General features: G+C 31.9%; 19 protein-coding genes across 22 annotated transcripts; 12 read left to right on the top strand and 7 right to left on the bottom strand.

Annotated features, from left to right (window-relative positions):
* Positions 1–4508: 4508 nt before the first annotated feature.
* Bm9524 (Uncharacterized protein) lies at positions 4509–6501 on the bottom strand (the record flags this gene model as incomplete). The annotated part of the gene is made up of 6 exons (XM_001897911.2): positions 4509–4685; positions 4856–4966; positions 5043–5160; positions 5380–5491; positions 6034–6253; positions 6403–6501. 6 exons carry the CDS (start codon positions 6499–6501, stop codon positions 4509–4511), a joined length of 837 nt encoding a protein of 278 aa, XP_001897946.2.
* Positions 6502–12953: 6452 nt separating this feature from the next.
* On the top strand, positions 12954–14742 carry Bm9521 (Uncharacterized protein; the record flags this gene model as incomplete). The annotated part of the gene is made up of 3 exons (XM_001897909.1): positions 12954–13126; positions 13221–13433; positions 14067–14742. 3 exons carry the CDS (start codon positions 12954–12956, stop codon positions 14740–14742), a joined length of 1062 nt encoding a protein of 353 aa, XP_001897944.1.
* Positions 14743–18637: 3895 nt separating this feature from the next.
* Positions 18638–21194, bottom strand: Bm9520 (Uncharacterized protein; the record flags this gene model as incomplete). The annotated part of the gene is made up of 4 exons (XM_043075158.1): positions 18638–18757; positions 18990–19073; positions 19555–19645; positions 21082–21194. 4 exons carry the CDS (start codon positions 21192–21194, stop codon positions 18638–18640), a joined length of 408 nt encoding a protein of 135 aa, XP_042931092.1.
* Positions 21195–27847: 6653 nt separating this feature from the next.
* On the bottom strand, positions 27848–37116 carry Bm9518 (Uncharacterized protein; the record flags this gene model as incomplete). The annotated part of the gene is made up of 7 exons (XM_043075157.1): positions 27848–28056; positions 28252–28387; positions 31966–32126; positions 33325–33454; positions 36015–36148; positions 36662–36732; positions 36974–37116. 7 exons carry the CDS (start codon positions 37114–37116, stop codon positions 27848–27850), a joined length of 984 nt encoding a protein of 327 aa, XP_042931091.1.
* A 4528-nt stretch (positions 37117–41644) lies between these two features.
* Positions 41645–43799, top strand: Bm18029 (Uncharacterized protein; the record flags this gene model as incomplete). Of its 2 annotated transcripts, XM_043075156.1 has the most annotated exons (6): positions 41645–41682; positions 42065–42151; positions 42701–42746; positions 42990–43082; positions 43226–43363; positions 43674–43799. In XM_043075156.1, 6 exons carry the CDS (start codon positions 41645–41647, stop codon positions 43797–43799), a joined length of 528 nt encoding a protein of 175 aa, XP_042931090.1. The 2 variants fall into 2 exon arrangements, with proteins under 2 accessions (XP_042931090.1, XP_001897940.1); XM_001897905.1 differs by lacking the exon at positions 42065–42151.
* Positions 43800–44479: 680 nt separating this feature from the next.
* Bm5895 (Uncharacterized protein) lies at positions 44480–47053 on the top strand (the record flags this gene model as incomplete). The annotated part of the gene is made up of 9 exons (XM_043075155.1): positions 44480–44485; positions 44578–44740; positions 44865–45038; positions 45182–45303; positions 45425–45543; positions 45791–45911; positions 46097–46288; positions 46426–46629; positions 46853–47053. 9 exons carry the CDS (start codon positions 44480–44482, stop codon positions 47051–47053), a joined length of 1302 nt encoding a protein of 433 aa, XP_042931089.1.
* Positions 47054–57074: 10021 nt separating this feature from the next.
* Positions 57075–61337, top strand: Bma-gnrr-4 (Uncharacterized protein; the record flags this gene model as incomplete). The annotated part of the gene is made up of 9 exons (XM_001897903.1): positions 57075–57199; positions 57928–58063; positions 58477–58611; positions 58926–59056; positions 59244–59419; positions 59842–59974; positions 60440–60522; positions 60694–60920; positions 61188–61337. 9 exons carry the CDS (start codon positions 57075–57077, stop codon positions 61335–61337), a joined length of 1296 nt encoding a protein of 431 aa, XP_001897938.1.
* Positions 61338–61800: 463 nt separating this feature from the next.
* On the bottom strand, positions 61801–66453 carry Bm3495 (Uncharacterized protein; the record flags this gene model as incomplete). The annotated part of the gene is made up of 13 exons (XM_043075154.1): positions 61801–62096; positions 62335–62399; positions 62843–62994; positions 63560–63629; positions 63748–63946; positions 64078–64230; positions 64330–64433; positions 64648–64810; positions 65006–65095; positions 65330–65546; positions 65759–65853; positions 65958–66132; positions 66340–66453. The coding sequence occupies 13 exons, from the start codon at positions 66451–66453 to the stop codon at positions 61801–61803; spliced, it is 1893 nt and encodes a 630-aa protein (XP_042931088.1).
* Positions 66454–70832: 4379 nt separating this feature from the next.
* On the top strand, positions 70833–73378 carry Bm13978 (Uncharacterized protein; the record flags this gene model as incomplete). Its single annotated transcript, XM_043075153.1, has 7 exons — positions 70833–70961; positions 71244–71444; positions 71680–71821; positions 72049–72222; positions 72437–72598; positions 72679–72875; positions 73178–73378. The coding sequence occupies 7 exons, from the start codon at positions 70833–70835 to the stop codon at positions 73376–73378; spliced, it is 1206 nt and encodes a 401-aa protein (XP_042931087.1).
* A 2371-nt stretch (positions 73379–75749) lies between these two features.
* Bma-ima-3 (Uncharacterized protein) lies at positions 75750–79337 on the bottom strand (the record flags this gene model as incomplete). Its single annotated transcript, XM_043075152.1, has 10 exons — positions 75750–75925; positions 76407–76620; positions 76696–76821; positions 76920–77099; positions 77172–77330; positions 77455–77591; positions 77984–78156; positions 78508–78605; positions 78839–78977; positions 79195–79337. 10 exons carry the CDS (start codon positions 79335–79337, stop codon positions 75750–75752), a joined length of 1545 nt encoding a protein of 514 aa, XP_042931086.1.
* Positions 79338–80516: 1179 nt separating this feature from the next.
* Positions 80517–83860, top strand: Bma-chn-1 (Uncharacterized protein; the record flags this gene model as incomplete). The annotated part of the gene is made up of 6 exons (XM_043075151.1): positions 80517–80608; positions 81035–81167; positions 81535–81710; positions 81897–82104; positions 82305–82517; positions 83813–83860. The coding sequence occupies 6 exons, from the start codon at positions 80517–80519 to the stop codon at positions 83858–83860; spliced, it is 870 nt and encodes a 289-aa protein (XP_042931085.1).
* Positions 83861–85438: 1578 nt separating this feature from the next.
* Bm9516 (Uncharacterized protein) lies at positions 85439–91572 on the bottom strand (the record flags this gene model as incomplete). 2 transcript variants are annotated; one of them, XM_043075150.1, is made up of 17 exons in its annotated part: positions 85439–85471; positions 85715–85831; positions 85997–86184; positions 86446–86548; positions 86717–86833; positions 86930–87118; positions 87392–87559; positions 87790–87872; positions 88023–88175; positions 88574–88730; positions 89089–89169; positions 89432–89602; positions 89794–89931; positions 90641–90786; positions 90971–91100; positions 91235–91277; positions 91469–91572. In XM_043075150.1, the coding sequence occupies 17 exons, from the start codon at positions 91570–91572 to the stop codon at positions 85439–85441; spliced, it is 2121 nt and encodes a 706-aa protein (XP_042931084.1). The 2 variants fall into 2 exon arrangements, with proteins under 2 accessions (XP_042931084.1, XP_001897932.1); XM_001897897.1 differs by lacking the exon at positions 87790–87872 and having other exon boundaries at positions 88039–88175.
* A 593-nt stretch (positions 91573–92165) lies between these two features.
* Positions 92166–106302, top strand: Bma-prx-1 (Uncharacterized protein; the record flags this gene model as incomplete). The annotated part of the gene is made up of 21 exons (XM_043075149.1): positions 92166–92261; positions 92572–92739; positions 92849–92932; positions 93374–93488; positions 93934–94254; positions 94422–94552; positions 94853–94987; positions 95062–95176; positions 95410–95522; positions 95733–95848; positions 96038–96240; positions 96530–96685; positions 96823–96962; positions 103310–103457; positions 103696–103868; positions 104082–104216; positions 104449–104513; positions 104815–104957; positions 105109–105212; positions 105734–105908; positions 106154–106302. 21 exons carry the CDS (start codon positions 92166–92168, stop codon positions 106300–106302), a joined length of 2985 nt encoding a protein of 994 aa, XP_042931083.1.
* Bm2157 (Uncharacterized protein) lies at positions 97636–100604 on the bottom strand (the record flags this gene model as incomplete). The annotated part of the gene is made up of 8 exons (XM_001897895.2): positions 97636–97956; positions 98211–98405; positions 98736–98918; positions 99097–99243; positions 99531–99617; positions 99759–99896; positions 100025–100156; positions 100500–100604. The coding sequence occupies 8 exons, from the start codon at positions 100602–100604 to the stop codon at positions 97636–97638; spliced, it is 1308 nt and encodes a 435-aa protein (XP_001897930.1).
* A 798-nt stretch (positions 106303–107100) lies between the features above and the next one.
* Bma-perm-3 (Uncharacterized protein) lies at positions 107101–108370 on the top strand (the record flags this gene model as incomplete). Its single annotated transcript, XM_043075148.1, has 3 exons — positions 107101–107220; positions 107338–107556; positions 108185–108370. The coding sequence occupies 3 exons, from the start codon at positions 107101–107103 to the stop codon at positions 108368–108370; spliced, it is 525 nt and encodes a 174-aa protein (XP_042931082.1).
* Positions 108371–109306: 936 nt separating this feature from the next.
* Bm2502 (Uncharacterized protein) lies at positions 109307–112290 on the top strand (the record flags this gene model as incomplete). 2 transcript variants are annotated; one of them, XM_001897892.2, is made up of 10 exons in its annotated part: positions 109307–109384; positions 109560–109652; positions 109849–109971; positions 110441–110533; positions 110603–110706; positions 110931–111041; positions 111216–111351; positions 111481–111669; positions 111756–111878; positions 112204–112290. In XM_001897892.2, 10 exons carry the CDS (start codon positions 109307–109309, stop codon positions 112288–112290), a joined length of 1137 nt encoding a protein of 378 aa, XP_001897927.2. The 2 variants fall into 2 exon arrangements, with proteins under 2 accessions (XP_001897927.2, XP_042931081.1); XM_043075147.1 differs by lacking the exon at positions 110441–110533.
* A 3109-nt stretch (positions 112291–115399) lies between these two features.
* On the top strand, positions 115400–126264 carry Bma-unc-84 (Uncharacterized protein; the record flags this gene model as incomplete). The annotated part of the gene is made up of 30 exons (XM_043075146.1): positions 115400–115416; positions 115907–115972; positions 116191–116223; positions 116463–116569; positions 116782–116898; positions 117127–117210; positions 117459–117508; positions 117901–118031; positions 118431–118520; positions 118786–119025; positions 119408–119623; positions 119827–120024; positions 120439–120561; positions 120663–120766; positions 121003–121077; positions 121221–121406; positions 121677–121757; positions 121862–121963; positions 122355–122497; positions 122685–122759; positions 122851–122978; positions 123217–123328; positions 123655–123786; positions 123998–124051; positions 124645–124788; positions 125007–125139; positions 125322–125437; positions 125541–125708; positions 125854–125949; positions 126157–126264. 30 exons carry the CDS (start codon positions 115400–115402, stop codon positions 126262–126264), a joined length of 3429 nt encoding a protein of 1142 aa, XP_042931080.1.
* Positions 126265–127946: 1682 nt separating this feature from the next.
* On the top strand, positions 127947–130248 carry Bma-cpsf-4 (Uncharacterized protein; the record flags this gene model as incomplete). The annotated part of the gene is made up of 8 exons (XM_001897890.2): positions 127947–128090; positions 128246–128356; positions 128498–128612; positions 128782–128877; positions 128962–129161; positions 129354–129488; positions 129881–129993; positions 130149–130248. 8 exons carry the CDS (start codon positions 127947–127949, stop codon positions 130246–130248), a joined length of 1014 nt encoding a protein of 337 aa, XP_001897925.1.
* A 917-nt stretch (positions 130249–131165) lies between these two features.
* On the top strand, positions 131166–132873 carry Bma-mig-32 (Uncharacterized protein; the record flags this gene model as incomplete). The annotated part of the gene is made up of 5 exons (XM_043075145.1): positions 131166–131254; positions 131431–131509; positions 131840–132013; positions 132194–132338; positions 132668–132873. 5 exons carry the CDS (start codon positions 131166–131168, stop codon positions 132871–132873), a joined length of 693 nt encoding a protein of 230 aa, XP_042931079.1.
* Positions 132874–139298: the final 6425 nt, after the last annotated feature.

Here is a 139298-nt window from a genome sequence, read left to right as displayed (position 1 = left end):
GTGGTGGCGACAGATTCAGATCCGTTCAGGAGAGTAGACAATATGACGGCTCTTTTTTTTAGGTGTTGTTGCTGAGTTCTAATTGCACGATTGGACATGTTCAGACCATCGATTTGATAATAAAGTGTTTATCTGTGGAAGAACTGAGGAGAGCTGTGACATGTTGGTCCATACACTTCTTTCAAAGGTTGTAGAGTACCTCTGCGATCGTCGGAATATGCGCATGACTGAATCTTCTGTGCCATGTTAATCCACCACTTATTTTTGATATCTCAAAGTTTCTATTGCTGAAGTTTACTAAATGCAAGGTGAAAAGTTGTTTTTCTTGCAATGATTCATTGAACGATCTTTGGATTTCTTTACCGAAAACTTAAAGCACTCTGCGAGGGAATGCTGGATGCTATTTTTGATGAATTGCAGAGTGCTCTATGAGGTAGTCTGGTTTGGAGTTAGCTTGAAGGTTATCTCTTAGTGAGTAAGGTTATTTCACCCGTAGTAATTTCAAGATTATTGGCTGAGCTCTTTTCTGGAATTCCTCTGTTTTAAATTTATTTGAAAGTGCAGGTTGAGCCTGCATTTGCACAAGGTGGTGGTTTATTTAAACAAAATAAAAGGCATCACATGTGTATAACGAAAATCGCGAATGCATCTTTGGCGCACTAAGATGTATTTGGTGGTATGTCAGTGTTTGGATTAAGAATACATCTAGAAGGCTGTCTGTGTCGAAAAAATCGAATTATAATATGTCAAAAAAAATTTTATTAAATCATAAATTAAAGATTGTCTTCATTAAATATTCCTTAGATAAATATAAAACTGTTTTAAAATTGTATGTTACGCAAGCAATCATTTATCCGACACTCATTTTCCAACTGTACTTGTCTGCACACTGTGGAGTGTTACAATTGTTAGTGTACAAGCTTTTCTAATCGAAGTATTCTCACAAGCAACTAGGATGTGTCAAATGCATAAGAGTAAAGATCAACCGATAGACAGCTCTTCACTCACTGTAATCATGTGCTTGCTGTAAGCCAATACCCACCAAATACCCGTTGTCCGGGTTAGTCTTTGAGGACCAGCAGCTTCAAATCATTGGTCTTACATACTACTCATTCGTTCCCTTTCACTGATATGCTATACTTGTAGTTAGTCTATACGAAATTATCTGTATACTGTCATTATATACAAATACTTTGTGTAACGTAGTTTTTCGCACATAAAATTACAGTCCATTATAGAAAACGTTTGTCCGTACAAATTCCGAACCACAACCAGAACAATACCCTGACAAATCCTTACAACTTCTCAACAAAATTTTTTGGTGCCCAGGGTATGCTAAAATGTCTGGCAGCATTATAAAGACAGCTGAACTGGCCAAGAAGAAGGTCGAGAAACTTATCTGTGAAGTTACGAAACCGGACTTTCGCCACCGAAACCCTTTATATCAAAGGAAGAGCTAAATATGACGCTGGAATGTATCCAAAGAATCATGGTCCAAAAACTGAGAAAAGAAGAAGAGGAGAAATATAGCTGACTACTGTGAAGCTTAATAAGTGATATTAACTATGGACTGATTCTACAATGACTAAATCAGCAGTACACCAATAAGAGATGTCCCCATATCACGCCATGATCAATTCACAACAGCTATCAGATCAAAATCGTGCTAGTTGTGGAATTCAATCTTGGAAATTTAACCAGTCTTAATTTTAAGATTTGATTTTATCTAGTAATATCCCTTGATATTGCTGTGCTACTTTTGAGTAAACAATAAAATCGTGATATGACAAAACAGAGCAGCAACTTGGGAATAAGGTTTCTATATCCTGCCGATAACTGTGAAACACCTTATTTATTCTCGACTGGGTATGATTTTCTTGATAAGCGATTATGGGGCTGCTTCGAACTGTATTCATCTGCAAAATATCCCAGGCATCCAAAAAACTGAATTACTTGATGTCTTGACTGGAAAAATAGTAGAGTTATGATATCGCTCTGGAGAACGATATCATAAGGGAATTAAAGGAAAAATATGATAGATCCTTTATTATAAAAAAATCACTCTATAATGAATTAAACTCAATCAAAAGAATCATTGAAGCGATGGAAAAAATTGTACACTGGACTTGCAGCATTTTCAGTATAAAAGTTTTAATTGGAAGCTTTAATTTAATTGAAAATTATCAGCGGGTATATTAGACAGAATTAAGGAAGTAACAAGGGATTTGGACAACTGATAAGCTAAAAGAATTCCTGACAGAAGTATTGCATCGAAAAGAAGTCACTAAATACAGACTTTTGGTGGGGGAAATTACTGATTACTGACAGGACGGAAGACAAAACGGATTTCATGTGATACTAGGGAGAAACATCAGCCTTAATCACGCTGAAGCAATTTAAACAAAACGGTCCCCAAAAAAAAAGCTGTCTACGGAATCAAAGAAATGGCTTCTATGAGTAAAAAGTAAAACTAGAGCAAAAAAATAGAGTGAAATTCTACGACTAATAAAACTAGAAGTGTTATCATTCTAACTTTCTATTTTTGCAAAAAATTTCTTCAGCATAAATTGACCATATTCTTAATTTCATTTAGCAAATGGAGAAAGAAGCCAACCTCATTGCTCAGCAAATGAGATTTGTTTATTCCTACACGTGAAATATTCACTTCCTGTGCCTTAGTGTTGAGGCACAGACTACCGAAGTTACTAAAACTGGCGGTGCAAATGGTTTTACAGATACTCCGCCTGCATGCGCCTAAAGTAATTTGTTTTGTAGTATAACACAATTAGGAATATCCTTCAACTCTAAAGACTAAGTAACATATCTAATGCATCTTCAGTTCTACGCTTTTGAAACAATGCCCATTAAGGCACAACAAAAACAAAAACAAAGCATCCGTACGCTCTATAAAGATATCTACTACAGATTCTTTCACAAATTTATAAGCCACTCATCGCTGGGAGCATTCACAAATCGACTTGCAAAACCAAGTAGATTGCTAAGTCACATGCGCACTTAAACTCCACCCGGTGCCTTAGCCTTAAGGCACAGGACTACCGAAGTTGCGCAAAGCACCAATGCGTGAGTGGCCCAATGGCGGTACGCAATAAGACCACCATATTCACTTATCGCACACCCACATGTAGCTTGGGAATCGGTTGCTCTTCCCACACTTTGTTCAGTAATCGATTTCATTTGCGGTTAGGAATTATGTCCAGCATCCCATCAGGGTTATGACCGATAAAGTGCAAAGCAGTTCTGCGTTAGTTATGATCAGAGTGATGATGCATCAGAGGTGCGAATGTTAGAAGTCTTACACTGCTTAATATCTTCGTGATTAAAACAAATTCATACCATTCCCTGATCGGTGATAGAAACATTTGATACAGGATACGATTACGGATAAGAGAAGTCTCAACAAACTTTGATACTAACGTATCATTATTAGACTATTTATTTTGGACTATTTAATTATTAATTCTTTGTCAAAACAACGGTCCACTTTTTCCATTTTTCTGTTATACAAACATCAATATAAATGTAGGTCAGTTTAGAAACTCGAATTTAAGAGGATTTACCTTCTTTCTCTTCCTTCTCTCTTATTCGGTTTGAGTGAGATAGAACAAAATATGTCAAGCTAAAGCAGTGACTGTTTGTATATCAACAGCATATCCTTGCTTTGAAGTTGTTTGTGAAGACGCAATAGTATGGATAAACTGAGGAAGAAGGAAAACTGGTAAACACTGTAGATAGGACTTAGTGATGATGGTTTGATTTATAGCAGACAAAGCCTTAGATGTTTAAATAACAATGTGAACTTGCACTTTCATGAAAATTTGAGAACCAAAGCTTAAAACCTTCAAAGGATTTCACTATTCTTCTGTTATTCGAATTCGTTTTGCAAAGAACGATACAGCACGATAAGTAAATGCTTGAGTGCTCAAAACATAAAATCGAAATTGTTGAAAAAAACTTTCCAAGAAAGATAAGCTTCGAAGTTTCCAAAACATAACTGATTGAAAGGACAAGGTCCTCTTCATGAAATTTGGTTTTCGGAAAGCTTCTGTCAACACCTGGTTTAATTTCTTTGTGGTAAATTATAATGCAATATGGTGAGGCCTACGAACCGTCCTTCCACCATTTGATTAGAAAGTAGTTAAACAGATATTATCATTATTCATTATTCATTGTCATATCCGTTTTCCCAGAAATGTGGAAAAAAAATAGGAGGTGTACAAGGACTTTTAAATGTTTAACATGATTCTTTTCAGAAATCTGGCAATAATAAATGTTTTTCAGAAAACAGTTTACAGTGTCTTCCAATTTTTATTGAAACGAAAAAATTATTTAATAAAAAGCAGTAGGACTGGAACAGTTCGGAAAAAAAAATGTCTCGATTTCCCTTTATTTAATGCGAAAGTCAGATATCAAATAGTAATGTGAAATAAAGAATTTATAAATAACATTTACCCTGCAAACTATATCATTCATTTATTTGTCTTATGAACCTATAATGTGTTGGGCAAATTTCCACGTATTTGAACAGCCTTGCTCATATTTCCCCTGCTATCTTTTGGCTCAAAATCAAGGATACCAGCAACTGGTCCCCAGTTATGCGTCCTTTCATCCTTTGTTATCGTTTCCGCATCGCGAAGTGATATATTTGTATCCGAACGAGCTGTCACCTATAGCTAATATTCCGTTTGTTATAATAAAGCAAAAAAGGATGGAATTTTCGAATGCAGATGATATTAAGTGCATTAAGATTTTGTATATTTTACTGAAAGTTTCATTATTCTACTTTTATAAAAAAACCATTGCATATTTTTATCAGCCTGGTTTGCATTATGCTTACAGGACTGCTCGAATTATTCTTCGTCGTTTCTTGTTGATCTGAGTAAAGTGCACGCTTGTCTTCTTCATACCTCTTTCTCCATTCCATAAGCATTTCCTGACTCATAAGTTTCTGTAACACCATTCCTTCAATGATTCTATAATTTCAACAAATTCAATAATCATTTCCTCTTTAACAAATTACATACCTTATACGTAACAGATAAATATTTAAATATTTTATTTTCAGCTCTTTTTTTCTCAACACATTTGAGATAATCTAATCTTTGTAATGGTATTTTCGACTTCAATGTCTCAGTTACAGCTCTGAAAATTTTAAGATCATTTTGAAGTTGAAAAAATTGAGCATTTATGAGAGATAGAATTACTTCTTGGAAGATGCAAAAAACTTATGATATTTCTGGATTGAAGGATATTTACAAATTTTTAATCTAAACGCTAACTTAAGCTTTTATGTCATGAAGTGGGTAAAATTTTAATTTATGGGCCCGAATTGAGATGTGCAAAACCATCTTCAATACTAACTTCACTGATTTCAGATCCTCAAACTCTTTCTCCTTGATAGTAAATGCAGATAACTTTTTGGCAGCATTGAATATTGGGCTTCTCTTTTGTGTTCCCATCTTTTCTCGATTAGCTGTAATACATATGAAGAAATAATTCTGGGTGTTTTCCGGAATCCCAATTTTGTCTGTGACTTGAACAACAGAATTATAATAGAATTCAATTTTTTAATACATTATTCATCCAACAAACTTTAGTTCTTTCACATTCCGAAATGCAAAGCTTTTCAATAATGATCACTTCTTAGACTGATGAGAATTTTGTCTCTTTTAAATTTTTTGTTATCCACAACTATTTGGTTCTAGGGTTGACATTTTAAAGAATGAAACAAAAACTAAAGATTTTTTTGAGAAATTTTTGTAATATTCTGCTTTTGAAATTGAATGACAGAGATTGAGACAATAAACTGCGCTCCAAAAGAGTAGTCAGTCATAAATAGGACTGAATAAAATCAGCGTGAGTCAGTGTATTCAGATGGCGCAGTGATAAGCAATAAAATAATGTTAAAAGTGCCATGGCAATGTTATCATGTCCAGAAGCAATTGTTTTATTTCTGTCATCAGTTGACAGAGCTTTCTCAATCTTTCTCTGATGCTGATGTGACCGGCAATTCACCATCCTTTGTAGCAGTAGTCGCAAGGTTGGTGCTTCTGGGATCAAATTTTCGCCTCACATTAATTTGCACCAGTGGAGCCTGGTACTGAACAGTGGATGTAGAATTGCTGGGTGTAGGTGCATTCTCAGTGAAGTCGATACACAGCGTCATATGGGCTGGAATCGTGCATGATGCCGAGAAGTAGTTCCGTACTGCAGTCTGCACCACGTGACGTACCATCTACAAGGAAAAGAGTTTCCCTTGGGAACAGTGATTAATTCAGTAATGATTGAATGGCATTCAGTGACATTACTACTCAATAAAATCTTAGAAATCTGCAAATTTCAAAATATTTCTACAGAATTTTTTAATATAATAAATCAACCAACTGCATGATCTGAGCAGGCATATTCGGTATCAAATTCTGAGAGTAATATACTGCTTCTCGGTCCACTGTCACATTTCTTGCTTCCTGTTATTGACGACATCAACCGCCTTTTAGATATACAACAGACATCAAATGACAAATAGCCGATTTCAATTAGTTTTGTACTTATGAAATATTCAAAATCTCCGATCTCTTAGATTTTCATAAAATATTTAATTTAATTTTAATTTTGTACTTCTCGTCATCTCAGTAAAGTTAGACAATTTTTACAGTTTATGTTGCAGATTGTTGGAATCCTCCCATCATTGTGATACATAAGACAAAATAAGTCCATCCAATCATTTATGAGGTATTTTCTTCAAAATAAGGTTAAATTTTTTGTTTTCCACTTAGTTCAACTGAAACTAACAAAACATGAATTTAGGTAATGACCTGTAAATTTTTTACTTGAATTTGAATAATTACCAAATGTTCCTGAATGTTTAATTTTACGGAATAACTCAGACAAATACTGCTTTGTCTTGGTAAAAGCTGAACTCGATTGACGGGAAAATGATGTTGGAAAAAAGAAATCGGAAGAAAGAAGGATGAAGATATAGCAGAACGAACTTACCATTTGCTATATCTGATAAGATAATGATTGATGACATGATTTGACCACCAATTCAACATAAATTCTCAAAATTAGAAACTGCTCGCCTTTTCTGTTTTAAAAACTAAACAGAAAAGATCAGCAAATGATGTATCAATGAAATTCTGATTACCAGCAAGAAGCGTAAATCAGAGTTAAAAGAAAACTGACTGAGTTAATGGATTGCAGAAATGAGAAGTTAGATTTGAAATTTTTAGAAATTTGGAACCAGCTTGTTTTACAGCATGGATAAATATGCGGAAGTTTGGACTGAATAAATAAAATTGAAACAAAAATAAACAAAGGAATTTTCTCCTAAAAATTAAATTTTATTGTAATTAAAGTTTGAATTAATGCAGAGAAAAATATGAGTCGGTAACAAATCGGAAAAGCGAACATTGCAATTTACATAGTTAGTTTGCAGTCTCAGTATCTTTTCATTTGTTCTAACTCAATTGAAATCCTTTCGTCCATTGTTTCATTTGCTTTGCTCAATATAATTAAAACTTTGATTTTTAATAAATTTACAATAAACATTGCACTTCAAGTCACACAATTCTTCATGAAGTAATAATCCATGGCGCAGAGGTCTCATATTCAGTATATATTTTATGACTAACAAAAAAATATTGGTTTTACTAACAGTTTAATTCATCATTTAATTCAGTTGCATAGCAAAAACTGAAGACCCAATTTATGACATAACTTGTAAGTCTGGCTCAAAAATGAGAAAATATGTCACTTGACTGATCACTAATAACGATAAATCATTTAATAAAGCAGTCGATGCAACACTTTCTATTCATAAAGTATCTCCTTTCAAATCAATCAGAGAGTTTGAATAAGTTTTCTAATTTCAACAGTACTTTAATCGTGCTAAAAGTGAGAAATGGAAGTGCACAGCGCAATTGGCCCAATTATAAACTTAGCAACAAAAATCCAAATTATAAACTTTGAGACTTGGAAAGTAAGAACAAATTTTTACTTGCTGAAATTTTGTTAAATCGGATAATTATGCAGAATTTTGTAGAAAAACTTATTACTGTTATAATTTCATCTATTCTCAATCGTTGAATCCTTGACTGAGTCAAATTTTTTTGACACCTGAGCTTGTTTTGGCTAGTTATTTTTATTAGACATATTACAAAACTCGATGAAAGTTGATCATCACAATCATTAATGTTAACAAATTTATCCGGATCTATTTGTCACACAATTCTCCCTCAAATTAAAACCCTTTCTATCAATGAAGTTTAAATACAAAGAAAAGTTTTAGAGAAGAAACAGAGAGAGGGTAAAGACTATTGAGAAGATACGCAACATGACAATGAAGGAATGGAGAAATACCGGTTTTCCTCGATTCAAATTTTAATTTCAACTTCAGTAGTATGTTTGAATGTTGAATGCATTTCTGTTCCAGTAAATTTTGTCAGTATAGAAATGACTTGATTAACTAGTTTATTACTCCTGAAGCACATTGATTAAATTTTCGACTTCCGTAAATTTATTTTGCTATCTTCTTTCACCCGCAAAATAAGATCTGCCTGCAGGATCAATGAATTGTTGCTCTTGATGAAGTTCCTATAATTAGTTTGCGGCTTTACATGATCAGTTAAATATGAAATATATTACACCTGATTATATAATTGAATTACTTGTGTGTGTGTGACATTCTTGCAGAGAATGACATTCTTGATTCTTGTAAAAAGTGTATATTTCAAACTCGTAGCAATTGATCTTATCAGAAACTTTTTTACGTAACCTCTGAAATGAAACACAGCCAGAAGTTTAACACGTAGATTAATCTTAATTTGGGGTAAGAAATGTTTTTTATAATGAGAATCATTCAGGTATAACAAAAAAGAGAAAACTATAATATTAAGATTGGAAAGGTAACTTCCGAAATGTTTACTGATTTTCAGAGATTTGAGAATAGAGTACTGGTTAAACAGCAAACAACAGGTGAAAGAGATAAGAACACCAGAGGATATTTATTATTAATTTTTTATTCATAATTTGTTTATTTTCTGTTTAATTTTGTTTATTTTTTTCTGTTAATTTTCTATTTAATGTTAAATGAACGCATTAATAGTTAATAGTTACTATTATCAAAGTAGAAAATACTTTACATTATATGTAACAATTACTTTTTCTCAAAAATAAGTGTAATATTTTCTTAATATTTTGTTAATTAATTCCACAGTTATTTTCCTTTTCTATCTTTAGCATAAACAAAGGTCCTTTGGAAATCTAAAAAAAAAAAAAAAAAAAAGAAAGGGAAAAAAGAATTATGCGTATTTGACGAAATTCAAGCCACATTTTCGATGTAGCAACAAATTATTTTGTACTAGATTGAACAAAGAGAAATTCTCTTATCAATTCATCATTTTTTTTCACTGTGATAACAAACTCTTCTACCGTCCAACATTTCTGCAAACATAATATGAAAATGCTGAACCTGTATAAAAGCTGTGTTCAGCATTTAGAAATGATCTAACCACATCTTATCATCACTTTTTGATCAGGAATATCAAAAGGAAAATGGTTCTAAGCCCAAGAGATAGGTTAACAAAAAGAGCATAGCTCGTGCTTTCCAGGACAAAAAAAAATCATTATGTTGCAAATAGACGAACAATGCTCGTTGATAAATTGTTTTTCAGTATTTTTTTAAGAAATAACAATTCAACGCCAACAACAAAACAATTCTTTTCCTGATGATTTTCTGAATCCTTTCCTGTTCTACACGATATTACAATGGAAAAAATCTCCCTCAATTCTCAATCAACACGAAGTGCTTATTTGTTATATAAACGTAAGCATTCATTAGTCTTTAGATTTAACTACCAATGCCCATCTCGGAGATCTAAAAATGGAGGTAAATAGAATACCCAACTCCTTTTTCCCATTTTGTTTAGGAAAAAAGTGACAATGATTAAAATAAGGAGTGCTTTTATAAGTAAACAAGCTTATGCTATTATCAACTCTGAAAGACTAAAAACTGTTCCATCGCCTGTCAAATTCGATTAAAATCGTTAGTTACAATGACGGCTGGAGATAATGGCAGTTCACTCATTACTACGGTTCCCAATCTTTGTTGTATTACTTCTAGGACTACATGCAGTTTTCAATTTATTGTCGCGTACCTTCCGAACTTTTTCTTTCCCAGCTTGCTGAATTACTGTCAACTCTTATAGTTTTTTTTCTTTTCAATTTGAAGACTTTCTCATCAAATTTTTGAAATCAATTCTCATTTGAGGACCGTAGTAAAGAGTGATCAAGATAGGCGGTTCGATTTCTGATCTTCTAGGCCTCTTTCAAAACAATAACTGCGGGAGATTTCACCTGCCAGTCAACTGCTACTGACACATTATCATGCCTTATAAGCTAATATCGTAATTGATTATTAAGGACAATCTTTTGTTTTCAAAATTTGTTGAAGGGTGTCAGTTTTGTCCGAAAGCACAGTTAATTAGTCCCAAATTAATTGCGAATCCTCGAAATGCAAAAATTAATGAATCTTTCATTGATTTCATTACGAAACATGGTTCGCTAACAATTCTGGCGTCGAAATTAATCAGCTTATGTTCTTGATAAGTAAACAGAAACTTTCCACATTCATTGGTCAGCAGGTCCAGTCACCTATTGTTAAATATTTCCTTTTATTATAATACTACTTCTGCATAATTCAGCCAAATAAAAATGAAATTTTAGAAAACTGGTTTCCCGGTAAATAGTTAAATACTCTGCATTAAGAAACAAATGAACCACTTCTAAATTTAAATAATTTTCTCGTCGCAGCAGTACTTATCAAGCTTTTAAATTTGACACAATGTACGCCAAAGCCTTCCCTCCTTCTTCGTCATATCAGTCAATTCTTCCAAATTCGGCGTGTTCACGTCAGTGATTATCAATAACATTGAATAGTAACAAGTCGATGAAAAGCAACTGCACGGAAAGGTTGGCCTGACCGGAGGCATTACTAATTCTTCTACCTTCATTCAACATCGATCGCTAACTATAGCTTCCAATATTTTAATCACAGAATGGAATAAACATACTATCGGCAAACGTGATGGACACGTCGGCTGGGGCGACACGTGGATACAAATTCAGGTAGTTATTGACGGATATTCACAGTGAATCTGGACTAGCTGCGATATACTCGCCATACCAACTGCCATGATGACAAGGTTCTGTCACCCTGTCAGAGTTACCAATGCAACAGCCGCCGTTACAAGCCCCCACTTTCGAAGTTACAGTTTGGGTAAATAGCTGCTGCAAATATTAATGCAAATGTGGCAAGTGGAATAATTCGCCCCGGGACTTCCCATAAATTTGCCGAAGGCCGGGATTATAAACCTCGCTATGATGCGAGTAGTAATTCCAAGTGCACTGGCACACTGCCAATTGGTGCCGATGTCATGCTCCATTTCTTAATGTTTGATCTTTTACCATGTACTCTCTCCCTTCATTCTTTTTCTGTCTATCAATCTGCTCCCCACCCAATCAATGCACTCTCACCTGGGCTGCGTTCAAGCACTTCTCAGAGCAGAATGAGGAGGATACATGCATCTATACCAATCCCCAATACTCCTCCTCACTCTATGTCTATGTCTCTCTTCAAGTCCGGCGTTCTCTTCTTTTCTATGTCTTTCTGTTACATGTACTTTCGTCTGTTCCATTCTTCGTCTCCGTGCTGTTACTCGTGGCTCGTCCCAGTCTTTTCATAAAACTGTCTGTTAGGCGTAGGTGTGCCATTCGGTTAGTCAAAGAGAGAGAGAGACGCAAAGGAGGCGCAGGAAGAGAGCGGAGTGGTCCAGGAGTGTGTGAATTCGGATTGGCGTTGCTGCTGCGTCGTCTGTAATCGCTTTGTTTGCGTTGTTGTCGTCGTTATTGATGGCGCTGTTGACCATGCTGGGCAGGTGATGTCACCGTAGTGAGCGACACGGTGCAAGCTAGCTGCGTGTTGGATATCGTGACACCACCAGGAAGGCTTCCACACCCACCCACCATACTGAATTCTTACACATCTTTCCCGACCTTTTCCCGAGTAAAGAGATATAGAGGGGGAAGGTTTGTTGGCATCGCAGACGAGCATGTCAACTCATGGGCCAGTGCTGTGTGTTTTTTTTTTTTTTTACAGTGATATGATAATCAATGATTCTGTTAACTGTGCTATGCTTTTTTATTAGTTTCATGTATGCCAAAGTGTACGTCTACATGTTCGTAGATCAGAAGGGAAGTGATGGGATACCCTAACAAGCATTTAGGTGGCTCTGAAACTTTGAGAGTAGTTGCTAAATTGCCGAGAGAAGTTGTTTATCGTTGAATATTCGGAATGCCCCCGGACAGGAGTAAAAGCGGGTACATAGACTTAATGTCTCCTAGTGCACAGCGAGGAGACATTGGTTGTTTGGCACTTCTCAAACTCGAAAAAGCTTACAGGATGGTACATTTCGCTATGGCTCGCTCGTAGATGAATTTATTCCCCCGCACCACACCGTTCTCTTTGGAACAAATTTGCGAAATTTACGAACACTGTATTACTATATCGTTGTTTCCACTCTAAAAATAAAATTTCCACAGCTTGTATTAGACTTCTAGGAAAACTTACTGATTGACCATTTACACAATGAGTTTTGAGAATCAAAGCTGTGGTGGTATGAGTTGGGTTGTTTGTTGGTTCTAAGCTTAAAAATCACATGGAAACGAGTTGTTACATAAGACAGTACAGTATGCCAGTACTTGATGCAGAGCAGATCCGTAAATTTAGTAAAACTCGCTTTTTGCATCATAATTCCCCTATTATTGCCTTTAAGATAAACGAAATTGCATAACATTCGGACAGGTTTCCTTCTGTCATATATTTCTTGTGCATATTGAACAGTTCAAAGTGTAAATGTTGGTGGAATATTACAGAAATGCCTCTAGTTAGTGATGTTGATGAAATCATTGAAACCGAAGTGTGTAATCGTTTAATTCGTCTTTCATGCGCCAAAATGGTTAATTCCAAAAGTGAACGGGGTGGTGCAAAGCTGCATCGGAATTTATTAATTCTGCATTTATTGAGGAGGGCTCGTGATGAACAGAAAAGGTTAGTTCATTTTATTCATGTAGGTATTTTCTCTCAGGGATAATTCTTTTCTCAGAGAATCTCAGTGATAAAAACAATCGTAATAATTTTTTAGGTTTCCGATGTTCGCAAATAGTTCCGAGTGGGTAGAAGAACCGAGATTAGCAGAGAGCTCTATGATGGTGCTACATACAGATCCTATGCCGGCTTTGGATACATTTTCTTCGTCTCATTATGTTGATGTAGATGACGAAGAGGATGAAATGGATGATTTCGATTATGAGAGTGCAGATGAAGACACAACTCACCTGCTGGATTTATCCAAAAAGTAAGAACTCTTAACATTAAGGGATGAAAAAGGTAGAAATCGAAACTGTTTGATTTATTGAGTAGAGTTAAGATTAATTCAAGAGAGCAGCAACAGCTTTATGTTGCAAAATTATAGTTTAAAGTGTGTAATTAAAGTGCGTGTGAAATACAATTTAAAATATTGTTGCTAAGTCTTGGTGCAGATTTTGAAGTAGTGAGGAAATATTTCCCGAAGTTCCTAAAGTAGTTCAGATATACAATATTTTTTTTTCCAGATATATTCAGATATACAATATAAATATATCCTAAAGGAGTTATGTATGGTAAGGGCATCATTAAAAAGAAGTGGGAGTGTGTAGTAAAGTGGTTTTTTAGAGGTTATTTAGATACACAATATAGCAGTAATAAAATTCTAACGTAATTTAAGCAATTTTCCTTGTTTTAAAATCCATTTTATTGTGCAAAAACAAAGAAATCCAAATTCTGAGCAGAGTGATGTGTGTTTTTCTTGTTTAGCATGTGTTTACGATTGTTTCTGACATTTATTTTTTCCCTTTGTCCAAGAAATTAAAACATTGTCAAGCACTTTTCATAAGTCGTTTTTTTTTTCCTCTCCAGGAAGTTCTCCAAATTTAAAAATTTTTCGTTTCAGTCATGAGCCAATGCATTTGGATAGTAACTGTAGTGATTTGGTAAAACAGGAACAAATCGAATTTGGTTATTCGACACTTCGTCTTGCACCGTTACAGTATACGTTTGCTGGTCCAGAAATGTACGGTATGGATGAAACAACAACCCAGCAACACATGTATAATGACTCTACATCTCTTCCAGATATATATTTCTCGGAAGACATCATTTCATCGCAGTTGTTTAGCGAGCAAGCAAAAGAAAAAGAAGTGGAGCAGGAATTTGCAGCGCATAAATCAGGTCGAGATTCTAGCTTTGATTGTTTAACAGTTTCTGCCGACACAGCTGCTTCTGTGGTTCCAGAATCTGTTACGGATAATGTTTATTCATGTGCCACTGATGATGAAACTGAGGAGAATGGAGATTTTGGAAGTAGTTCATTATGTTCAACGACTCCTTTGCACCATCGAAAACGTAAAACATCTGCACTTCGTTTGCCGTCTTCATGTAGTATAAAGAAATGCTGTGTTGAAGAACGTCAGTTAACGGGCTTGATTTCTGTGTTCAACTCAGGCCTTAATGTTGTTGCTGATCAGTTTCTCACTCGACCAGGTGTTTCCAACGTTTCTTCACTTCAGCAGACTCCGAAGCAGATTAATTCGTTTATACATATTACTTGTAACCCATTGATCTGTTAGTTGCATTTTAATTTTATTCCATTGGTTTTTCTTCCTTGTTTAAATTTTCAAATTGTTGTCTGTTCAAGCCATGGTTTATCTAATTTTACTGTGCATTTCCAAATCTTTATTTAAAATGATTTTATCAATGGCAATACGGCCATCTCCTTTGCAAATAGGTTTTTAAAACAAGCTATTCTACTGAAAATAAGTTTATTCAAGAAATTATAAGCCAGCAATGGAGGTCTTTCAGGAATGATTCTTGCACAACAATAATTTGTTTTTAAACTAACGTAGTGTGGATAATTACGTTGCTTAATCCGCATCTCTTTTTATATCAGATATAATATCAATATTTGCAGAGTAAATGAGTGTAAATCATGGTTTTAATATTTAAAAAACCGAGTCTGATGTTGTTATTTCGAATATCTTATTCACGTTGACTAGTTTGTTATGTGCTTCACTATATTGTTTTTTTTGGTTGGGAAAACATTATCTTCTTATATACATAGTACCGATTTTTCAAGATTTTAGCAAAAAACTTCTAACAACAAAGCGAGTTCATCCAGGAATGATTTCTGTGAAATTCTACTTTATTCTGCGTTTGCAGGTCAAGAATTTCTGAAATGGATCAGATTACGTAGGCAGAGGTTTTTAAATAGGATTTAATGAGATTTATGAGATTTTTTACCTTCTGGCACACCACTCTGAACATGGCACTAATTCACTAGATCTCATACTGCTGAGTTTTCTTATCTGCATGATTGTGTGGAAAGAAGTATACTTCAGCGCAACACTTTAAGTTTAAAAGTTCTGTGATTCAGAACGATTTATACATTTTCACATCTTGGCTTTTGAATTTTTCTTTTTGTTAACAAAAGAGGGTACTCACATCAGTCTCATAATTTTCACCCTTTTGAAGCATAACTTAATTCTGAATTTCGATTTCATTAAACGTGTCCTATTTGATGGTGCATCTAATCTTCGGAATTTATATTTGGTGTTTCAGGACGTCATTTCAGCCTTCTTTTTCTCCTTAATGACTTTCGTGAAATCATGAATTGTATTTCTCCTTTTTTCCTAAGATCGTCGCCTATAGTTCAGTTTAACACTAGATTCAAATGAACACTTTTTATTTAAAAAGTATTTCAAAATTCAAAAAATCGGGAAGCGTTCATCCTTTTCTGTTATCTTCTTTTGGAGGACGTGCTGTTCATCTTTTAGGAGTGAATTCTTTTCAAGTGATATATTTTATACGCACCTTATTTGCATCCTTTTTACACAGTACAGGGGAGTGAGATATCGGCTTAAGTGATTTTAGAACCTTTTATGAGAAATTAATATTCAGGATTGCACCTTCCCTACCTCTATTTAATTTTGATTTGTTTTGATATAGCTAAAGCAAAGTTTTGATTTTAGTCAATGCTCCAGACTATGTGTTTAGTTATTTCAGTAATTGTGAGTTAATTAATTATTCCCTCCTAAAATCCCGCACTTTAATTGTGTAGACGTTTTCGTTTTATTCATTTCAGTGTTTTTCTGTGGTAATGATTGAGTTTTAAGCCACTTTTTCTTTTTACTGATCCAACAAGCGTTTCTGCAGTAACGCTTGTTTCGCTGTCCTGTTTTAATCGTCCTTTTATGCATTTTGTCATCACATTCGGTAGTAATATTACAACAAAGGTTACTCTTTAGTTTTGCTTTCAGAGATATGTTTAAAGATCTTCTTTTCTTTTCTGTTTTCATATCATTCTAAAAGCTATGTCATGTTATAAGGGATTTCATTTTTACATTAAACATTATATAATTGTCCTCATTAACCTCCTTCATTTTTCAGAAGTTAAACAACGTAAACGACTTGTTGCATCACAACACTACGATACAGTTTGTTGATTTTTAACATACTTACCATTGTTAAAATGGTGAGGTTGTGTTTAAAATGATACCAATGTTAAAAGGGAAGCTTAAATCTTATTTTTCGCGAATGCATCCGATCCCAGTGGCAATGAGATTTAACTAGTACTTATTCGTGTCAAACTTTTTGTTAGAAACCAATCTAAAATCGACCGGAAATACCACTTTTTGGATAAATACAAGTTCAAACTAATAGAAATATAGATAGGGAGATTTTTTACAAACGAATGACTGTACGAATTTATTTTGACCCAGTAGTGGTAAACACATTGATTTAAAAATAATGGTTAAGGGTGAAAAAGAAATACACGCCATGAGCTTTGAACTATTTTTCCGCAGTAATTATTTGTCATGTACATAATTATAATTATTTATCATACGTTTTATTAAATAGACTGCAACTGCTCACACATTTTCCAGCAAGTTTGAGGAATGCTGGCTGCGGAAGGAGATTCAGCAAAAGTCACATTTGTAGCTTTCAACTGCAAATTTAGGAAAAAAGGGTAGCGTGTACCGCAGAAATGCAAAACTGAAATGAAACGATGGCAATGATGGTAAAGGGTACATGCATAACGACGAGTATACCTGAAGAAGACGAAAGAACAAAGACCGGAAAAATTCACGTTCAAATGAGATTTTCAATGGGAAAAAGTCAAGGCTCAAAGTGAATTCTCAAAAAAGAAAAAAAAAATACTTTGATATACCCTCTAATTTAACTTCGAGCAATGAAGCTTAAAACCCAAAAAGTATCTAATCAACTTCTAATCGGGAATTATTCAACTTTTTGTTGCTCAAGTGAAAAATATATTGCAAATTTTATAGCCTAGAGAAGTGAAATTGAAGATAGACAGGACAGTGAAGATGAGACAATCATTAAGAACATCAAAAAAAAGGATGACAGATATTGCCAGTGGTACATGAAACAAGACGAAGAGACATGGTGACTTTTTATGTACAATGCAAATTGATTCAGTATAACGACTGCTGAAAATTAAAAATTGGAAATGATTAGGATAAGAGCCGGAAGCGTGGCTTGATTGAAAGAATCCAAAATTTCCATGTCAAACATTTGGATATTTCAGAATTCTAGAAAAATTCATCTTTCCAAAGAATGAAATTTCATTAGAATTTGAAATCTAGAAAACTTCTTTTTTTTTTTTGAAAAAAAAAAAGGAAACAATTATCAAAAGATGGTAGGAAACTGTGGAAAAGTTAGCATCAATCTCGGTAGCATTTGAAATTCGTAGCAAATACGAAGTGCTAAGCGTGTTGACGTTAGAAGAATAAACATGTGCTACGCTACGTTTGGTTAAAGATTCGACAGATTCTTACAAAGTGGTAAGCATCAACAGGTGAATTGTTGATAATGCATATTAGGCAAATATATTCCGGCACATTACTGAATGACTAGACAATCCTAACTGCATCCCGGCACATTAATAAATCCTAACAAACTAAGAATTAACATACGTATGCTAACTTTAACTAAAACTAATTGACATTCATGAGCGAAATGACGGGTAATTTTACTTGCGAAATATTAAAGAGTGACATGGACAATGACCCGTTTCACTCAGCTTAAAAAAAAAAAAAAATCCAAACAGTAAATAAATTTACATATTCCACAGGATGATATAGCTAGTTTTCCCTTCGACGGTTTTCAATTTTGATTAATTTAATCGATATTAAAGAACTTTTGTATACAAATACAAAAAATCTTACCCATAAGCAATCACTGTACTATGATGATTTTCGAATTTGGTTGAAACCAAAAAAATACCATCTGCTAATAACTTTAACTCATTAAAATTCAAAATTTTTTCTCCCTGTTACGATATGAAAAAAAAGTTAGCAAATTTTAAAAAACACTGAAGTATGTTTATGGATCATAATATGATTGACAACAAATACCGAATACCGGAAATAAAGCAGTAGGGAAAATATACATTATTGTTACTAAGAACGAGGAGGTCAAATAAAAAAAAATTAAACTGTTTGGCACTTAGACAGCAGCAGCTGTTGTAGTCGAATTCGGCGGTGTCGTTTGCAAACTTAATTTATTCAAAATTTCCACCGGCACATGCTCACGGAGGATTGTATTCTCAGCCTCCAGTTGCAAAATCTAAAATTTACATATTGCATTTCATTAATCTGACATATCTTGAACCATAAGATTGTATCAAAAAAAGGAACAGAATAGTTTTTAAATACCATTAACAGATTAATTCAACTTCATCTCATTTCTAGTGATTTCTTATTAACTGAAATCTTCCATAAAATCAACCCTATAAATACACTTCCCAGTTTCGTTAAGTTTTAAGGCATAATAAAAAAAGAAAATAGAAAACACTTACGGTAGCTTCCAATTCCATGATTTTTGCTCTTAAAACATCAACTTCCTCACGTACGGCAAACATCAGATGAGTCTTTACTAAATCCTAAATTCATAATTCAAAATTCTCATAAAAATTTTGTAATGTAAGCACAGTTTTTGGAATTTCGAAAACAAAAATATTAAAATCAACAACTCAGATATTTTCTAGTTTAATGTTATAATCAGCAGTTTTTTTAGTATATCCATCGTGGCATTTTAATAATCATACTGTTTCCAAATTATATTTGTATCACAGTTGACACAATTAGACGCGGGAAGCTGAATCAAAGTATATTAGAAATTTATGCATTTTAGTGATAATGAAAAGTACGAACAAAAACTTGCAAACGAGAGCGTTTAAATTTAAAAGCAAAAGGAGTCATAGTTTTGAAACCTAGTCTAGCCGTAGTCCAGCCACGTATTCATTTCAGTCTAAAGCAGTCCGGTTCATCAAGAAAAACATATAAAATGTAGCCAAATCCTTTTAAAAGTTAGATTTTCCTATGTGTGAAACCGAATAACCAAACAAACAGGCAAAAACTAACCATTGCCTGCTCAATTTTACCGTCGATAGCAATAATCGGTGTATTAGCACCAGTTCCACTTGCGGCAACGACGGTTCCACCAGCCGGCGAACTAAAATGAAGGCACAACCGGTCAAATGCAATAAGGTATCCACTACTAACTATATGTATATAAGTTTTTCGGTGGAATCTTGATAATCAAAAATTTGCATAATTTAGACATTGTTTTGAGTATTGAAAACTGCATTTTTTCAACAGAAATTTGCTTATTTTGAAAAAATATTTAAAACAATAAAGTTCACATATTTTAAAAGAAAAATAAACATAAACACCAATCAAGAAATTTTTTTGCTTCAATACGGGATTTGTGTATTTTTAATAATTGACACATTCCGAGTAAAATTTTGAATTGCGGTTTAAAATTGGAATAATGGACATAGAATTTGGAAATTTATTGGGGCCTTCCTCTTTTGGAAAGAATATGAACTGCAAATAAACTGAAGTATTTGGTGTGATTATATTGTAAAAACAATCAATCGTATTTGTAAATTTGTTAAAAAAATTTTTCGTTTGTTATTGCTTCTGTATTTTTTTGAAATTTATCAGTGCCACACGAACTTATAGTGTCTTGCAATATTAACCAAGCTTGAGAAGATGAAGGGGAGTGCATAATAACCACCATATGAACTTCATTATTTTCACACCTGGCTACATTTTCACAGCTTATTTCACACCTTATCCTCACTTAATAAATCATTACTATTTTGGTGACTAGTTAAAAGAGTTTCCCAGTTGGAAAAAAATTATTTTATTTGCAAGTCGTTTCGCATTACAGTCAATATCATCTTTCAAAATGCCCTCCTAGCAAAACTCTGGTAGCGAGAAATTAAGCATCTTCCTTTTTCAATTTGAATTCCGAAGCTATAAAAAGTGCCAATGAAAATTTTGACAGAATTTTGAAAAAGAGGAAATAGAGGAAAAAACGATGTGACGAAAAAGTAAGTAAAAGAAAAGAAATAAGAAAGTAAGAAAGGAGAAAGGATTACTGATCTTATTAATGCGTACTGTAGATACGATCTACCAGATATTTCCGCCTGAAATCTTGAACAGTTGAACCGAATTAAGAAAAACTCTTTATCCATTCTCTCATTGCGCGTTATATCTTTCTCAACTTAGAGCTGTAGTAATACTTACAAATAACCTTTTTTTCTGCAAATTCATAGTTGATATGCTAATATTTATCACTTTAGGCGCATAAATTTTATCCATCGATATCTGTCAAAGAAGATACGACAAGCAGGACAGTACCAAGCTTTCAGGTGAATGAGACTCCAGAAAAGTTGCTTGAAATTTTGCAAATTTCATTCTTTATATTTAACCATCTTATTATAACCCAGAAGTTATTAATGAATAAAATGAGTACGAAAGAAATAATGACTAACCGGTTTCGAACAGATATCGAGGGAGAAAACGGAATGATGGGACAGTAAGAGAAAGAGGTATGAGAGAGTGGAAATAAAGAATGAGGTGAAAAGAGCATGATATAACCTGTTTCTGCGTTTAGCTTGAATCGATCTTAGATGATGATAGTCAGAAGACTTCACCGTCTGATAAGCGTTCCCATCCGGTCGCAACGAAGAACGCCGAACACGTCCAACCATCAAGCGTGACAAAAATCTATGGGATTTTTCAAAAAATTTATTTTCTGCCAAATCTCATAAGACGACAACAAGCATGGCAATAATTTAGTGTTGTTAATAGTCACAGATGACAAGTTGAACAAATTATCAGCTTGATTTGAAAAGTCCCCGTCATAAAATATCCTTCATCCTTATATTCGACATTTGCTTCAATTTTGAAGTTATACTTAATCCATTCAATTTTTAACAAACTCAAATATATTTAAAAAACTTAAAATTTGAACAAAGTCTTATCTTAAACTGTTGTACATGCTGCGAAAGCCAGCAGGTTATTTTTACATTTCAGAACAAAACGATCATAAGGAAAAGAAATGTTAAGAATTTCCAATCCCTACTCTCTAAGTAATAAAAACAGCAACGAAATTTTGATGAATGCAAAAATCTACCAAAAGAGTAAAACACAGAAGAAAATAAAACAGAATAAAAATAATATATTTTGCTCTAACTCTACTCCTTTCGATGCATTTTTGAAAAGTTACAACCAAACACTCAGAATCTCTTTCCATAATCGTTAACAAACAAAAAGGAAATTCTAAGTTTGAGCTATTCAAAATAATTAAAATAACAATAATAACCATTTTGTTTTTGTCCATCTTATGAATCAAAGAGTAGAACATTGTTTAAAAGCGTTCATCAAACACTGAGACAGACAAGTAATCGTATGACAAAATATTCATCGCTGAGTTCGTTCAATTTGTAATAATCGTCTCAGGAAAGATGGTGAAGCAATAAAATTACAATTCAAAATCTTTAAAAAAAATTTAAACAAGTTGTACCTTCGGGAACTGCACTTACCTTTCTATTGAAATCAACTGTATCAAATCATTTTTATTCAAAATCTACTATCTTTGAAACCAAACAACGTTTTGATTATGATTTTTCTGAATAAAATAAAAATGACTGTGAAAATTCAAAATGACTGATGAATCAAGTAAAATTAAATATCCCCTCTCTAAATACTACTTTTAATTTAAATAAAAAATAAATACACAAGAAGAAATATAAGCATCATCAACACTTAGATCTACGCATATGAATGAGTGAAAGGAAGAAGGAGGAAGGATGAGAATATTTTCCCAACCGAAAATAAGTGTCTTATTACTGAATTATAAAACATATCAAAGAAAAAAAAAAAAAACAAGTGATAGTTTAACAATGCAACAAGAAGTCAGTCAACAAGTGACGATCGGTGATCACTAAATAACAATGTGATGTATACCGCACGCCGTATCGTACAACTGTAACACAAACAGTATTCACTGTTTCCTTTTCTTTTTGTTCTTTTTGAAATCTTATTGTTATTTTTGTTGATGCAATTTATAAATGTATCTGATAAAAGAACACTGAAATTTTAGTTTCCAAGTTTTTAAGCTAAAATTTGCAACAAACATGCGCTAATGAGAGTGATATCGACTTGTATGGCAGGTAAAAATGTCACAGAAAAATTGCGAAGGGAACTGCGATTTTGAATAGTATTGAATTTGCTGTTTGATGATGGAATATAATCTTAAACAAATGATTTTAATGCTCATTTATTTGTATCATGTTTTCTTGTTAATAACTTCTGCTGTTTACTGTTGGATTAATTTTAGGAATGAAAGCAAATTGTAGTGAATTTTTGTTTATAAGCTGAAAGAACTCGTAATAACAATGAGACCTGTGGTCATAAAGTTTTGCGAAGGAACCGAGGAATTTGAAAATAAAAGAAGTTGTGACTGGTCGTCTGGGGTGAACAATGAATGACCAATTAGGAGCAATCATGGAGCTGATCCTCTTATGTACACGTAAGATTGCTGAAAAGCTCAATGTCACCACTCTACAATCCGTCACTTGGTACTTTAACGCAGAAGCAGGACTGGTGGTTCATTTCATGAAGTGACTGCTAATTAGAAAAAAATCGTTGCTTTGAATTGTCTCTTTTATTCCGAGAAATCACAATGAAGCATTTCTCAATCGGATTGTATTGTGGAACGAAAAGGAAAAAGCAGTAAAGCAGTTCACAGGACCCAAATTGTGCCCAAAAATGGATAAGGCCATTGTTTTGTTTTGTGTTCAATTGTCATTAGATGTTTCTGAATTTACTTAGATTATATTAACAAAGCTGTGCTTAAGCCTAACTGTAATGAAAAAGAAATGTAGGAAATTTCCTAAACAAATAAATAATTTTTGGAGATTTCCACTGCTTTCTTACAATATTTCTGATCAATTCAGTCAAAAGGGACCGAAGAATTAAGAGTTAATGAGAAGTAAAAGGTACTAAAAAAGAGACGGAAGAAAAGTGACATCAAACTTTATTCGGCTATCAATATATTATCCTTGAATATATTAAATGCGCAGTAAGTTTGATTTCAAAAGAGTGCGGATGTAGGCGCCAACTTAAGCTTGAAGGTTATTAGCATAGCACTAATATTAATAATAACTGAGCACTTTAATAAATAAAATGCAACTTAAATGGTCGAAACGATATCTCGCGACTGTTCACAACCTACTGTAATGCATTAACTTATCACTTATCAACTACCATTTATGATTAAGACCTGGTAGAATTGTACTAAATATAAGTATGAATTCGTCTATATTAACAAAACATGTCTGAGAATTAGGGGTTTTGGAATCCTTAGGCAATAAGATATTTAGAGAAACTTACTTAAAAACAAGTGCTTCCTTGCTGAGCCAAATATAATCACCCAATGACATTAAACAGGTTTTGGCTGCAAAACAAGATGAAATGCGAACGGGAAATTATATTTCACAATTACACATAAGCTTTTTATCAAAGTGCACTGCAAAAAGTAAATATTGAATTTGAGGGAAAAAATAAAGTATGGAAAAACGACAATGTAACAAAGTAATCGAAATTATACAACGAATTAAGAAGCATACTTAAAGGAAAGTAAATATAAATGTAAATATAAATGAAAGTAAAATAAATTTCGTCTTTTTTACCTTTTAGGCTCTTTCCTTCAATGTGATGAAAAAAAAAAAGAAAAAAAAAAACATGGAATGTAAAGAAGGAATAAAATGGAAATGAACTTAGTGCCTTGTCATACTATCACTAGATGGAAAGAAATTATTTAGTGATGAAATCTATGGAGAATCAGGAAGTTACGCAAAATTTGACCTCAAATAAAAGAACAGCGAAAATCGGAAAACCTCAAAGGTTTTACATTATGGAATACAAGGATTGATGAACCAATAATGACAACGAGAAACGTCCTTCTTCATTCAGTGACAATACAAGACTGGCGAAAACATGCTATGCTTACTATAGAACTAATCTCATATATGCCCCAGCTCTTTTTCCAGAGAGAACCGAAAATGATGACCACTTTCGAGACAATACAGGAAGAAAGGTCAGAAAACTTTTTGTGGATAAAGTACAGCTCTAACTTATACACCGAATGAACTTGAGGAAAGACAAAATTTTAACTTAAAACAGTTATTAAAACGGTATATTTATTAAATAGCTATGAGTATGCAAAGATTTCTTACAAAAGATAGTGGATTACAGTTGAGAATAAAAAATGCAAGTCTTATCAGTGATGTCAGGGAAAATAAGGAAATGAAAAGTAACATAAGTCGACACATGAAATATTTTGAAGAAGATAGAATAAGGCAAATTAAAAATTAGGAAAGATATTGTATGAGTGGACAAACGAGGACTTGAAATTTCAATCCCGTGTACTTTCATTTGTGAAGGAAATGAAGAAAAAGTTTGAAATTTAAATTGAAACCCAAAAGTCTGAGTCAATTTGAAATAAAAACTATTGAAAATCGACACATTAATCAAACAATTAATTAGTCATTTATTTGACAGAATGGATAAATTAAATCTAATTAGTATAAATGAAGCAGTTAATTTAATTGGACGAGATAGAGCAGACTACCTACATTTCACTTTATTCCTATTAAAATGCAGTCAACAAGGCTTTAGACCAGTTCTGAGAATGAAAGCATGAAGTTAGTTTGTCAGTCTGTCAATCTACAAGTTCCAGAGCATTCATTCCCAGAGATTAGTTTTCTACGTCACGCCTAATGGATGGGCAGTTACTCGCTGACCACGTACTTATCACATTTACTCTTTGATATGTTAGTAAAAATGACTCCTCTGCATAAATGAGGACAGATTAATCAGTCAGTCAATCAGCATCAGAGGACGAAATCATTTACATGAAAGGATGGATAAATAACGGAGATTTCTAAAGGAAGAAAGTATTGAGTTATCATCGGCCTGGCAGTCAGCTGATGGTGCGCTCCCGACATTCTTGATGGATTCTTATTTCTCTGCTTCTCATCTCCATAAGCCATAACGTCGTTTTCAATAAGTCAAAGCTTTCAAAAAGTGCCAAAGTATAAAAGCCAATAGATGCTTGAAAGTGTAGTGCGTGTATATATATATATATATATATATATGTGTGTGTGTTGCTATGTATCCATCCTCATCTCTCCGCCACTGACTACTACTACAAATAAACTATCACAAAAAACATTCCAGAAGAACTTAAGCAGCAAATTTCAGAAAATTTATCTGTCACCAAGAATTTCGTAGATCAAATAACGATGATAATGCAGTTATATTCAGATTCTTTCCATCAACCACTTATACTCTCTGACTTCATACAGCTTCATTTCCATCACTAAAAAATACTTAAGCATATATTGATGAAATATGTTAAATTTCAAGAGGGATATTTAAATTTTTCTGACTCAACAAAATGGACAAAACTTTGCACTTGTCGAAATTAAGGCATTCTGATTTACTGCAACACTTTGAAATGAATAATTTGCTTAATCACAAGAATCAGTGTAAAGTTAATGATAATTGTAAAGTCGGTGACTATAATTGACTTTATAAAGGCAAAAAGTTTTTGTAGATAAGAAGGCAATAGTAATTGATAAATGGTACATATGAAAGAGTTCTGCAACAGTAATAAATTTTATACAGAATTGCAGCAAATAGAGCATTTAAGATTGCTGAAACTTCACTTTCTTTGATTTTTTTTCTCAAAAATCCTCTTAATCTTTTCAAATGTAAATTCCATCAAATAGGATTGTCATAGTACTTCGGAGATTTGGCATCTAGAAAAAGTATTCGCTCAGATACTTTAGTTTGGTGTCTCATAAAATTTGCAGTGAGCACTTAGATATATTCATTTTATGCGATTAATTCGTTGAGAACTGCCTGAATTTCAGGTTGTCATGATTAAGCAATTTTTCATATAGATCTGCAATTTTCCTCAATTCTGAATTAGAGTTGCTTGTTAGATTCTATAAAACTTTAATATTTTGAATGAACCATGAAAAATATATAATATCAGTTAAGCGCAAATTTAGCAACTCCATTTGTAGGAATTGGATTCCTTTATTAACAGATGTTTTTGACGTCGAAGACAGTAGCCAACTGATGGTTGATAAAGAAAAACCAACCGGATGGATCTTTTAAATTCTGTTTAAATTTTAATTAAAAAAAAATGATTGTATAAATTTGTGACCAAATGTAGCCAAAAATTTGACCAAATTTGGTCAAACTCTCATATAAACTCATAAAACCAAATGATGCATGGTATTTTGACAAGATGCATCGCTACAGAACAAGTTTGTGAGTTTATATGAGAGTTTGAATAAATAAATTCATTTTGACATAAACTGATCTTACATTACAGCTTTGAAAAATTATCTCTATTTGGATAAATTATTATTCGGAATAAATGGATTTCAAAATAAGCTAGAATTCAATACTGACTGATTTTACTTCAACAAGATGACAGCATACAAAGTAAAGCAATTTAATCTGCCTAAGCAGGAAAATAAAGGGAAATGCTTTGACGACCAAAGACTAAGAGTACAAGTTGTGACGATAATAAGTAAGGCATCAATGTTCACAAACTTACCTACTTTTCATATCTAAAATTTACCAACGTCATCTTGCATTCATTTCCCTTGCTGCTCATTTATTCATTTTTTCACTTTGATTTATTTCGATTTTTTTTTTTTTTTTTGATGAGTTATCTATAACTTAAGAATAACACAGTAATTTTCGACATTAAAATTTAACTTATTGCAATTTGTATGATTGAATATTTTCTAACAACTAAACAGTTGTTCACTACTGGGAAATATGCACATGCTAATAACCACTCAGAATCACTTACTTGGCAAGTATTACTTTTACTTATCCAGTTACCTGTAATCATTTCTTTAATAAAATAGATCAATTCTTTAAACGTCTATAGGAAAATATGACTTAGCGTCTCCTGCTGCAGTATTCAAGACATTATTAAATGAAATGGAATGAAGCCAGAAAGATTATGGAGATTGCTAAAATATCCACAAGATGTGGATATTCTATGAGTCCAGCTTGAAGATGAATGATTTAGTTTGACTGTCGGACTCCATTCCACATTTCAATTAGATTCTGTAGTGTAAGTGAAATTTGCTTGATAGATTAATCACAAAAAAAAAAAACCACAAAAAAAAAGTGACGTTCGAGTAAATAAAATTAAAACACTGTTGGAATCTCAAAAATTGTTTATATTATTTTGCTACTTCTTCCCGCTCTACCGAATTGCATCCGGAGCATATAGTTGGCTTTAGTGATTATAACATAATTCAGATTAAGGTATGATAATATGAAAAACATGCCTCTCGACCTTTTCACATTCGATCGGTTCATTTGATTTCAGCAATTTTGAATTTCCAATTGGTGATATTGTTCCAGGCAATAGTTCCAGTATGGATCGACTATCACTATACGTTGCTGTCAACGATCGTTCTAATCCAAAGTTGTTCAACATTTCCACCGGTGTCATACGTCCACTCAATGCTGAACATTTCCAGTTTAAGTGCTTAAATTTTGAATCTTCAGATGAATGAGAAATTTCTGAAAATTTGTCCTGAAAATTGCTTGTTCTTACTTATCAAAAATTAAAAATTCTTCTTTAGAAAGTTGAAATATATAAGATGACTTAAAATAAAATTTTAACGATTTTTCAGACTGGTTTATTGGTGAGAATCTTACCCAGTCCAGTCTCCATTACATTTGATTTTGGTTTATTTTCATTGTCTGCGTTGTTTTCCAATAAAATTTTAACGGCTTTTTTTTGTGATATCAAATGATTTGATGATAACTGTTGAGTTCTGCTGTAATTACCATGCTAAAACTAATGGGTTTCACTGAGAACAAATTTAAATTACCATAAAAATAAATTCGACTTAAAATTGGAACACAAAGTTTCTTCATTATATCAGAAGCTTTATTGGGTAAAAACGAACAACAATTCAAAAAAAAAAAAAAAAAAAAAAAACAATAGCAAAAAAGCTTGTCAAAATCGTAGAATTATTATTATTATTATTACTTTACTACTGCTATTATTACTGTTATTATTGCCATTATTGCTTTTTTTTTTATTATTTTTATTTAACTTAAAATATCAAAGTGTTTTTTTAATTAATCTTTCTGCTGCATGCACTAAAGGTGTCAGTATTTAAAGAGTAATTTCTACTTTTTTAAAATTGACTGAAAACTCATTGGAATGGGCAATGAAACTAAGCATCTCAAATTTTCGTTTTAATTGCGTACAACAGTCATCAGGTTCGAGGCTATTCGTCCTTTAAATTTCGAACTTATTTTTAAATTTAAAAGCTCTCATTCATTCCCTTGCTTTTGTTATATATTCTCATATAATAACAGTTAGCAAAACTGGAAACGAAGCGCAAAAGTAGAGATACACACTCAGAGGTATAATTAAACTCTTACACATCACTTCACCCATTTCACTACCGTACGGCTTTTTGCTTAGAATTGTCATTATTTTTTTTCTTTCCTCACATGTCATTACAATTTCGGAATATCTTTATTATTCGAATTTCTTCAAGCAATTAATAATAGTAGCAGTTCCGTAAATAATTGCAAAAACAGAAAATTATTGACTATAGTTGAGAAATGGAACGTACTATTTTTTACCACTGAAGAACGACTACTGATAACTGCTTCTAGTATCCACTGTTATCACTTACTACGAACATATCACCTAACTACTGCAAACATTCCTTCATGCAAATAAATAATTCAAAAAATGAAAATTCTAAAATGATACTCTGTGTGAATTATGAAACTGATTAAATTTCGACTGAAAAAATTTTTTCCTTTCCACTTTAACTAAAATAATATCGTGTATAGAAAAAACTGAAATGGCAACGAGAGGGATCACTTCCAGATTAATTTAATAAGTGATACATTATTATATAGTAACAAATTTGCATCAGTTATCATTGCGTAGTACTCAGAACTAATTGAAAAGGAAAGTATAGCGCTCACAATGAATGGATTGAGAATTTGCTTATCAATAATGAACGAATGAATCATATCAAATCACTATGACGTTGAAAAATTCAAGTGCCAGTGAAACAAATTATATATTACAACAATGAAGATAATAGCAACTTTGCTAAATGGCCACTAGATAGGCCTTTTTCGTTAAACCATTAACAGATGTTTTTTTAATATTAAATTTGAGCACACTAAGACTTTTGTTGAATCAGGAAAAGACCTGTTTTATTGTTCAGAAGGCAAAAAAAGTTACTTCAACAGTCATAGCTTGTATTAAATTAAATGTAAGTTAGAAAAATTTGATGGAATACATTAAAAAATGCTCGAAGAAGATGTAAGTGATAATTTAGCAGAAATTTTATCGCATTTCAATCTATTAAACGACTATTAGCATCAACTTAGTGAGAGCTTTTTTGATACCATTCAACTCAAATAATAATACCGCTCACATTTCACCAGTTTGCCAACCATTTGTCCATAATTCCGTACCACTACAGCGCGATCACAACTTGTTTGCAAAACTTCACCAAGGGATGGGAATATGTTAGAAGAGAAAGTTCTCTGAGAATTGCCTCTCACTGGTTTTTTGTAAACTGAAGAATTTGTCGGTTGCCTATGAAATTTAATCCAGTCTAATATCATCAAACATGCACCGAGAAGAGAAAAAATATCAGTTTCTTTCTCTTCTGAATGAAAGAAGTAGACTTTTCGCAACGACAGATGACCAGAAAATGAATTTTCATGCATCTCATCCCAAAATTTCCTATTTATACAAAAAGATTTCAACTTGAAATTCCTACTTAAAGTAAAGCATTGTGTAACATCTTAGTAGCTTCTTGATCGAACGCTGATTAAAAAAAAATTCAATAATAACATGATGGTTTGAGACGAGAAAATATGTATAACAAGTATGCTATCACTTATATAATCCCACAAATTTTTACATCTCAATGTTTTTACATCATCAAAATTTTGAAAAACTTCTAAGCCACTCTCAACTTTTCGTATTATGTCAATTACTTTTTAATCTTGAATAAGTGAACAGCGATTTTAGACGTTTGGTACAAAAATGTCGTTCAAAAACTTCAAAAAATGGTGAACTTTAAAAAAAAAATGATGGAGTCTATTAAAAGTGATGAACTTGCACAACTCATGTGACTCTACACTCTGATATAATCTGCATAAACATTATCCACAGAAGTAAACAACTGACAGCGAATAACGTGCATATATAAATACAGTGATCGATTCATTCATTTAGATTTAATAATTATAAACTTAAATGAAGGTACAGTTACACAAAATTGCAGAAATTTTATATTTAGTATCCAACGTCATACTTCTTGATCTGGAATATTTTATTCAATTATCACCAAAAAATTCAAAATTTGGAATATTTTAGAGGATTAAAAAGCAATTAGCTCCGACCTCCATTTTTTAGAAATTTGGGATTGAAATTTAATTCTAAATCAAAAAAACCTAGAGCTTTTCTTTTCTGGAGAATTAAGACTAATATAGAAAGGTTTGATTAGTCCATATGATATATTTACACAAGTATAAGGAATTTTGAATACCGTCAAAAATGAAGGGCTATCTAGTTTCAAAATTTCAGTTAAAATTTACGAAACCTTCAGAAATCTTATTCGCATCTATGAATGTACAAATTATTCAACGGTGATCAATCAAAAAGTGGTCATAAAAGTGCTCAAATCCCTGCTTTAAAATTCGAAAAAACCAGTGATCTAATGAAACGAAATAGTTAAGCGGATATCTTCATTGGCATTGTTTAGAAAGCTAGTGTCTATGAACTTGATGGTTAATTGTCATCAACATTTGGCAACAGAAGGTACAGCTATTACTTAATAAATTTCAACTCATTACGTCTCACCCTTGTTTAATAGAATGTTACGAACAATTCATCTTAATTATTTTTAAATTAAACACATTTGGAAAAAAAAGAAAGAGCAAAGTTTAAAAAGACGATAAAAGTTTTCATTTTCTCCTATAAATGTTGCGATATGGTCGTTGACAGAGAGAGCTATTATAGAAAGATATGAGAAAAAAATTGGCTGTTAAAAGAGCCAATTTTTTTGTAAGTTTACTTTAAAGAAGCTGATATTTTTTTATTTAATGTATGCAAAACAATCAACAGTGAGATATCAATTGGCAAGGAAGAACTTCGACATGTTTGTGAGAAAATGTTTTTGCTGGCACTGTATATTTCAGTCATCATTAGTTCAGTTTATTCACTCCAATTGTTAACATTTTCAGTTTCATCTAAATTTAACTAATCAACAGACAGCATGCGGACTTCTGACATATTTTGACCGAGAAGGAAAAAAAAAATTACTTTTCTTTTCTACAAACATAATTGAATGCCATCATGAAATTCTAAAAACAAACTGCTTTCGTTGGAAGATGATTACCAGTATCGGATTCATCAAAGAAGTCAAACAAGAAGGTTGTAAACTGCTGATCACTTGGAGGAGCTGTATGCGGCACATTATCGGTCGGCGAAACCATCGACGACTTACAGGTACTTTTGAAGGATTTTGTGGGTAAACCTGTAATTACAAAGAGAATTAATTTTCGATGATCATATCTATTCTGAATGTTTCATGCAAATATAGTTTGGGTTGTAATAGAAGAAAAGATAATTTTCAAGTTCACTGAAATTTCAAAAAAGATTTTTCAAATTCAAATTTTAAGTATTCTTTCACATTTGTTTAAAAGTCGATATTGCTATACTTTATGAATGATTTCACACTCTGAAAACCTTCCTGTTTGAGGCCTGAAACGAGATAAAATGATGTCCTTTAGTGGCCCTTATTACACATCAGTGATATCCGTTTCAAAGTAGACTTTTTGAATTTTGAATCCTTCAGTGAATTTAACTTAAGATAATTTTCATCAAAATATGCAAAATGCCCACATCCACTAAATGTAACTGAAATTAGTATAGCGAAACTATCAGAAAGCAAATTCATAGGCATTCGTTTTATAACTAACAAATTTTCCGATTTTTGTCATGTAAAATTAATAAGAGATGATGATTGAAACTGTAGGATCGAAGAAACAATGAAAAAAGGATTTGTTTTTTATGTTTCAGAAAAGCTTAAATGCCAGAAACATTCAGGTGTTAGTTAGCTCCAGAATTTGACACAACAAAAGATATTTTAAAAGGATGATTGAGATTGCCAACAATTCATTGAAAAAAAGTTTTGAAAGATTTCTTGCTCAATAAAAATTTTGTTTCTTTCTTTGTTTAAAAGAATTAAAACTTTTCGCGTATTATCTCGGAGCATTTAAATTTATTTTCAAATATCGTTGGTAACTAACGAATATAAAAAGACTAGTAAGAAGACTTTTTTCTTTTTATAGCATCTTTCTTTTTCTTCTTTATATTCAGATTGACATAAATCTAACTTTTCCTGTAAGAAATGAAAACCTTCTAAAGCATAATTTTCAAATAAAATATAGAAAAGTATAAATAATGTAAATAAAACTTTAGCTAGTAAGAAAGACATGTAAACCGTACTTACGACTGGAATAACTATAGCGTCAATTGTGTGGAACACTAGAAGGTATTCATTGAAACGATAAACAGATAAAAGATCGAACAAACAAGTTAGCTAGTAATGACAACCGAACTCATTAAACTCATTTCATGAAGACTGTCTTTTCATTTGCTGATCACTTTACTCAATACAGTTTAAATAATAATTCAATTTGCATTTTCTGTTTAATTAGCTAGGAATTTACTGCTACTCGAGCTGCTGAATAGCGGTAGTGGCGAAGTACGGCGCTCACGTTGCTGCTTAGCGGGTTCCGTGTTATAGAAATCGCAGCATGCCCAACGACCACGTTCATAACATGACTCCACGGGGACAATCTGCAACACAGAATATGATGATAACGATTTTCAATCATTATTTTTTCTGGTATCCACATTTTTTTCATATTATCATAAGTATAGTTCCTGTTAAAAAATTGATGACTAGAAAACTATTGAAAAATAGAATCAAACTTTAATATTATTAACTTAATATCAAAAAAGCAAAAAGTGGTTCTCGCATCTCGTTGTTTTAATTAGCTCATAACTGAAGGTATACTAATTTTTTACAAAATAAATGCATTTCATCCTTGTCTTTTTCTACCCAATGTATTTATTTGCTTAGTAGATATGCGTGGTAATGCTAAATTATATCAAAATTGTCAAGCTAATATCTAAAACTCATTTCAGTGAATATTTTACGAAACCATTCGTAACTTCAAGAATGTTGCTTAAGATTTTAATAAACAAGTAAAATATGTAAGATTTTACTTAATTACTTGTGAATTATTATAAACGATTATCAGATTATCACATAAAGAAAGAAGGAAGAAGAACAAAATGACTGCAAATATTATCAACTACTGATTTTATCTTGGTTAAGCCTTTTTTTGTTAAATCTTTTTTAGGGTAAATTTGACTTTCTTCAACTTATTTTGACTTAATCTATTGTTATTACTCAATAACTTTTCAAGACTGCAGTAAGTCGAAACATATTCGAACTCCATAAAAAGAACTGAATGAAAAATGCATGCTCGAATTCATCAAACTTTCTCTTAGATAACAAAAAAAAAAAAAAAAAAGAACAAATCACTGACTGACAATAAATAAAAAATCGATTATTTGATGCTAAACAATTCATCATGGATACCTTACTTTAACAGCTAGAAAAAACACTCGAACAATTTAAACATCTTTGTAAGATATATTTGTCCCATCCTCAATTATGTAATTTTAAAGTGCTCTTGTATTTATTCTGTTAATAAAATCCAGGATATTTTTCATAGGTCTTCACTGTTTTGTCTCAATTTCTCTAGTTTTTTCAAGTCGTTGAAAGTGGAATTTAGAGATAAATGATGGATAATAATGTAATCTTTACTTTCTTGGTAATTTCTTGACAGAGGAAGTTTTCGATTTAAAAAAATGACAGATTAAAATTGAAAATAGCTGAATAATCACTTTAAACTTCTGCTAAAAAGATCAAAAATTAAGATCATTGGTGAGTTAAAATTTAATTTTTACTTATAAACATTAATTAACTATAATTTTGATTCAAGCTGAAATAGGAAAGACTTACTTCGTAAAAAATAAATTTATGGAGTGCCTGCAAATTGAGAGTTACCCATAAGTAAAAGAATATAAATTAGGATGGAAAACATTTCTATTAAAGGAAAATTACATTTTTAATTGGAAGATAGAAACTTCTCTGTACTTCTACAAGATGAAATCTAATTGTATCAAATACCTTCTGATTTCTCGTAGAATATATAATAATGCATTCAGCTTCTCTCTACAGTATAAGTCCAAACGTGGACGTATATAAACAAATGTGAACGCCATGTTTCAGTAAGAAAGTTTATGTTCAAATTAGAGAGAAATGTAATTTTCTACCTAAACCTAGCCAATAGACTTAGTAAAACCTTTATAAAATATGACTAGCAATCTCGTTTCAATTCCAATTTCCATTTATGTTCGATTTACAAAGTTTTAAAATCCTTCAAAAAGTATTTCGTGTTCGCTAACCATTGCGTTCTGTGTACTATCCATCTGATAACAAACTTGCTAATTTTTATTCTTCATTTAACAGCAACACCAATTTTGCTCAACCCATCATCACTAATTTTACATATCGTTCTTGAATTAACTAATTTAACAGCAAATTATTGGATACTGTAATTAATTACTGCTTGACAAATTACCAACGCCCTTTGCTCACACTTTGAATTAGCATCATCAGATAAGTAGTAGAAAAGCTAAAAACCGTCTTTAAGTAGTTTTCTGTTCACAGGAAATTTTCAATAATTATTTAATGAAGGGTCTTTCAGCCTTAGACACCTAAAAAGCGCTTATTCACGACTAATCAAATGAAGATTAGAAGTGGGTGAGCGGGATGGAGCTGTCGAGAAAGAATCATTAACAATTATTCTCGAAACAATATCAAAAATCTTGTTCGATTGTTCAGAACTGTCATCATTATCAGGTATCGGTTTTTTTTTCAATGATTGTCTTACAGATTCAATTAATCACTATGATCTTATCAATGTCTGATCGTATCGTTTTTGATATCTATGCAATTGTGCAAAAAGCAAATTTCCTTTTTGTTACGCAGTGAGAAGGAAATATGCGTTTTTTTTTTTTTTTTTTATCCTTAAAACATATTGCTAATTTATGCTAATAATGCAAATTATTTAATATTATGTAGATATGATTTGTTGCTTATAAAAAATCTATACACCATTCTTTCAGAAAGATTGTACTCTCTGATGGATTTAAAGCCAAACTAAAATATCGAGTCTGATCCTGTAACAATCGCATCCATCTTGAACAAATTGTAAGTGGGACATCTGCAGCCAGTTCGTCATATATCATATTCTTTCTCTAATAATTATAAAAAACTTACTCTGAAGCGTGATCCATTCATCTGCTTACCCTTCTTAAGCCCGGATTGTGATTGCTGCTGTGAAGATGCAGTGGTTGCTGTTGATGACCGGAATGAAACATAGTGGTCGTATCTGGTTCCGGTGAAGATTGTTTCTGCAATCAAAAATGCTTTGATATGTTTGGTAACAGATAGATAGATTTTACTAACATTGTGATTATCAAAATTTCTGATTTTAAAAATTTTTACAGAAAAATATCGAACATAATCTTGTCTGGAAAAATAGATATGAGATTCTGCAGTCAGAACGAGCCGATCAATATGAGGCAGCTTGGATTAATTGCGCTTTATTACTGCATTCGAGCCACATGTTAGGAAGTCGTTTAAATCTAAAAAGTTATTCCTCCCAACATAGCGAGATGATGGCAATTAAGGCTCTGCCTAAAGGGATTGAAAAGGATGAGACCAGTGCATCAATCATTCGATATTCTGATTGTTTTATTGTTATATTTCAGATTTGTTATATATTTCCAATGAATTTATATATTTCCAATGAAATTTAATATATTTCCAATGAAATTAAGTTTTAAAGTCTTAGAATAGTATGCAGAATGAAGGCGAAAATAAGACATAGAATTACTGAAACAAATAAATGAAATTTCTCCTACTTTTGTCCTTCAAATCTAATTCATCGTCAGATGATGAATCCGATGACTCCATACTCGCTGATTCTTTATGTCTAAAATACAAAATGCGATTTGATGAAATGTTTGATGGTAAACATTTCAAATCTGACCATCGCAATTAATGTGGGAAATAAATTATGAGAATAATATGGGTTAAAAGGAAAATTATCAACCGACAAAATAAGAGATAATTTCTATTTCAAAATTTTGAAAACTCTATCAGATTAATTGATTTATAAATATTGCTTTGAATGTTAAAGATCTCTATAAATGAAGATGTGTTGACCGGCATACCTTTTATCAATAATTGAAAAGCGCCCTTCAGTGCTCGCATACTTACAATTGGTTGATAGTGTGTCATGTTGAACTGCTTGTGTACCCGGTCGTTTCCAACGTGGGATAATGAGGCGTGACGTTGAACTGCTAAAGAAGTTCATCGGATGCAATGTCCAGGCTATAATGAAAATCAACTTCGTTAATCTTTTGTTGTAAATCTCTCAAATGAGAGTTAGCGATACATTGCTTGATGTTTTCGAATGAAAGCTTTTTGGGAATTAAATTTGCTGATTAAGTAGGTTCAAATAACTGGAAGACCACTAAGTAACTGAAATAATTATCAGTTGCTAAAACGAATCAGAAAACCAATTATTTTCATGAGCCTATCTTAATGAATAAAAAATTTTTGGGAAACAACAAATTAGTTATTTGTAGAAACACTTTAAATTCATTACCATTAGAAGTGGGTCATTTGCGCGGTATCTTCAAACGAGAATGCAGAAAATTGATTAATGTAAAAAAACATTAACATATTTGATAAGAAAAGAGTGAAATGACTTGAAACCAAAGGAACAAGAATAGTCGAATTTGAATTTTAAACAGTGAAGTAAGCGCTAAATCTGATGAAATTCAAAAATGCTTAATTCAAACACAAATGAAATTGCAATGGCATGGAGAGGGAACGATGATAACATTTCCAGGACGTTGTCTTGTTTAAAAATACCACATATTGATGATGATTCGGATTGGAAATGGATTTCTGAATAATAACAATTTCATCTTTTTTGACGAATTAAAAAAAACACTTCTGATTTTTACACTCCAAGACTGCAGGAGAATTGATTAAATGAAATGATAATGAGCGAAGAAAGAAATGAATGGAAATTGTTTGATGTCACAAGGTGATAAGATACTTTTTTTTTGATTGAGAAAATGAGAATTCCGATGAAGCGATAAGCGATAAACGTAATTATGACAGAAAACTATCGCAACATGTACTGCTGGTTTGCAATGGCAAAGAAAATGAATAATTTCCTTTGATCTAGGTTCTTCTCCAGCGCTTTCTGAATCATTTTGCATGTATTAAATAATGTTTCTTTAAGTTTAATTCTGTCCCAATGATTTTTTTCATACTTCAATGTATTAAAAATGAAAACATAGAAATCAAAAATTAAAGTCCAAATGTGATCATTAACTGTTGTCGCAACCAATATTGCTGTCTTAATTGAAGCCGATAAAACTTATTTTCCAGTAATAAGTCTTTCGTAACAAATGTTTTGTGGCAGATGTTTTAGTTTAAAAATGGTTAGTAAATAACTCACATAAACTGGATTCATTCTTGAAATGATTTCTTAGACTACCCAACATTTCTTCAATAAGAGGAGTGTTAACCATGATTAGAAAAATTTTTTGAATATAATTTCAAGTACTCTCCATCTTAGATCTTTATAAGTTGAAAAGAAAAAATAATTATGGCAATCATCAGTTCATGACTAGCTAATCTATTTTGATCATTCCAAAGCGTCAAAGTTTGAGGAACTTTTATGATATATGGAAGAATTGACTGATGACAATAACGATGGAAAATGCAACAGTGATGGTAATGAGAGCAATGACAGCAATGAAATTGGCAGCATTTGAGAGACGACAACCACACAGACTAGCTGTAAGTTTTATGTTACCTATGAAATGACACAATCACTGATTGGAAGACAAAAATTGATGCTATAGTTTATCGTTTTTGTTATTATATCGTTTTAAAAACCAGTTTGTAAGTATTCTTCATTGATTTAAATGAATCATGGATTGGCCGGGTCATCCGTTCGTTCGTTCAATTTTCTGTTGCTGGATTAAGTTTCTTAAGTAATCACTTTTATAATACTTAAAGCTTTTGTTTCTTGGCTCAAAAATGTTTAGGTTCAGTCTTAATGGGTTACTTTTTGAAAAACTAAAGCTTTTTAGAGAAAACACTTTTTATTCCTATGTTTGAAAAGAACTAAAAAATGATGTCTTTCATATAAAAGCCTTTTCATAGATGTCTGTTTGAAATTAAGAACAAATGAGTTTTATAATTTGCGAATTATATTTAGGAATGCAATACTTCAGATTTAACTTAAGAAAATGGGAAATATTTTTACGAAAAAAAAAAAAAAAACTTTACGAAAAGTCGAACTGTTGAAGAAAAAAGGAAATCATTCTGAAGTTAATGAATATATTCACCGATAAAATTTTTCTCCGTCACTGCCAAAAAAATTTCCAACAGTTTTAATGAATTTCAATCTTAAATGAGAAATCTTCGATAAAACATGGATCATTCTCAAACGATAGCAAAACATTAAAAAGAAGCAAAATTGATGAAAGCATATGTCAGTGATATGATTAATGTCAGCAAGATTCTTTGTCGCGATGCTAAAAATCATATTCTCCCAATGATTACTTCAATTTTTTATATTATCAGTGAACTAAAGAGTTGGACGATAAATAAAACTTATTTGAAATAAGCATCATTCAATTTAATAATAGTAAAAAAGAATAAAACTTAAGAGTAATGCTGTGCTGAAAGACTGATAACACAAGCATACTTTTTGAGAAGGCCTATACTTGGATACGTTTTCTTCAACATTTTTCTTACCGATTTTAATCAAAGATTTCATAAATGAGAAATATAGGTGGGAAAAAGAATGCAATAGAATGATAACTGTTTAGGAAAATTTGTCAAATCATAGTCTAAAATACACTAATTAAAGGAAAATAATTAAAAAAAAAACCATTTACATTCTATTATTTGTAAAATAATATTCATAAACTATGACAAAAAATTTATTATTGTGAGGCTAATGGCTAACCAAGATAAATTTCAATAAATTTTTAAACGATAAAAAAAAAATCAAGCATTTCTTGATAAAACTGTTTGTGAATATTCCATCAAAGAATCACCACAAAAGTTTTCTCCTTGAATATGAAATCTTGGAACTTTTACTGCTGTTTAATTAAAAATAAAATAGAACGACCCACGCGACAACATGATCGATGGCTATTTTTTTTTGCTTTCATTTGATGGAAAATTCAAAAAATACATAAAAAGAAACCCATTTATTACTTCTATTGATTAGTACTCAAATTCTTCCTTTTGCATCTATCAGATGTTAAATGAAGTGTGTGTAAATGGAACTTTTAACTAGACATCAGCTTTTATTCCTAACAAAATTAATGGGTCAAAAAAAATCAAGAATATATTAAAGGAATAAAAAAATGACTAATCCATACTGAAATTAAAGCTCAATGAAGGATGCTAATGATAATAGCATTAGTAAATATCATATCCATGATAATGTGCCGGATGATATCACTGACAGCAAACTTTCTGTGCTGTGGAATAAAGTGGTTGTGCTGTCGAAGACATTGTTAATGGAATAGGTTAATTAATTCAAATATCTTTGCTGTTGTATAGTCTGCATTTGACTTCTGGTTTTTTGTGCGAAGACTGAGGAAGGAATAGGAAATGAAAGAACGGGAAATGATGGGAGACATTGAAGAGTACGGGGAATAAATTTGAATGTCGCACATTGCGGGTTGCCCAACTGCGGTACATTTTTCTACTTCTCGGTGCCTTTTTTAAAATGATATTTCTTTATTATTAAACTGAACTATCCATTCCTCTCATATGTATTTGTAGTCGAAGGTCAAGTAGAGTTAGAATCTCTGACTGCACTGCCTGAACTTTAAATCCATCAATCTTCATCATCTAATATACGTTACCTTTTTTCTTTCTCTCTTTGTTGATGGTCTAATATTTTGTAATTCTATAAATTCATGTTAACTTGTGCTGTATAAATCCCTTTCAGTTGTTAAATTTGCTCAAGAAACTTTCAGATAATTGTGTTGAAGGACGCAAAGTTGGGTTTTTTGCTGTTCTTGAAAAAGGATTCAAGTACGACTAATATTTATTAATTCTGAAATTACAGATAACATAGAGCAAAGAAGATAATTATGATAAATTGATAGTACATAATCCATAAATCCGAACATTCTAGAAAATATAAATAAGTATGTTTTTGCCAGTAAGTCTTGATCACCCCACTGCTATATATTCCTGTGACAGATATTATTTTTGCTTATTTTGGAATGTACAGGGAGGGTCAACAAGAAATTTCAGGATCCAACTTTAGGCAGTAAATCAGTGAAATTCATTCATTCATCTTCACTGGATCTTTAAAAAGTTGAAAATGTGGTGTCGCTTTTAAATTTAGCTATTAGAAAATGGATCGATTCATTCGAATAACTAATTGAATTTGAATCAGTTACGATAATCTGATGGAACTTCTGAATTGAACACAGTTCTTTGAAGTGCTAATTTTAGAGATTAATTTTAGGCTCTAATATTCCAGTCCTTACACAATTAAATTTTTCTTCAATCTAACATGATGATTTTCAATCAGTGTTTAGAACAGTTTCTGAACACAATACAGAGATCACGCACAACAGATACTGAAGGGAAAAAAAAGTTCGTTAGACAATGAAGGTATTTCTCGTTTTTTGGCGAGTTGTTTATTTCAACTTTCTTATCAATATAAAACATTATGATCATTTTGAAAAAAAAAAAAAAAAAATCATGGCTGATCAAACCGCTCACAGTTTTTGCATTTCTAAAACAGAAATGCGAGATTTAGAAAAGATTTTCAGATAATCATGGATGCGCTCAATCGTTCATACCAAAACGACTTTGGGTAATTGTTTTCTCATATCTTTTTAAGAAATGCATACATAATTATCTATATATTTATACATATATAATAGAAAGCAATTGAAAAATAAATTAATGAAACAATTTAACAAATAATAATTTATCGAATTAAACTGGTTCACAAACTTTTTTCATTAACTGATTAATAAATTACAATATTTTGCTGAAAACTCTTCTTTTTTTCTTTCACATGTTCATTTCCTTCAAAAGAACAATATCACCACGGGGATACGAGCAATGCACAGAACACTAATTTAGGAAGAGGAAAGGAATTTTAAGAAATAGTTAAAATTCAGTTATTCAAGGTTATTTTTTTAAGAACTTTGGATTATTAGTCCTGAGGTTAAGGATCAGAAGCTTTTCAGAGATGTAATAAATGATAATATTTCAATGAAGAAACTCAATTATTTGGTGAAAAAGAAAAATAAATTAGCCAAAAAGGATAAGAGCGAGTGAGGTTTAGTGATAATTTATTTAATCGTTTATAGACTATTTCTTCATTTCTTTATTAGTATTTATAATTTGGCTATTTCAACTGTTAGTAATCACCCATGCATTGACAAAAAATCGTGCGAAATTCTTATTATCGAAAAGAGGCAATAGCGAAACAATTAGTGGAGGAGATGAGTAATTAATAAATCATATATACTTCGTTATAATAATTATAACTTTTACGTTATGAAATTATGTTACTTATTGATCATAGCTAGTGGCCAAAAAAGAAACTATGTTCTAAGATCTTAGATTTAGAATAATTCAAAAAATTTGCCTCTACAAAGTACTCTATGCTAAGTTAAAATTTCATAGCAAAGATTTCGTAACAACTGTCACTGCATCAAGACCGTACTTGCAATAGTCAATGATTGAAATAAACTTGTAGTATCAAAAAAGATTCTAATTTTTTGTGAAATCGTATGACGTTTAGTTATGATTTTTTAATATTTTGCAAAGAAATAAGAACCATTTATAAACTTATAGTAATATGATTCGATATATTTAAGATCAGTTGAAATTGCGCGAGACGCAGGTGGTGAACAGTGGATACAGGTTGGCTATACTGAATGATAGATTTGGAAAATTGGTTGAAAGAAGTGAGATGAAAGAAAGATGATATGATTGATTGGACAGTGTTATGATAATATAACATTTTTGATTGAACAATTATTCAAAATTTTTAGCCATAAGTAGATCATTCTAGCAATTCCTCAAAATTAATTTTGAAAATTTCAAGAATATCATAATTTTCAATTTTTTTTTTACAAAAATACAAGCCTTATATCTGTTATTAAGGCTGTGGACAAAGTACACCATTCTCCAATCGATCTTACAAGCAATGGCACTGCTTTGTCACTAACAGAAAGATTGAAAATTGCAAATTATAAGGTAAAATCAAAACTGGTATGAAGCTAATAAATGCTTGACAAATTAATATAACTTTCTGAACAGTTTAATTTTGTCGAAATCAATTTTTCAGTTTCCTGATCATGTGATAATCGAAATAAATATTTTAATTTGCGTTTTCATAGAGCGCCCAATTCAAATATGAAGTATTGAAGAAGGAAATAGAGAATGATCCTGAACTCTTGAAAAATCATCTGCAAAACATGGTCCATCGTGGCTTATCAAGTCATGGTTATCATCAAAAGAGTAAAAGAAAAATAAAGGTAAAATTCTCATTGGTTTGTTAGACCAACATGTAGAAAATGTCCAGGATTGATGCGGATTGGTTCTTTTTTACTAAACAGATTAGGCTTCCAACCGAATGATAAAGATAATAAAGAGCCTGGAATTTAATACCTGAGTAGCATATTGAAACAAAGTTTGGATAATAAAAGTTGTCAACTTATTAAACTCAGAGGTGTTTAGCAAAGATTTTCTGATAAATTGCTGTAAACACTTATTTCTGTTAGCTATGAACTTCTTCAAATTTCGATTTATTGTGCAAAATTTTGAGTGGGCTCTGCATTATTTCAGGATCGTCGTCCAAATTTGGAGAAAGTCAACATATTTAGTATGTTTTGGCCTGATTTATTGTTTGTTGAAGAAAAATGCCTTTTTCGAAAATGCATATTACCTTGCAGAGAAAATCACAGTGAATGATTTGATTGAAAAAAGTGTCGAGAATGTGGTATTAACAGAAATGTTATTGTATGATGTTCGTTGTGATACAGCATGGAAAGCAAATTACACGAAGAAATTCAGCAAAGGCAGAATGAAAGTAACAAATGGCGCTGGTTGGGTTCTTCCTCTTCAGAGACTCTGCGATAAGATACGACTTTCATCAGATTTAATTGTAAAATGGTCGCAATCACAATTATTAATTACTAGATAACCTGTATCTATCGAGCACTTATCATAGGGATGTAAAAATTCGACTGCTTAGCATTTGCAAAGGATGAAAAAACTGCAAACAACATGCAGCACTTATGTAGGCACGAACATTGCGCATTTCTGTTGATGATAATTGCTTTTTGAAATGTGCACTGATTGCATTTTATTAAATTTTGATAAATGAGAATTTCTTCTCAAGCAGTCATTCATTTTCGTCAAAGTATGGTTCTACATTATTTCAATATTTTGGTGCATTATGTAATTTGTTAAAAAAAACGACAGGTGGTTGACCTATTGCGCCTTAGTTTATCTATGATCCAGGCTAATTAATTTAGTGTAGCGATATAGGTCTCTTTCAGACTGGCATCAGTAGCGATTTTTTTGCAAGAAACGAGAAAGTGGATCTCGAGGATGCGCGCTCTTTCATTCTCTATCAACGACTTACGCGAATGCCGGTAATCCGAATTGCAGTACCGAATCTTTCTTCCAAAAAGTTTGGAAAAAAAGTTTTTTTAAACAAAAATTATTACTCAGATAATATTTGCAGGAACTGAGTAAATGGCTGGAGAATGATGAGCTAAATTATAGGAATAGTAATTTAGAAGAATTTTTCATAAAAGATTGGGACGGAATGGGAATCACAAAGCGTATGAATGAATTCATTCAAAATGTACAGAATGATTTAGATCGAGTTCGGCTTCAAGATCGATGTAATTTTCATGTACTATTTTGAGAAAAAGGAATTAGATTTTTTGGAGAAATGGAAGAATTAGATTTTTCTGTTAGCAACTGTTAGAAGATATCACGGCTTAGTGGATGAAGATAGTTATTTAGTTTACAATAATATTGTGATGTGGGAAGCACTGATTGCAAGTCGAAAACAGGTTTTTATTCGAAGTATGATTGGTGGCATGGAACGCCGGTTTGAAATTCTGGATAATCAAGTGAATCACATTGCTTTTACCCATCATGCATTCGATGAACATCTTGATTTGTGTCGCAATAAAAGTAAAAAATTTGATTAAAAGTTGAAAAAGGATGCTAGGAGATTTTTGAATAGAAAAATAAATCGAGTCAACTCTTTGTTTTCACAGTGTTTTCATTTGAAATTTACTTGTGAATAACGTTAGATACTTGAAATGTCACCATAGGAATCAAATGTCGCGATTCAACTCGTGTAGTACTGACCTATCCAAGTACTGCAAACAATGATTTCATTCATGCGAATTATATTCAAGGTGCACCGCTATTTAATAAATTTATCATTACGCAGGTATAAGTTTGTTTTATTTCATCTATCTGACTCTGTAGTTAGTATAATTCAATCTGCCAAGAATACATCTAGTGGAGAAGAGTATGAAGTTTGAAAAATACAAGTTTCATACTTCCATCAGGCACCTATGAAAAATACAATTGGCGATTTCTGGCGCATGGTTTGGCAAGAAAGGTCACCTTATATCTTCATGCTCATAAGTCGAAAAGAAGATGACAGATGTGCTCAGTATTGGCCGAGGCTAGCAATTTTATGCCGTGTTTTTGCGCTTATTCATATTACAAATCTTATGAAGTAGAAAGTGATTCAATATTAGTAACTGTTATGTTTTCAGGATTTAAACTTTCTCTTTACTCATATATGACAGTATTCAGCAGTTCTATATGATAATTTTCCATGAGATTTATATTTTATTGGATTGTTCTGAATAAAAGGAAGTGAATCTTTCTTATTATCTGCTGAGCGAGAATAAAATTGTTTTTTACAGAAAAACTGGAGATCAAATAACTTATTATGGATTGACAATTATGAATTCGGCCGTTGACGAATTTCGCTTGCCATTGTTTCGTGTTACATATTTGATTGTGGTTGGACCTGAACGCGACGAAGTTTGCATTTAGTCTGTCCTCAACTGATATAATATTAGTATTTTATTAAATTTAAAATTCCTGAAGACTTTGGTTGAGAAGGTATTATGTAATATTCACTATAAATGAAGGTTCTTCCGGCTACTTCAGATTGACCTTTCATTTCTTTTGCTTCCTTAATTTCGTGTATATTTGAATCCTTACAGTTACATGTTGAACATTGGCAAGGTGATATGAATAATTCAGACAACGTAATGCTACCTTTGCAACTCTTACGACTTGCTCGCAACTGTTCTTATCCAACAATCATACATTGTCATCTGGGAATAAGTCGATCGGCTACACTGGTTGCTGTTGAAATCTGCATCGCCTGCCTGCTCAAAGGACCGACTTACAAGGTTAGCCAACCACCGGCTGCTCATTTACTTGAGAATTTGGCTTGAATTTAATGGCACTTATGAGTAAGTAATTTTGGTCCTATTATTGATAAGACCACTATTAAGTCAAAAAAAAAAATGACGAGTTATTGTTGCAGCACTGCGTGCAGAAGGCAGTGCAATTACTACGCTCTCAGAGACCATTTTGTATCGAAACACCAATGCAATATATATTTGTACATCGAGTAGTGCAGAAGTTTCTGCACGATTATGCAGGCGAACCACAAGGCTTCCATGCGGAATATAAGCACTGGATTGAATCGCGGGCCATGAGACCATTCATTGACGATGTGGAACAAAGAGTGAATTTTGATATTCGCGATAAAAGTTTAAAGTTTAGATTTCTATTTGAAATTGAAAAAAAAATTGAAGCGACAAAATAAGTGATGGTAATCAAAGTATTACAAGAAAAAACTTATTTTTCATGAAAATCCATTCAATTTTTAAAGGAGGGTGCAGCTTGTTCATATGGAATAGCCTGCGCCAACTTGGTGGATATTCTCAGTTCAAAACTACAAATTCTAGATTCCTGGATATCGACTACTCTCACCACGTTTTGATCCTGACTTAATTCGATTGGTGCGACATCGTGAACGTCCGGGCTGTCGTCGTGAGACTCACGATTGCGTTGGACAGATGCCGATACCCTTGCAAGATACCAGAGGGCAACGCTTCGAAGAACTGCAGCTAACGAAACGATATCCACGAGGCGATCGATATGATTGAAACTTTGAGCTTATTAGATTTGTGTTTTTGGCAAAAATAATAGATTTAAAACCATTAATATATAATAAGCTATTTTTATAATAAGCTATTTTTACATGTTGCAGTTAAGGATTTATTAAGTGGATTTATACTTTGAATAAACCATATTGCCAATAAATAACAGATTGTCTTCTGGAAACATTGCTATAGCTATAGTTTTGGTTAATGTGTTATTTTTTAATTACTTTATGTTTTCTCTATTTTCTTTTAAAATAAGCAGTTATCTTCTAATTTTTACTCACTTTAAAAATGTAAAGTTTTTTTCTGGATTTTTATCTTTTAAATAAATTCTAAAAAGTGTTTTTTGAAGAATTGTAACTATTTGAAATATAATTTAACTTCTCGAAGTATTGCTATAGTCATAGTTCTCTTTAATGCGTTGATTTTTGATCAGTTCACGATTTTTTTGAACTTTTAATATTTTTATATACTTCCTAACATTCCAGTGTACTTTTTAGCTAATGGATAAGGTACGAAGAAGAGATAAAGAATATTAAAAATTAATAATAAACTACTTTAAGGAAAGCAATCTGTAAACACCATACAACTAGCGACAAATAAATTACAACGTATGATCAGATGAATTGTTGTCAGCAAAGAGGACAAGAATCAAGTAGTTTGTATTTAAGATCAATTTTTAATATTCTTTTTCTAACAATTAATCAATTACCTAAAAGTTTTTCTGAGTCAGTTGAACTGATCGCTAAATGAGGTGAGGGAATTTAGTTGAAAGGATTTAATGAATGGTTTTCAATCTGTTTTCAAGATTGTTATTTGAAAAAAGAGAAATGATGATGACATTTAAATATTTACATTTTTATTCTAAAAGCAAAAGTTTATGTATTAGCTATCACAAAACGTTAAAAGTTATCTCAAAGCAATTTCTCTATGTACTTAGTGAAATTATTAAAACTAAAACTCATTTTATCATTTTATATTATATTATTTTTGCTATGATTATTCTGTCTAAAAAAAATTGAAAAAAAAAAAAAAAAAAAAAAGAAAACTCTTAACGATAAAAACTTAGCTTCGAGCGCTAATGACCATTTTGATTGAAATTTCTTACTTTAGAAGAAACAAAAAGTATATCATACTGGATGATAGATTAGCTAAATGCCAACTTCTCTCTAAAGTGAAATAAAGTTTGTTTTCCAATAAATATAACATCTTGCTGTCATGACTGAAACATTAATACACTATGTGAAGCGAAAAGAGAGGAAAATGTTGTAATTTAAACCTAGTGCAAATCGTAGATGGCGCAACATGCAACTTTAATTGCGAAGATACATCGAAAAAACTTATAAAAATGTTCGTTATTTTCATAAATCTTGCCTTAATTTTCTCTTAAAAAGTCACATTTCTAATTGAATTTTTAGTAGATTTTTTCAAACATTCCAACTCTCAGACTTCAATGTCTTTTTTTAAAAAAAAAACTTTCGTTAATCATTTTAACAATCTTTTATTCCTCTCAATATCTTCTTCTCTCCTTTTATTTTCGCAGTAAAAGAATTTGGCTTTGAAGTAGTCCTGTGGAATTCGAAAATTAGGAAATAAATTATATAGTAAAGCACTAACACCACCAATTTCCTAATTAATTTTCTTTGCTTAAGTTCATTTTTTATTATTAACTGAAAGTGACACTATGAATTACATTGCAAAAATCTTCTATGCATCCATACATGAATTCGATGAAAATAGTTCATTAGTTAACCAATTTATTTAATATTATTCTTGTGCCCTCATTTATCAGCACTATTTGGTTGAACAGGATATTTAACAAAAGAAAACTGTCATTATTTTCAAATGCGACAAATTTAGTTGGCCAAGAAAGTTCCATCGGAATAAAGGAATAAATTATTCCCAGTGCCTTTGTCGGAATAAACTTAATTTGGTGACAACAAAATAAACAAATATGTCTAAATTGATTAGTAATTTACTGGTTTTGATGCTGCAATAAGATTTTTTCGTGGAATATGTGGTTTGATAAAGCACTAAACTTTTATGTTTGAACAAAAGAGCTCTTTTTAGAATTTTTTATTCTTTTAGAATATTTTTTAGAACATTTTCTACTATTTAGATTTCTAATCTTATCAACCTGAGCATCACTCTCTAAGATCAACCCAAAGATTTCATTATCTTAATTACTGCAGGAATTTTTAATTTTTTCTTATCTTTCAAAAGAGGAAATTTGATTGCCTCAAAGACTTCTGGTCATGTTAAGCTTTGTGTAAGACAATAGAAGAATAAATTTTGAAAACATATTGTGCTTCTTTCTCCTTTTTATGAAAAAATAAAGCTGTCATCATTAGCAATCATTTCAAAAAATCAAATTATGTTCTTCTCGTCTGCAAGTTCCAAAAATTTTAAGTAAATTTATTAAAGAATTATGTAGTACTTTCATTTGTTTAACCTTTACTTTGACCCATTAAATGCTTCTTTTTTGCATGAACACACAAATTTACTTAACATTTTCACCATCAATCATATAGATAATTAAACTGGAGTAAAGTAAAAGAAGAGAAAAAGACACTCAACTTTCATTAAATGTCATTAACATTCCGTTAACTCATTCATTCGTTCATTCACACTTTCATTCGTACAACTAGAAATGGAGTGCCATTGCTTGGAACTTAGTTCTTGAATCTTTCAGATTTGAAATTATCGATGCTTCAACAAATATTTCATTTCCTTTCCTCTTCTTCCTGCCCTGTCTCGAATTAACAATATTCTGTTAAGTTATAGGGCATACAAGGTTTGAATGAAGACAATTGATAGAAAATGAGTATTACGACAAAATATTTCACATTATACCATTTATCAATTGGAAGAGTTTTGGAAGAAACAAAATGTGTGAAATAAAAATTTGGTTTCTTTTTTTCAAAAAATTAACTAAATTATTTAGTAAGCGTTCTACTAAGCGAACAGATTGCTTTCTGATAATTATAGCATGAGGAACTACTCGAATTATCGAAAAACATCAATTAAATGAATTTTGTGAGTTAATTTGTAGATATAAGTGTGCAAGAAAAAGTGTTTTGCAAGTTCTTTAAAACTAATTACTTCTCTTTATTGGATCTTTTCGAATTTCTAGAAATTCTACACTGACTTTTGACAATTCAATGTTAAAATTCTGATGAAACGTAAGTGTAAAATGGAAATGAAACAATTAGAACGTACTTTGAAAGTACTTTTCCAGTAAACATGAATATTCATTAAGATAGAATTTTCGTTTTGCCTGCTTTCTTTTGTTTGGCACATATATAGCACAGATCAGTTTGTCATTTACTAATAAAAAATGCAATTATAAGTTAAAGATAATTGGAATACTGATGATATAAAAGCAGAAATTGACGTCAGAAGATTTGAAATTATGAGATGTGCAAGGATTAGCAGAAATTTTAGCTGCAATTCGATTGCCAAAAGTGTCAAGAAAGTTACCGTGGTAACATATTACTCCTTTATAATTTATATTTCCATTTCACAGATAAATTATTTTACTTCATTACTCTTTTATTTGCTCTCTTGGCCACAAAATGTGACTTCTATATGCTTCATAGTTTCTATTGAATTTGCTACAAAAGGAAGATTATGTTGTCGAGTATAATAAAGTCTCAAAAACGAAAAACGTTCGAAATTTTTTGAAAACTCATACTTCAAATTTCAAACGAGATATGTTATTGCTATAATATAATCGTACATACTCCATTGATATTTTTGGTCTTTAAAAAAACCAAATAGGATCTTAAAGTCTTGCAGCTCTAGAAGAAAAAATATAACAATAAAGGTATAATATTCAGAATGAACAAGTGAACAAACAATAGTGCTAAGGAAAACTTAAGAAAGCTGATTTGTGTTAAATCTATGACAAATATTATATTGAGCAAATTATTAGTTTGGCTTTGACTTTTTTCTTCAAATTTAAGTATTTTTCAAGTTGACGTAATATAACCTGTTTTGAGTTATGTTCTTTATACTTACAAGTTATTATTTCCGCAGCTCAAATGTCTCGCATAGTAGCCTACAGGAAGATTCGATCTCATTTTCATGTTTACATTCAACATTACTATCACAAGTTAATCTTTAAACCATTTAATATCACTTGTTAATCAGCGTTAGAACTTTCACTTCAATTCAGTAACCTCCCAATAATTTCACTGTAATTTTTCCATAATTGATAACTGAGAACCAGATTTCACATTATAATTATCACTGAAATGAATACTACCAGTAGGAAGTTTTTTTTATAAGGAAATACTTTTTCGAACAATTTTTAGACTTCTGCAATTTAGATCATTTCTTCCACTTCACCTATTATTCAGTTTTTTTTTTTTTTTTAACAAAGCTGCTTCTAGCTGAATAGCCTTACAAACAATTCAATCAGTTGTAAATAAATTGGCTTTTTTCTTATCATCATGTCCTTTTCTATTTTTTATTCTCGAGCTTACATTTCGCATTGTACATTGCTGTTTTTCTTTCAGAATTCCTGTGAAGATATTGACAGTCACTATTCTAAGACCGTAATACAAAATTCAAAAGTTGTTAAAAGTGTTGTAATGATATTATAGGTCACAGGAAAGAAATTTTGCTTTCCGTAATACCAAAAGTAATACCTACGATCGTGTTCGATCGTTTAATTAGTTGTTTTTTAAAAATATATCAGCAAGTTACTGCACATTTACAAGTCAATTTGTGTATGTTTTAATTCAAAAAACTAGAGGAAATGTTTAATAATGATAATTTACTGCAATAATTATTTTATTTTGCTATTTTTGGCATCAGCGACAAAGCTCGATCAAATTATTTAATTTTTTTTTTTAAATAAAAACAGTAATTGCATGTCTAATTTAAAATGTGTATCATTTCATATTAAATTACATGTTAATAAAATAAGTCAGATGAGTATGTATCGTTGCTTCCTCACTTATTCATTAAAATAAAAGTGGTTTATTAGATTATAAGCTTTAATAATTTGCATTTAATAGTCTTTCTCAATTTCAAAATTTTTTAAAATTGAAAAGAAAAAACTAAATTCTGATTCAGGAAGTTATTTCAGTTAATTCCCGATACTAATCGCAAAGTATGAGTGACAAGTGGGAACGACAGCTATAGAGCCTGATTGATACGAGAAAGAATAAAAAAATCATCTCATCGGTGCAAGAAGTGAATATGGAATTAATTTATCCGTTGATAGCTATCTGTGATATGCAATGATTGCGTGAAACGCTGATGTGTGGTAAAGAGTGGTTAAGATTCACGTGCATAGGAGGTGTCATGGTTACTTTGCTGGTTACTGTAGACAGGTTTCCGGGAATTTATCCTCGTGTGTAGGTGCGCATATGTGCACTTAGAGGATGCAGCAGCGCAAGTGCACCAGGTAGATAGATAGCATTTATTAGTCTTTAAAATATTTAGGAATATAATTGCACAGACACAGATAGTATCTTCTGCCAAATAATTTCATATCTCTTTTGATTTAGACCTGATATAATAATTGTTCAGGCAAAGGATTATTAAGATAATTTATAAGGGATAATAATATCGAGCTTGCAAAGTTATTTGTTTTCTTTTTTGCTAAATGTTTTAGTTTTACATTTCTCAGAAGAAAAATCAAGATAGACATGCTAACATTAAAATTAGCAGTTTCAACTATCGCAAGATGCAAGATGAATAATATGGATCATTTTATTCAATTCAGAAAATTTTCTTTGTTTAGAATGATAATTGAAGCTGCTGTATTCAACAGAAAAATTGTAATTAAGGAAGTAGAACTACGGAAAGCTACTCAATTTTCATACTGTTTCTGCTAGTCCTTATGATATTCTTTTCATGCAGATGCAATTTAATTAATATCATCTCTTCCCTTAACGATTATCAGATCTTTTCCGCTTAAACGAAATTTAATTTCTTTCAATATATTTCTTTCATTGTAAAAAAAGCTCCGTGTTCAGGATGGGTCATTTGCAATTTTTAATCCATCTATTAAAGATTACCGGTAATTATCAAATATAATATATTTAACTTTTCATCCTTAATGTTAACCAGTAATTTGAACAAAACTCAAAGTTTAGAACTGAGTTCCTTTTAATTTTACCTGAATACTGGAATAGGCAAAAGGATGCATATCGCTAACTGTTCATTAGAGAATTAAGTTGTTCTTATTAACGTAAGTTGATAAAAGTATAATTTATAACGCGGGTCATGTATAGATAGTTTATAATATAATTATATTAGTGTTTAATTCATTCATAACTCTGTTGCTTTCTGCCATTTCATTGATATCTATATACTAAGTTGAAAATAACTGATAGTTTTGTATGCCTAAGGATTTAATTTTAAAAAAATATTGAAGAAGTAATGAAATAGGGCAATTTCGTGGGAAGAATGGATTATTTGGCAAAAAGGGATTTGTAATTTCAAGAAGAGGCATGAAAGAAGAGGGGAAGGTAGGAGAAGACATTATATACACAGGATTCCCTATAAAGTTTGAGGAAGAGGGTAATTCTAAAATCTGACGAATTTTCACTCACAGTTTAGTAATACTTTATGCAAGTTTTTTATTCACAAAAAAAAAAAAAAAAAAAATCAATTGATGCTTTGCTTCAATGCAACTGACAGCAGATATTTCTATCTGAAAGGAATTTGAATTACAACAGGAATACAAGCAATGGCAGTTACTATCGTAATGTAATTCTGTGGGTAGAATTTTTAATTTTATTCACTTTTTGGAAACAATATTACTTTTTGAGAAAATATTTTTCGAACTTGATCAGCAAAGAACACTGATAAGAATGAGATATGAACCACGAATGCTCAATTTTTATGTCATTTGATAATTGCGGTGGAGAACAAAGTTCATAAATAGTACTATTATAATCACAAATTAATACTTGACAAATAACAAAAAAAGGTTGAAAAATATGTCACTAATAGGAACAGTTTCGATTCGTAGTAGAGGACATTAGCAAAGTACACTAATAATTTATTATCATTAGTGTTTTAAATATAAAAGTCTAAGATAGTTAAAACGTCTTTTTAATCCATAAAATTTAACTTTAACTTTTGCAAAATGTCTTCAAATTGACATTTCCATTAATTAACTGTAACCAATCGAATTTGCTCATAACAAGGAAGTGAAATTAATTACATGACGTAAGAATTAGATTTCTAAATCAATATTCTCTGAAATCTAAGCAGTTTTAAAAAATCTTTTTATGTATAAACAAATACCTTAATTGTAATAATGTATAACTAAATTTTGAACATTTGCTAATCCTTTTTGCCTATAGCTTATACCGTTTGACAAAAAAGCTGATATCAGGGTCAAGCTGTTATCAGCAGTATAATAATTATTTCTATAGTTATGTTTGTAATTATTATTAAACAAACATTTAACAAATATCTTCTCATCGAAATAATCATGTTATCGCTTCTACTCTAGTGGAAAACTTCGAATTAAGATTTTTGCACCTCCAACTTTCCAAACTTCCGTGATCAAAAATTAAGTTAAGGCAATTCAGGTTTACTGAGTACGTCCTTAATTATTTATTTATCACTCTAATGAGGAACAAGAAATTATCCTATCTGTGTTATTTAAAATTTCTCATCATTGATGGCTTCTAAATTTAAATTCAACTTGTGATTAAGTGCTATTCATTCCTTAACTAATGATGTCATATTGTTGTCTAAACGTTTGAAATTTGAAGGTATTTCCTTTGTTAAACCTACTTATAAATCTAAAAAGTACTGTATTGAAAGTTCACAATTTGGTATAAAGCATATGGAAGCGATTAGAACATTTACATTCATAGCTATCCTCAAGATTTCACTTATTTTACTTGCTTAAGTTGCAGTGATGTTCAAGTAGTCAGTGATGATACATTGTCAGACTTAGGTAAAAATGATGCCTCGGAATTAAAAACAGTAATAAAATGCTTAGTACTATCATTGAAACCAAATTGAGTGCTATGCAGATAAGTGGTCCGTAAAAACGGTGGATGAAATAAATAATCGAGAGACAAACATTTAATATTTAATAACTGTATCCCACATGATTTCTCCAAACAAATATAACTGAAAATTTGTTAAGTTTAAAACTGAATAAGAAATTGGAAAGAATTCAATGAAAATGTGGATAAAAAGGAGCAGTGAGAACATATAATGAAGTTACAGATGAAAAGCGCTGAATGCTTAGATAAGCAGGCGCAAGAAAACAAGTTTTTTCAATAATTGAGGTATGTAGCAAATATTATTGTTTACTATTTGCTCAGTTTTCCTGTCTCTTCTTTTGTTTACGGGGTGTCTCATTTACTATCACATTTTATCCAAAACATTCACTTTTCACTGCCTTTGAATTTTGTCCATGTCACGCTTTTACGCATTGTACTTTTTGCGCATTATTTTACGTTAGCGTTAATTTAAGAAATGAAGCTCTAATTTCAACATCAAAACAATAAAATAAAGTTGAAATGAAATTTCAGTTAGTGATTTCGCCTTTTCTCCGTCTTTTCTTTTTTGCAAGAAAATAAATGAGTCAATTAAGTATTTGCTGAATTATCCGCTTATCTTTTGAAATTGTTAATTTTCTACTTCCAGCTTCTTCTACCAGCATTCATTCCGATATTGATTTAAATTTAACTTTAAACATTTCAACTCGTTAACATAGAAAATAATTTAACTTTTAAATGGATATTATGGAATTTCATTTGGTAGCTCGACTTTTCACCGCTATATTTACGTTCGCAATTTCGAATTGACCTTAAACTGATTTGGAAAAGAAATTTTTTTTTTTTTTTTGAAACACCAAAGTGAGCATTCTCATTGTTAGTCTTGTTGCAACTTCCTCAATCTGTCTTATAGAATAATGCGATCACCATGGCCAAATGTTTGATATCAGAATATAATAAAATGAAGTTGTCCCTGATAAAGTGCTAGTCTTGATTTAAAGCTAAATAGATTCATTTCATATATTCAGAAGTTTTGATTGGTACAGTCACATCTACTTACTACCATGGGATTTAAAGTCTTTTGAAGAACCATTCCCGTCACGTCTACTACACCATCAATTTTCCAGTACCACTGGAAAACATATTGTTTTGATAGAGATACGAGTCTAGTAAATTACAGGAGGAAAGTACTTTATGTTACCAGTTCATTTTCTCGAATCTGATTTCGATTCCTTAAATTCTCTCTAACTTTTATACTTATCCTAAGTAGAACTAGGACAGTCTAAAATCAACGTAGAAGGGCGGGCAAAGAGGTAATAAGGCTTTGTGTCAATCCCTTGACAACTTCTGCGACAAACTGATGGTGCTGACTAGCACAAATACGCTTGATGTAAATATTCACCAATTTAAAACTTCCTTTTACTTTAGAGAAATCCTTATGTCTTGATTTTATAGCAAAATTTAATTTACTATTTTTTTTTTTTTTGATCCAAACTTTAATCTTTGTTTTTCAATCTTAATTATCTAGGCTGAAAATTTGCTATTTTCTCATATCGGCTATAGTTCAACCCATCTCAACTTAAACAAATAGCTATTTATTTCTTCTTTTTCCTAACTATAGCTGTTTATCAGATGTTGAAATAAAAAATACTAATCATTTCAATTAAAATATCAACCACATACTAAATATTTCAATGTTCAGAATTTATCATCTAAAAATAAAAAAAAAAAACACACACACACACACAATTTAATCAAGAAATAATACAACTGAAGCGAATGAGATATGGCCATAGCAATTCCTACTTTTCAAACATTTTTAGCCTGTTGATGTTACATATTTCATTGTATTTTCCACTGATTTTATGAATTTTATCCCGGGATTAAATTAATACTTTCACTTTCATTTTTGTTAATCTGTAATAAATGTATACTTTTGGTGAAATGATTTTTTTATCGATAACTTTTTCGTTCCTTTTTGAATTATATTCTTCAAAAAATTTTTAGAGTAATGGTCAGTTGCATTGTTAAATGAGACAATGGCTAATGAAAGCATCGAAAGTGACCAATTTACGGCTACTCGAGTAAGTTACGCTATCGAGAGCGCCATCTATGCTCTTGCTATGCTATTAGGCCTTATTGTGTGCTGTTATACGTCACGCAGGTATATTCCGTTATGGATTACTGTACAGAAATACTACAACATTCATAATTAGCAGATAATATCTTAATCTGAATAATTTCTTAAGTAAATCAATGATAACAGGTAGCCGCAGTATCTTAGATTAACTTACGATTATCGCTCTGGCATGAAAATACAAAAAAAATTTCAAGCCGTTCATATCTTTGGGTTGAGAAATCAGAATGAATGATTTTCGAATCAGTTATGAAAATTTCATTTTTTCAATTTAAAGTGCGAAAATGAGAGATGGTTAGTGGCCAGTGTCCTAAATTACATTTTTTGAATCTAATTTCAATCAAATAGCTGTCTGTCTCATTGCTTTCTAAGTATAACCGAAGTTTTTTGGGAATATTTGCTTTTACACAATTCAATTGCTTCTTTTGGCGCTTTGCTTATTTAATTTAACATTAATTTAGCAAAAAGGGTTGAAAGAGAAATTAGTTATGAATTTATTTCTCTTTTCTAATGTTTTACATTTCTTTATTGTTTATTTTCACTGTTGGCAGAAAGGTAGGGCTGCATTGCCACTCAATTTTTTTGGAAAACAGAAATTGTATCTAATTAAATAATTATTAAAAACGGAAATAATTTTAAGCGGAAGTGATAAAGACCTTGAAAATTTTGAAATTAAGAACTGATAATGCCAAGCTTTTTAATACATGATTTTTAATCTTCAGATAATGGCAATTTTAAGAAAGTGGGATTTTCAGGTTTAATTCCAACTACAGAAGACATATTGTTTTGGCAGCAAGATTGGTAAGATTTAAAATAAGCTTAACAGTAGCAGATCTCATTGTACTTTATGTCTACGCTCCAACACAAATCATTTGGATTATTACTTATAACGTAAGTTGCACTCCTTTTTTCCTTGTTCAAAACTATTAAAAACACAACTGACTAGGTCTAATGAAAAATGGTAGTTTGAGGCACCATTAGTTTCGCTTTGGTACTTTTCAATATCAGGAAATGTTGCTCAAAGTTTTGGAAGGTAAGGAGCATCTTTTGGAATGTAATATTTGTCAAGTTAAGCAATGTTCTTTTACATTTCATTCAGCATTCATTTACAATTTTACTTCGGAAAGCTCTTTCACATCTATTATAAATAGAAATTCAGAAGAAAAAGCAATGATAACGTTGGGAGAGAATTATGTGAAATTAAAAGTCTAAAGAAATTCACCCACTTTGAAATTGTCACATTTTTGACTTTTTTTTTAATAGCCTTAGTGAAACACTCATTCCTAAATGATTGATATTTTCAGTGGTATGGCGGTGATTTTTTATGTCGTATGACGAAATTCATTAATACATTTTCACTGCATCTAACAGCCAATATGCAAGTGCTTATTGCTGCTGATCGTTTATATATCACAACACATTTACGTCAAATTCATCAAGTCTAACTTTTTACGTCTTAGATAATATTTTTTATATTTGAACATCAATACTTGTTACAAATTGTGTCTTACGCATGCCATTTTAGGTTGTCTATTTCAGCACTGCGAATGACTGAAATTACTTTCCTCATCATGACCATACCTTTTACTTACCATATATATTTTTTTTGCTGGAAATTTTAGCTGTTTTTTTTTTTTCTAGCTTATCATAAAATAGATGCAAAATAATTGTGCTATTTCTATGATTCTGATGTTGCATATTGTGGTATTGTGGTATTTCCGTGATAAATAGGGTTTGATGAAAATATTTCCAGAAATCACATTTTGCAACAAATCAAATGATAGCGTTAGCATGGATACTTGCGATCGCTTGCGCTCTACCTCAGCTCTTCGTTTTTCATGTATATATCTTACCGGATGGTAAACCACAGTGTGTCTCTGTTTGGTTTGTCTTATCTTTATTTTCTTCCTTTCAAATTGTTCTCTCAAAATCTTTCAGAACATTTCATTACAATACAAAAATTGCAACGGTACTGAATTAAATATATTTCGAGTATTTTTGAACATGATTAATTCATATTGCTTCAAGAAGTTTCCTTGCCAATTTTACATCAATTCAGGAATTCTTTCAGGACAGTGATGAGGTTTCGTGAATATGTTCAGCAAGAGGTGGCACAAGCGCATCGTCTGAAATATACAGCAATGGGTTTGACCACTATCAGTGATGATAATATAACTTTGGCAGAAAATTTTGATGATATGATCAATCCATTAGTGGATAGTAGTATGCTGAAAGTTCTCGAACATGGTAAGTGCTGCAGAACTTTGTCTCTGCGCATTGGACTATTCTGTTCATTTTATCTATTGACTAAGTTGTTGTTCCAGATAATCTCAGTTGTTCCAGGTGAACCAAGCTGATAAAAATGAAGTAGAGCCTCTGACTATTCTTGTTATGCTTCAACATTAACATTAACGAAAGCTTCCAAACTATTGCGACCTAAGCGTGGAGTGTCAGCTATCAGATTTTGTTTCTTCCTGACTACATCCTATATGCTTCAAAATCAGTAGTGACGTGAGGTGATGCCTAAATTAGGATCGAAAAGACTCGATTAGATTTCTTGGAAATTGGAGCTTATTATCGACGGTCCTGAAAGGATTATGAATTTTTTAAACAACAGTGATTTCTAAGAAATGCTTTTGTGATGCTTAACACTTTTCTTAGTTTTTCAGCCTACAACGCACTCCACTTGTTTTCCATTTATATATTACCGTATTCAGTCGAGTTATTATGTTACGCTTTAATGTTAATTCTGATGAAGCAATTTCACAGAGAAGATAACGACACTAAAACCCGGCAAGAACGGTAATTGAGTAAGGTCTTTTCTCATAAACAATTTTTTCTTTTCCAAAATACTGTAAAACAAAGCAATTCAAGTTTGTTGCATAAGACATCCCAGAATATGCGGAACTGTTAAATAGCGATCAGTTGCACAAACTGTTCGTTGTTCATTCGATAAAAGGGAACAAAATTATTGGGTAATTAATACTCACAGCGTACAATTTATTCAGCACTGAATGACTGTAATAAATAGGAATCAGTAAAATGATGGAATAGAAGTTGAATTTTTTTCAAGTTAAATAGGTAGAGCAAGATTAACAAAATATGCTTCTCTGCAGATTTATATTAGGGATTTAGACTAACGGAAATATTCCACCTGGTGATTCCTCACATCAGATTTCTTGTAATGCCAATCTTAGTTAATGTGTTAAAAGATGCACATTTTCATGTCAAAGATTACTTAAAAGAATTAATTTTGTCCAATTTTAGGCATTTTTGGTTTCAGCGAACAAAAAATATGCCGAGGAACTCTATTTGTAAATTCTCCATTGATAATAACCCCAACACAAGAAGTAAGTTTGGAACTTTTGCAACACAAACTAAACAAAAAGTTAAGAGTTAATCGCATAATCTTTTTCCTACACTGTCTTTAACAGTATCACTAAATATTATGGTTATGATGATAACAATAGTAGCCATTACTATGATAAATTTATTTTTTTTATGAACAGCTTAAATTTTAGATTTTTTGCCACATTGGGATACAAATGCTGAAACCACTGATTGTAATGCTATTAATATAAACGGTGAATCTAACAGGAAACGGATTTATCGGCTGTCTATGCCAACATTGAAGCTTTTTAATCGACAGCGTAATGAGTCTTTAGCAATAGAAGAAACAAAACAGCGAAGATCTTCAGTTGCATGGAAAAATACGGTTGCATTGGCACGGAGGAAAACTAGACGAAAAGTTTGATTTCAAAGTCTATAATTTACTACTGAAAGTTTTGTGGATCAGTACTTAAGTCTAGTTTTCTTGCAGATTATGGTCCTCTCATTCTCTCTCTCTCTCCCTCCCATCTAAAATAAACGAATTCTAATTTGGTCCGTAAATTTCAATCTGTTTCATAATTTTATAGGTTTCTAAAATCTTCACACTTCCTTTTAATCCTTACTTTTTTCCTTCATTGAATTCTTAAGATTCAATTAAAGTATTCAAGAACTGTTATTGTTTCAGGCTTTCCTGATGCTCACATTAAATATGATATTTTGGACGCCGTATTGTGTTATGGGTATTTTAAGCACCATTATGGAATTCGACCATTCCGGCTACGATTTCTTGAATGCTCTTGTTGTCCTTAATGCCGTTTCTAACTTACTACTCTAGCTAATTCCTTTTATCACTGTACTACTTACTCACTTGAAATCTACTTTATCCTTTACGCATCATTTCTAAAAATATTTTCGCAATAGTATAAGTAAGATGGTTACTAGCAAAATGTTTGTTCGTGATGAATCTAAACTGATTAACTAATTTAGGTAATCCTTGAAATATACAGTAAGATATCGAATATTTTATTAATTTTGCAATATGAAATTTGTGTTAGAAAGAATTTGAGCTGCTGTGTAATAGTTATATGTGCTTTTATTAGAGGAAATTCAAAGCACAATAACATACAAAAAGAAAAACATATTGAAAATAGTCCAAAAACTTTTCCAATGAGATTTTTGGACGAATGAATTTAAATCATTTTAATTATAATGCATAATACAAACAAAGAAATATTAGGGATCCATTCAGTTTTTTCAGACCCTAATTACATATAAAATTTTCAAGATGTTTCAAATACTTATGAAATAGTTTGTACAACATATGATCCATCCGCTTGTTTTTCAACATATTCATCATACATCTCTTCTTTTCTTTCCTCTTCTGGAAATGTGAATTTACGGCTAAATATATAGCAAATTACAACTGAAATGACAGCCAAAAATTGAAAACCAGCACTCGTTAAATGGAAACTTTGTCGAAATGCTTTATTGTCATAGATGACACAGTTGCCATGATCATGGGGACATTTGCTATGCCACAGCAAACAATCTTCATCAATAATCCAGCCAAAGATTATTGGACCCGGAATAAAACCTGAAAAAAATCGTGTAAAAATTATTGTAGAATTCTAATGTCATTCATATTTTTCCATAATATTCGGATGTGCATTTAAACCATTTTTATAATATTCGAAATATTCGTGTTTGAACTTTAGATTCATAGGAATTTTAAAGTAGATCAATTAAATCTATACAATATTAATTACAAAAGGAAAGTTCAATGTATTCTTGATATGGCCGTGTCAAGAATGGAAAAATAATGCTCAAATTACCCATAATGTTTGTGGTGCAGGATGCAAAACTAAGTGCCAGAACTTTCTCGTCATCATACACAGATCTGCAAAAGAAAATAATTTTATCAAGCAAATAATGGAATACAAATTTAAAAATTTTTTATGACAGCAGACTTTGAAAGTGGGTCATTCATCCAATATATTGTCGGTCACTATAATGAAGAAAATTTTGCAATAAATTTTAAGCTCATTTTAAGCATGAAATTTTAAACTCATTTTTCGAGTACAGTTTGTGGATTATTCTCAATACTAAGTTCTTACTCTGAATACGAATAGTTCGCTGTACACTTGCAATATACCTGATCTCCAACCTGATAGCAAGTGGGAAGTGAAACAAAGTTCAATTTTGTGGACTTTTGTTATATGTTGGTAGATAACTATCATAAAGACAATATCAAAAATTTAGTTTCTTTTAAATAATAAATCAGAATGTATAAATTACCTATTGTTCAAATATTATTCAAATAAAATTTCACAACAAAGAAACCTTAATACAATCATCATTGTTGTCATAAAAAATAAATTGCCAAGAAATAAGCCCATAAACATGCTAGCAATATAAATGAATATTGCATTACATTCATCCGTGTATAAACCGGTTTCAACCGGACCATTATCAGCACATAAGCATAAGTCCCACTGAAATAAATAATAATATAGCCAGAAATTCTGTAGCTTATATTAAGATAGCCAGAAATTCTGTAGCTTATATTAAGGATAAGATTTTTTTTTGTTTGAGAATAAGATTTTTAAAGAAATAATGCCGTTTTAGCATTGAAAGAAATAGTTGTGAAGAGGAATATTAGCGTATGAGTTAAAAACGAAAAATCTGCAGATTTCTTCTGGTAGCAAAGTTTTGACTTCTGAAGATCTTTTAAGTAGATAGAATCATCATTGGAATTTAAAATCCTAACCATTGCTATAAGTCTCCCTTCAATGAGTCAAATGTAACGAAATGACTAAGAATCTACTAGAAATTCTTAATAAGAAGACTTAAATATGATAATTAAACATCGTTCATTTAGCTACTAAAAGAAGTTGCTGATGGGAGTTGAGCAGTCAGTGACAGTTATAAATCTATAGCGGAGAAGAATATACAAATTGAATAAAAACAGAAATTGAAACATATCTTTTGCAAGTGAGAATTGTATTCGCGACAACCAGCATGACAAGGTGAGAAATAGTTCCTTGCGTGATGATTTACTGGATTAAAGAAATCAACTTGAGTACACTGACACTCAAAACTACATTCTAACTTATCGATGAATTTTTCTCTGAAAGCAATTTTAAAAGAATGCTCGAATAGTAATGAAATATTATGATACGTAAGAAAAAGTGGTCTAAACACCTCAACTTGAGATGAAATGAAACTGGTAGTGAAATATCACTAACTGATTAATAGCAGCAATAAGGAGTTCTTTCACTTGTGGCGCGTTGCAGCCAACTATAGCACCGACCAAATAAGTGATTACAATGATGAACCAAGTAGCAATCAAAAAAAGCAGCGCTTTTCGAGGTGATGGATTGAACTTCGTCAGCAAATAACCACCTAGTGCTGTGCTAACCGCTATACTACCAATTGATACTATGCCTGCAAATGTTACTATTTTAAAATTGAACAAATATAAGTTTTACAACGGGTCATGTGAAATTGCTTGCGCTCAGGTTCCAGCCAATCTCTTTTATCTTAGAGAGAAATATTTCGTACTAGCAATAATTTACCAGCATAAGTGTCGGCAACCGATGCACTATGACCGAATTGTGTTTCGATGTATTTCGGTAAATAAGTGCAATAACCGCTAGTAAGGTATGAGCCAAACATCCATCCAATTATCATCGAGATGAATACACGATTCTTTACCAGTCCCGGAAATTCTAGGAATATTTAACATTATCAAATAGTTTTCAAATAGTCAAGACTTCAATACTGAGGTAATTGAGGGAAAAAATTATGAAGGATGAAGTCAATAATACCTATTACAGCCGCTTTAAGCTGCCCGCAGAATGTTTCTTTCAGTCGTTCGTCATATCCGAAAAGAGACAGCTGATGGTCATCATGATCGTGTGAGCATTTATTTCTACAATCAAAATAAGAACAAAGGTAGGTAAATGAACCTATTTCAAATACAATAAATAGAACGATTTCTATCCTCTAGGTTTTTGCAGATTTAATTATCGCTTTACCTTAACTAATGATTACAGTAATCATGTTATAAACATGTTAAGCCATATCATGACTGAATAATCTCATCAACAAATTTGTTTGACGTAATATAGCAAAAATAAGTTAACCTCAGTTGCTGCATTTCGAACGAACTTGAATCGTGCTTTAACAGATTTTTTGGGAAGAAAAGTAGTGGAACAATAGCAGCTAAGTAAAATAAACCAAAGATGACGAAACCAAGCCACCAAGCTCCAATCCATTCATCGTTATTAACTGACACATTTGAAGGCACTACAGTAAAAGTTCAAAAGTTTAAGCCAAGTATTTCAGCCAAATCACAAACTATCTCCAAAAAAGAACAATGTCCTTTTTAGCCCTTTGCAGTCCACTATTCAACGTTAATAAACAATCCATTTCTGGAATGCATAAATCTTCAGCTTTTAATAAGTAAGACATTCATTTTTAAATATCATTTAGAAGCATTACCGTCAAAAATAGTCGAATATAACCTTGTAATGACTGCACTTAATGCGAATCCAAAAGCTGGCGCAAATGCATACATGCTGGATAATAAGCCTGTAACAGCAATACAAGCGTGTTTAGCTCTTGTAAGGTAATCTTCCATTTTCAAAAAAAAAAAAAAATTAAGATTAAAGTTTCACTCAAAATTTTTTTGAATTCTTATGTTCAAAGAAGATTGTAAGCGTATTGAGATTTGAAATGAGATTCCAATTTTTACATCATATTATTCTTCGTGAAGAAACAATGAATAACATTGCTTCCAGCAAATAAAAAAAGATTGAAAAATACTCAAGTAAAACGGTGATTTTGTCTTATCTTCCAGATTATTGTCCACGTAAACATAAGCCACCGTATTGAAAGGTGCAGCAGCAATACCAGCTAGAATTTGGCCAATGATCAAGATACAAAAGGCCCAAAAATGCTCTTTCTCTTGAAGTTCGCAATTTTTCTCTGCGCTGTTAATAACTCGAGCTGGATCACAAATATTTCTGAGAATGTATTCGTGCTGTAAAACCAATGAAAATTCTTAGTAAATAAGACGCAAGCATGTTTTGTTAGAAGAAAGGTTAAAGGTTAATGCCAATATGACGTAAGCCGTATATAGACTTCGCCAATTTCAGAGGATGATTGAATTTTAAAAAAAAAAGTCAAATAAATAACCATTCCTACACCATGAAAATTTTCAAAATAAGAGCATTAATGGAGACAAGAACTAACTTCATGTGATAGCGATGCTTCATCGGATGATTCGGCTCCAAATAGTAACATCGGTAAGGCAAGTACAAACATTGATACAGCACTAAGTAATACTCCTGCAATTAGGCTAACAGCTATGCATTCAATCCATAAGGAAAAGGTGCAAGTCATAAGGAGATGTGATAATTGACACAGAATCAGAATTCTGAAATGCTACTACCTGTTGCCGTAATCCTGGGTAAATGCTTATCATTGGCCAGAAAGCCAATCAGTACCACAGAAACAGTATGGCCAATATCATAGAATGATAACAAGGAACCGGATTTCTTGCTCGATATACCAAATCGTCGTTCTAGGTTTGTTAATATGCCGACAACGTATGCAAGATAGGTACCCTATAAAACTTTTTTCCAAAACTTGGCTATAAATCATTAATGAGAATTTCTGTAGAAACACTGACAGTTCGGTCAGTGAGGATCATACAGCTATATATAAAATAGGCCCAAGAGATGGCAAAATACCTAAATCATAGGGTTACAATATTGATGAATGAGCGATATCAATAATCATTCCAGTTTTTCTAGATGAAAAGAGTTGTATACCTGAACAGCAATCACAAACAGCATTGTAACAAGGAAACATTCCACAGAGGGCGCAATTTTCTTTCGTGACAACTGTCGCTTTCGCGGTAATAATATTGGTGTTTCATACTGCATTGTTGAAAACCTTTTTGTAATGGATTGACAGTGACCGGCGGAAGGAATAACTTTACAAGTAGAAAAAAAGATAATGAAAAATAAGGTATTATGCTATGTCGTAAAGGAATGCCATAATTTCATTTTCTCAGCAATGCAAAAAAGTAGAAGACTGAAAAAAGCAAATGTCCTAAATATGGAGAGACAAGTGGATGATTAGATAGATGATGGATGATTAATAGGTTTATTGATAAGACAAGATAGATTGGTTGACTAACTGATAAGAAATATGAAGAAGTGTAAAATAGTTGTAAACCTAGCAAATTTTACTGAGTAATGTGACTAATCGGTGGTCATTTCTACAAATAATCTTGCACTTCCTCGGATGTCGTTTGTTTTCCATTTGACGCAGTTTTTAGGTGAGCAAACTTACAAATGCAACAAATGAATGCGAAAGACAACTGCTGATGAGTCATACCAGTCAGATTCAAATGGTGAAGAAAGGAATGAAATGGAAGGAGAGGTAAACTAGTTTCTACCGCGCCTGTTGATGTCAGCCATGCACGATGATTGTCGTTCTAGCATGGACTGACAAGCATGTGCACAAGATGAGGCGCTGTAGTTTCAATAAAGGCGGTGAATGATAACAAAGAAAACCTGTAAATGATAATTAATGAAAAGTTTATTACTTACACAACATGAGATCATAACTGATTGAAAAATTATTTATTGTTAAGTTGAAGATACTTATGAAGCAAAAATGAAGTAGAAAAAAACCTAATAATATGTAAATAATAGAGTTAGGAAATAGCTCAGTATTATTCATTAAAATTATTTAATCATTTTATATCTACTTTTATCCAAAAATGAATTTCATTTCATAATATATCAATTTAAAATTTAATGGATATCATCTTTTGATATGCGCAGCTATGAATTTTAAAAATAATAAATTGGAATGCTGATCAAGTGACGAAATAGTGTCAGCAAGTCATTAGACATTATTTAATAATTTTCAATACTGTGTTACGGCAGTATAACTTTCCAAAATAACTTGAACATGACAATTAACATCACATGGTCAGATTGAATATCGAAGTATTTTCTAACTCTATTTATTGTTTAAAGCATCAAGATGATGCCAGTGGCTAAGTCATTTTGACGAATAAGATCAAATTTAAGAATAAAAATGAATTCAAAGTTATTAGATAATTTTAGTGAATTACCCGAATTATTTTGCAAGTCTGTTATCAATTCGATTTGTCATATTTTTACCGCACAAGTGTTAACTGCTGGATTTAAAATTAACAAATTATCAAATGAAGTTTATTTTTGAAGTCGACTTATGAATGTAGTATTAATTTTACATTTAAGTTATTTTTAAACGAAATGATGTCAATAAATTATCATTTCACCAAATAATTATCAATTATCACTTCGGTGTTAATATTTTTTGAATTCGTACTGCACAAGTCTTAACTGCTAGATTTAAAATTAACACATTATCAAATGAAGCTTATTTTTGGAGTACAGAAATGAATTGAAATTAATAAAATCATTTGATTGAATTTTACTGAACTAGTTTGTAATTTTTGTTACCACTTCGACTTTTTTGAAGAATTTCACCAATGCCATATTAATTGGGACAATTAAAGTTTTTTAATTGATATAATGCCCAAACACCAAGTTGAAGATAATTAAATGATGTCAATGGATTATGATTTTATTAGTTGATTAGCATTCCATCGTTAATATTTTGTTAACCTATTGTCGCACTTATCAAAAAGATGCATCCGCAGGAATTAAGTCATTTTGAATTGATATATTGTCGAACTCATTTTTGAAATGAAAATAAATTCAAAATGATTGAATATTTTTAATGGATCATATCAAACTATTTTGTAACTTATTACTATAATTTTCACAAATTTCATTGTTTGAACCGCGGAGGTGAAGCCAACCGCAACTATTGTTCAACTATATTGAAACTTATTATTTCGCTTTTTATGAAATTTGTAGTTTAAATAACCATTTTTTCTTATTGCTGGATTTTTTAAATCATTTTTGATTATACAAATGAAAGCATTACCAAAGAATTGGTTTACATACTTTTAAATAAATGTAATTTTTCAGGCAAAAATGGGTGATTGCAAATCTGATTGATGAATAAACGTTTTATCACTTACTGAGTATTTACTCACTTAACAAAACAAAAATATAAGCATTTCAAGGTTTGCATTCCTTGCAAATTCCATTGCTTAAATCCTCAAAGAGATGCTACTTAAAAAGTCGATTAATATCATTGGGTCATCATTTTGTCATTTTATAAACATTTAAATGCTTGCATTATTTGCAAAATATATGCTTAAACGGCTAAAGATGATGCAACTTAAAAAATAATGCAGTAGCTGCAATGATTTTTAGTTTATAATTGACAAGCTTTTCAGTGTCAATATTTTCTGCAAAATCCATCGTTTAAAATTATCTGAAAAGATACCATTTTCACAATATAAAATCATGATTAACTGAAATATTATTAAGCAAAATTATATATTAAATGAATTTAAAACAACGCTAATGAATTTAAAAAAAAATACAATTTTTCAATGTTAATGAATTATCACATGATAAACATTTCAAAGTTTGCATTTCTATAAAATCTGCTGCCATAATTAATAAAAAAGATGTTACTTGCACAATGTAAGCTCTAACTGTTGGATCTACTTTTAAAGAGAGATCACTTTCCGAAGTAAAAATTTTCTAATTCAAAAGAAGATTGAATTATTTATTTTACCTGTTATCCTTTCGTGCTACATTATAAAAGGATATGAGTGTGTACTTGTTATGGTCATTCAAATACCAATCGAAGTTTCATCCTTTTTTGCTTAAACACCACTCCTTACAGTTATTAAAAAAAGCTTTTATGTGTGTTGCTATTCAGTATAAATATATAATTAAATAAATGAGTGAATTATAAAATATCTGGTTTTCATTTCAAAGATTAACTTTTTTTTTCAGATTTAGCACTCCGATAAGTTAAGTGGCAAATAGACGTTCATTTTAAATACAATGGAAGTCGTTTAGTTGTATAAGACTCTGCTTTTCTACGAAAAACTGCTAATTACTATCGTACTAAATCTGAAGTGGCAGTTAAATCCTTACGCTGGAATGGATATGAGTCGTGCAATCTAGGAAAACATTTCTGCATTTATGCAAGCATTGCATGCTTATGGTTTGTACTACTTTGAATGATTTATTGATCCTCCATGACGACAGAAGCATATGAGTAGGATTGCATGAACATTGGAGCTGGACAGGACTGAATGAAAAATCAAATCTGATATTTTCCCCGCAAAGATCACTGAGATATCTCAGTGGTTATGGCCATACCGGCTACTGCTGAATGTTTTAGCATAATTAGGGCTTATCGGCGATTACCTGCTCTCTCTCTCTCGTCACTTCCATGCATTAGCTAGGTCTTATTTTAAAATGGCGCCCACATAACTGTCGAACCTTATCTTTTAGCAGCTTTAAAACTCTCCGAGCATTCTCGTTGCTGAGGGAATGGTCAGTGCTCAGAAATGAAATGAAATGTAGTTGCTCTTGCGTTACTGATTGGGCGCAATAGTCTGCCCACGCCTATTTAAGTGTTTACTAATTATCCTTCTGAATGTTGTGTCGGTACTAAGTCAAAGATCACACAGTGTCATTCGTTCTATCATCGCTAAGCACAGTATTAATTAGCTGAATCACTTTCACTTGATTATTCATAAGTAAACTTTCGATCATATTTTTGCCTGGTCACTTTTGAATTTCATGCATATTTTGTAAGCCGTTAATGATTTTGTGGGACGACGTTTTGTGATGAATAATCGATTCCTCGTAATTTCTTTCACGTTTATAATTAGATACACGGAAAGGATTATATAAATAAGCTGCGAAATTTTAAAGTTTCCTTTGACGTTTATTCTTCTGCGCTAATCACACATGATTAATTAACACTTCATTTTCAGACTTTTTGATCACGTTGTATAGTTTACTTGTTAGTGGTGTGAACCTGTTGTATTTGACAACTTGTGGTTTTCTATTCTTACATAATATTAGACATTACAAAAAGAACTTTAATTTTAGGCTACAACAACGGCTTGACAATCAATTTTTATAGAGTAGTTTTTGAATGTTAAAAAAACTTTGTTAAATTTGGTAAAAATTCGAGTTAGTCATATTGTTGTTTTTGTTGTTTTTACTTGTTTATGCACAGGTTTTATTGCTGTTGAAATTTTGTAGGTATCATTATCTCCTTTGAATGTAAAATAAATTGCTAAAAGTATATTACTTTTACTGATAGATTCTTATTTTGTCACTAATATGTTGTTAATAAGTGGGTTGAAGGGGATGAAATGGAGAAGTTAATATGTGCTGTGCAGACGTATGATTGGGGACGTCGTGGCAGCCAAAGTGAAGTGGCGATTTTAATGCATGCCGCTGATAAACAGTTCGTTATTGAAGAAACAAAACCATATGCCGAGGTTTGTTTTAGTCTCACCTTCTGCTTAAGTATTTGTTTAATCTAATCAATTAATTTGTCATAATTAAATTAGCGACAAGTAAATTTTGCTCCCATAATCTTTCTGTTTCTTCTACAAATATCATAATTTTTTAAATTATTCTAAACCTATTCATGCTTTCCAAAGGGAGCATAACGTAGTAAATTTATCGAATTTAGGATTTTTAATTAACAAATTTCATGAACATTTTATATATAAACTCATTTTTCCGATTACATTAGCACTTTCATTAAATTATTTTAGTTATGGATGGGTGTGCATCCGAATGGACCATCAAAGCTTGTGTCAGACGGGAAACTTTTATCAGAAAAAATTGCGGAATCGAAAAATTTTTTAGGAGATCATGAGGGTGGATCACTGCAATTCTTGTTCAAAGTGCTTTCTGTGAATAAAGCACTATCAATACAGAGCCATCCTGACAAGGCTAGTTCATTTATTTCAATAGTTCCGAAAAACTTGAATATTGGTGAAATTAAAAATGTTCTCTTCCTTGTTTCAATATCGGCCAGTTTTTTATGAGTAATCTAATTTTTTGCATGTTATGATGCACGAGCTTGGAAACTTTTTTTCTTAACTTGAACAGATAGAATACAGAGTTAAGAAAGACATATAACTTGTAGTGGTCCTAGCAACAAATTTCGTTTTCCATTTGAGTCAACTTATTTGTATTCATTTGTAGGAAAAAGCGAAAATATTGCACAGCACTGATCCAGAACACTATCCTGATAGCAATCATAAACCGGAAATGGCGATCGCTTTATCGGATTTTCAACTTTTGAGCGGCTTTCGTCCCTCTTACGAAATCTGTGACAACATTAAAGGTTTGGAATTTGTATCTTCAAGTTTTCCACTTGTTGACGGAATATTTTTGATGCATAAGAATTGGCCAAGACCGTCCTTCTATTGTGATATTGTGATCCCGACAATATGTTATGGCATTGGTTTTTGTTATTTTGCAGTTCATTATCATTTGCTCATTGTATTTTGTAATGCTTTTTTTTTTTTTTTTTTTTTTTTTTTTTTTGTGACTGTTTATAGTTCTTTCTAGCTTTCCCCGAACTGCGGAATTTAATAACTTCGAAGAATGATATTGAAGACTTGAAAACTGGAAATGATTTTGAAAAGCGCGAAACCTTGAAAAAGATATTTTCGGAATATATGCGTTCATCAAACGAAAATGTATATAAAGCAGTGCAGCAGTTGGCAATACGTCTAAGGAGCAGTAGGCTTTTGATCGCTACAAACAAATCTTTATTTTAAGTCAGCTCAAGCGGGAAGCATCAAACATGAGGAATCCGAATTCCGAAAATAATGATTTTCTTTTTCTCTAACGTCTCAAAACGACATTTCCTCGGTTAAAGAATTCGTTCAGTCCAAACATTAAAATGTGGATACACTATAAAGTTCTAACTCAACTGTTTGACTTCTTTTTGTAGAGAATGATCGTTCTGATCTTGAAGAGTTACTTCTCCGGCTAAACAGTGAGTATCCTGGTGATATAGGTGTATTCGCACCACTTTTGATGAATTATTTTACTCTAAAAAAAGGAGACGCTGTTTTTATGGAACCAAACTCTCTCCACGCATATCTTTTGGGAGGTGAGTGAGAAATTTATATATTGCATTTCAAAGCGAAGTCGGCAAAAAGCATTTTCTAATGATTCTGAAAAATTTTACAGATTGTGTGGAATGCATGGCTTGTTCCGACAATACCGTTCGTGCTGGATTAACACCAAAATTCAAGGATGTTGACACGCTTTGCTCGGATTTGACATTCGAAATGATTCAGCCATCATGTTTCTCCCCAAAAATTATTGGTCCTGGAATAAGGGAGTATGCACCACCGGTCCAAGAATTTGCGGTACATGAATTGAGGGTCAGCTGCAGTAACTTTACTGTGGACCGAAATATTCCAAAATGCTTTCAGTATTCTGGTGACCAGTATTTTAGTTCAATGAGTTTGAGTAGTCTTATATCATTGGTCATCGCTCCGCAATCAAATGTCATATGTTCATGAATTAAGAATGCAGAGAGACGGAGTTGTTGTAATGCCTATCAATAGAAACAAGAAGTGGTAGAGGTGGAAATCCCACCTGTCGAACACGATTTGCATAAAGTTCATCAGATTTTCGCAAATGCTTGATTATTGCTAAACGTTTTCTTTTTCTTTTATTTCAGAATGGAGCCAATGAATTGCGAGATGTTAATGCTGGCAGCATTATTATCGTAATAAAAGGCTCAACTGAAATATATCATGGCGCTGAAAAACTTAAAATGGGCCGTGGTGAAATATATTTTGTCCCGGCGAATATACGTCATGTGAGCATTAAACCCTCTGATGATTTTTTAGCGTATCGTGCTTTTACACCTAAAAGATAGAGACTTAACTCTCGTTCTTGGGTGTAAGAGGAGCAATTTCGTGAACTTTGAGTGCTACAGATTTCTAAAACTGTAAGTTATCATGATGGTTTCTCTTTCCGAAAACTGAAGAAATCTATATAAATACGGGTACCACTTTTTCTTTTGAAATTCATATTTATTGTATCTAATGCGTTTAGCATTTAGTTTTGTATCGAACAAAACTGCAACTATCCGGTAACGTGAAATGATTAGGAAGTGTTGTGTTCGTCTTCTTCCTTTCATCTAAGAATTTGTTCTTCTATATAAATTATAAAAGTAGTCTGCTACTCGCAATTGTCATAAGACACAGTATGCGGTTTTAATATGAGGGTAAAATTACAAAAAAAGATATGAAAATAAAAATACAAAGTATAAACAATCGAAAATTTATAAAATATTCTTGCGATACTGCGGGTTAGCAAAAGAAATTTTAGAATATTTGAAAACCGCTCCTGAGGAGAACCCAGCTTATCGTTACACTTCACTTTCTTTAACAGAATGAAGGAACGAAGTTCTAAAGATCGTCCAAGTACGGATGCACTGTACGGCCCAAATGTACAGTCGAGAAATCCATTTTGAATCTTCCCAGAAAGGAAAGTTCCAAAAAAAAAAAAAAAAAAAAAAACCGATTGAACTGTCAAGTGCTCTGTGGCTTGATTATAGTTCCTTTTTTATAATAACTTCGAGAAAAAATGTCATTCTGCCAACTCACGAACTATAATTTTGGAAAATGTATTTCTTGAAAATGATAAACTAAACATAAATTAACGTTAGAACGCAGCAGAGATGAGAGGCAGTTGGGCAAGGCTTAAACGTACGGTATTGGGGTCTGAAGCTGGAGAGACCTTTCCTGAATGAGAGGAATAGAAGGCTGGAAATTAAAAGCAAAAGATAAGTGGAACAACAGAGAAAGATTTGAAAATTCGCAATCCAAAAATAAATAAAACATCAAAGCGTGCCATACAGTCAAAGTCGGAATAGAAAAAATGAAGCTCGAGTTTCAAACTTAAAGCATACGTACAAAAAAATCCAGACGATTTGTAACGTGCTAACAGTCGAACATAGAATCTGAGCCATTATGAAAGCCTATTTTTCAAAATGTTTCTTCTGGAGAGTCAGGAAAATGAGAGTCGCAGTTTGACGTGCAGACCCACAAATTCCAAAATTAAACGAGAGGAAACTGAGCAGTACGACAAAAGACAATCAGTGAATTGAGGTCACTGTTGGCATTTGAAGTAATCATAGCAAAGTTGCGGAAAAGAGCTGTAAAACACCCTAAAAGAAAGGAAATAAGTCATTTCATTTCACACTAGTAAATGCTGGCTTCGATTGGATGAACAAGCCAAACAAAGTACCCGTTTAGATCAAAGATATATTTTAACTTCATCAAAACCTAAAAGACTTCCTTTTCTTCTGGCAAAGTCGACCAACCAAATAGAGAAGAACCCTTGTTACATCAGATAAACGTCTTCAACGTGAATGAAGAACGATGAACAAGATTTGAAAAAACTGACATCGCAAAGCTCAAACAAAACGTGGAAAAAAAGTAGTGAGTCAGTGGAAAAGCTCTTTACATATAGGAGAAAAAAGGTGAAGCAGGCAATCTTAATCAGCAACTTGATTTGCTTGTGCATAAATCGAAACGACTGGCACGATGGATCTCTTCTGGAAGGTTAATGAACGTTCAAGTTTAATATGCATGTTGGCAACATACCTTGCACCAGGTGATGGGACAGCTTCGGGAAGACAACATGACATTCATACGCGAGTAAAATTTGTTACAATATTTTCTAGAAATTACCACTGCTACTTATAGATTAGTTTCGCTTTGCTACAAAGAACTGCGATAAGCGAGGGTGGTTGGGTATAGGATATTTCAAAAAATGACACAAGTGCATGCAAAAACATACATACAGAAATCATTTAAAAAACAGACAGAAACGTACAAACCAACCAACAAAAAATATCTGTCTGAAATTAAAAGAAAATGTAACTCACGTACGACAGAAACTATAGCTTCTCGGCTGACGTACAGAAAACACCTCAAACAGAGGTGTTCAAACAGAACAATCAGTCATCAAGCAATTACTTTTTAAGAAGAAATTAAGAAACTGAAAAGGTGTACTTAGGAAACAAAAAATGTTTTGAAAGATACAACAAAGGTCTCTCCACTTATAGTCGAAATCGTATGAAGATAATTCAGTAAAGGCAGAAGAATAAATTACACAGTTCATTATCTTGAAATTTTTGCATTAATTCTCCAGGACAAGCAAAATACTTGGTGGGAATGGGTAGACAGACAGGGATTAAGGATTAGTCAATGAAAAATTCTCAGATATCGACACTCTTATTACTGGAACGAGAATCCCTCCGACGGAACATTCTGCTGAGTTGATTCAAAGAAATGATCACCAGTCGCTATTCCATCATCGTCAGTTTCCGAAAAGTAATTGTCGATAATTTCATAAGCCAGTTTGTAGATTTCCTCACTTTCATGGTTTTGCAAGTGTTCGATTTTATCTAGACCTGAAACGGCACCCAAATTTCCAACTCTTCTTAGCCAACAATTACTTGGCTTTAAAATAGCCTTTCAACACTTCTCATAATTTAAACTTAAAACATGTCATTCCGATTTATGTAGAGTTGGGTTGTTTGTTCGAACAGAACATAAAATCATTGTAGTTTACAGCTACAACAAAAAGCAAGATAAAGTCGCTTATATCTTCCACTTATATCTATATTTGTTCAAACATCAGTATAATGATCTCGATGACTACGTCAACAACACCTGTTTTACAGTTGTTTGTTCCAGTATCGTTCAACCAACAGACACATACAGCACCCTTCCTAGAGCTCTATTATCAGGCTAATATCACTATCAAGCAAAAAGACATCCGCAAGAAAGAATTTAGATAATTTTACTCATGAATAAAAATTTCATTCACGATTATGAATCTGCTTTGAGTAATAACAAACAGTTTTACTTCCCCAAATAAGAAAAAGTCACCTCCGCATTCTTCAATCATCGTACATATTGCTTCGGAGCGAGGTCCAGCCATCTTCAGAATATTGTTGAGGCCATCCAGGACAACCTGCACAATTTGTGAATCACGTATAGAAAGTAGGGCACAAAACGGTGGTATAACACCTTGTGAAACCATATATTCCACTTGTTCGGCACGTCCACTGATTGTTACATTTGAAACTGCCCAGGCTGCTTCCTAAATTATACATTAGCAGAAATTTGCGAATTGCACATATAACAATTAAAAAATTATTACAATTAGAATAAAAACCTTTTGTGTCTGAAAATCTCCCTTTTCCAGTAAATGAATAATCATTGGCATTAATCCAGCATCAATCACAGCCTGCACTTGAGCTTGGTTCCCAGCTGTTATATTGGACAGGAACCAAACAGCTTCCTAAAAGTTGACAAATTAAATTGAAAAAAAGAACAAAAAACATTTATATGAGTCAAAGGGACAAAAATTTAAACAATTTTAATGGAACAAGCACAGACCTTGTTTATTTTCTCTTTCTGATGAGAAAGTAACGCAGGCATTTGCTGCAAAACGCCACAGTCTAAAACAAGTTGTGTCTGTTCATCCGTTCCAGTAACGATGTTTCCCACAGCACGAAGTGCTGCAGTTTGGACTTTAACTTCAGGATGTGAAAGAAGTGGAATTAAATTACCCACGACCTGAAATTCAGAACAATTTCTGACTATACAGCAAAATGTACAATAAATCATTTTGGACAATAAAGAACATACACCACTGTTAATGACCATTTGAATTTGCTCATTTCCACCGTCTGTGAGATAAGACAACGCCCACACTGTATCCACCAAAATATTTTGATCCGTGTGACTAATCAGGGCGGCTAACGCAGGCAAAAGTGTTTGAACAATTTCTGGTGACGGTGGCGGATCCTGAAAAATCCGTCACTTCGTTAGCACAAATTAGCGATGATTAAAGTAAAAACACCACTAAACCATATGCTAATTTTTCAACGGGATTTTTTAAAAAATCTTTTTAAAAAATCAAATAACTTGCCTTGGAACGACATAAATTGACAATAACCCAAGTAACATTACGAAGGAATCCAATTGGGATACCGGGTGTAATAAACTTCAGCAGTGGCTCAACAATTCCAAGCTGAATACAATAATCGCGAAAATGTGGTCCATCACCTGAAATTTCCACTTAATTCCTGCCCAGATAAACTATCACAAATAGTTTTATCACAAATAGAGATTATTTGTGAAAGACAAAAGCAAAGAAAAACATAAGACAAAAGAAAATACTGGTAAAAAAGAAAAAATCAAGCAATTTCTGTTCGACCAGGTTTAACTTCTAGCCTGTTAGGCATATTGCAGTCTGTTGAAAAAAAAAAAAGAAAAATGTACGCAGCATGGAAGGAATCATGTGAAAACCTGTGCTCATTTGTTTATAACAGAATGCATTAAAAACTAAGCAATCAAAGTAACTATGAGTTTGGTCTTTTCTACATCCCCCTCTATCTGTTTGACTTTGAACGAACAGCTTGACAATAATTCTAGAAGTTTGGTATTTAAAAACAGACCAATAATATTTCCAAGAGCCCAAACAGCTTGTTCACAGACGTTCATATTGCCCGAAGACAAAAGTTCCAAGAATAATGGCACAGCACCAGCTTGAACAACAGATTGCGTTTGCTGCGAAGTCCCAGATGCAATATTTGTTAGTGCCCATGCTGCTTCAAATTGCAGAGTTACGCTGCAAAATTATAACATATAAATAGATTCATAGAAAATTCGATGTTTTACTAAATAATCTCTGACTCAAATCAAAAATAAATGGCTGAATGACCGATCTGCGAAGAGTAGTTGCATCGAGAGAAGTAAGATATAAGGAACAAATAAACTATTAAAAAATTTAGCAATTTCCCATCTCCAGATAATCGTCGCACCAGAGACATGATGGCAAGTAATACAGTCAAGTCTGCAATCGGTTATAATCCAATGACCAAACGAAAATCTTGTGACTCTACTTCCACGCTGTTTGCATCTTTCCAAAACCCGACGTCTTCTGATAACAAGCTATTCCAAGTTTAACGTTAAAACCTACTTGTTGGAACTTAAACACTGCACTAATATCGGCAAAATACCGGATGCAATCAGATCATCAATTGGCGGATTACGGTCAGATGAGAGTAATTTTCGTGCCTGAAATATACTGGTTCCAATAGATAATCAGAATACTTGTTGGCCACAAAATTTGCAGTATACTGCATTCTTCATTGGTAATCTGATTCTTGATTTTCCATAATTTCATACCATGCATTTCCTCTCTTTGTTGGAATCGTTTCAATTTATAGTTTGACTTCAACTCTTCAAAAAGTAGTTGGCATAATTCAGAAGAATACATACGATAGACACAAATTTTTAAAATGACCTACTTGTTGCACAGCTGAAAGCTGCACCTCCTGATCTTGACTACTCGCTTTCTTGACAATATCTTCCAGAGTATTACGATTGTATGTTCCATTGATAACTACACCACCTGCACTCGTTGATGCATCATCCGAATCTAGTGACCTATAAAACTTAGTCCATGTAATTTTTTTCACGGATATAGATTACTCTTCGTTATCAACATTCTCCAGCGGTTGAAGAAAAAGAAAAAAGGGATCTCTAGCGCTCCAGATCCTTTTACACTTCATTATTCTTCAAAAAGTACTCGACATAATCCAGAAGACTACAGATGATTTGAAATTTAGCTTATTTTATTTTTGAACATAGTGACTTCACTTACTCAACAGGTATGTTGCGACGCTTCGACAACGTTTCTTCACGTTTATCTTTCCGAATAGAAATAATATTTTCCACACGACTCTTCCTCAGAGCTTCACTGTCTTTGCCCATGTTTTTGTATTGGGTTTGTCGTGACTCCGTCATATTTCCTTTTCTTATTTTAGATTTGTGTCAAAACCGAGAGGTCACTGATCTGAAATTGTAGAAATAAAAAATTCCTGACAATCGATGGCCTCCAGACAATGTGAAAAATACGGCATTCCATTCATGAAATACAGTTAACTCTTCTATTGTAAATAAGCTCAGTTAAGAAAACGCAGAATGTGAGAATACTACTCTGAATTCAATAAAACCACCCCTAAATTCACAGAGAGAACTGTATTCCATGCTCTAAAACTGTTTCTAAACATCAGTTTTTTCTTCAAATTTATCACGAAGTTTAATGGCATTTTATTTCTTTAGCCAATTCCTTTAAACATAGCTTGAATATATCTGTCGATAGTGGTGTCCTTCAACAAGAACACAGACTAACTCCCTGAAGTAAATCACTCGGATATTCACTTAGGTCCACATGTTTGCATGAATTAATTCTAATTAGCGGTTATAGACAACGGTCCACGTAAATGAAGGTGGCATATTAATTCTACGTGAAAACACTGTTTCATAAAAACAGCAATCCTGCCAGCAGTATCGACGGATCCCACCACCACTGCAAAACGGAGTAAACAATCAACTTCCTCTGACCTAGGATAACCAGCACGGCCGTTTGCTGAAGTCACCAGATGGTCGCTATGAAATGCTTTTCGTCTCATAGCCAAGCTCTGAAATGTGGAATAAAGTGTATTGATTGGTGCTTATTGTTACTTTCATGCCAGCTCAAAGATGAAAAAGAGTTAATGCGCTTACATTATTATTTGCATTGTAGGACTTTTTGGTACACATCACTACATTATCCATTCACAATTGTTGAGGTTTCTTTACTTACTACTGTCCAAGAATGACTCCTTTCAGCATAAATTTCCTTCATCAGCCTAATTACTAAATTGACTAATTACTAAATTCATTAAAACTAAGTTTAATTTGCTATGACAACACGTAATTATTAATTTGAGTTTTTATAATTAAAAAGGATGATCATATTTTCCATCATGTAGTGCCTATTTGCATATGGCAGTCATTATTATTAACGATGTGAGAAGATAATGAAAGGTTAGTAAGTGGCTTTATTGATATTCATTGCTTACATGATGAAGTTTATTTTATCCGGAATATTTTCCAGGATTACTGCACTTAGTTTATTCAACATTTGCTCAAGCGTTTCAGATGTCTGCACTTGTGGCAGAAGAACTCAAGGAGACTGGCAACTGTTTTTATCAACAGCATCGTTATGAAGACGCCATCTGTGCTTATAGTCGGTTGGTCCTTTTAGTCTGAAACATTTGTCTCTTAACTCTGTGGGATCTATTATTAATCGTGACTGCGAATTGTGCTTAGCATTCTTGAATATTAGTATTGGATATTCTGTATAGACATCCGCGCACTTATGAACTGTGTTAGTTTACTTAGCGAAACACTTACAGAAAAATGTTGATTAATTCTCTCTGCATCCTCTTTAATTTGCAGTAGGATAACTATGTTTCATTATCCTTCCTTTGGTTTTGATGACTTGTGTTTTAATTCTCAGTTCGTTATTATTTTTTGTGTAATTTTTTCGTGCAACAATTAAAGAAATCATGGATAAAATTCTGATAAGTGGGAAAGATTTCGTACGTCGTCCAGTCTTCAGTACTTTGCTGTCATGTCACATGCAAGCTCATTTGATCAAATACTGTTGATTTTAGAGCCATAATCAACAATCCAGTGATTCCAACTTATTTTACCAATCGAGCTTTATGTTACATGCAAACAATGCAGTGGGAAAAAGCTGAAGATGATTGCAAGAAAGCTTTAGATTTGGATCGCAAAAATGTTAAGGTAACTGTTTGCTATTTTTTCCATCCTTGTTTTAGGGTAAGAAAGTATTAGCCACTTAATCTTCCATGTCTGAGTTTTGGTGGTTATTAGCTGCGTGAGTTAAATTATTTCTTTTTAGTCCCGAACGAATTTCAACAACGAAATTTTGATAAGGTCGATGAATCAGAGGCGGTAATAATGAAAACCATAAAAGCTATTACACAAGTAATTAGTGTGGCAATGTTGTAGTATATGTTTAAGAATAAAAATTCAAACATTATCCATCTTGGGGGACTCCATCATAAACTTTTAAATCTTTGTTATGCTCATAAATTCTTATTCTTCGATTCATTAAATTACACTGTTTTCATGGTTCCATGAACTGCAGGCAAATTTTTTGCTTGGTCGAACATGTGTACAGTTGGGACACTTTGATGAAGCTTTGAAAGTGCTTACACGTGCAAATGATTTAGCGCGTAGTCAAAAATTGAGTTTTGGCGACGAAATAACAGCACAAATTCGAATTGCGAAGAAAGAAATATTCAGGAGAGAGGAAGAGAAGCGGTTTGTCAACTTTGTCTTATCTCGGTTCCAAATTGCATCGTTGATTTTCAACTTATCATTATTGACATTTTAGCTATTGCGCTGTAGAATTCTCATCTTAGCTAGGGACTTTCTAAGTCTCCAGAATCTCATATAAAAAATCTCTAGATTTCATAACTCTTTGCTTGAGTTTTGTATAAGTTTCAGAATAAAACAAGAAATTGAACTACAAGCTTATTTAAATGGTCTTATTGATAGTGATCTTGCAAGAAAATTGCGAGAATTGAAGGAAAAAAAAGAAACTAGCGAAAACAGTGAAGTTATAACTGAAGAGCTGGATTTGGAAAGTGAGGAGACGGCGTTAAAAATGGAGGCGCAATCGTTTAAGGATAAACTAAACAATTTGTTTGCTCAAGTAATCGAAAATTTGACTGAACTATTATTAAGATTTATTTATTTATATCTTATTTATAAATTGCTCTATATCGGAACAGCATTATAAGGGATTTGTTTGAGATACATATAAGGAAAAGGCTTTTTTCTATTTGGTGCTTTGTTTGATAAGCATTGGCCAAAGGGAGTGTAGAATTTTAGTTTAGAATTATTTTGATTCAGGTAGATGAAAAAAGACGGAAAAGAGAGGTTCCTGATTATTTGTGTGGTAAAATTAGTTTCGAAATGTTACGCGATCCTGTGATAACTCCCAGCGGTATAACATATGATCGTGCAGACATTAAGGAACATTTGCAACGAGTTGGTCATTTTGATCCTGTCACGCGAGCACCACTTACTGCTGACCAGCTTATACCTAATCTCGCCATGAAGGAGGTATACTTTGTTGAAAATTTTTTGTTTTTACAATTATTTAAATGTTTGTTGGAACAAGAGTAGATGATCAAGTTAGTTAGATTGGTGCAAAAATAATTGCGCCGTCGTATCTCAAAATTAACTTTGTTAATAGACCCAAACGTGTCTTTATTAATCAGTTCACGGTCACAGTGATACCATCTCTCGTTCGTTTGCTTGGTTGCATAGAATAAAGAAGGCCATTTCAAAACGACAGTTTTTTTGATCATCGGTCAAAAGTTCATAAGATCAACTCATCGATTTTTTTCAGCCACTTCCTATGTAGTTAGGAGATAATTAACTTGAGTAGTTGTCATTGGATGTTGTGAACTTCCGATGACCGAACACTACGCTTTTCATCTTCAGGATCTTCGTTTCCTTCAGTCGATTTCTTAAATTGCCACTACATTGTTTGCAAGTAATTCTTAGACCAATACATTGATGTTATCAGATATTGCCCTTCGTTATGATCCATTTTGGATTCATAAGAAATCACTTGTATTTGCTTTCTTTTTAACATTATTTTCTGAGATAAAATTAATGGAAGATAAGGAGACGGCCATGAGCAATAGAACGCCAAACAAGAAAGGAACATTGAAAAATTATATACAACGTTATTTAGAAAACATCCAGTATAAAGCAAATTTTAATATTGAGACACTCAGTTATTTTTATATAAACCTAATAAGGAGGTGGTAGTAAAAAGGTATTTACTTTTACGCTTCCTATAGAGTAGTACTACCATCTTGTTACATCTGAACTAGCGTTTTATTTCGATCAGTCTTCGGATAACAGTTACAGCATATCGTTACGATTACTTTGTTGATTACTAGTATTAAATATAATTTTTCGATTTAGTTTTTACTATTCATCCAGAAGACTACAGCTTGCACTGCGCAACTTTTTAATTTTGGTCACTGCCATATCGAGCAATAATTTTCGAAACATATATTAGTGATAACTTCTGCAATTATTTCATACACTCTATCGTTCTATTATCAAAATATATAATCTCAAAATATAATGCTTCTGACTTTCATTAGCCTGAATATTCTTGAGCTGCTTGTTTTTTGTTTTAATAGATTTAAACACAGAACTTCTCAACATTGCAGAACTCAGTGACTTTGATTCTTTGAATTTAGGTCACTAATTTCATTCAATTTAATTTTTCGTAAGCTTTGATGCATTTACGGATGGATTGCTTTAAATCGTTCCGGATGTACTTTTTTCTTGTTTTATATATTAGCTTTATATATATATTAAAAGTGCCTTTTCAGGTAGTAGATCATTTTCTAAATGAAAATCAGTGGGCTATCGATGCTTGATGTCAAAATGGACAATTTTCTAAAACTTTTCGTGTTGACGATGACTTCCACAATCGTCGTGGTATTCTAACACATGTCAGTGATCTTTACTGTCGTCAGCACATGATTTTATGATTCACTTATAAGTTCCACCGGCCGGAATATCTTTATTATTCTATCTTCAGGAGACTTTGTAGATAATTCCATAAGTTGTGAAAATTAGGTATGATTTCGGTAGTGATAATTATTAGCGATAACTGCATTGATCAGTAACCTATTGGAGCTAAATACAGAAACATAGTGGTGCCCGTGTTTCTAAAACAAATAGAAACATAGTATACACAACAGTCTATGTATTATTTATACATGTAAAAGGAACTGTCGTATGAATATTACTTGTTCATAGTAGCCCGACCTGGTCCTGACAGGTATTTTTAGGACACCGCAATTTTTTAAAAACTTTCTAACTTATATTGACTAGACATATGTGTTGTTAGTTATGATTCTGTTAAACAGAGTTCTCATTTTTTTTCCTAGGCCAGCTGGCAATTTTTCGAAAGACAATAAAGCAAATCAAGCCTTTTGGAAGTGACTGTGTGATTAAATGCTTTCAGAGAAACAACCAAATATTTAAAGTGGTTTCAGTGTAATGAAAGATAGTGCTTTCACACCTTCACATTCATTGAAACCTTCATTGAAAAGCGATTATAGGTTTGTACTATAGCTCCATAAATCCAAATAGGTTCAGTATTAGCAGGTTTCGATCTTGAAATCTCTTCATCTCATTTAATCAATTTACAAAAATAGATTGAAATAGTTGCTCCCTAAAGGCATAATTGTACCACTTATACGACGTAACGATTTTTTTCCGTCGTATTAGTCTATCCCAGTATTAACGAATAGATGTTCAGACCGACAATATGTACATAATTTCCCATGTTTCGACCTATCTCGAGACTGTAAATTCATTTCAAGATATTTCAGAGATGTTTACTCACTTCTGCAAAACATATTCACTGTTGCTAGAAGGTATCTTCATGTTTTCCTGATGTGCGCGCGTTTTGCTTATCTTTATAAGCTTAAGTCCCGAAAATAAGCTACATTCTTAATGATGAGTTATCCAACGGAAATAATTGATTTTGGTTGAAGCTGGAACTTCCGCTTATCAAAACCCACGTGAACCCAAACCGAAATGTACCAATCTCTATTGAACAAGAACTCGTATTGCAACATTTATAATTTACTAGGATGCAAAAGTGTTATGATAGAACAGCTCATTTCTATACCAAAAATAAAATAATGCTATTTTAGCATTACCCATCGACCTTTGTCGAAATGTTGCCGCAAAATGTTTTGAATACATGCATTCCTAAATATGAAGATTTAGTAAAGTTCGGCAATCATGAACAATACGTTAATTTATTACACGAGAAAGTGGTAACTGAAATTATCATAAACCCTCTTTATTTGTTGAAAAACAAAATTCTATCACAAAACCAACAATAACGTAACAAGACATTTTAAGTTAATAAAACATTAAATTGCTCTAACAATAAATCACCCATCTGCATGGAGCGCAAAAATCCATTGCAAGAACTTCTATTTATGCCCTCGATTATCCAACGGTTTCACCTGCAAATCAATGTCAAGTTTCAGTCAATTCTGTCGAGTAGGTTATTTGCTAGTTATACCAAATAAGCAGTAAACATAGGTCACGATGTTTATTTAAGCTAAAGAAATAGATTTGATATACGATATCAAAAACTTCAAAAAAGGAAGTGCATAAATCGGTCACATAATTGGATGTTAAGTGCCGTCTGGCTTGACATATAGTGTGAATTAATCCCGATAATTTTAATGAGAAACGTATCTTACTTTATAAATCCTTACGATCCAATGTTCTGTGGTATAAGCTTCTTCCAAGAAATCAAGTTCAAAGTCCTTGTTACCGATCTCAGCATGTCTTACCCTATCAAAACCGGTGACTTGACCCTGAAAATATCTATTAAAGCGATTCAGTTTTTAAAATTTTCAAAGGAGCCATACGCTATTTCTTTAACCCAGTCTTAGTTTCATGTCCTAAACATAAATCTCGAGCTCAAAATCAGCAAAAAAAAAAAAAAAAAGAAAACAATACTTCCCAAGAAATAAGCTTACATGCTGCGTATAGAGTCCACCAAACCGATAATAGCACAGTTTATACATCAAACAATTAAGCATCGTCGGCGAGCCCTCGCGATCCACACGGAATTCACCCGATTTTGAAAAGTAATCCATCTCCTTGATGTGAGTACCCTCCGGTGTCGACCCACCAATCCTTACCATCCATAAAAATTTGTTAATATCTGGAAAGAAGAAATTGCTTACATAAAATCACATGAGTAAGTGGCTCATTCCAATTGTCAAATTCTTCCTATGACTTATTAACTAACATGGAAGGTATTCAACTATTTTAACTGCAGATTCTGCAGATTTTTTTTTAACTCCAATTTAATCAGCAAGAAGTCCTACTAAATTCATTACCTTTTATGTTGCCGTAAAGCCTCTAAATTAAATATGGAAAGTTGAAGTAGTGGGTCTCATTGCAAGTATTCGGAAAAAATCACCGTCAGAAGAATATCCGATTACTCCACCAAAAATGACCAGGACATAATCAACGTCCAGTTCACGCATAATTTCATATGCATCTTCTTCTTTCGAAGACATAGCCTAAAAGACTCTTAAATGAAAGAAAAATTTGGAGGAGTTAAGGAATTTATCTGAATGTAGCAGACGATGATTGTAATTGCCAGCTACAGAAATGAATAGTGCCAATTATTGTGTATCCTTAGCAGAAACTCAAAGAAATCCGAAACACTTTTGTTTACAAAAAGGCACCTGCCCAACACGTGATATATGTGTATTATTCCAAGTATTGTTGTCAACGATAACTGTTCGATTTGCCATTGCTGTTATTTGATATCCATAATCCCACCAAGACATGATTTTTGCCTCCTGAAAATTTCGTGACTTCGAAAAGTTTTTAGTGAAAATTGTTGGCTTCGGTACTCAACTTTTGATTATATTTCCATAAAAATACTATCCACTGACTGCATGAGTATTCTTGCGTAGCCAGTAATAGGCCTCTCTGAAATCATCGAAAATAATTGTTGATCCATCACCACCATGTGCAGAAAGAACGATTGAAGGACTGCTATAAGCTTCAGATGTTGCCCAAGTGCAGTGGTAAACATAGGAAAAGAAAAATACTGCCACAATTGCAATCACTGCTTGTGCAACCTTAAAGTTAAAAAAGTAACCTAGTTGTCAGAAAAAAAAAAAAAAAAAAAAAAGAGAAAAAGAATAGGGAAGGAATGAGATTGCATAAAGTAGTTTAAAACAAGCAATTCATCATCATGATACGATAAATTTTAATCAGTAATGTACTTGACGCATTCGCTTAATGATCTATAGCCTCGTAAAGTTTCATTCCAAATCACTATTTCCGACTTTTGAATCAATTCCACTGTGTGCGCCACATTAGGTCACACCATGACTCAAAAGATAAATTACCTCATTTTTATATGGATAATTTCTCTCTTTTTCTTTTTTATCATGCCTGGCATGCGTAGATGTCGAATCCAGATTCTTCATAAACGTAATTAATATGGACGAGAGTGCAATACCACCTAATATGCACATTACTGGAGCCAGTACTAACATCAAACGAACCATGACACCCTATGAAATATTATTTCTACTTGAAAGTAATTATTTATTTGGAATTCATTATTGATAATGCTCGTAAAAACAAGATCCTCCTAGTAGCAATGTCAAGATGCGATCAATTCATTTCAATCTGATTGAATAAGTGAATTTAGAAAAAAAACAATTATTAAAACTAAACAAGCATTGAAGGTTGAATTAACAACGCTAAATTTTCTTAAAATTATTAGGAAACAAAGACGTACCGCGAAATAAATGCTTGTAAGAGCATAAAGTATTATGAAAATGTTATGATCATTGAGCTCTTTGAAGCAGACATACAATCCAACTGAAAACGGAACTATTGGTAAAAAAGAATTGATATTGTTCAGTTCTAAAATTTTTTTAGATTTCGATCACTATCAACTATTTGGAAGGAATCGACGACAAAAAGCTGCTAACATAATAAATGAGGCATTGTAACAAAGAAATTAAGTACCTGGAAAAGTAAATACCAGTATTTGCAAGTCAAAATAGAAAGAGCTCCATGCCGTTGGCTGATGTTCAGATACAGATGCAATGATGGGAATATTGTTTTTAGCATACGATGGATCCAATAATGAATAAAATCGCCCAGTCCAAGGAGCGATTTCTAAAAAACGATTTTCACATTTCTTAAATACGAAAACATTAATTAAAAGATGGATGAAACTGCATGAGAAAATGTCAATTATTTTTTCCAGAGACTATACATTCCCTGTTGTTAGGTCAGCAAAGTGATACAATATACGAATAATAGAGAGGAGGTAAAAAGTCAAAAAATCTGAAGGATATCAAATAAGGGAAGCAAAAGCAAAAATCCTAAATAAGTTATGTTATTTGCGGAATAATATACATGAATTCATTTCTGATAATATAGAGACGTTCAAAGCGCAGACTACAAAAACATGAGTGTCACAAAGCTTACTTGCAATGAAATCAATGGATAGTGATCCAAATAACTATCATACAAAACTATCGTCTCAACAAAAATCTCTCTCTAAAAATTACTTCCTAAATAAGATGCGACGATGACACTCATCGCAACAGCACATGCGGCAAATAGAACAGTTGATCGAAAAAGGAACTGAAAATTCTCTTCCGACATTCGTATCCGCAGCCAGTTAGCAAAAGCAATAATCTGACATAATCCAAAAACGCCAAAGGCCTAAAAGCAAGTAAAAATCAAAAATTTAACAGAACTAAAAGTGCATATGAAGGAGCAGTATGAAATAAATTAATGAAGTGCTAAAGACAAAAAATAAGCTTGGCATTAGTTATACAACTACTGCCTTATTAGTAGTTAGATTCCACCCAATAATATCACGTAACAATTACATTCTTAGGTATTAGAAAATTTTATTGTCCAAAACGAAAAATAAAATATTCAAAAAGCAAAACTTAAAGAAGTACAAAAAGTCAAGGAAAAAGCAGATTAGGCTGGATTTTCTACAATGACAGTTCTGATAAATCAAAAAAATAATGAATACATAAACTTTGAAATTTTACTTCACATTCCAACATACCATCATATGCTCTGAAGTTTGCACAGGTTGAAATCCGACAAAGGGAATTTGCATTGAAAGTATAGTTCCAATAACATAGAACTAAAATTTTTATTCTCTTAAATAATGAACATATTCAAACAGTTATATAAACACCCAATCTAGAAAGTATCATTTAGAGAACAAAAACTTTCAAATGTCACTGGTACTTAAGCGGGACATCAACCAAAGTTGATACAAACAATAAAACAATTCATCAGCAGAAACACTTAAATGCCTCTTCATGTCTTTGAGCTTTATAATAAGTAACGTTTTTTCATCTCTGTTTATTCTGTTTTATTACGCGAAACCCGAAAAAACTAACAGTCGAATAAGCGATATATATTTTGTTGGAGAATCGGCCAGTGCAAATAAGTATCAAAACATGCAATGGAATGAGATTGATCAAGAACACGTAACCACCCCATGAAGAAACCATGTAGAAATAACCAAGTGAACATAAAACTGACCAACACACATTACCACTTTTTACTGCCTGAATACTTTATACTGTATACCAGAAATTCCGTAAAATTCACTGATGCTATCTCCTGATACTTCCGTGAAAGTAAGGGAAGAGAGCTTAAAAATAACAGAGGTATCCAACTGTGTTTAACAAACAGGAATACCACTAATAAATATATCTAACAAAAGCAAAATCCATCATTAATGGGTATGAAAACAAACCTTGATCCACAAGTAATAGGTGAACAACATACAAAATATAGCGATCCCTTCGTTATCATATGAACCAGCAACAGAACGTGATATGTAACCTGGCACAATAGCAATCATGGAAGCAGCTACAAGTCCAGCCGCGTCATCCTGTAACAGAACCCCTCTAACAATAACTCAAGCTAAATTAAAACTGCATCAAAATTGCATTACTCAGTTTAAATATGATTACCCATGGTCCGATTCAAATCCATGATTAAAGAAAAACAGTAACAGAGAAAGTTGACTGAATCATAAAAGTCATTAAAATCATATTACTGCACTAAACAACATAACATCATATGAATTCATGGAAGCTCACACTTACTTGCCACTGTTCTTTTTGAATCCCATAATAATATCACTTTCTTTCACCTAATTATAAATATAATATATTTAAACCCAAAAGCCTTAGAGGTTTCATTAACATCAATAATCTTCAAGCTCATGGGCAGTCGACGATCAGAAGTTAATGTATCAAATGTTGAAACACTTTGAATTTAAAAAAAAATGTGTTGTAATATGGTTGTCTTCACACATAACGTAACCTACCGACCACGCCAACAGACCTATCAAGATTCAGTGTAACAAACGTTCTTTTGATCACCTTGCAGATATCAAGTTCAGTTATATACTATTTCACACAACAAAATCTGACATCGAAAAGAAACAGAAATAAAAATCTTCATTGCATACTAATTCGTTATGCAAACTAAAACTAATTTTTTCACATATGAGACTAATCAAAATCGTTACTATGATAAAAATCTTTTGCCATATATTGCAAAAAATAATTTTCAAAATACAAACGTAAACAAACCTTTAATTCTTTCGTTAACGCATATGTTATTAAAACTGTGAATGAACTAAAAAGTGGAGCAAGAAATACACAAATTTCTCGCACATGTAATGTGAAGTGAACGAAGTGAAGTATGCGATGAATTAAAGCACTTGTTAACATTAAACCTAAACAAATGTTTTGTTAGAAAAATTTTACAAAATCACTGAAAACTCTTATTTTCAAATTCCCGAATAAACTAAATTTTCCAGGACCTAAAAATCAAACAACGTTCTAAAATCATATTTTTCGAGGCCCGGAAGAATATAATAGAGTAGAAAATGCAGTTAGAGAAATAAAATAAAGACGAACCAGGATATATTGTACCACCAATGATCCTCCCCAACGGATACCATGCTCGATCGTCAAACCAGTTATGGAAATTATAGTATCCTTCATCAGTAAGATATCGAGTAGTTCGATAATTGAAATAAGGGTCAAACTGTAATATCGAACACTTGATATTATTATAAATTTAAGAAACTAGGTATACCGGTATACATTTTCCCTTGCAAGTCTCCCTGCATGCAAAGTTTGAAATGCTTTTAAGGTAAAATGGTGAGACGGACAACTTACTTCATGAATGACCGATTCGAATCTGATCACAGCAAAAAGTCGGCTGGAAAAAACAGAAAAAAATTTAAGTGTAAAACACGAATATTCAAATATTGAAGTTCATGAAATGACAACAAGTAAGGTGATATAAATTTAATGTGTAAAATGGAATGCCCTCGACTAAACTGCAGCAGATAATACTTCTCCAGAAACAGCTATTATGTAGAAAAAATTCTTTCAACCTTGAAAACCAACCTTGAAAAGGCGACCACAGCTGCCAATGCTAGAATCAAAATCTTAAGAAAAGTTTCCTGTTTGTCGTGTGTCAACCTCAGCAGCCTGGCAACGTTCACCGACATATCTGTAATTTTGCCCAAATATTGCCAAACATATAGAAATAACATGAGAAAATGAAATACTTAATATGCATAGTATTAACAAATATTAATATTACAACACATTTAAGAGATAATTGAAGGATGAAATGTAGTAATCAAATAAACGGCCTTAAATTTAATTCACTTTTCATTTCAGAATTTACTTATCAACTATAGACAGTTTCATTTTCCGTAACCTGGAAGATGTAATAGCAAATGCTTGATGCAGGCTTGTCCCAACCTGACAGATAACTTACTTCACCGGAAGGACAGAACTTAAGTTAAACAAGGCAAACAAAGCACACATAACCATCACTTAAAGCAGCACTCCCCTCCACCCACCACTGCCCAGCCTCGAAGCCACGTGTAAATCTGCGCACCACACTCTACGCCCAACTACGTCACAGACGTCGATTTCGCAACACACAGCATATCTGTGTTCTCCACGATGGATACACACTCTTCTCATCACTTTATTAATCCATTCACGTTGAGTGCAGGTAGTCGTGTAAGTGTAGATGTGATGCTAATTTCAGGCCACGGCACGTCGATTTCAGGTGAACTGTAAGGTGGGGATGTACAGTGCTACATTGAAGTACCATCAGAGAAAAAACTGTTTTGGATATATTCAACTGCAGTACAGTGACGTAGCACTAAAGAATAGCATACAGGTAACTGATTACTGAGAAAGATCACTGACAAATTACTAATTACAAATTTTTGTAATTTAGTGCTAAGAATTTTAAATAATAATTTGGTGAATAAATCAAGAGATTTCCCATTATTTTTGATTTTTCATATTTTCTGTATCTTTCGGAAAAGTATCGGAAATGTGAAAACAGTTCATAAAATCTAAGACACAATTTATTATTTGGTTTGCTCATTTTGAACGCTTGGAATAATCAGTGGCGATAATAAGTCCGTTGTATGTTTTCTGTGGCTGGCCTGGAAGATATTTTGTCTATATTAATTGCAGTTCAGGCTAATGCGGTAACGCCTGGTGCATACACCATTATTAGATGTGAAAATTCAACAGACTGTGGTATAATTCAAGTTTTTGCTCCAAATGACCACTGTTGTTATACACCGAAAATATTGCTTATTAACAAAATATTCGCAGATTTGTTTGGCCTTCGTGAAAATGAAAAGGTAACGCTGATTCCTTGCACTTAATTTCAAATAATATTTACGAAACACTTAAGTGAACCGAGGTTATTTTTTGGTGGGAACTTGATTTATGTATCAAATTCATTTTTAGGTAATTGTTCAGAAGGTAAAAACAGCACCTATATGCAGTTCGTTTGAGGTAGAGCTGACTTCCGAGGAAGACTGGAATATTGTCGTATGTTTTATCCTAATAAAATTAAGAGATACAAGGAATGTTTTTACATATTTAGGAAATATGAGAAAAAAATCATTAAAATAATTCTTTTAACTATGACCACTATCTTTGCTCAACTTCTCCATATTTTAGTACTTCTAAAATTTGATTCGTAGCACACTGGTATAGTTCATTTCTTACTGTTCACATGAATTTCTTACTGTTCCATTTCACATGAATTTAATGCGCATATCATGGTATTTAGAAATTGCAAATGTAGCAGGAATAAAAAGTTAAGGAGGTTTTTAGGAGGCAAATGCTAGCTCCGCACCTCAAGTGCTGAAACTTTGGAGATAGAGGCATAATTTTGCTGATTATTTTAGATAACTAAACATTGTGATTCCAACTATTTCTATGAAGTACTTCAGAATTTTTTATAATTAGATGAAGCGGTTTTTTTAGCAAAATTCATCGCAACGAATTGAAGAATTGCTTCTGGAACAAATTCAATTAATTACTGTTGGCCAAACATATCCAGTTTGGATTGCTCAAAATCTTTACATTTATTTCACTGTTGGTAAGCTAAAAGCTTTTTTTTTTTTCATTCTCTTTTGCTTTTTGAATTGATTTCATTACGTATTTCATATCACTTTTTAATCAATAAATTTGCTGAACCAGAGTATAAATATAAAGGTCAAAAGCATATTGCGTTGCTGTAACATGATTAAATCACGATTTGTTCGCTACTGATAAAATTTTAATTTTGTGCTAAAAACATTTGCCTGGAATTTTGATGGTAGCAAGCTTAGAAGTGTTTAGAGAATTGTTTATTTCTAACTTCTTGCTAAATTGCTGCATATTTGCTTTATGTTGACTTCCACTTCTCTCGTTTTCAGTTTATAAATAGCATCTCTTTTGAACACTGGAAAACTCGTCCACCTCTCATTTCATTAACGCTCTGTCGTTTATTTATGATTTAACAAGCAAATGAATGAAAGTAAATAAACTGGAACAGATTTCAGCTCGAATCAAAATATTTTCATCCATGGTGCAGAATGCTTGTCTATGTGAATTTACGGAGGTCCATGTGAAACCCTTCTACTCAAATCGTAGTAGTCTCAAGGACAGTTCAAGAGACATTTTGAGAATACCTCCATTATCATTCGCATGTAAAATAAAGGATCTATTCTCAAATTTCTCGCCGGAGCCATTTATGCTGAAGATTCAAGATTACTGTGGTAATGTTCTTGACAGAACTGCAGTTCGGGTACTGCCTAAAATACTGATTAATGATGTTACCTTGAAAGATCTGGACATACTTGCCGTTTTTAAACTCAATTTCAGTATGTTTCTTTGTATTTTTAACAATTCCATATATTATTTATGGAAATCATAATATACGTTACAAGAAATGTGGTGGAATGGGAAAGTTTTGCTTCTTGAAAATAGTAAAAAAACTGGTAACAGATTGATTTTTCTATCTGCTGGGAAGTTTTTTTGTCAATTTTAGATCAGAGTAACTCAGAAAACGTCACATTATCAACTGTTCATAATGATGAAACCGGTCGAACCGCGCATGCTTTACTTATTGAACTACCGATGTCATGTTCCCGTTTTGCTACATTAAGAGATTGTTTGAAGGTACTTTGAGGATGTGCCTTTCTAGTGCCTTGTAGTGCTTTTCATTAGTTCCATCTCGATGTAAATAAATCTGAATAATCTTAGAAGTAGCGTTACAACTTTGTACCTTGTAAATAAGGCACTTTAATTGTTTGCTTTTGCTTCAAAAGCTTAACTAACTGTTCATTTTCTGTATAAAATTCAGTTAGAGAATTAATTAGATGATTTCGTAGTTAGGATTTTGTATTAATTAATAATGAACAATTTCTTTATGAAGCAGCTTTATTACATATTCATTTCTGATAAATTTTCTTTTTTCAGCGATATGATGCTTATCACTGCGCTTTTTCACCCAAACTACATCAAGTTATGAATGGTGAATATGAATGGATTAAAGTATCTCCTTTACCCAGAAATAACATTTATCAGCTTGAAATCCTCGAAGTACTTTCAGAAGTTAGTATAATTCATTATTACATATTCGCGTCTCTTAATTTGAATTCAACTGTAAATTCTGTTGTACGATTTAGGACAAGTTATCTGAGAATTTCAATGAGTGTTTACGAAACCATTTGTGGAAGACTTGTCGACATTATCCAATCATTGTTCCAGATGACGGACTCATAGTGGAAGTAAATTTAACTCGTAAGTTTGAACCAAATCATGAGATATGTCTCTATATGTTTAGTGCTCTTCATTTTATTGAAGTGCATTGTGTTTCACACGTTATAAAAATTTTCTTGTCTTTTTTGGCTGCTTTAATAATTTAAATGAAGAGTTTATGTTAGCATTTGCGGAAGACTTGTTTGTCTTTCTATATGTCGTCTTTTCCCGTTAATAATTGAAATGCCACGAAATAAAGCTGAAATGTTTTCCAGGTAAAGTTCGTATTCAGTGTCGAATTAAACCTCATTTTAATGACAAAAATGACGAAGGGTCTCAGAAATGTTTTGTCTTTACTAACGACATGTTTCCTCTGCTTGAATATCCGGTAAATGACGTATTTAATAATATATGTGGAAATTTTCGAGAAATATGTTTTGAAAATAGCTAACGGTAATTTAATTAGAAATTTTAATGTAAAATTTATATCTTCACATGAGATATAGATTTTTGAAAGAGTTGCAGGGGCTAACAGTGCTTGCCGGAAATTTTTGTTGAGCAGCTTGATCCGACAATAGAAACCTCTTTATTCTTTCAGAATACTGATTCAGTGAAAGCTAGTTTCGTGCAGATGCTGAGAAGAAATGGGAATGAGGATATTCATCAGGCAACTGTAAACTTTGGAGAATGGGGGAATGAAGCAGTTGAATTTTCGTATGTTTTATTCGTGAAGATATTCTGAATGTGCAAGAGGGGTAAGAGAGAGTAACCATTATATGTGGAGAGGCTGTAAAATAGGTAGAGTAGTCGAGTGTGACCTGAACATTTTAAAATATTGAAATATAAATTTGATTGTAAAGGCTACTGCTCAACTCAGTTGGTATTAATATTAAAATTTTTCAGATTCCAAATTGCATTTATTGAGAAATGTTGCTCATATATTACTTATCATTTGGAGAAGCCTACTTTTTTTTCATCAGAAAATATTCTTATAGTGGGTAACAAATCAGCAGGTAAAACAACGATTCTACATTTCCTTGCAGGAAAATTACTCCAGTCTCACTTGGCTGTTTACAGTGAATGTTTATATTGCTCTGAGTGGAATGGTGAGTTTGTATCAGAAATCTTCCTAAATTTGGAAGTAGTATTTTTTTAAATGATATCCTAATGGTATGATGCGGTATTGTTGTTGTCCGTTTTGTGGTTGTTAGATTTCCATCTGATATTGTGAAGGTTCATGGGATTAGTGTAAGAAATTTAGAATAATTATTGTTTTGAGTACTATAATACTGAAGGATAGATTTCTTGTACTTATATTTTTTATCTTCATAAACGGGTTTTACCTAACAGAGTATTTTGGAAGTATTTCACTGATTCTAAGACTTCTGTTTGCAGGAAAACCAATTGAGAAATTTCAAGATGTATTGAAAAGTACGATAACGCGTTTAAGGCGACGTTATCCTTCAGTCCTTTTCTTAGATGACTTGGATATTTTATTGCGTGGTCAAGATGAGGAAGTGAGAAATGTTCGCTTGGAAAAATGTGCCGAATGTAAGTTCGTGAATTCCATTTTGCACAATTAATGTCAGTCAATTTATTCTCCTTAATTTGGTTGGTGATTAATATAAACTTAATTTGTGTTATTTTTTTTATGTCTTATTTCATAAAAACTTCTATGTTTCTTGAAGTAGTCCGAAATTTGGCCACTAAAAATGATTTGTTGGTTGTTGCAACGGCGTGCACCAAATATGAAGTTGTCGAACTGTTTTCGTTGAATGCTGGTGGTCGATTTTTTGGTCACGTGGAAGACATCAAAGAACTTAGCCCGGCAAGTTATTAAATTATACGTGCAACTTAAGTTATATGCATCATGATAGCATCTGTTATTAGTGAAAACTTCTATAACGATATCTGCACTGCTGCATTTCTCTTTGGTAGGAATAGTTTTTATTCGTTTTAGTGTTGTGATTTTAAAAATATATTATATTAACTGAGAATAAAAAATATTAAGAACTGAGAAATATTTTGCTCATCTAGGTTAGAAAATCTCCATTGTTAATCTTTGCTTTGGTTGGATCAAGGGACTATTAGAAAACTTTGCTACGACTAATTTTTGTTTTTGTCTCATAACTCACTTCTTGAATTTCATGCAAAAGTTGTTACTAGGATTTAAGGAGTTCCTCGAATCTGAGATCACTTAACTGTAATATCGATATTTCGAAATAGTCTTTAATTTTTATGTCGGTTCACAAAATTGATATTTGCTTCTTATCAAAAAAATAAAATAGAACTTTAAGATGCAGCTGTCCTTTTCCTTTCTATTTTTTTTTTTTTTTTTATTTTTTTTTCATGCCATTCTTTCTCCTTTTCGAGACCTGATCTCTCCATCCTCCTTACTAGTTTTCCAGAAGAAAGGAATTGGATACCAAAACAAGCAACTAATTTATATTTTTGCAAACTTTATAGAACTTTTTTAGAAAATTTTTGTAAAAGGAAAAAGTTTATAGCAAATAATCAGCAACGAACGGTTTTGAGCAACTGCCAAATGTTCCATCGCTGTGACACTGTTTGGCATAGCCACTATCTTTGTATACTAGCTGAATGACTAAGTTCACTGTTTTCCGACGCATCCAAGATGATTTGTTACAAATAATTATCCAATAACGACCCGGTGTTGTGCATTCTATTGAATCCACTTCAGGAACTAACTTCGCACTCAGTTTAAGCCATGGATAAACCATTTCAAGTTCATCAGTGTTAATCTCTTGTCCTTGTCGCATGCCAGTTATTGCTTTGTTTGATGATAGGATTTGATGTGGAGGCTGAAACTTAAATTTTTTAAACATTTATTAGAGATCATTTACTTTAGTAAACTAAATAAACCATTCTTTCAAGTAAGATCAGATTTAATGCTTGTTGTAATTTTCTCGGAAGTTTATATTAAATTTATAATTCAGTTGTGATGTTAAATGATATTCTTTTAAATTTTAGATTTAGGATATTGATTGTTTTTGTCTTGATAATTCTATTAATACGGTGATGATATGACTTAAACCATGCCCTAATTTTTTATCACCTCGTAAAAAACGCCGAAACTGATATCGCTATCCGTAGTAAAATACCACTGTAGTTTGTTTCCTTTCTCCTTTATGTCTACATAAATTTGACGTCGTTTTCCTGGTAAAATTATAATCGTTTCCAAATTGCTTGGTGATTCAAGGCTTTTCGGTTTGACACGTTGTTCTTGTTCTGCTGGCTGACATTGAATTTCCTGTAGAAGTTTTATTCTGGGTTTCATTTACTGCAGAGGTTTTATTAATTCTAGTCTGAATAATTATCGTCATTATAAACGTGTATAACTTATTTGGAGCTAGTTTATTTTATTTGAAACAGAAAATTGTGCGTCAAATCCCAAAAAAAGGGGGAACAAAAAAATAAATAAATAATTCACCCTGAGAACGCGTGTTTCATTATGATATAAGAGTGCTAGGAAACTACCTTGATGTGGCTAAATTCTAAATTATATGTATTGATCAGTATTGATGGTCTTAATTTTTTCCTTAATCTGGAAACTTGAAAATTTTCCTTTTTAATGAGCTACCTCATTTTTGCCTCCCAAAGTAGCGGGGATATCTTCAATTTTAATCTCTTTCAATAAATTAGGCAGGAAGTTTTCATTGTGCAGTCGGAAACGTTCTATGAAGCTGTCAGGCATCATTGTTCGTGCTATTTTATAAGGTAAATGAATCCATTTCGAAGTATTTACCATCTCCACCGGGCTTACCTGGAATAATTGGTTTTATTAAGTTTGTAATAAACTATACTTGCTTGTCAGTTAATTAAATGTAACAGTTGCGATGCTACTAGAATCTACCGGAGAAAGTTCCTACTGACTTTTCGATTACAAATGTGCTAACTAATGGATTCTCCAAAAAATCCATGGGGAAAACTTTTAAACTAACTAGCTCAGGATAATTATCGAAATGAAGAAGCTGGGAGAAATAGGCTAAATTGCCATTCGTAGCGAAGATCATAGTGAACGGATTAATTTCATAGCCATTTAGATCAATAATATGTCTTAAACCACTTAGTCGACCAGTTTTCTGTTCCTGAAATCTCGAAAATTTCCATGATGGTGGAGCGCGATTTTTTAAAAAAGTCGGTTTCTGGATTTTTTTTTTTATAACAGGAAGCTAATAACTATCCTTGCGAATTACTGCATTTAAATTTTGGTAACACTTATATATATAGTCTCAATTTGATTATCGCGAAGCAGAATACGCTATGTTATAGAAACTATTTCATAAAAGCTAAAGCTTCAGTTTACAAGCAAAATATTCAGTCAGAATTTTTGCCATAAATTCTTTAAAATGTTGTGAATGAGTTATTTGTGTACTTGCTGATTGACTCTTTTGAGCATATGTTCGAATTGACGAAATTGTAAGCGTATAGATTCTGAACTGCGCACTGTATGAGCTATGGCCTGCAATCGATTCTTTTAACTTTTTATATTATTTTCCCAAAGTTAGCAGAAGCAAAAATTCATTAAATTACGATGATGTCTTTCGTAAATAATATAATGTAAATATCACATTTGTATTTGAATTGAATATCTTATACTAACCTCAACATTGACTGTTTTATACTCCACATACCATAACAATCTATTATGGTTATCTGTTACATTCAGAATATCTCCCATCGGAAACAGTTTTAGAGAGTACATAGGGTTTTCGGGAAATGGAAGATCTGGCAAATTATCCTACAATAAATATAACACAGAATATAGTATTAATGAATTGTAATATAATATAAATGAACTGTACTTCAAGACAAACAACTTATATTCTTTCTAAAAATTAGTTTTAAAAACTGTTAATTTCAACAAACCAAATTAAATGCTTTTCGAATGCGCAAATGATTGTTGAGGGCTTTAACAGCGGTATCCACAACATCTTTTTTTTTCTTTAGTACCCTTTCACAAGCTAACACAAACCGATAAATGTTAAAGTCGTTGTCGAACTAAAAATAAAATTTAAATGCTGACAAAAGAGTTAGTAATTTATGTCGATGGCAGTAGTGAACTTTTTTCTTCCATTCTCAATTTTTTAGAAAAATTAGATGAATGAAACATTTCCTGCGCAACAAGATTGTTGTTGCTTGCTAGGAGAGATGTCCTATAAGACTTATAGCAGGAAAAATTTATTTTATGGAACATGGAAAGATAGAGATGAACGGGATTTTATTTTCCACTTCATAATTGTCTGTCAGAGTACTCTTTTTGCAGTTGTGAAGAAGATTTCTTTACATCTAGGAGTATCTTTTATTGGTTGTTTGCTGCAAAAGATAATCAGTTATTACTTACATTAGGATGTATTGGTTGGTTAATTTTCAAGCGTATTTCATCTACCAATTTTTTGGATTCAGTGCTTAATTGTTCCCCGAAATTTGTGCTTACACTTCTTGTCATCTTCCTGAAACAAATTTTGATTTAGACCATGAGATGGTATCATTTACTTCATTAAAGGATGATACACAGCTTCATTATTAGGAAAATAAAGTTAAACATAAATTCAGTTCCTTCCTGAGAAGATAATAGGTCTTTCGTCTTTCACTTAATTGAGCGTAATTCTCTGTCACGGCGAAGAAATAAATTGAATTGAAAAAATGTCTTTCTACGATATTTAATGTCTTCATCTCATAAATTTAAACATATTTTGATGTTCTGAGTACCGCATTGCTGTAGTAATTGTAAGGAGCAATTTCTATACAAATGCTTTTGAGGAATTAAGCCTATTAACTGCATAAAATCTAGAAGATATTACTGAAATCTCATTATTTATTGAAGTAACATTTTTAGCATCTCATATATCCTAAAGTAATGTGATTTGTTTTTTGTGGTTATTAGAAATTCATTTTTGTCAGAGAAAGGAACTGACACTAAATTAGAATGAGTTTAAGACTGAGATTTGAAAAGATTTCTTGTCGAATACAAATTTGCGAAAAAGAGGAAAAATCGGTGGTGGAAAACATATTGGATGCGTTTTCAAAGATCAACATAAAAAACGATTGTAGAAGAGATAAGAGAAGCTGGTTTTACTACGCGGAGTATTGGTAGGAGAGAGATCTTAGTTCCTAATTTTCACTATTGCTGATGAGGTGAACACAATGATGACGTCTTGTTCATGTTACTCCCTGTTAAGGTGTCATAGTCTGCCATTGTAAGGGTACCTATAACATGTTACTATGAAGGTAGAGAAAGAGGTAGCATAAAGAGGAGTGTCACCGACTACATCCCCCAACCTCACTCTCACCTTGGAAATAAATGTGTTCTTCGCTAAGATTCTGTAACGGAGACACACTTCCTATCCAAGTAGAAAGTGAGGTGGGAAATGTGAAATGAGATTGTCGTACTTTTAAATAATAGGATTAAGTTGACTTATGGAAAGTAAATTATACAACAGCTACTTACTATAACTATATTTGCAGAAAAAAATCATGCTTAACGGCTTATGGGTGATTGCTTAGTACGTGTAAATATTAAGTATTATCTTAAGTTAGATAATTTAATTTTACTTCCTAGAATGGGTTTTCGTTGAGATCGAAATTCTCTAGTATTTTTGTGTTGCCTTAAAGGATAATTCTTGCAAACATTATGTGCAGGAAATACCTTATAAATGTTAAATGTTGCTGTGTTCTCATATTAGATTTACCCTGTCAAGTTTAATCCTTTGTTGTCAGCCCTTCTCGTTCATCTTTTCAATATTAATGACAATAAAAAATGTGAGGGAAAATAAATGCATTTCGAGATGGGATTGATGACATAGTGAAAGATATTTTATCATATAGGTTACCAACTGAATTTTCGCTGATATGTCAGCGAAATTGAAATATGGTTGTTTGATGTGATAAAGACAAGAATTTACTAGTTTCGTTGAGTTCCGTCGATTTGCATTATTAACAAATACTCCATTCATCCGTTAAAATTTTTAGTTCAACTCCTCCTCTATGATTTTCGTACCACTCCTAATTAACTTGAAGGCACAAAAAATGTGTGCAGTTTACTGAATTGTTTGAATGATATTGCACCTATACACAACATTTAATCTGTTAACTTCATTTATATGCTTACTTTAACTGAAATTATTGCACGATACTAGAGGGAGGAGGTCAAATATGGGTAAAACGAATTTCTTCGACAGCGAATGCAACTTAAGAAGGTTCATACAATTGCGAGAAGATGTAATGGAAAACTTCGAGTTAAAATATATGACTAAAGTCAGAAATAATACCGTCTTTTGTTTTAGCATCTTTCTTCCTTTTCCAGCTTTTTATTTTGAAGTAGGAAGAAAATTCCTATGAGTAAAAATTCACTCCTTCATTTTGCGGATTTAAAAATGTTTGAATCATTTTTTGGACATTCTCTGCAGCGGAATGGAGAGAGGATGAAATTGAACGATATTCATAGCTCCCACTTTATCCATGAATGGTAAACAATATGATTGCCAATATAGACGGGTGCAATACAGAATATTGAATAGTAAAAAACATTTCCAACAATTATTAGTTGATAGAAAAAACATGGTGAGCCCACAGAAAAATACTAGAAATACTCGGGCACATAGCAATATTAAATTTATGAAAAAATTTATTTATGAAGATCAAAGCTACATGCCGCGCCTGCAAGAATTATTTCATTGCTTAACCAGTGTTTTTGGTGAAGGATCAGTATACTGCATACAAGTTTGAAAAAAAATTCTAAAAAGAAAATTTAGGAAAGATTTGTGCAATGTACAAAATTAAAAGATTTGGTAACTGCGGTGTGTTGGTACAGAAGTTATACAGCAAAAGAAATGCCTTTATGACAGTAAAAATCATGAACTTATTGTCAGGTGTCAGCTTCTCACTGATTGAGTTTTTTTAGAAAAGTTTGGGAAAACAAATTTTCAAGAAAAAATTTTTTTTGGAAAGGTTCAGTAATTTCTGTGGATTTCACTAGGAAAAATTTCATTTGATGAGCCATATCTTATTAATTTTTTGCTTATCATTTACACCAATAGCTGTTACAACAAATTAAATTAAAGCGAGTAAAATGTATCAGTGTTTTTCTGGAAGTCGTTTTCGGAGAGTACAAATTTTTATAACAGATATCTGTTTGAAATTTTTGATTTCCAGATTGAACGAGCAGAATGCTTGGAGAAATTCTGTAATCAAAAAATAGAAATATGCAGTTTACAATATGCTGCCGAAACAACTGGGAAATGCACTATTAGTGATTTGAAAAGATTAGCCCAAAGAATTATCTTAGAATCAGAAGTAAAAGGTATAGTTTTTCACCTGCATGAGCAGATTTTACTTTGTATTATCGTTCAATTTTTAATATTCTGTCATTTCATTTTTTTTTAATTCCCACATCTCTCATCTAGTTAGTCGAAACTAAGACATTGAGAAATTTGAAAGAATTCTCATAAATTTTATTTCCTTGCATCGGTCTTAAAAATTTCTGTAATTTCCAAGATTTGCTATAAAGATCTATTAATTCCTCAGTATTTTTGCCACAGGTCGTGAAAAAATTAAGGATAGTGTGGAACAAGCACTCAGGGAATTCCAACCGATTGCAGTGCCCTTCGAACAACTGAAACCAAGAAATATAGTTAAACTGAAATGGGAGGATGTTGGAGGATTAAAGAACGTGAAAAAAATTATTACAGAAGTTTTTATTTGGCCAACAAAAGTAAGTACTCCTTAGTTTTGTTTTTGTTTGATTCTTAAGTTTGGAAACATGACTAAGTCATTTTAACGAATAGTGGATCTGAACAGAGTTTCCTGACTTATTATCTTTTTGAAAATGATGCATATAATTGATTTATAATTGACGAGATTATTGTATTATGTATCAATGAATAATAAGGCTGCATGTATTCTATTAAATTTTGCTTTTCTTAAGTATCCACTGCTGTATCGAAATATTTCTGTTCGTCTTGGTCGCGGAGTTTTATTGCATGGTCCAAGCGGATGTGGAAAAACTCTTATTTGTAGAACTTTAGCAGCACAATGGGACTTCAATGTCATATCCATCAAAGTAGCTATTCCTATTGTTCAATTAAGTTGAAAACATGAGACTTAAATAAGGAACCGAAAAAACATTCAAATAGCGTTGAAGTTTTAATCTTACAGCTAAAATATTTCTTCTTTAATTTAATTTGCCAAGCTTTGTTTGGAGAATGAAGTATTTTCTCCGAAGAACAATAAATTTATGAATTTAAAAATGTCCACATTCCCGAATTTTAAATTGGCAAAAAAAATATATTTAGGGACCGGAATTATTATCAAAGTTTATTGGTGAAAGCGAAGAAAATGTCCGGAAAATTTTTGGATGGTAGGTTACAGTTTAAATTATTATAATCCTAATATAGCAAACCAAGCTTTAAAAGCTCGAGAAGCTACTTTATAATATTTTTCTGAGGCTTGTATTTTGTAAAACAATTTTTGAACTTAAAAAGTACTCGCGTAATTAAACATTGAGCAGAATCTTGTCTCACTTCTTCTTTACATGGACTTATTGCATGTGGAATACCTATATTTGCATGGACATATTGCATATGAAATACCTATAAGTTTGAGTAGATAGATTGTAAAATTGTTTTTTCGATTTACTTTCATTCATATCGCAGTTTTAGTGCTCGTGTTGGAAGCCCTTGTTTGATATTTTTCGATGAATTTGATTCATTAGGTCCAAAGCGTGGTGAGAGTGATACAGGAGTAACGGACCGTGTGGTGAATCAATTGCTGACAGAACTGGATGGAGTTGAAGGGCTAAATGGTATTTTTTTAATAGTTCCGAGATTTATCTGCGTTTGGTATTTGCTTTTATATTTAAATTATGAATTTTGTCAGATACGTGGTTACCCGTATGTTTCCCACGTGGTTAATAATTATATGTGAAAGCATTGTTGTTTCATTGTCTTTTACAGATGTTTATATTATTGGGGCTACAAATCGAATTGATTTGATTGATAGTTCCTTATTACGACCGGGGCGTTTCGACTACATTGTTAAATGTGAATTACCCAATATGGTTTGTCGTTTTATTGTAATCCATCAGCAAACCGATGCAAAGCTTCAGTTGAATTCGTGTTTGACTTACATTATTTTGCATTTCGAATGTTCAGGAAATTACTTTCTTTTATATATGGTAGAAATCAGAAAGATTGAGATAGCGCTAAAGTTTTAGTCTTATACCTGCCAAATTTTGTTTGAAGAATGAAGTGTTTTTTTCCGAGGGTGGTAAATTTATGAATTTAAAAGTTAAAAAGATATAAAGCTGGTTAGAAATTTCCCAGTCTTTAAATTATGTCGCAAAGTTGAATCAGGTCAAATGAATCACAACTTAAGTTTTATGTACTGTTCCACTTCACATTGACGATGTCAGCTTTCTGTTTGATGTTGTTTGTTGGTTTCGACGGATAGAGGGCTTCAAAAAAATCACAATAAAACAACTCGTATAGATCAGAGCGTTAATAGCTAAATTACCAAGCAATTTGTAGAAGACAAGAATTTGGCAAAAAAATGACTAAAAAATTAGCCATTTATATTTAGGAGGAGCGAATGTCGATTTTGGAGATATTTTGCCGAGGTATGAGCTTAAGAAATACTGATTTTGAAGTGATAGCAAGAGCAACACATGGTTGGACGGGTGCTGACTTAAAAGGTTTGGTAACAAATGCTCAGTTGATCGCTCACAAGAGAATAAAAGGAGCACTTGGCGACAAAGGTATGCAAATTCTTCGAATCTTTTGAATCGCCTAATCGCATTATAGAAAGAAAAATTTTATACTAATTTGGTCTGCTGCAATTTTTAAATATAGAAATTCATAAATCGTGTGTTTAATTAAATAAACATAAATCGCGTATTCAAACTAAATATAAAAAACAAAGTAACTTGTATATCTGCCTTTATATTTCTTAAATGATGTTCTTTAATGAGTTAATTGCACAAAATTTCAAATTTATTTTTAGATGTTGACCTCGAAAGAACAAAATATGTAATAAATCAAGAAGATCTGTTGTTTGCAGTAAAGGAATCGCAACCGAACAAGAATAGAAGCTCTTCCGGATTAGATAGGAGACCTTACATATCACCAGGGTTGTTTACTACTTTAGCTTAACTCCTGTTTTACATTAAATTTGAAATAAAATCACTCCTATATTGGTGAAAGGTAAATTTATTTCAATTATTCGTGTACTTTTTTCGAGATTTTTTTTTGTCGTGCCTTATTGGGTATTTGTATATATTTACTGGCAGAATAATTTCGCAAATATTTTTTGATGTTCAGCATGTTTACAATACATTTGTATTGCTATATCATTGTTCCTTTCCACGTTTCACTTTAAAAATTTTTTTCAGTTCAGTTTTAGAAAAATATTTTATTCATTTCTGTGTTGTGCTTTTCTAATTTCGTATTGGTACCAAACAATATGTATTTACTGTTAAATCACGAAGCTTGACACTTCAAACAGTCGATACAGTTTGCTGATGAGGACTTCATTTCATATTCTAATTGATTTTTGAATTATTATCATATCATTGTGTTGTGGACTCTTGCTAAATTTTCTTTTATGTCAGAATAAGCAAAATATTAGATGCTGAAACAGGAAGTCACAACCAGAATATTAGGTGCTAGAATCTTACATTACGCATTAGTATGAATTTTTATAATTACAAACGTTTTGAGGGTTTATTTACTTATTAATTAGATTTCGTATATGCTTCTATTTGTGTCATGCCCATATAAAGATTACTGTTAGTTGAGTCTCATAATTCAATAGTCATGTGAGATTTACATGCTTTGTTTCGATACATCAGTTATTTACTGTTCAGCGCAGTGAACAGCGTTGTTAGTTGTTAGTAAAATAAGTTGTGATTAGTTCAGTTTGCTTGATTAAAGTGATTGATGAAAAATCAGATGTCTTTGGTGAAGTGGAAACTGGACTTAACAGGTGTCGGGACACGGACTGTAAGTCGTAACTTGGATTCATCCTTAAATCCGCCTGGTTATTCACAAACTGGGATTACTGTGCAACAGGTTTTTCATTTTTTTTTTTTTTACTTTTTTGCCTTACTTTTTTTTTACTTCTCTTAACAAAGGATGAAACGAATTTTATACTAGACTGAAGGAATGATTTTTAATTGAGTTTTTAAGACAGAACAAACTGGGGATAGTGAACAAACGCAGCATTTGATGAAGAAGCGTGCATGGGATATGGCATTGCAACCCATCAAGAGTCTACCCATGAATCTTTTCATGATGTATATGTCCGGCAATACAATCAGTATATTTCCAATTATGATGATCGCAATGATGGCTTGGCGTCCTGTTAAAGCTTTGATGAGCGTTAATCCTGCGTTTAAACCTTTGCAGGTTTTGTCTTTCAAAAATACTCATTTTTGTTAAGCTTATTGATTTTTTATAGGCTCTCTCATTCGTGAGTTTTTTTCACAATAATTTTCTTAGCTAAATGACATAGTATTTTTTATTTGCTGATCGAATTACATTAAATACAGTGCTTAAAAAACATTTTCATTATAGATGTTAGCCATATCTTTAATTTAGTTTCTGATGAAGATAGTTTTTAAGCACATGTTCAAGTAGTATTTGTTATGCAGTAAATAGATTTTTCTGATATTTTGTTTTGAACTTTTATAATTTGTGATTGCAAAATCGCATTCTTCGAAAGCATAAATAGTGTTCTTGCTTTTGTGTGCAACTAATATGTAATTTCTACTACGAGGAGAAAATTTGCTATAGAATAGAAGTACTTTTTTTTACTACAAAATATTACTTGCAGCTAATTTGAATCGATGTACTATGAAAGAATGAGTGTCTAATTAGCCGATAATCCTTTAAACATGTACTGAGAATACCAAATGTTAATTTGGATTGAAAGCAAGCATTGGTGCTGATCTTTTTTAAATTTCCTTTTGAGCAAAAGTTCGAAATATGTCTTACATTTGGTTTGAAATAATACGAAATGAATTTTTAGGATGAGAATATGGGATCACTTTTGCTTCATAAATTAGTTTTCGTGCTTGGAAACATGATAGCGATAGCAATGGCTTTATACAAATTACACAGTATGGGATTGTTACCCAATCATGCATCAGATTGGCTCGATTTTCAGCTACCACCTCAACGAATGCAATATTCTCTTGTTTCTGATTCATTTATCTCATAATATTCATTATTTCTTTAATTTAATGTTTCCTTTTCCAGTCGAATAAAGGATTGTTAGTGAATTTTCTTTTTAGCTTTTACAGTTATTGTTCATTCGTGAGATGTCCCACATTAAGTGATCAGGTAGTCGGAGTCTTTATTACTTTACTAATGCTTAATCTTTCCGTCACTTCCTATTGTGTCGCATTCAAATATATACAAATTATTTATTTTAGTTCCTCATCTCTATAGGGTTCCACTCCTGAGATTACTATATCTTCACTTATATCGGTCTTGTTTTTATAGTTATTTTCATCTTCATTTAATGAATATCCTCATTTGTTTCTTGTGTTTTTTTTTTTGAAACCCTTAAAATTATACATTTGGCTGAGAAGTTTTCAATTGATAAAAATCTTGTGCCTATCGTGTCGGTGATGGAAAACTTGTTTGAAATATAATGATAAATAATAGCATCTCCATATGGCCTCGAAAGAATTGTGATTAGGAAGTTGTGTGGCGGAAAAGAAGTAAAGGCGGTGCAAATGAAATGTGCAAGAACTACACTACGAAATGATAATGATGGCTGTAGCAAACAAAGGTATCGTTCTCCTTGGTTATTTCCGTTGAATGTCTTCACGCAAAGTTATTAAATTCCCATGTGACCGGTTTGTGGTTATAAAACTGGAAGGTTGATTATGTGCAATTTTCATGTGGAAAGAATCTTATAAGAAACGAAAAGATTCTTTTTATTTAATGATTATATTAATGAAGAGTATCATCTACCATATGGGAATTTAATAACTTCATGTGGAAACGTTCAATGGAAAAAGAAAGTAAATACCACAAAGTAAGGAAGTCTTGTCGGGAATTCGAATGGTTAGTCTGTTTTCTTGAATTTATGATCATTTTCCACAGTGATCATTACGAACCATTTTCTAGGGATTGGGAAAATAACAAGATGCTGGAATCGACTGCCTTAATAGGATTACCTTTGTCAATTCATCATGTTGAGTTTTACGTTTCTAATGCTTTACAGGTCGAATTTTTCGCGACTTACAACTTTTTGTAATTTTCATTTATTATTTTCTTTCCAGAAATCATCAGAAACGTTTACAGGATTCTGACTGTTTGATAACATTTAAATAAAATCAATACATTGTATTATCTCGATTATCTGCTTCAGTGATGTTTGTGCATTAAACAAAGTTTAGAGTTCTTATTGGTACTGTGTCAATTTTGGTTTTCAACAATTTGCTAAAAAAGAAGATGCTCAGTGGAGCAGTATAGCCATTCGCAATGGGAAGGTAAGCTTGGAAATTATAATCATCATTTCTGAGATAAGGAATACTATCATGGGAAAAGATTATCTTAGAAAAGTAACATTCTTTATGCAAATCGATGAAATGTTAGATGTTACCACGAAGTCGACAAGATAACATAATTAACGATAATGACTTTTGTTTGCATAAAGTTTGGTAGATTAAATCAGAGCCTTTCTAGATTGTTTTCATCTTTACGGCATGCAAAGAACAAGATGAAGATTTCGTGAAATATTTGACAATCCATGGCGATTCTGTTAGAGATGTATCATTTCTGACTAATGACATAAATGCGGCTGTCGAGGTTGTTTTTATAATTTACTAGTCATATGTTCATTAGTTTTATTGCAGTATCGTTTCAATAGCACTACATATTGAGGGCACTAATAATTTTTCAAGACACCTTTAGTAGGAGAGGGCAAGTGATTTGAATTCAAGATTTTTCAAATAAGTTTAGATGAAAGATTCTGAAATCCCAATTTTTTTTAGAGACATAAAATTTTTGTAAGACGATTTTGTAAGATGTCATCTTTGATAATGAAGTTGAAAATATTAAGTATTTTTTTTCAAACCGGGACTTCTCAGCTCCGTTTAGTCAATCCATGCTGCTATAAGGGCTGTTTGACGGTTTCAGTTCTTTTCCCTTTCTGCAAAACCTCGATTACAATCTATCGTCATCTCGTTTAATTTCGTCGCAAGTTGAGCATTCTCGAAGACTGATATTGTATTTTGAAAATGAAATTACAGCTTCTACTTGAAAGTTTAAATTGCAGCGCATCGTTGAAAAAGGTGGATTTGTGGTAAAGCCAGTTGAAGTTGTTGCTGATGAAGATGGTTTCGTAAAACTTGCTGTTATTGGTTTACCAGTACGGACTTGAGGAATTCTTTGCAAAGAATATTAAACTAGGAGAAATATGAGATTTAAGTAATTCCAGGAATGTGACGTACGTCATAGTTTGTTGGATTCAAAAACTTATCGAGGGTTCTTTTTGCCGGAATATGAACCATATGATTGTAGCAGCAATATTCTGAAATCAATGTGAGATTTCTTCAAAAATAGAAGTATACGAAAATAGAGGAGAATAGAATGGTATTCTATCCTACTTACCGATTATAAATACTTTAAATCACCTATAAAGATAATTAACTCATACTGCATGTATTAGCTAATTCTAAGAAAATAATGAGGAAAAATGTATTAATAAGTGACGGTCTTACTTTTAGTTCATTTTTGGATATGTTCTTAACAAATTAATCTTTTAGAGAAGAAATATCGATCATTTCCATAGATCATTTTGTAATCAATTACCCAGTGGACTTTATGCAACCTGCTTTGCATTACTATCATCAAATGTTTGATTTCGAAGAAATATGGTTAGTTGCTGAAGCTAAACTAAATTCTCCGCAGTTATTATTCCAGATCCTTACCTGCTGTAGAAAAACTACATTTCTGCAATTCAATCATTTGCGAAAGGAGAGCCGGGCAGTTTATTCATGAAATACATTCACCTCATTACAGTTTTTTTTTCAAACAAAAATCTTTGTCAGGTCGAGCGATGAAACGATATTCAGCTCGAGTCATTCTGCTATGAAAATCGTATTGATAACGAATAAATACAAAACGATACAGATAGGTCTTGCTGAACCAGTCCCAAGATTTGTAGGAATGAGGAGCCAGATACAAGTTAGTCACAAAAAAGTTCTAGTAGCCTATTGTTAAATTACGGTTTCAATTTAACAGATAGCAATATCAATAATCTTGGCAGCTTTACTTTCTTAGTTTCGATTTCTTAAATTAACTTTTTATATCAAGGAATTTTTGGATTACAATAGAGGTTCTGGTGTCCAACATATCGCATTCCTGGTTGACGATATTGTTCATACGGCGGAACAAATGAAACAGAGAGGTGTCAAATTCATTGCTATTCCCGACGAATACTATACCGATCTTGAAGCACGTCTTGCCACTTCTCCAGTAAAGTTGTTGGAAAACTTTGAAAAAGTTCGTGAATTTTTGGTGGAAAAGATACTATTCTTTGTGAAGATTTCACAGCAAGACAGCATTAACTGCTAAACTTTTATTTCCAGATCAAACAGCTTCGAATTTTAATGGATTTCGATGATCACGGATATTTGCTACAGATGTTCACTCAGCCTGTCCAAGATCGACCTACGCTTTTCTTCGAAGTGATCCAAAGAAATAATTATTCCGTAAGTTTGAAGATTATCAATATTGTATGAAACTTAATATCAGATAAAGATTTTGCATTAAGGGTAGTTGGATCATTAATAAAAAATAATGCTTGGAGTGATGCTACGAAGGTTTCTTAATACTAAGTGGAATAGATAGGATGACCAGTATTGTAAGAATCATTGCTGTACTTACGAGATATTACCACTTAAAAAAGTAGTTGATGTAACAAGTTGAGAGTACTTATTTGAGTTGATTGAAACTCAAAAAGTTTTCAAAAATTTAATCACTACTAACACCTATATTTTAATCATGTTAAAGTTAAAGAAGAAAGAATTCCTTCAGGGTTTTGGTGCTGGAAATATAAAAGCTTTGTTCAATGCAGTAGAGAAAGAACAGGAGAGACGTGGAACTCTTCACCACAATTTATGATTTTTTTGTTATTTCATGCTAAGTTTCTTGCTAATTCAAAGATCATTTTTTGATATGAGATATTTTTATGAAGTCGGTTCTAAACCTTATGGATACAAAATTTGTAGATACATAATCCCTTTTATTGTAGATTCACTGAAATTGCAGGAATAAAACTTATCTTTAGTATCACCTGTATTATATATCCATGGCTACTGGATAACTATATTACTGTCTCGAACACCGCCGAAAACAAAAAGAAAAACGATTTTCCTACAGAGTAACAATACGAAGGAAAACTGTATGCAAAAGAACAGAAAAATTAGAAAAAAAAAAAACTTTGCAAATATAATTTATCCATTTTCTTGGCTAACTCAACTTAGTATTTCTGTGAAATGTGTTACCACAAAGTTGTAATTACATTGTGACAATCTATCAACCGTACCTGCCATTTAAAGATTAAATTCAATTAAGAATTTGGAAAACACAATTAAATTAGAAGTTATATGATTATTTGAGATTGAGTCCTAATTCTTCTCATTCTTTGTGGTGTTAAAAGAAGGAAAAAGAAATTATAACGTGGATAAGTACAAGCAGAAATCAAACGAATCCCGGTTCTCTGACATTCACAAAATGTAAAAATAGATTTAATGATTTACTCTACAAATGCATCGTATTTTTGCACTCTGACATTACAAGTTAACAAACCTAACAGACCCAGTTGCATTATGCAAATAGTAGTTTCATCCATATCGGTGCATAAATCGTTTATCTGATATCACTAGTTAACATCCGAGGAAACTTTAGGTTCCGGGAATTAACAATTATTTGTAGTTCTGAAGAGTTGACTTCCGTAGAGGATACTCAATGGTAGTGAATTTTTATTTTCTGTTTGGCAAAGATATTTCTTAAAAGTGTCAGAAAGATTTACAATATATGTCGAAATAATGAAAGTATATAATATTGAATATTTCGGAATAATTAAATTTATAATGTAGAAATAATGTACTTTAAAGGTTGTTTCATATAAAACATTTCTCAAATAAACTATTTACCCAACTTTATTTCCATATATTTGCGGTCTGGTAACTGAGCTTACAATCTTTTTCACATTGATATCTTCGTTTCTGTTCTTTGTTGTACGGGGGACCTTAGACCGTCTTGGCAACACTTCCCGCTCGAGTGGATTCCATTCAGTGCTGTTTCTGTCTATATCAAATCCTTAATTAAATTTCTAAAACACCAAATTTCTCGAACTGTAACATATTGATCCATTCTAAATATCTGCTAACTGTATTAAATAAATAAATATTATCTGAGGAAAGATTTTATTCTAGTTATTCTTTCATGCCAGTCAAAGGACTTCGTTGGCAAGCAAACAAACAAAGAAAAAAAAACTTTTGCGACAAAAAGAGCGGCCGAGAAAAAGCTAAAAGTCTTGTCGGTGAATTATCTTTCGACACAAGTTTTTATATCTTTGTTTGTTCAGTCAAACTTATTATCCATAATTAATTTTTTGCTATAGAAAGCATTTAAAACATTGAAAGTGGTGAATTTTATCAAAAATTGTTGATCAGTTGGGGATATTTACGTATTTGTGGAAAAGCAGTAGATGAATAGTTGTCTAAATACCTCAATTGCTATAATTATCAATCTAAGTGATTATTAGTTAAAGATATGTATGTGAGAATTTCTTCTACACTAATAAACGTCCAGGAAATATCACTGAATCAAATAAGGAAAGATTTAAAAAACGAAGTCACAGACTGCTTACATTACCGTTCATTTAGTTCTTTACTTCAGTGTTAAATTATTTAAACAAGTAAATAAATGACAAAATGAATGGTAGAAAAGAGATAGCAGAGTTGACCTTTGCTTTCATGAGATGAAGGGGAAGAGAAGGATGGAGAGACAGGGAGAGAAAGAAGAAAAATAAAGAATCCTAGCCTGCAAACGGTGTCATCCAAACAATCCTTAAGCGTTCACTGCTTGTTATTTGCGCAGCTGCGGCGCAGCTGTGTACTCGTTACTGGTCTGATTGCTAATGTCATCGAAAATCAATCCAATCAGTTGATGGCATGATGTGTCACTCACCCTGTCTACTGATTGGATTGCTTTATTTCGAGAAGTGAGAAGGCCTTCATTCTGAAGTCAGTTGTGTGTCTCCTATTGTATTGCATCATCCCACGTGTTACTGATGACACCAGAGATGCACCTCACGTAGTGCTTAAACATTCTGCGTCCTTACGACACTGCTTCCAGTCCAGCTGAAAGCTTAGCTGTCGAAGCCGTGCTTTATTTCACAATGTTTTAAGATGTTTCTGGTAAAGAAATGTCGCTTGTATGCGTCTGTTAATGCTAATTGTTTTCAAGTACACTCGTAGTAAAAGGCTTATTCATTCTTTCGACTAATGAATTTCTCTTTACATTTAGCATTCTTCTCGAATAGTTTTACAACTTTTTTTAGGAGAAAATTATGAAAATTTCACTTTGTTTTATGCTTTGTGAATTTTTTAATTGTTCCGTAGCTGTTCTCTTTGATTGGATATCATCACCATACCAAAGAAATTCGTAAATTTGAATGTTTCATTATCAGAATTTGGGTGAAGAAAATCGATTATTCCAAAAATAGTTTTGTTTCTTTCGCTGAAATCTGTCAAGTAATGTTTTCTATGCATTTTTTTTCTGATTTTGATTCTGATGTCAAGTTCAGGCGGAATTGGCTTTGTATTAGTTTAGTACAGCAATGATTTGGCAAACAAAGCTCATAGATCCATCCGTGTCACTTTTCAATAGTTCTTTTCAAGAAGGGAGTGAGAATATTTAAACACTTTAAAAAAACTCACTTTTCAAGACGTCGCCAGTTGAGCATTTTGTAGAAAGAAATCTCGTCTATGCGATATGTCTGCATACTAGAGTTGTTACGTAACGGCATACAAACGTATATGAGTGTACTCGTGTTTTTGTTAATGTTGCTTGTACATAGATGATTGTCGAAATCACTATGCTGTGACGTATTAATTCCATATGAGTATTCCTCATTACTAAATGTAATTAGTTCATTTTTTTTTTTTCAGATCAGTCAATCATTATTCAATAAACGAACGGTGTATATATCGATAACGGAAAAATGGGGATTTTTGCAAGGTAATGATGATAACAGAATACGTATAGAGGTAATGAAGATCACTAGATAACGAGGAATCATTGGACCGTATTTCCAGTTTCTTCAATAACCGTTAACGTAACTGAACGAAGTTTTGGTTTTGCTCGGAAACAACTTAGAGTGACTTCTAATGTTTTTAGTGCTTTCTTTGTATTTCTAGTTGCCTGTCGACATCGTATTTCGTAACAGGGTTTAAAGTGAATTTATAAACTGATTAAAATTTTCCTGAGTAAATATTAGAAAAGTGACGTAGGGGACTAGAACAAAAAGAAAAATAGACAGTTTACACATAAATAGATTTTCTCACCGTTCTTCACTTAAGAGAAGTAAAAATTCAACCTATATATAACAAGATCCAGCCTATCACAGATTAGCACTTTCCTTATCCTCCAAACATTTCATATGATACAAAACATAAGTTACCAGGTTTTTTTTGTGTCATTTTTGTGCTCCTGCATTTCATTATTTTAGGGAGCCAACTATTGGTAATTCAAATCTGACACAGTCTGATCTTGATCGATTGCTTGATTTAGACGAGTAAGTCAGTTTTTTTCTAAAAAAAGTACTTCGATAGGAGATTTTATAATTCTGTAATTTTTCCTTCACAACGAGTCATTTCTTTAGTTAATGAATAACCATAAGATTGCTTACTGCGATAGACTTTTTATGGCTTTTTGCTGATGCTTGGAAGAGCATTTGTTTATCTTTCATTTTAATATTATCCAAAGTCTGTCATTCCTAATAATGTTTTTTAGCACCTATCGTACAGATTATACCTACGTAACATCGTAAGTTGTTTTCTCCTTCCTTTGACAGTTTTATCTTTAATTGTGTAAGATGTTTATGCATGTCTTATTATTCATGGGTGATTTAAATTTAATTTTATTATTTCATATTTGTGCGTGATCAAACAGAGGGCTATCTTCATTTTCGGCGATATAATTGTTAAAATGCCGGTCTTCTGAGAACCACAAAGTTTATTTCTGCAGGCTAACACGGATTTACGCTTTTTTTTTTCTTTTTTAAGCAGAAGTTATCGGCTAAACGGTTCGGATGATTATGAAACTCCTCGCATGTCGAGATTGCCTTTGAATTATTACAGACGCAAATGGGCATATGAAAAGGCACGAAAAAGTGAGTCATTATGTAGTTCGTATTTTACAATTGTTACTCTATAATTATTCAAGTTCATTAGTGAAATAAAATTTTGGGTTGAGCGTAAAAGTTATAAGTATTTCCTAGTTTTATTTTCCTTTTGATCACTGAAAAAAGTAAATGAAAACTTTATGAGCTTTAATTTAAGAAGTCTTTTCTACCATCCCGCAACGCATCAATGTTATTTTCAGCTGGTTTGCTTTACTACATGTGCTTTTGTGCCTGTAATTTTGCGAGTGGATTAATGCCAAGGCCTCTGACAAATATCTTTAATATTATTATCAGTGTTTTTCGTTTCATCATTCACTGTAAGTAATTTTCTTATCTTTTTTCTACTGTAATATAGCTCTTCTCACATCTCAGCCCGGTATACCTAAAGATCAAAAATTTAGAGAATGTGCTCTTTGCATTGCCTGTTTCTTTCGGGCTTGAAATGTGTAGTTTTCCTCTTTAAAGTGAGCAGGTTCGTTTTTACATGTCTCTTTTCTGTGTTAATTCTTTATACATTTAAATTTGACAGGTTTTGAATATTTCAGGTTTGTGGTATGTCATTAATGGAATATTTCCAAATCCGGAACATTTCACAGTTAAACAAGGTGTGCAATTAGGATCAACATCTTGTAAGTTTTTAAGGTAGAAATAACTTTTAAAAGGAACTGGCTCTTTTGGACTTTTATATTTGCTTAATAAATTTTAAAAATGTCGCACATTTAACATTTTTTTTTTACTTCCTGTGTGGTGGGATTAAAAATTGGAATTGACACCTTTAAGTTATTGTTCCATTGAAACTTTTAGGCATTATTCCATTTTGTTTTTGTTTCGAAATTTTGTACATAATTCTCTGCTTGAAATTTCAAATATGTTTAAGGTCTTGAAAAACACAAGCATAGCTCAGAGGAATTGGAGAAAGTAAAGAAGGTTGGTTTCACTTGTTTTTTTTTTTTTTCCTTTATTAAATATGACAAATTTAAGACAAGATAGGAAATTTCCGTCGCTCATATTCACTACAAAATATAGAGTACTATGCCAGATAATGAAAGTTTTATTAATTTTTCTAATTTACAGTAAATTATTCGCTAGCAATTTTACTCAAGATTTATTGAATAAGGTTTCAGTAATTACTTAAAATTTCAATAGATTATTTAAATATGCATATTGGTAATTGTATGTAAGCTTGTTTTTGCAAGGAGCAATTATCTTATTGAAAACTTCTTTATTTTGATTTTAATTTAAGCCATCAAATTATGCAGTTTTATGTAAATCTCAATATAAGGTGATTTCCAATTTTCCAGCAAAAAATTGAATTTCAGTCATTTCGAGCGCCATTCCAAGAAACAGTATGGCATAGTCAATTGACTTCATCCAGTGCTTTGGCTAATAAGTTAGGACAGTCATTTACTAATATGATAACACTTGGTTACTTTTCCAAAGCTGATGTCCAGTAAGTTTATCATTTGTTTCTTTTTGATGTGATTCTTTTTTGGCTCACAGCTTGCAAATAAAATTTTTGCTGAATTTATATATTTAGTTTTTATTCATGGCTGTCATATGAATCATGTCGTTTAAACTGAGAATTCATATGGATAAAATTTTTTAATCAAAAACTTATCAGTTATGATTGGAATAAGACGCCATAAAAGTTATACAATATTTAGTGGAAGATCAAGTTTTTTAAGTCTTCATGTAAAACTGCTCTATTTCTGAAATACAACTCCACATCAAGCATGAATTTTATCTAAAACTATACATTCATTTTTCATTGTTTAATGTCAGCCTAGCGATTTTACAGGAATTTCTTTTGTTATTTTTTTATCTCTTTTTTTTTAAAAAAAAAAAATAGAGGTGGAATTAGACGAAGACGCAGCAGTTCCAATTATGGTGGTGGTTATGACGAACATGAATGGCGTGCGCGTTTTTCGTTCAGCCCGGTGTATGTTACCCTTGTTTGTCGTTTTCACTGAAAATTATTTTTTCCAACTTTTTTTGATTTTCTTGAAGATATAGAGATTTTTGGGAATATTAAAATTGAATCACTCTTGTCTTTCATATTACTGTGGTTCACTCTGACAGTTCTGACTTTAAAATATCTGCTTTTTAAAAAATTTAATTTAAATTTAAATCCATCAATTCACTCTACGGTGGTTGTTCCATAACTTTAATTTGCGATTACCAAATCATTTTGAAAGACATTTTAGACATGATTTAACTCCTAATGTACAACGGCGTGTAAGAACTAGCAGTTACGAATACTCCGAAGATCGTGGAACAGAAATTAACAAGCAGTCGGTTCGTACTATGAAAGTATCCAAAGGATTAATGGAATCACTTCTCTTCAAATTATTTTACCTTACGTTTATGGCAGCACTGTCGCCAATAAAAATTTTCGAATTTACCATTGAGAAAATTGCTTGGATTGGAAGTTATTTTAGTTTCAGGTTTGTCTAATTGCTAACTGCAACGTTTTTGCTAATTTCTGGCGAAATTTTGGAGATGTATCAATCTTCTTAAATCTGGAGGGTACATGTCAGGAAGACTGTAATTTCTGATATTTGTTTTGATAAAATTGTGGGCAGTTTTTCTTTGGCCGTCTTTTTATTTCGACGGTGTGACTGGATAAGTAAACGTTAGAACTTTAATCTAGAATAGCTGAGTCGGAATTTTTATTTTGAACCAGCATCAATTTACCTACTGCGATTGCATTCCTTTCTATTGTTAGTAGAATACATGATATTATTACTTAATTTTTTCTTTTGCTACACCATGAGAACTTATTTCTTCAATATTTCCCACTTCTCGTTGTTTCATTGACTATTTCAGTCACTCAACCTATAATCTTCGCAGTCGTACCGTAAACAAGAATCTGCCACACGGGGAAACATTACCATACACTAATCGTTTTGCTAGCTTCTTGTCTGAAATTGTCACATCATGTTTTATCATCGTTTTCCTTCCAATAACAAAATTAGTCTCCCTACCGTTAATGGCGTTCTCTTGCATTTTTGGTCAATCTCTCGGTTCAGTTCGATTGCAGCAGTAAGTTGTCTTTTATGTCCTTCATTTGGTTTGATTTGAAGACATGAGTTTTAAATTGTTTTTTATGCTTGAAGTTCACGTTATGCAAATTTATATATCCCTTTCATAAAGAACTTATGCTTTCAGTATTAAAACTATTTTTTTCTTTTGTTGCAAAATTGGCAAATATGTAGAATTAAGGTAGAACTTTTCTTTGATTTTAGATCCTTGCAGCAGCAAACTGCCGGGAGTTCATCAGCGCAACTTGAACATTATTTACACTTTCAAATCTTCCGTTTTTTGATTGATCTTTTGTATTCGTGCGCTACTGGTTTCATTTTTTTCCTGGTTTCTGTGCATTCATTACCATTCTATATCGCCGAGAATGTTCGAGAGCGTGTAGCTTATGCATTGGCTAATGTGTAATTATTTTTTTCAACAATCTGGAGCATGTCATCTCACATTTAAAGAGCAGGATAGAGTTACACAACCATATTCAGACGATGGAATGAATGTTCACTATTTTAGAAAGCGGAGTTTTAGTCCAGTCTCTCCAATTCCAATTCCTCAAATTATTTTATTCATACGTAGTGGTACTGTTGGTAGAGATTTTGCATGATCTCGAAACTATTTTTGTAACTTTTGCTTATTAGTATTTGAAAGTGTTGTCACAAGATATAGCATGCTGAAAGTCGACACTTTTATCTGATCTTCGTACTTTTCAGTTTTAATAAATTCTTCATTTTCTGTTATCTTCTATTATATAAAAGAAGACTAAGAAAAAGGCGAATTAGAATTTCATTTAAACTATTTGGTCAAATGTGATTTTTCTATAGGTTTGGACTAAGAGCCGCACTGCTGGTTGGTTACGAAGAAGTAAGACAGGTTAAAAGGAAAAAATTAACCGCTAATCTCGAATTTACAGCTGCCAAAAGTCGACAAAAAATGGTTCACAAAAGGTATATCCCGTTATTTAATTCTCACTTTTTTTTTCGGTTACACTCTCAGCAATTATTGTTGAATTTTATCGGTTTCTTAATTTTGACGATGCCTTTTTTAGTCAGCTTTTTCCAACTCGTGGTTCTGTGAAGTACTCTACTGTATTCTGGAAGTGGTTATTTCCTTTGCTTGTCTTTCTTTTGTTGCTCATTATGTTTCATAAACGTAAGTGCAGTTTCAGATTTGTTTCTTTAAAGAAATTGTTTTTATGTATTAATGAAAAATTGTGGCAAAATTCATAATTTTTTCGACAGCAAATCATTTTGACTTTATTATGTCCGTGACAATCAGATCTTATAGAAATCTTTAACTGGTTTCGAAATCTCAAATTGAAAAACTTAGATTATCAGTAATTTTTTTTTTTTTGATTTTTGCATATCTCATGCGCAATGTTATTTTAGGACATGATAGCGGGGATGATTTAATGGTAGGTGGGATGGAACTATTTGGCAAAATTCAACAAAGTTTTTTCGATGGTAATTTTGATTTCAAAGGTTTATGAAATCCAACTTTTACCGAAATATAGTTATGACACTAACATGTTTCAATATTTAAGAATTCTAGAACTTGGTCACAAACCATAAGTTTTATTGATGTATGTTATATATTCTAATAACAGGATGGAAGCAAAAAGTAGAACGTGGTCTAAATTTGGTGCTTGAAAATGCTTTGTATTTGCTGTTTGTTATTTTCCGTTTCTTGTATGATCTCTTCTTATATCCTGCAAAACTATGTGGCGCGATAATACATTCAGAGAGGTCACTGGAACAAGTTCTTCAATTACCGAAATATGTGATTGTGGCTGGTTGGATCTTTTTTTTTCTTTTCGAATCTACGACCTTTTTCTCTCAATTCAGATCCGTCTTTCAATCTTTTCTTCATTTTTGGTCGTTGTAATGTAATGTCTCGCTAGGGATATTTGGTCTAAATGTTTGATTGGTATCTCTCATTCATTCACTATTACACAACTATTCAGTTTAGTATTAGACAGACTTCAGATATTACTTTAAAAATCTTTCACTTAGCTGGAATTCTTCTAAATGTCATCTTTAAACGAATGAAATTCTTTTTTCAGGTCAGTCAGTGGGTACGAAAGCAGTGACTAATATATGCAGTTATTTTTTATGTAGAATTCCGACGGAGTTATACAGTTTTGGTATGCAAATTTTGCTTTTAACCTACAAAATTCTTTCATATTCAGATTTCTTCACTTGAATTATACATTACTTATTTTTTAGTATTTTATAAAATCTATTTCAGGTGAATCAGCAATAATTCATTTCTTTGAAAGTATCAGTATATTAGGTTCTAGTCTGTGTGGCATCATCCAACAGATGTCTGTTGTTTCGGGATGGATTCAAAGTTATTTTTGTTTATGTATTTCCTCTTCAGTCCATAAAAAATTTGTTGAAATTAATTAGTGATTTTTTAAATTCTCATTGGACCTTTTTTGTAAAGAAATTCATGAAAATAGGAAAAGACAAGGCTATTTTTATGCCTAGTTTCTCAAAGTCTGTATCATTTCGGTTATGGAATTTTGATATTATGGGAACAATTGCTGACTGGTTTACTGGGAAAAACACACTCAAAATGACTGATTTCGCTTTAAGGAACTTCATTCAGTTCGGAACTCCTTTCTATATGATTTGATATACTGCAATTGCATCTTAATTACAACTAACTTCTGATTCTTTATCGTTGGAATGTTTATTTCCTTAAAAGGCAACTCATATGCATCATTTTTCTTTTTTAGTTGGTTGTATTTTTGATAACATTGGAACCATGGTCTTATTTATATGGAAATTGATAAGCTCTGGGACACAAATTTTGTTGACGTTACCATCATCCTTCATTTCAATAATTGCTCAGTTCATGCCATTTTCAAATCAAAAAACGGTCAGCTTTCTTTATTATATCATGGTCTTTTGACTTTTTTTTGGTTTTCTATTAAATTTTTGCTCTAATTTTTGAAAACTAAATCAAATTTAAGTCTGAACAACCATGATTTCATATCTAATTCACTTCCCCACAACTTTATTTTCTTTTGGATTGAAAGTTTTATGTTTAAAGGATTTTCTTACAGGAAGGCGTAATTAGTTCAGAAGGCTCCAATGACCAGCAAGCTGAGTGGACTTTGGAACATTTACGACATGAAAAGGTATCTTTTGAAGCTGAAGCATGTTAATTTTGAAAAAAACGAAAACATTATGATGTAAGTTAATGTTGTATTTTAAAGATTCAAATTGCAGGAACTGTTGGAATTGAAAGTGTTGCAATTACGCCGAGAACGACAAGTAGAAGAAGATCGTTACAAGAACATACATAAAGCATTAAGATTAATCGGACGAGGCTCTTCTCTGATGCTTACAGATAAGCAGTGTGTATTTTTTGCTCATCTGAAATTTAATATGATTTTTTGCTTCAATAATTCTCGAGAAAATGAATCAATATTTAAAAAATAAAATCAAATTTGCACGTATCACCAAATCAGTATGTTTTGGCATATGTTCTGGAAACATTATAAGTATTAACAAAGATTGTTCTATGTAATCAGTTAGATCCTTTGTTTTTCACTGTTTCAACTTCATAACTTTCAATAAAAATGTGAATTTCAGACTAAAAGAATCATCATTAGTCGAAGATCAATTGTTGCAGCATAGAAATAATCAAGATCCCCTAAACTATGTAACTAATTTGAGAAAATCAGACGATGAAGAATTGGAAAGAGTAAATTTTACTTCAGTTTAATTTGATTACATTTCTATTTAATTTAATCATTCATATTTTGTTTCCTTTTTTTGTTTATGAATTCTAATAAGCTTGAGTATTCGTAGGTATTGATTATGATATTTAATTTGAATGCGTTACTAACTAACAATAAGCATCGGTTTTATGTCGATTTCAAGAAATTTTAGTTTTCTAATAATTATTTCAAAATGTAGATCTGTGTGAAGTTTTTGTCTTGCAAAGAATATTTGCTTATCTAATTAGACATTAGCATGAAACTTTTTTCGACTGAGGTCGAAATTTTTATTCTCCAGCCTTTATTTCAGCATTTACTTGTCGTTGAAAGGCGATTAATGAAACGATTGGACATTCTATCTGAGAAAATCGAGAATGAAATTGCCCAAAAAATCATTCGTAGTTCACAGCAATCCGATTCGGGGCGGTCAGCTTTGTCTAACGTTAGTGTAATTTTTTTTTTTGTATATTGTGTTTTCAACAAATTGAATTATCTACCATTTTCCATTTGGCATGTATATAATATTATCTGATTGATGCAGAAAAATAAAACAATTATTTTTTGAAATAATGTCAAACGATGGCATACTCCTGGCATTCTTTGCAGGAAGGTTAAAATACCTTTATTATACATTTTCTGGTTTCATGTTTCAGGAACTATCGGATCTTTCATCTGCAGTTCGGAATTTGCGCGCTCAGTTTGATAAAGTATTTTTTCAGTTTGATTTTCAGTTGAAATTCTGGTTTTAGATTTGCAGTTTATCTTTTATTAATAGTTCTGCTAGTCGCTTATATCTTACTATATTAAAATCTGCGAAGAGCTTGATCTTTAACTGGACTATTATATTTGTCATTGTATCTCACTGTATCAAATATCAACAATGTTAATTAGTTATTCTACACATTCGCTTAATTTTTTTTTTTCTTACACATTTGTATTGATATGATTCCAGCATACTAAAATTTATTTTAAATAATCTTGTCCTATTTAGCTTTGTGGTGAAAAGAAAGTCAGAATTACATAATTCGTTCATTCAATAATATCTTGCGATACAAAGCAGAGTGGTGATTTGAACACACTCAAAATTAAACTAATAAGAAAATTAAAGATGACCTTAATAATATTGGTAGTACTTATGTCACTGGGGTATCTAAGTATGAGTAGTTTATTTATTTGTTTATTCATTATTGTTGAGTTCAGTTTTTTTTTTTTTTTTCTTCTGCTCCATGATTTTCTTTTGCTTATACATTATTATCTGTATATGTATTCTAATATATTCGCGTAAATCATACACTTTCAGGAACTTTCATTTAGTTTGAGTCGTTTCGAAAAGGCGTCCCATGAAGAACGAGAAGCATTTCGTTTGGAAATTATGAAAGCAGTAGAGAATCGAGTAGTCACTCTCTTTGCAAGTCATATAGCTAAAAAAAGTGGTACAGTTTCGGTAAGTTTGAACTGAATTTGAGTTCATTAGGAAGCAAAAAAAGAATAGATTGGCTAATAACATACAAAAGTGGAGGTATGATCTCCGGAATGAAAAACTACTGAATGAATTCAGTCTATGGTAGAGCAAGAAAATATCGAATTAACAGCGTACTACGAACATATTGTCGCTTTGAAATTTCATTTTTGAAATTATTGGTGAAAGTTTGTTTTTTACAGGATACTGAATTAAATTCTGTTCTCGGATTGTCGGAGTCAGATTTTGTGATAATTAAAAAGATGATAACTGATGCACTGGACACATATGATGCGGATAAGACGGGTAAAGTAGATTATGCGCTCGAAAGTTCAGGTAATATGTTGTGTCCATTTCAAGTTTTACGTGTGTGAGTTAATGGAGAAAATTTAGATAATAAAAAATATTTTTTAAGTGATTTCTATAGTGGAGAAATTTCCTTATGTGTTGCTATCTCTTACTATAAAATAAATTGGTATAATTTGTTCTTTTTTCTTTCTGAAAATGTGTTTCTACAGGGGCATCTGTTGTAAGTACGCGATGTACGAAGCCATACAAAGAAAATTCACGACTGGAATCAGTTTTTGGGATTCCTCTGTGGTACTCTTCGTACTCACCAAGAGCAGTTATTCAAGTAATTCTTGCATATTTCTGGGAAGATGGATGGTATTCTATTTCCACAAAGAATTTTAATTTTTTAACTTTGGATATATTTAATGATTGTAAATTTATTTTAGCATCGTCCTCTAGCAGCTGGTGAATGCTGGGCCTTTCGTGGTAAAGGATATTTAACAATAAAGTTGTCGCATCCCATTTATGTTACAGAAGTTAGCTACGAACATTTACATTCAACATTGCATCCCGATGGAGTTTTGAGAAGTGCACCAAAACTTTTCCAAGTATACGTATGTTTTTCATTATTTTAATTGGAATTAGAATAAGAAACTATGTTAAATTTTGTTATAGCATACTAAGATTTTTAAGGATGCTGCCATGAATGAACCTCGACTTCATTCAAAATTCGTGTGGAATTTTTTCTTCATTTTTCAGTCTTACGAAGCAGTTGATGATCTCAAATCAAAGTCCTTAATTGGACAATATGAATATGACATTAAGGGAAGAGCCTTGCAGACATTTCATGCTCAGGTTTGATGTTTTAAACCGTTTACAGTACTTTTTGATTGAGAGGGTTACAGTAGAGAAGTCTTTGTTTCATAAACATTTACGCCAAGTAGACAAATCGTCTGTCATATTTAGGTTGCGGAAACTGGTTGTGTTCAACAAATAAAGGAAAATTTTCTCTTATGATAAGATATTCAGATTTTTCAGCCTCATTCAAGCACACTTTTGCAGAACGAGCTGAACACTCCGGTATCAATAGTTGAACTGGTGGTGCAGTCAAACTGGGATTCAGATTACACATGCTTGTATCGTTTTCGTGTGCATGGGCAAAAGGCGTAGAATAATTTTGAACATTTAAAGTAAAATTTAGCCAGATAATAAAACCTTCCACAACTAAATTTTGTGAGCATTTTGAAATAATTGTATTTATACTTTTAAAAGTTAGTTTTAAAAATTTTTTTTTTCTCTTCAAAAATTTGGAGTCATAAATTGGACTTTTTCTTTACTTCTGAGGTCTCTTCACTTTCAAAAACTTATTTATGGATTCATTTTGAGAGCCTATTGCTATTAATGATACTCATTATGACTTTTTTGATCTTTTAGAAGTGTTTCTCAATATGTAGAATTTTTTATTTTTGATGATGTTTTTTGTTGGGATGTCTGTAATGTAAAAACTCAGTGCCACTTAAGCAGACGTTTTATCTCAGGAAGGTGATTTTGACTTTTTTGAGTTGTATATATAAACTGCAACGAATGATATATATTTATGTATATGTTTATTTCCGAGTGACTGTAATTATTTCATGTTCATAAATTCAGAAACAAAAACTTGGTCGTTGAAAGAACCGATAAAATTTTGTAGCTCCAATGGTTTTCCTATTCTCTGTACTTGGTTCACATTTTTGCTATTTGTGAATGAATCTCACTTTTTATGTAACTGGCGTCCTGCTCGCGGAGTTTTCTTTACCAGATCAAATGTCGTTTGTTTATTTAGCTATGAGTGCATTTTTTTTTTTTTTTTTTTGGTATTATATATTGAATCATTATTAGCATTGTTTTTATGCTAATTTTTAATTTTTTGAATATGAGTTCTTATTTGTGATTTGGTAATTGTCAAGCATCTGTAAATGCAGGGAAGTTTTGTGGAATCGCTGCATCGTTTTGGAAGCTTTTTGAAAATATGGTAGAAATAATCTGAAAGACAAAATTGCATAAACTCTTGCACAGAAAGCGACAATTTTGAAAGGGATCCTCTCCAAATAAACAAGTCCCGGGAATACTCTAAATCTTGTATCAGATTTAATCACGTCTGAAATTGTTCTTTGTAGTGTAATTCTGAACAAGGGGTTTGAGATGATGGAGGGTAATCGCAAAAGAAATACAAAGTTGTTGTGGTACTGTTTTTGGACCTAAGCTGTCACGAACGGGACAGAAAGCTTTTCATAATATGACATGTGGGATCTGTTTAAAGAAGCTACTGGAATGTTGTTTAAGTGGAGTTCGTTACGTTTCCGTTCTTTTCCCACTATTTCACCTATTAACAGTCCAAGTGTCATTAGCAACGTAGCATATCTTGCACTGCCTGTGGTATAGCATGTGGAAATAATTGACTTCGAACTTCGCGTTTACCGTTGTCTAGAAGTTTGAAAATCATCTTGCCAATACATATGTAACTGTTATATTCTGTCACATATGCAAAGAAGACAACCGAGTTATGACAATAACCAAAGAATGGAAATAAAATCTCTAATGAATTGACCAGAGGAAAGGTTTACGTAGTAAGAGAATTTGGGGGCTGAAAAAAGAAGAAACGTCAAAATCATTTAGCCATATTTTATAGTTCGTATATTCGTATAAGATAGCAAAATAATGGATCTTTTTAGTACTGAATGTAACTTGTGTTGTGCTTACTTGAACTTTTCTGTAATGTAATGATTTCTATAAAGCAAGGATCAAGGAGAACAAAATCACATAATATTATATATGTTTTTATAGACCATTTAAAATTAGAGGAGCATAAAATGGCAGCAATAACAGCTACACCATATCATCATTATTCACTGTTCGGTAGTACTCCGCTTACAATGGAAGATTACATGTCAGGGGTATCATGCGCCTTACTGGATGTGGAGGAAATGTTGATACAGCAGCGTGGAGCGAGAGAGGTTCATTTTTTGCCCGAATATATGTAGGAATGACTGGGTAAATGAAGTAAAGACTGCTTTCTTTTCAACGAGTCTTTACAGTCTTTATTCAAGGTTTATATCCATTTAATGTTGTAAGTGACGCTTATCACGTTCATTAGGCTGAAGATTTTCAGGCCCCATTTTCGGGAATGGACAAAAGTGGCCGTGGTGTATGTATACGTAATGAGCAAGGTACATGTACAATGGGAGCTGTTTGCCCACTGAGGCATATTGTTGGAGATAAGGCATGATATCTGCATTTTATTATCATATTGAAAATAGATTTTTCTTTTGAAGTTATTTTCTTTTAATATTTTCTAGTTTGCAGTCTCATCCAACCTGCTTGCATTATTTTACTTGTTTGTTTAAAAGAGATGTTCTTTTAGGCTGTAGTATGTAAACACTGGTTGCGTGGGTTATGTAAAAAAGGTGATCAATGCGAATTTTTGCACGAATACGATTTAAGTAAAATGCCGGAATGTTTCTTTTTCTCAAAATACAGTAAGGTTTCGTTCTTTTGTCGCGAATATTTTTTGCTAATATATTCTCTTTTTGATAAAAGTCAACTAACAATAAATAAGTTTTTTCGAAATAAGAGAAGTTGTTCAGGGAGAAGTGTCTAAACAATATTATTATTTTTTTATGACCTATTCTTGCCTTTGATTTGCAGTGGCTTGTAGTAATCGTGAATGTCCTTTTCGACATATTGATCCCGAAAGTAAAATCAAGGATTGTCCATGGTATGATCGTGGATTCTGTCGGCATGGTAATGTTTTTTTTTCTGAAATATGCCTTTTGTGGAAGATAGTTTAAGAACACAAGGAATATTGCTTTATTAACGTCATTTTAGGCCCTTTTTGTAAACATCGACATCGTAGGCGTGTTCTTTGTCCTAACTATTTGGCTGGCTTTTGTATGGATGGTGGGGATTGCAAATATGCACATCCATCTTTCAACATCCCACCTGTGGACACAACTCAAATTCTTCGAGCACGAGGACAATATAATATTGGAATAGTATGCCACAATTGTCATGAAAGAGGCCATAAGGTTTTAATCAAATATGATTCTCAATTTCGATCTTTAATTTATGTTTTATTTTGATACTGATTTTCTATTGGTAAATGATTTAGGATATGCTTTCTTTTATAGTCACATTAAAAGTGCTACGATAACATATGAATCATGTGTCATTAATTTTTGTTATTCAGTTAATTATTTACTATAAACAAGCATTTCCAGGCGACATACTGCCCTCATTTACCTACTCAAACTCAATTACCATTGTTAGATTCATCGAAAGTGAATGCACAGATATCACAAGAATTGGTAGCTCTTTCCGAGAAAAAAGCGCTTTCTGATGTAACCTGCTATAAGGTATTTAAAATTCAAAATTTAGCTTAGAACTTATATATTTCACTAAACATCTCAGTCATTTTTTTTCTTATTGAACTCGTTGTATTTCTATTCAATCTTTTTTTCAGGAAAATTAATTTTTTTATCCAACTTTTTGGATTTTCAGGAAAATTAATTTTTATCCAACAACTTTTTGTCGTTCATTTTGAACATATTTATGCATTTTTTTAAAATGTGTTGTTTTAACTTTGTCTCAAGTGAATGAAGTTTGGTCGAAAGAAGTAAATGGTGATAATGTAGTAAACTGCTTAATCTTACTTGACAAAACAGCTAGTTGTGCAGCCTATACAGAGTCTGTGAAGTAAGATTAAGCATGTTGATGCTTTTGTTTATTTACTTTCTATAATTTTTAGTGCGGCGAAAAGGGTCATTATGCAAATCGATGTCATAAAGGACTGTTAGCATTTCTATCAAACACGGCATATCTTGCTCACGAACAGCGAGAGAAAGATGAAAAAGAAGCCAGGTAAATGATGCAAGAAGACTTTCAGTCACTTAAACGTTTTATTTCTATTTATTTGAATTAATGAATGTTGATTTCTTATAAAAAATTTGTGTGTAATAATGGATTTTAATTCTATGAAACATTACTGGTCGTTCGAATTAATCTTTTTTGTTTAGAGGAAACGGGCAGCAGTTTGGAAGTTTGGGGAAGCCTCAGCAAGTTCCACAACCTAAAGTATCAAATCCGACTAATAAATCTGGTGAAATGCTTCGCTAAGATAACATACGGCTGTGAGATTCGTAAAAAAAAAAAATTTATGCAACGTATTTTTCGAAATATTACTATCTAAATTATTTGCTAACAGGTTTTATTGTTTTGTTGCCCTTCGGTCAGTGCAGGTACATTCACTTGTAACCAAAACTCTGCTGTATAAAAGTAAAGTCCTTAAAAATGCCAATGTTTACTTTTAGAGAGACCAAAATGTGATTTAGGGTAATGCGTGATGTAATTATAAGTCACATCGTTTGCGCAAGTAATTGTTGTAATTTGTTTATTCATCAATTAACGGTTCTATGAATAATGTGATTTCACATCTAGGTTGATCTTATTTTTATATGAATTCCTTTTTAATTCATTTTTGTATTTTCATTAATAGAAATCCACTTTACTTTTGCCATTGATCTTTTTCCATAGTTCAGGACAACTATTTGTACTAACTAGACCAAACATGTTAATTTCAAAATGCTTTCCTTTCTGATGGAACATATGCAGTTTCTGTTTATCGTAGCAATAGCATAAATTTACTTCAGAATTTAACTGTATACGGACTGTAAGCATGATGAAATTTGAGATTTCAACTTAATGTGTCGTTTGTCAAGAAGCTGTGAAGAACACAGTATGCTAGCATATTTACAGGAACTCTGACAATTGAAATTTTTTCCTTGTTTACACGACTTCATATTTGTAATCACAATAGAGCGAGCTTTGTAATCCTGAAGAATATTTTGCATACTTCCCAATTTTTGCTTTTTTTTCCATGTTTCTTTTCTTGGAAGTATGCACACTTTATTTCCCACTGCAGAATGAATATTGCGTGATTGGTATTCTTTGCATTTTTTAGAGTTGCAAGAAGGTGTTTCATTTTAAGGCCGTTTTGAATGGATGCTGGAAGTTTCCAGTAGGCAATATTTAAAATGAGTCGAAAGCCAACATTAATTGGTGACGAGTACAAAATATTGCTAAAAACGCTTAATCCACATATAACATGTCCCTTGTGTAAAGGGTTAGTTTTTGTAACATTTCTTTTTAAATTCTTGGGTTTTATCCTTGAAGTGAAAAGTGTTAGTTTGTTGCTGGTAGTAGTGAACTGTTTGGTACTTCAATTAATTTACATTTTTTCGTTTCTTGTTTTTAATGGTGTGGGTCATATATGGGCTTTGGATAATAAGGTCTTTTCAGGTACTTCATAGAAGCAACAACAGTTACTGACTGTTTACATACCTTTTGTAAGTCGTGTCTATTGAAGCATTTTGAGAATGTCAATAACTGTTGCCCGAAATGTAGTAATCTCATCCATCAGGCATGTAATTGTTAACTGGTTAAAGGTTTTCATTTTAAATTAGATCCAACTAATATCACTTTCTTGTGTTTCAGGGTTTTTTAATTCTAATCAGATATATAATTTCTTTGTGAAATGAATTTAGATCACAGTATACACAAATATGTGTTTGATTTCCTGTGACAAACTAAGTTTCATCAGTATTGAATCTCTATGCTAGTTATAGGCTCAAAAGTTAGCATTATTGTTGTTTATGTAATGTTCATTTTGTTATAACAAACTTTTCATGATGAATCAGCTTTTGTTTAGAGTCACCCGTCCCATTATGTAAGCTTTGACCGTACGATGCAGGAGTTGGTTTATAAGCTTGTACCTGGTGTGCAAATACGAGAAGAAGAAAATCAGAATGCTTTTTTAAGAACAGTAAAAATAGAACCGGGTGAAAATGGATCTCCTGAAAAGTTAGAAATTGATGAAAATACGGTAATTTCTGTCTTTTGTAAATTGATGCATTGAGAAAAATCTCGAGCTTTCTAACAGTTTAATAATTCAGGAAGAAATAATTTCATTATAATTTTATAGTAAAGTAGTTTCTTCCATCGTTATTTTGAAGTAAGTTGATATTTTATTATTTTTGGACTTTCTATTTTGTTGGTCCTTCAGGTTGATAGTAGTTCGGAAACAAGAGAATGTTCTGGTGATTTGATGGGCAAGCATCATCGCAGTGATGAGCAAGTTGCTGTGGAACTTTGCACTGATAAGCTTTCCAAATTCTCCGATATTGAAATGCCTTACTTAAGGCTATCCGGTAGGTTTCTTGTTGAAGAAAAATATATGTGGGTTTTTCACCCGAACATCATCTTACGGATTATTAAAACAAAGGAAAATTTTTTAGTAAATTTCAACAACTCGTCTTCTCTTATCAAGTACCAGAAGGATTATTCAAATGCTGTAGAAGGCTATGTTAACGAGTCATAGTACTTTAAATTTAAACTTTAAACATGCTCATTTCTTGTGTAAAACTCTAATATTTGAAGAAAAAAATACCTATTGCTATTTAAGTTAAGAATGATGGAAAACAAAGTACTCAAGCAAGCTTTATTTTTTCTAATGAAATATATAAATTTTCTGTAGTAGAGATGGCAACCGTGAACACGATCAAGCGATATTTGGCTAGTACTTTATTTGGTGATATAAGTCGGTATAACGATTTGGACATCTTCTGTAACAATGAACTAATGGGCAGAGATTATTCGATGAAATTTATTGAAAAAACTAGGTGTCGAAACAAACCAAAAGATACTCCAATAAAGTTACTGTTTAGAAAACATATCGACTTTTGACACCAATGAAACTGTTAATTTCATGAAATCATCCTTGGTTATATTTATTTATGTAATAAGTTGGTTTCGTGTTGAATTTCCTGATAGAATTAAATTCTTAGCAAGTTCATCAGGAAAGTGGATTTATCCAACGCAGATCATCTCTCAGTAGTCTATTACAATATGGTTTTGCAGAGAGCCTCTGCAAGAGAATTTTTATATCACCGGACTTTGGTGATTCTCTATTTGAGTCCTTGACAAAACCTCCATCATTAATCATGAGAAATTGTCGCTAGTATGTTGTGGTATTGCCATGTCGTGCAAATTTCCAAAAATATATCTCATCTTGCTTCATTAATATCTAGAGCTGCTACTTTTGCACTATACTGGTGCAATCTGATTCGATTTCTTGGAAATACAATATTCCAGATATTTCATTGATGTGAGTTTTGTGTTTGTACCGATCAGATAAGTGTAACTTTTTTTTTTTTGTCTTATTTATCTCTAAATTATTTTAATCTGCAGTGGTCTTCCCTATGAATTGATTCGATCTTTTGTATTTTCTGTATTTTTATTGTTTATTTGACTATATAGTTCTATTGTATATTGAAAAAAAAAAAAGAACTTATATCAAATTTGAAATAGTCCATGTTGACAAAATAAGTCTAGGAAGCTTAAAGATCAAGTAATCGAGATATGTGGAGGTTTGAGGTCGCAATTACCATTAAAGTAAAAATCAAATGGTTTTACGTCCGTATTTATATGGCTGTTAGGACTTCCCGACCTTTGGAAAAGTTCAGCTCGTGCATATAATACTTCATGAAATGACATTATCATCGACCAGTTCCATTCCAGGTGTAGTTCAAGATTTCATGCTCTGAGTCAGTGATAAACACAACTCCTATTGCAGCTGCGGTTCATTCGGTATTATATCTCATTTGTTGAAACATCCATTTGATTGAGTTTGACAGCAATAAAACTCCAATACTGCATTTGTAGAGTTGATCAGGAAGCTAACTGGTTGTATTCAACATTTGCTAACGTGTTAATAAAACTGAAGGCGTTGATTGCTTGTTAAGGAGAAATAAACATCGGTCATTTCTAAATTTTAAACATTGTGACTGACAGTGCAGAAAAAGATAATAAGTATAGATGATTATAATATTCGGGGGTTATTAATTGAATCTACCAAGATTTGTTTTGTTTTTTGCATGATTTTCCCTGATCGGTCATCTTATGAATTCTATAAGGACCTTTTTAAATGTCCATATACCTTGCTAAAGCTTCTTGTTCGAATTGATCAGATCCCTAAATTCTCAATTATTTTTTAAAAATTTTCACTTTGCCTGCTTATGGTTAATGTTTTGTTTTATTTTGTTTTTATTTATTTTTTTTTTTCGAAATATCACACTTTTAATACGAAGATTAGAATACATCGACACTTTATAAGATGAAATTTTTATAACTGGTCAATGTAGTTGATGGGAAGTTATATTTTAAGTTAATACCGTATGATATTTCGATATAGCGCTTCCATTAGTTCGACATAAAAGTCAATTCATCGGTTGCATCAGTTTGGCATTAAAATCAATTTCATCATCTGAAGTTGAAATGACTTTTCTTTTCCTCCTTTCCTATCAGGGATTTTATTACAACTAAAACAATTTTCATTTTGGAAGGATAAACTTCAGCAATAAGTTTGCTTTTCGGTAAAATCTTCATTTCTAACAAACCGATAATATTTCTAGACAATCCATAATTACCTGCACTTCGCAATATGGAAGAATTCCTTACTTGAGACAATGTGTGGAGAAATGATCGATTGAAAAACGCTTTCAATTTTCATTTTGCCACAACTTGCACTATCATTATCTCTCTCTACAGAAGTTTTCTCTCCATGTGTAGAGGAATTAACTAATGTTGTAAATGACAAATCTTTATTTTCATTTCTATTTCCTGCTTCTCCTCCTTTCTAGTTCTTGATTTTCATTTTTATTCCTTCACTCTGGTCAACATTTCTCTTTCATTAGTTTTTGTATTTATTGCTTCTTTTGTCATCGTGATAAAATGTGGTATTAATTAGTAATGACTGAATACTTATTGCAAAGTTCTAAGATATGGCTTATCTGATTATGATGATAAAATTTCCCCAGAATTTGTCGCAATAAGGCTTAATAACCATAAATCTATCATCTTCTTCTTCCTCATCATTTTATTTTTTTTCTGATGACAATCTTAATACTGAAACAAACTGGAATAATAAGGAGCGAAGTATTTTTTTACTGCATATTTGCAAAAGCCGAAAAACCGATTCTTTTCTATTTTATTAATACAAAATATTCTGATCAGTAAATTTAATAAATTTTTTCTTCCCAAAATGGAATGAAATTTTCGGATGATATTTGTTACGATCTTACGTTCAATTAATTTATCAATAATCGTTGCTTTTTGTGTAAAGTTTTAATGACTATTTCGGTTTAAACTAAAAAAAAAAAACTTCGATATCAAAACTGCAAAGTGAAATTAGTTGCTTTGAAAATTTTTTCTTTCAAAAAAAATTTACCTTATTTGGTTATTTGAATCATATTTCTTGTTATCTAATCATGAAAGATAACGAACTTACTGGTTGCAAAAATGAAATGTGAGTGCAGAAGTTATTCGATCTCATTGAAGTGGAATTGTTAGAAGTGGGAAAGAGAAATGGCAATACTTTCCAAACAATATTCATCAGTCATAGGGGTTCTACTCTGATCTCATTATTCAAGCAGATTAATTTCCTTTATATTACTTATTGTTTTCTGATTTCTCTCAAAAGCAATTTTCATTTTGTTCATTTTTTGATTTGATTTGGAGCAAATTTTTTTCTGTGATAAAAATAATTTTAAGTGATATCGAGTCAATTATTTATTCATTCATTCAGCCAAATGCCCTAAAATCCTATCTTTCACCTTTTTCACTCACAAAACTTTGAAATCCTCATTGAAAAAATTTTGATTATTCTCGACGTTAAGTCTTAATTCATTTTTTAATAGTGACAAATAATCCTAGTGTGATAGCGCGTATGACTTTCTCTTGTCCATAACTTTAAACTTTTTATTGAATTTTTTTAAAGGGAAATAAAACAAATAATACATTAATATATGAAAAGTTATACGATAGTATCATTTGAGATTGTTAATTAATACAGAATGATGTGAAGAAAGCAGTGGTATGCAATGCCAAATGGAATTATTTCATATTTATATGTGTGTCAATTTGTAAGCTTTTCCTAATGATATTCCAAAGTAAGAAGGTGCACCGCTGCTCTACTACTATCACTATAACAAGCAACGCTAATTTTGAAAAATTATCTATGATAGATGTAATTGTTCTTTGAACGTTATTGACTGAGATGAAGAGAGTTTTTCCAAAATTGAAATTTTTATAGTAAAAAAAAGGGTATGAATAGCTGAAAATGTGATTGTATCAGATGAGCAGTTAGTTATTCATCTAATCTATTAGCATCCACACTGAAATGAATAAATCCTGGATTACAATCTTTTTATATTTCCTTTTGCTTTATTCTTTTATTCCAATCGAATGTGATACTTTTTCACATTTGTGGTTTTCATGACTTTCGTTTTAACCTATAGTTTTATTGACATCAGTGTTAGATTATAATCATACTTTCTTGCCTCGATCAAGCTAATCAGTGAATTCGTTAGCTATCTATCTATCATGTTGAAATGGAAGGAAAAATATTGGAAATATTTTTTATTGACATGTGTACTATACTACGGTAAACTTTGATACTTATAAGAATTATTCCCATTTTTTCATTGTTTTTTCCAGTAAAAAAAAAAGAAAATTTTTTAAGTATATGAAAACGTCAGTAATAGCAAAAAATAAGTTAGAACTTATTCTGCAATTCTTTTTATGCAGCTCTGAAGTAAGAATTCAAAATCATTTGGTTTTAATGACCTGAAATCATTATCTATTATTCCAATGGATCGTCTAGTTTCAGAGATTAACAATTTTCTCCTTTTCACATTACCCAGAATTTTAACAACAACTTTTTATATAAGAAATAATGAAACCAATTTTTTAACCATTTAAATTTAAAAGATTACAGCTTAACACTCTCTATACATGTTACAAGATGCAAATTCAATCAATTATCAAAAAATTGATAGTACTAAAAGCGATGGCTAGCGAAGGGCAAAAGTTATAGTTGTTAATAAAGTGGGCAAATAAAATGGCCTAATAGAGACAATGAATACATTTGGAGCAAAATTCAAAATATAAAACAAGGCAAAATCCATTGAATTGTTCGAATGCAAATATGCGTTATGTTTTTTTTTTTTTTTTTTTGCAACGTATACCTCATGCTTCTATGAACGCAATTGAGCAGTTCGGCAAAACAACTTGGCATAGGTACTCTCTTAGATGGTCGGTATATAGGACTACATAAGGTATGGCAATGAAAATCTGAGAAGTCCAAGGATTTTGGGATTCTTCCTGTCTCAAGAAATATTTGGAATTACATAATGCTCAGAGATGGTGAAATATTTTATGCTATCATGGTTCTTCTCGTCTCATCTTAGTTACTAAGATCTCATTGATACTGGCTATGTTTCTTATTATTATTGATTTCTACTGGGGATGGTTTTTAAGCAAATGACTTTTTCCGATGCAAAAATGACTTAGTTGTAGATTATTGACCGAATCCATACCATACTTACCAGGATTTTCATTATTTTAAACTTTCATTGAGTAACAGTTTCGTAGAACAAATGTGTTATTATAATAAATGAAACAATACCATTCTGTATTGCTAACTTGAAATGGTTCTTTTTTTTTTCAGTTACTATTTTAAGATAAATATTTCATTTGCTTTCTTTTGCATTAGCCTTTTTTGTTTTATTTTAAAACTAGTTCTGTTTAGTATTGCGTCTATGCCATTTGCTTCATAATTTTAATAGCACTCTTAAAAACCGAAATGAACTGTGGAACAGATAGAAGTGTAAATATTTCTAATCAAAAATGAAATTTGTAATTTAAATAAGTTTTCTTGGTGCACTTCAACACCTGATGCAATATTTTGCTTGGATCTATAATTGAAGGCATTACATTTGAATAATGCTAAAATCTTTACAAAAAATTGTTACAGAAAAGCAAAAAAAATCGGAATTTTCTGCTTTTTTGTGAGAGAAATAATATTTTGCATTTTGGTTTCAAAGGAAATAAAGCTTTTAGAAATATTATAATTACAATCACTAAATAATTTCAACAGTATTTCATAGAAAAAATGCTTTCTAAATATTACAGTTTTCCATTTTTTTCGAAGTCTTCTAAAATATTACTCTCATTCCTTTTAAATTTTTTTGTTTATTGTAAACAAATTGCTCTATTAATCAAGTTACACCTTCCAGAAAATCACGTTGTTGCTTGATAGGTTGCAAAATTGAACCTGATGAAAATTTATCTCTTTATTCTTCTTTTTAGTTCGAAAATTTCTTCAATCTCGTAACACTTATTTTTGTCAATTTTTGGATTAATAAATTGAAATAGTTTACATTTTAATATGTTTATATTTTTAAAACATTTGCATATTTCAAGTTTTAAGCTTGGATTTGTCATTTTGCAATTTATACATTTCAAATTTTCAACAATTTCTGTTTTGTTGCTTTTTAATTTTTTTTTTCATAAGACCATCACTTTCTATTCTGTAAAAAAAAAAAATTGTTGAAAACATTCCTTTTGATTTGAACTTATAGCCTTCAACAAAATTATCAAAAAAGCTACTATATAAAAGCCTTCTGTTTCAAACTTTACATTTATCTCTTTTTTTGATTTTGTTATTGCTGTGTTGTTTCTATGTGTTGCTTCTTTATAGTTCTACAATCTTTCAGCTTAAGTAATCATTTGAAAGTGATCATTTCTTATTGAAAGCCAAATGGTTATTTTTTATTGAAACCCACTATATTTTCCAACTTAGAAATATTCAGTTAAGTTCTCAGCAAAATTATTTAAATTATGTACACAGTATTGATGATTGATTGAATGAACAATAAGTATGATTTTAAATGGAACGTCAAAATTAATTCCTTTTGGTCATTTTTTTAAGTGTGTTAAAAAAAATGTGAAGAGTTATTTTAAAAATAGATTTAGTTTGTTAGTGTGGCGCTTGTTAATTTTCTTCGCCAATATCATATATCATAATTAAAAAGAACTTCCATTACAACTATTTAAAAACTTTGTTCTTAAATTTTTATTCTCATTTAAATTGAAAAACAAGTAAAGAACAAATTTTTGGTTTTCTAATTATATAAATGCTTACAAATGCATCACTGTTTCAAACAGTTAAAATTAGACTTATATAAATGTTGTTGAAGTTTATTTACTGGAAGATTTAATTAGATGATTAAGCTGTCATGTTAATTTTCTTTCGAAGTGTAAAATGTCAA

This window comes from Brugia malayi (genome assembly GCF_000002995.4).
Source record: "Brugia malayi strain FR3 genome assembly, contig: Bm_v4_ChrX_scaffold_001, whole genome shotgun sequence".
Lineage (NCBI taxonomy): Eukaryota > Metazoa > Nematoda > Chromadorea > Rhabditida > Onchocercidae > Brugia > Brugia malayi.
This window is presented reverse-complemented; position numbering and strand designations above follow the sequence as displayed.